This window comes from Dendrobates tinctorius, unplaced genomic scaffold (genome assembly GCF_039654945.1).
Source record: "Dendrobates tinctorius isolate UK_male_01 unplaced genomic scaffold, ASM3965494v1 ptg000065l, whole genome shotgun sequence".
Lineage (NCBI taxonomy): Eukaryota > Metazoa > Chordata > Amphibia > Anura > Dendrobatidae > Dendrobates > Dendrobates tinctorius.
In genome coordinates this window covers 7899480-8043658 of record NW_027361733.1, presented here as the reverse complement: position 1 = coordinate 8043658, position 144179 = coordinate 7899480, and the positions used below count along the sequence as shown (strand labels likewise).

The following is a 144179-nucleotide window of genomic DNA, read 5'->3' as shown; positions in this document are numbered from 1 at the left end:
TTAGTGAGCCCAAAAGGCATCACCAGGTACTCAAAATGTCCCTCCCGAGTATTAAACGCCGTCTTCCACTCATCCCCATGCTTAATGCGAATAAGATTATACGCCCCCCTGAGGTCAAGCTTGGTAAACCAGCAAGCACCTTTAACTCTGGAGAATAGATCAGAAATCAGGGGTAACGGATACTGATATTTAACAGTAATTTTGTTGAGAGCACGATAATCAATACAAGGTCTTAATGATCCATCCTTTTTGGCTACAAAAAAAAAACCGGCACCTAAGGGTGACGAGGATGGTCTAATATGACCCTTCTCCAACGCCTCCTTAATATAGGATCGCATAGCCTCGTGCTCGGATACAGATAAATTGAAGAGCCGACCCTTGGGAAATTTACACCCCGGGCTCAGTTCAATTACACAGTCATAACTCCTATGAGGAGGCAGAGACGCAGACTCATTCTCACTAAATACATCATAAAAGTCCGCCAAATAATCAGGAACATCATGCGACTGAGGAGAGGTGGAAAACACCGGAGCCTCACTAAAGGCACACCGACAACCCCAACTCACCACAGACACAGATTTCCAATCCAAAACTGGATTATGAATTTGTAACCAGGGAAACCCCAGAACAATAGTATCATGCAGATTATGTAACACCAAAAACCTGCAATTTTCTTGATGGTCTGGGGCGACCCGCATTACCACCTGGGTCCAAAACTGAGGTTTATTTTTAGCCAAAGGAGTAGCATCAATCCCCCTCAAAGGGATAGGCGTCTGCAGAGGTGTCATCGGAAATCCACAACGTTTAGCAAAATCCAAGTACATTAGGTTTAGAGCTGCTCCCGAATCCACAAAAGCCTTGGCGGAAAATGTGGACAGGGAGCAGATCAGAGTAATAGCCAGAAGAAACTTAGGTTGAACACCACCAACAGAAAACGTGTGTGCAAGGCGTTTCTCGCGTTTAGGACAGACAGAAATAATATGCGAGGCATCTCCACAGAAAAAACACAACTTATTACGCCTTCTGAACTCCTGACGCTGCTCTCTGGAAAAAACTCTATCACATTGCATAGGTTCAGACATCTGTTCAACAGGTGGGAACACCTCTCATGCAGCTCTGCGTTCACGCAAACGCCGATCAACCTGAATGGCTAAAGACATAGAATCGTCAAGACCAGAGGGAACAGGAAATCCCACCATAGTATCTTTTACGGCTTCTGACAACCCCTTCCGAAAGAGAGCAGCCAAGGCATTATCATTCCAGGTAGTAAGTACAGCCCACTTTCGGAATTTTTGACAGTACAATTCTGCAGAATCACGACCCTGGTTCAATGCCAGCAGGGTCTTTTCAGCCTGATCAATGGCATTAGGTTCGTCATACAACAACCCCAAGGCCTGAAAAAATGCTTTCACATTAGTCAGAATAGGATCATCTGGTTTCAAAGAAAACGCCCAATCCTGGGGATCGCCACGCAGCAAAGAGATGACAATTTTAACCTGCTGCGCGGAGCTCCCTGACGAGTTAGGCTTCAAGGCAAAAAATAATTTACAATTATTTTTGAAATTCAAAAATTTAGACCGATCCCCAAAAAATACATCAGGTGTAGGAATCTTTGGTTCAGCAGCATGTGAATGAGCAAGGTAGGCGGAAATTCCCCGCACTTCCGCAGCGAGCTGCTCCACACGATCAGACAATTGCTTTATCTCCATTGAGAGAAAAATATTCCCCCTACGGCCTCAGAGATATAGAGGAAAAAATATACACACTTTTTTTTTTTATACAATTCTTTCCTGCAATTGAGTACCCTAGGATCTGCGGTATGGCGGGTGATTCTGTCATGATTGAGTCACCGTAGGAGGCAAAAATAGAAATGCTAGCTAAGTCCAGAAAACCAGAGAAGTTGGCAGCTATCGGATTGCAGACCCCTGAACCTGTCAACACAACTAGCAGTAGCCGTGGGGGGCTCCTACGATGCCCTAGGCCCCTCGATCACAGCCGGAGGACTACATAGCCTAAAGACAGAAAGGGAAATCTAAACTGCCCCAGAGCAGACCCCAAAGCAAAAGGCAGCCCCCCACATATAATGACGGTGAAGCAAGAAGAAAGAACAAAACACAGACACAAAGATAGACTGAGCAAAGATGGGGCCCAAGCTAGCTTAGATAGGAAAGGACAGGAAGGCTGCTGTCTGCAATCTGTGAAAAACCCTATGAAAATAAGAGCCAACAAACTGACAGTAAAAAAGGCCCTGAAGACGCTAGGCTTCAAAAAAGGCTATGTCAGTACTCAGGAATATTCTGAAGACAGAGCAACAGGCAAAAGGAGATTCAGCTCACCCCAGCAGGGAATGGCATAATCGCAAGGAAAACAAGACACTAATGCAAAAAGGCAAAGCAGAAATCTTAGCTTTAGATGAGCAGGAATCAGACTGTCTTCCTAGAAGTCCACAGAGAAATCACCCGCAGGCCAGAAGGGCGTCGGCAGCCTTATATCCAGTCATTAACTCCACTCAGCCAGTCACCATCATCAGCCCCAGGTGTTTGACAATCAGGCTCACTACCTTTCTTCACCAGAAGAGGGAGTTCCTCGGGCCTCAGTAGTGAAGGGGAAAATGAACTCACAACAGGAGACCGTCTCCAGAGGATTCCGCATTAACTGAGACACAGTCCATTTTAACGTAAACAGGAACATCTTTACTTATTTCAACACACAGCATCTCCAAAGAGTTTACAGCGTTCACAATAGGCTTTGCTGCTTTACATGATTTCTCTACTTTCCCTGTTCTGCTTCCTCGGATGTTCAGCACGAGCCCGGGTCAGACCGTCCTTGACAGTTTATCAGTTTCCACTCTGCATGACTCTGCTACAGTTAGGCTTTCCTTGGTCTGTTTCACCCCAGATCATGTATTACCGGAGTCAGTAGCCACTGTGAGGGTGACCTGTTCTGTCGTTCTGCCTCCTATGCTGGCACCGCTTTCTCACCAACTGTACTCACTGCATCTGTGGGTTCCCCTGGCCGTTTCACCCCAGTCTTTAGGGTTTGAGCCCAAGCGATGAGTTGCCACATCCTGTCACACTGGCCCGCTGCTGTATCTCACTGGCCCGCTGCTGTATCACACTGGTGCTGTGTATAGCTAATTATTATTATTATTTATTTATATAGCGCCATTAATTCCATGGTGCTGTACATGAGAAGGGGGATACATACAAAGTTCCTTAGTTGCTTATAATGTTGCATGGCTGCTGTCGTGTCCGCGGCCTATAGCCCGTGTGGACTGTTCAGGTGCTCTCGCCCTTCTCCCTAAACTTAAGGCTGACCAAAGCTTACCATACAGCAGCTCCTCCTTTGGGCTTAACCATTTACTAATTTTCTACGCTACACTGGGAACAGTGTGTACTAAATGCCCCCATCTTGTGGCCAAATGAAGGTACTACGCTCTCCCTCTAAACCACAGTGCACAATCTATGTACATAGCAGGAACAAGATATAAGACAGTATATATAAAGACATAGCAGAACATATAAACACATTATAGATTTAACTTCTAAGGTAATACACCAATAGGTGTAGCAATACCCTTTCATATGAGTGGTAATACACTATAAGGCTATGTGCTCACGTATGCAGAAAATTTCTGCATAAAAACCGGACTCCTTCCCAGAAACCGCACGTTTTTTTCCGCGCGTTTTTTGCACAAAAACCGCTCGCGTTTTTTTTCCACTCGGCCCCAGACACATAGAAATAGCCAGAAATGTGGAAAAATCTGTGAAATTAATGAGCATGCTGTGTTTTTTACCGCGAAGTGTTTTTTTCGCGGAAAAAAAACGCATCAATATGCACAAAAGTGCAAAATGCATTAAAATGAATGGGAAGCTTCTTTTAAGCGGATTTCTTGGCAAATCCACAAAAAAAACGCTGTGTGTGAACACAGCCTTAGTGTAGCAGTACCATAGACTCAGTCGCTCCTCTCATGCATGGCAAAGTGCGACAAACCAATAGGCCATCCTGGCACAACAACCTCACCAAAAAACTTCGACAAGCATCCAGGGTCGCGGAGCGGCGTTGGAAGAAAACACGCCTGCCAGACGACTTCACTGCTTACAACAAGCTACACTTGCCTTTAAATCAGCGCTCACCTCTGCTGAACAGACCTATTTCACAAACCTTGTATCTTCATTATCCCACAACCCAAAACAACTGTTCAGCACATTTAACTCTCTCCTCCGCCCACCACTGCCACCTCCAACTCCCCTCATCTCTGCTGAGGACTTTGCCACCTACTTCAAAAGCAAGATTGACCAAACAAGGCAAACCTTTACCGTTCCACCACCCCAACCGCTCCACATGCCAGACCTCTGCCCTTCCCTAATAACCTCCCTCTCCAACATCACTGAAGGAGAGCTTACTCATCTCCTTTCCAAATTACGCCTCACCACCTGTGCAAGTGACCCCATCCCTTCCCACCTGCTCCCCAACCTCACTAACATGATCATTCCAGCCCTAACCCATCTCTTCAACATATCCCTAACTTCTGGTACCTTCTCCTCTGCCTTCAAACATGCCACCATAACACCCATCCTCAAAAAATCAAACCTTGACCCAACTGCTATGCCCAGCTATCGCCCCAAATCACTTCTCCCGTTTGCTTCCAAACTCCTTGAACAGCATGTCCATGCTCAACTTTCCTCCCACCTCTCATCTAACTCCCACATTGACATCCTGCAATCGGGCTTCCACCCCCACCACTCCACTGAAACTGCCCTGACCAAAATTACTAATGACATACAGCCAAAGCTAACAGACAGTTCTCCATCCTCCTCCTCCTTGACCTGTCCTCTGCCTTTGACACAGTTGACCACTGCCTACTGCTACAGATTCTTTCTTCCTTTGGCATAAAAGACCTTGCCCTGTCCTGGATTTCCTCATACCTTTCTGACCGCACATTCAGCATTTACCACTCCCACACTACCTCCTCATCCCGCCCCCTCTCTGTTGGAATCCCCCAAGGCTCTGTCCTGGGGCCCTTAATTTTTTCCATCTATACTCTTGGCCTAGGACAATTCATAAAGTCCCATGGCTTCCAGTACCACCTGTATACAGATGACACTCAGATCTACCTCTCTGGCCTAGATGTCACCTCTCTGCTGTCCAGAATCCCGGAGTGTCTATCAGCCATATCATCCTTTTTCACCTCTCGCTTCCCAAAACTCAACGTAGACAAAACTGAACTCATTATCTTTCCTCCATCTCACGTATCTTCCCTACCCGATCTATCTATTATGGTAAACGGCATCACACTCTCTCCCGCACCTGAAATCGGTGCCTGCCTCGGAGTAACTCTCGACTCTGCCCTGTCCTTCAAACCACACGTCCAAACTCTTGCCACCTCCTGTCGCCTCCAACTCAAAAATATTTCCAGAATCTGTCCCTTCCTCAGTCCTCAATCTACCAAAACTCTTGTACATGCCCTCATCATCTCCTGCCATGACTACTGGAACACTCTGCTCTGTGGCCTCCCTGCCAACTCTCTTGCACCACTCCACTCTATCCTCAATTCTGCTGCCTGACTAATCCACCTCTCTCCTCGCTACTCCCCTGTCTCTCCCCTCTGCAAATCCCTCCATTGGCTCCCAATTCCCCAACGAATCCCGTTCAAACTACTAACACTGACCTACAAAGCCATCCACAAACTTTCCCCTCCCTATATCTCTGAACTAATCTCCCAATATCTTCCCTCACATAATCTTCGATCCTCCCAAGGCCTCCTACTCTCCTCCACACATTCATTCCTCACACAACCGCCTCCAAGATTTCTCCCGAATATCCCCTATCCTCTGGAATGCCATGCCTCAACACGTCCGATTATCCACCACCCTCGGATCCTTCAAACGGAACCTGAAAACCCATCTTTTCAGGAAAGCTTACAGCCTGCAATAACCATTCTGCCGCCTCACCACTGCCTGAGCTGCCGCCTCATCACCACCAGAGCTGTTGCACCCCCGACCTTCTGTCTCTTCCCCACTATCCTGTAGAATGTAAGTCCACAAGGACAGGGTCCTCTCCCCTCTGTACCAGTCCGTCATTGTAAATTTGTTTACTGTTAACGATATCTATAACTTTGTATGTAACGATATCTATAACTTTGTATGTAACCCCCTTCCCATGTACAGCACCATGGAATTAATGGCGCTATATAAATAAATAATAATACTAATAATAATAATAATAACAACATTTTTGTCATACCCTTACACAGCCAAGGATAGCAGACCATGCAGCTTCTGAGGCCTGGTGCGTGCCAGTGCAGGAGCCACTTCCCCCAACATTGTATCAGCATCCTGGATGCTGATAAAATTGAAAGTAATAATGAAATAGGGAGCGCCACCTTATGCATCTTCCTTCTTCATTCTCCCTTGATATCTGACATCTCAACATTGCGGGTGCAATAATGTCACTAGATGGTGCCTGCTGTGCTGAGATGTTCAGCGCTTCAAAACGCTCACTACAGGAGAAGTAGAGTAGAGTATTGTATTTTTTTACAATGTGGTGACCATTCATTTTTATATATGCATTACCAATATATATACAGTATACAGTTGTGGACAAAAGTATTGACACCCCTGCAATTCTGTCAGATAATACTCAGTTTCTTCCTGAAAATTATTGCAAACACAAATTCTTTGGTATTATTATCTTCATTTAATTTGTCTTAAATCAAAAAACACAAAAGAGAATGAAGCAAAAAGCACAACATTGATCATTTCACACAAAACTCCAAAAATGGACCAGACAAAAGTATTGGCACCCTCAGCCTAATACTTGGTTGCATAACCTTTAGCCAAAATAACTGCGACTAACCGCTTCCGGTAACCATCAATGAGTTTCTTACAAAGCTCTGCTGGAATTTTAGACCTTTCTTCTTTGGCAACTGCTCCAGGTCCCTGATATTTGAAGGGTGCCTTCTCCAAACTGCCATTTTTAGATCTCTCCACAGGTGTTCTATGGGATTCAGGTCTGGACTCATTGCTGGCCACCTTAGAAGTCTCCAGTGCTTTATCTCAAACCATTTTCTAGTGCTTTTTGAAGTGTGTTTTGGGTCATTGTCCTGCTGGAAGACCCATAACCTCTGAGGGAGACCCAGCTTTCTCACACTGGGCCCTACATTATGCTGCAAAATTTGTTGGTAGTCTTCAGACTTCATAATGCCATGCACACGGTCAAGCAGTCCAGTGCCAGAGGCAGCAAAGCAACCCCAAAACAACAGGGAACCTCCGCCATGTTTGACTGTAGGGACCGTGTTCTTTTCTTTGAATGTCTCTTTTTTCTCCTGTAAACTCTATGTTGATGCCTTTGCCCAAAAAGCTCTACTTTTGTCTCATCTGACCAGAGAACATTCTTCCAAAACGTTTTAGGCTTTTTCAGGTAAGTTTTGGAAAACTCCAGCCTGGCTTTTTTATGTCTCGGGGTAAGAAGTGGGGTGTTCCTGGGTCTCCTACCATACAGTCCCTTTTCATTCAGACGCCGACGGATAGTACGGGTTGACACTGTTGTACCCTTGGACTGCAGGGCAGCTTGAACTTGTTTGGATGTTAGTCGAGGTTCTTTATCCAACATCCGCACAATCTTGCATTGAAATCTCTTGTCAATTTTTCTTTTCCGTCCACATTTAGGGAGGTTAGCCACAGTGCCATGGGCTTTAAACTTCTTGATGACACTGCACACGGTAGACACAGGAACATTCAGGTCTTTGGAGATGGACTTGTAGCCTTGAGATTGCTCATGCTTCCTCACAATTTGGTTTCTCAAGTCCTCAGACAGTTCTTTGGTCTTCTTTCTTTTCTCCATGCTCAATGTGGTACACACAAGGACACAGGACAGAGTTTGAGTCAACTTTAATCCATGTTAACTGGCTGCAAGTGTGATTTAGTTATTGCCAACACCTGTTAGGTGCCACAGGTAAGTTACAGGTGCTGTTAATTACACAAATTAGAGAAGCATCACATGATTTTTCAAACAGTGCCAATACTTTTGTCCACCCTCTTTTTTATGTTTGGTGTGGAATTATATGCAATTTGGCTTTAGGACAATTCTTTTTGTGTTTTTTCATTTAAGACAAATTAACCCCTTCCTGACATCCGACGTACTATCCCGTCCATGGGACGCGGGCCCCTATGCCCATGGACGGGATAGTACGTCTACCACGATCAGCGGCGCCCACGTGGTGAGCGCCGCTGATCGCGGCCGGGTGTCAGCTGATTATCACAGCTGACACCCGACACAATGTGTCAGGGGCATTCACGGACCGCCCCCGACACGTTAACCCCTTGCACACCGCGATCAAACATGATCGCGGTGTACCGGGGGTTAAAGGGAAGCATCGGCAGGGAGGGGGCTCCCTCCGTGCTTCCCTGAGCCCCCCACGGCAGCGCAATGTGCAGCGCTGCTGCCGGGGGCTCCTTTCCTGCAGGCCCCCGAATCCAAGATGGTGACGGGGGCCTTCGGGGGCCTGCAGGAAGCTGGCTTCCTCAGTGCCTGCAAAGCCCAGGCATGAGGAAGCCTTGTGCACTGCCTGTGACAGATCGCTGATCTGTCAAAGTAATCTGTGATGTGACAGATCAGCGATCTGTCACAGAACAGTGATGTCCCACCTGGGACTATTTAATAAAGTAAAAAAAAAATAAAAATAAAGTGTTAAAATAATTTTAAAAAAATCGCCAAATAAATTACAAAAAAAAAATATTCCCCCAAATAAATCCATTTTTTGAAAATAAAAAAAAAACAATAAAAGTACACATATTAGGTATCGCCGTGTCCGTAACAACCCACCCTATAAAACTGTCCCATTAGTTAACCCCTTTAGCGAACCCCTTAAAAAATAAAAAACGAAGCAAAAAATAATGATTTATTATCATACCGCCAAACAAAAAGTGTAATAACGCGCGATCAAAAAGACAAATATAAATATCCATGGTACCGCTGAAAACGTCATCTTGTCCCGCAAAAAACGAGCCACCACACAGCATCATCAGCGAAAAAACAAAAAAGTTATAGCTCGCAGAATAAAGCGATGCAAAAATAATTATTTTTTATATAAAATAGTTTTCATTGCATAAAACCGACAAAACATAAAAAAACAACCTAAATGAGGTATCGCTGTAACCGTACTGACCCGAAGAATAAAACCGCTTTATCAATTTTACCGCACGCGGAATGGTGTAAACGCACCCCCCCAAAAGAAATTCACGAAACGCTGGTTTTTGTTCATTCTGCGTCCCAAAAATCGGAATAAAAAGCGATCAAAAAATTTAACGTGCCCGAAAATGGTACCAATAAAAATGTCAACTCGTCCCGCAAAAAATAAGACCTCACATGACTCGGTGGATCAAAATACGGAAAAATTATAGCTCTCAATATGTGGTGATACAAAAACTATTTTTACAATAAAAACCGTCTTTTAGCGTGCGACAGCCGCCAAACATAAAAACCGCCATAAATAGTAAATCAAACCCCCCGTTATCACCCCCTTAGTTAGGGAAAAATAATAAAATAAAAAAAATGTATTTATTTCCATTTTTCCATTACGGTTAGGGTTAGGGTTAGGGCTAGGGCTAGGGTTAGGGCTAGGGTTAGGGTTAGGGCTAGGGTTAGGGCTAGGGCTGAGAGTAGGGTTAGGGGTGTGTTGGGGTTCGGGTTGGAGTTAGAATTGGGGGTTTCCACTGTTTGGGCACATCAGGGGCTCTCCAAATGCAACATGGCGTCTGATTTCAATTCCAGCCAATTCTGAGTTGAAAAAGTCAAATGGTGCTCCTTCCCTTCCAAGCTCTGACATGCGCCCAAACAGTGTTTTACCCCCACATATAGGGTATCAGCCTACTCAGGACAAATTGCAAAACAATTTTTGGGGTCCAATTTCTCCTGTTACCCTTAGGAAAATAAAAAATTGGGGGCAAAAATATCATTTTTGTGGAAAAAAATGATTTTTTTATTTTCACGTCCGAGCGTTATAAAATTCTGTGAAGCACTTGGGGGTTCAAAGTGCTCACCACACATCTAGATAAGTTCCGTGGGGGGTCTAGTGTCCAAAATGGGGTCACTTGTGGGGAGTTTCAATAGTTTAGGTACATCAGGGGCTCTCCAAATGCACATGACACCCGCAGACCATTCCATCAAAGTCTGCATTCCAAAACATCACTACTTCCCTTCCGAGCCCCGACGTGTGTCCATACAGTAGTTTTCTCCCACATATGGGGTGTCAGCGTACTCATGAAAAATTGGACAACTTTTGGGGTCCAATTTCTCCTGTTACCCTTGGGAAAATGAAAAAATTGGGGACTAATTGATCATGTTTGTGGAAAAAATACGATTTTTTTATTTTCATGCCCGGGCATTATAAACTTCTGTGAAGCCCTTGGGGGTTCAAAGTGCTCACCACACATCTAGATAAGTTCCTTAGGGGGTCTAGTTTTCAAAATGGGGTCATTTGTGGGGGGTTTCCACTGTTTAGGTACATTAGGGACTCTCCAAAGGCAACATGACACCCGCAGACCATTCCATCAAAGTCTGCATTCCAAAACGTCACTACTTCCCTTCTGAGCCCCGACGTGTGTCCATACAGTAGTTTTCTCCCACATATGGGGCGTCAGCGTACTCAGGACAAATTGGACAACAACTTTTGGGGTTCAATTTCTCCTGTTACCCTTGGGAAAATAAAAAAATTGGGGATTAATTGATCATGTTTGTGGAAAAAATACGATTTTTTTATTTTCATGCCCGGGCATTATAAACTTCTGTGAAGCCCTTGGGGGTTCAAAGTGCTCACCACACATCTAGATAAGTTCCTTAGGGGGTCTAGTTTTCAAAATGGGGTCATTTGTGGGGGGTTTCCACTGTTTAGGTACATTAGGGACTCTCCAAAGGCAACATGACACCCGCAGACCATTCCATCAAAGTCTGCATTCCAAAACGTCACTACTTCCCTTCTGAGCCCCGACGTGTGTCCATACAGTAGTTTTCTCCCACATATGGGGCGTCAGCGTACTCAGGACAAATTGGACAACAACTTTTGGGGTTCAATTTCTCCTGTTACCCTTGGGAAAATAAAAAAATTGGGGATTAATTGATCATGTTTGTGGAAAAAATACGATTTTTTTATTTTCATGCCCGGGCATTATAAACTTCTGTGAAGCCCTTGGGGGTTCAAAGTGCTCACCTCACATCTAGATAAGTTCCTTAGGGGGTCTAGTTTTCAAAATGGGGTCATATGTGGGGGGTTTCCACTGTTTAGGTACATTAGGGGCTCTCCAAAGGCAACATGACACCCGCAGACCATTCCATCAAAGTCTGCATTCCAAAACGTCACTACTTCCCTTCTGAGCCCCGACGTGTGCCCATACAGTAGTTTTCTCCCACATATGGGGTATCAGCATACTCAGGACAAATTGGACAACAACTTTTGGGGTCCAATTTCTCCTGTTACCCTTGGGAAAATAAAAAAATGGTGACTAAAAGATCATGTTTGTGGAAAAGATAAAAAAATTTTATTTTCACTCCCGGGCGTTATAAACTTCTGTGAAGCACTGGGGGGTTCAAAGTTCTCACCACACATCTAGATAAGTTCCTTGGGGGGTCTAGTTTACAAAATGGTGTCATTTGTGGGGGGTTTCCACTGTTTAGGTACATCAGGGGTTTTCCAATCGCGACATGGTGTCCGATCTCAATTCCAACCAAAAACGTCAAATGGCGCTGCTTCCCTTCCGAGCTCTGCCATGCGCCCAAATAGTGGATTACCCCCACATGTGGGGTATCAGCGTACTCAGGACAAATTGCACAATAACTTTTAGGGTCCTATTACCCTTGGAAAAATAAGAATTGAGGGTGAAAAGATCATTTTTGTGGAAAAAATATGATTTTTTAATTGTACGGCTTTATGTTATAAACTTCTGTGAAGCCCTTGGGGGTTCAAAGTTCTCACCACACATCTAGATAAGTTCCTTAGGGGGTCTAGTTTCCAAAATGGTGTCATTTGTGGGGGGTTTCCACTGTTTTGGTACATCAGGGGTTTTCCAATCGCGACATGGTGTCCGATCTCAATTCCAGCCAAAAACGTCAAATGGCACTGCTTCCCTTCCGAGCTCTGCCATGCGCCCAAATAGTGGTTTACCCCCACATGTGGGGTATCAGCGTACTCAGGACAAATTGCACAATAACTTTTAGGGTCCTGTTACCCTTGGAAAAATAAGAATTGAGGGTGAAACAATCATTTTTGTGAAAAAAATATGATTTTTTAATTGTACGGCTTTATGTTATAAACTTCTGTGAAGCCCTTGGGGGTTCAAAGTTCTCACCACACATCTAGATAAGTTCCTTAGGGGGTCTAGTTTCCAAAATGGTGTCATTTGTGGGGGGTTTCCACTGTTTTGGTACATCAGGGGTTTTCCAATCACGACATGATGTCCGATCTCAATTCCAGCCAAAAACGTCAAATGGCGCTGCTTCCCTTCCGAGCTCTGCCATGCGCCCAAATAGTGGTTTACCCCCACATGTGGGGTATCAGCGTACTCAGGACAAATTGCACAATAACTTTTAGGGTCCTGTTACCCTTGGGAAAATAAAAATTGGGGTGAAAAGATTATTTTTGTGGAAAAAATATGATTTTTTAATTGTACTGCTGTACGTTATAAACTTCTGTAAAGCCCTTGTGGGTTCAAAGTTCTCACCACATATCTAGATAAGTTCCTTGGGGGGTCTAGTTTCCAAAATGGGGTCACTTGTAGGGGGGTTTCCACTGTTTAGGTACATCAGGGACTCTCCAAACGTGACATGGCGTCCGATCTGAATTCTAGACAATTTTGCATTGAAAAAGTCAAACGGCGCTCCTTCCATTCTGAGCTCTGCCATGTGCCGAAACAGTCGTTCCCCCCACATATCAGGTATCAGCGTACTCAGGACAAATTGCACAATAACTTTTGCAGTCCAATTTCTCCTGTTACCCTTGGTAAAGTAAAAAAAATTGAACCTGAAGTACTTTTTTTGTGAAAAAAAGTTAGATGTTCATTTTTTTTTTAAATATTCAAAAAAATTCCTGTGACGCACCTAAAGGGTTAATAAACTTCTTGAATGTGGTTTTGAGCACCTTAAGGGGTGCAGTTTTTAGAATGGTGTCACTTTTGGGTATTTTCTATCATATAGACCCCTCAAAGTGGCTTCAAATGTGATGTGGTCCGTAAAAATAAAATGGTGTTGTAAAAATGAGAAATCGCTGGTCAACTTTTAACCCTTATAACTTCCTAACAAAAAAAAATGTTGGTTCCAAAATTGTGCTGATGTAAAGTAAACATGTGGGAAATGTTAGTTATCAAGTTTTTTGGGTGCCATATCTCTGTGATTTAAGGGCAGAAAAATTCAAAGTTGGAAAATTGCGAAATTTTCAAAATTTTCGCCAAATTTCCGTTTTTCTCACAAATAAACGCAAGTTATTTGAATGAAATTTTACCACTAACATGAAGTACAATATGTCTCGAGAAAACAATGTCAGAATCACCGGGATCCATGGAAGCGTTCCAGAGTTCTGAACTCATAAAGGTACAGTGGTCAGAATTGTAAAAATTGGCCCGGTCATGAACGTGCAAACCACCCTTGGGGGAGAAGGGGTTAAATGAAGATAATAATACCAAAGAATTTGTGTTTGCCATCATTTTCAGGAAGAAACTGAGTATTATCTGACAGAAATGCAGGGGTGTCAATACTTTTGGCCACAACTGTGGATGAGGTGGAGACTAGTTCTGCTAGTATACTAATGGATGTAATAGGTTACTCAGTGCTTTAGTGTTAGCCATTTCCATAAAGTTAAGTACATGAAGTTGTGTCAGTGGAATACTTGCATACCATTATAATATTTCACCACAAGCTTCACCAGGAACCAAGTGGAAGGCAACCTGTGGGATCTATGAGCCCACCTGAGAGACCGCCATGTAATAATACAAAACGTGGCTGCAAAGATGCTTCTACATAGTTGTAATATGTACATGCAGTATATCCTTTAGGCCATGTGCACATGTTGCGGATTCTGCTGCGGATCCGCAGCGTTTCAGGCTCGGCGAGTCCGCAGCAGATTTAGCTGCATTGTACAGTACCATTGTTTTCAATGGTAAACTGAAAAACTCTGTGCACATGCTGCAGTTTTTTCCGCGAGGATTTGCTGCGGGTTCAAATCCGCAGCATGTCAATTCTTTGTGCGGAATCCGCAGCGATTTCACACCTCCATTGTAGAGGTGTGAAACCGCAGGGGTAATCCGCAGGTCTTAAACTACGTGTGCACATAGCCTTAAAAACACTTCCGTACACCTTGCATGTGGCTTTCAAGGGTGAATCACACACAGTGGCGGATTAAGTGGACTATGGGCCCGGGGCTGTTCATAAAACCTGGGCCCCTGTACCCCCCTTCCCACCTGAGCGCTGCGGTCCCCGTGCGGGAATTGACAGCCGTACGGACCGCAGCACTTGGTTTGCTGCGGGTCCATACGGAAAACCCGCCACCATTCCACCACGTGTGGACATGGCCTAAAAAGACGTTGCACATAAGCTGTAGGCCTACGGCCAATACGCACAAAATCGCCCAACGTGATCCTGGCCATAGGGGATCCACTTTAATGTTCCCACTTTAATTTGAAGTCCCCTTACTTCATCCATTGCAGTCCCCTATCACCCACTCACTTCATCTGCAGTGCCGCTTCATCATTTGCAGCCCCTTATCCCCCCTTCCATTTCATCATGTGCAGTCCCCTTCCCCCCCAACTTCATGTGCAGCCCCACTCCCCCATCATCATGTGCAGTTAATTTTACCCCCACATCATGTGCAGTCCCCCTTACCCCCACTTCATGTGCAGTGCCCCTTACCCCCAATTCATCATGTGCAGTCCCCAGTCACCCCCCCTTCATCATATACAGCCCCCAGTCACCCCCCTTCATCATATACAGGCCCCAGTCACCCCCCCTTCATCATATACAGGCCCCAGTCACCATGACGTCATCGCGCACGCCCGACATCTGACCCGGAAGTACAGCCGGAGGGAGCCGGAGCTGAGCAGCCGTCAAGGTGACGGCCGTGCACAGCTCCCGGCCCCTCATAGAATGTGACGCGGGCGGCTGTCTGCTGCCGGCGGCGTCACAGCACAGGGCACGGCCGGCCCTGTACAGGTGCTGGGGGAGCGGTCCGGGGGGCATTTGCTCTCTGACACCCGGCCCAGCCCGCCCCTGGGCCCCCAAAAAACCTTGGGCCCGGGGCGACCGCCCCATCCACCCCTATTAAGATCCGCCATTGATCACACAGCAATCTGACCCGAACTATGCTCCTGTTTTCATAACCTTAGGACGTATTCACACAAGTGTGTAAAACAGATTGATGCACGGAAAAGCTGCGGGTCTCCTAACCCAATCTCGGCAGTCCTGTAGCTGATCTGTGCATTGTAGTCGGTACTCTGTGAAACACAGATGTGTGAATGTAGCTTTACAGATAGGCTTAATGCGTTTTACTACTGGTTTGTCACCGGCTTACCCCTAATTACTAGCGATGAGCAAGCACTAAAATGCTCGTGTCGACCAAATTGGAATACTTGGGTACTCGGACAGAACAACAAGCCCAATGTAACTCTATGGGAGACCCGAGCATTTTTACCATGATCCCCCCGGGTGTCCTTTTAAGGTCTAAAAACATCTGAAAATGATGGAAACACTGCCCAAATGACACGGGGACATCATGGGGATCGCCACTGGAAGCATTCCTGACTCCTAGTTCACAGCTTTAAACAATGTCAGAGTTTCATGCCATTTTTACCGGTGCACCAAAAAACATACAAAAACAAAACCAAATCAGATTTTACCAGGAAATATGTTAAGGTACATACTTTCCAGGTTAATGACTTGTATACAAGGCAAAATAATTAACCCCAGACCAAAATGTTCCTCCCCCACTTGGGCTATGTTCAGACGTAGAGTTTTTGAAGCGTGTTTCAAATTTAACATTGCTTTCAACCAAAACAAATGCATTCACTGGGAAATGTCAGTGTAACATTTACCAACCCTAGCTGGCCATATGGTGTGTGACACATAAGCAGACATATCTTGTTTCCTTTATGAAGGAGGGTCTCTTAAAGTCACAGAGCCTATTTTTACAGGGGCATCAGGCAGCATTAATCTGCTTAAAGGGTCATTATTAAACAGTGGGTCTCCTAAACTGTTATAACCTATACAGTGAGTGGATGGGCTGCCAAGAATTACGACGCACCCCAATACCCCTTTCACGAGATGTCCAGGAGGGCTTCCATAAAAAATGTTGCATTGAATGCAAGGCCTATCCTGCTGCCAAGTCATATGTACCCCAATATGCCTTAGAACCCAGGTACTGGATGGGCCCAGGAAAATCCACTTCACATAGTAGATTGTGAGCCCACGCAGGTAGGGTCCTCTTTCATCCTGTACCAGTCGTGAGTTGTATTGTTTAAGATTACTGTACTTGTATGTATTATGTACACCCCTCCTCACATGTAAAGCGCCATCGAATAAATGATACAGGAAAGATGTATATCTTTGTACCGTGTTAGCCAGTAGATAGAAAAATATTCAGGATTGAGAGTCCTCAGTAGTTGATACCTTTTAATGGCTAACTGAAAAGATGGTAACACATTGCAAGCTTTCGAGACTACTCAGGTCTCTTCATCAGGCTAGACTAATACAAAATCTGAAGTCACATATTTATGCACAATACAGCCTAGAAAAAATGCAATAGATAAGACAAGTGACGTGAAGCAGAACTATCAATATGGGAGAGGGAGAAACATAAATATAAACATTGGACCAGTTCATAGATAAGGAGTCCGGATGTTTTATGGTCCTCTGATTGGGGTCTAGTTCTGTGTTGTGATGCCCCCACACGGTTTTAAAAGGAAATTCCTTAATTGATGTAAAAAGACATAAATCCATGCGACACATTCATTCCAGCACTGAGAGTGTCAAAGGTCGTCATAAATTTGTACTCCCAAACTCGTCTCTCTCTCTGAGAATTGAAGTTACCTTTCAATACCAGTAATTTCATATCCACGCTGCTGTGATCAGGGATACAGAAATGTTTTGCCACAGGTAGATCCATTCTTTTTTCTCTTATTGTGTGACGATGAGCATTCATCCTTGTTCTAAGCTTTTGCCCTGTCTCCCCCACATACAGACCCCCAGTTGGACATTTAGTACAAATAATTAAGTACACCACATTAGATGTAATGCAGCTGAAAGTACCTGCGATCTTGTAGTCCTGATGTGAGTTGGGGATCTTTATCTTGTCCGTGGTCATTATAAATGGACAGGTTTTACATTTTTTCTGGTTGCAAGGAAAGGTTCCTGCAGCTGTTGGAGAGGACAGGGAGCTTCTGACAATGATGCTTCTTAAATTTGGGGGCTGCCTAAAACACAGCAGTGGGGGGTCTGGAAAAATGGATTTCAATCGGGCATCTTTTTGTAGTAAAGGTTGTAATTTCCGTGCAGCTCCCCTTAGCACCTCCAGATTTGGGTTGTAGGTGACTACTAGAGGCACTCGGTTATTTTCTTCTTTAGCTTTGTAATTTAGCAGGTGATTCCTTGACAATCTGGTGGCTCTTGTAATTTGGTTTTCAATTGTTCTTGGATGGTAACCCTGATTCAAAAAGGTCTTTTTGAGGCGACCAAGGTGTTTGTCTCTATCCTTGGTCGCCTCAAAAAGACCTTTTTGAATCAGGGTTACCATCCAAGAACAATTGAAAACCAAATTACAAGAGCCACCAGACTGTCAAGGAATCACCTGCTAAATTACAAAGCTAAAGAAGAAAATAACCGAGTGCCTCTAGTAGTCACCTACAACCCAAATCTGGAGGTGCTAAGGGGAGCTGCACGGAAATTACAACCTTTACTACAAAAAGATGCCCGATTGAAATCCATTTTTCCAGACCCCCCACTGCTGTGTTTTAGGCAGCCCCCAAATTTAAGAAGCATCATTGTCAGAAGCTCCCTGTCCTCTCCAACAGCTGCAGGAACCTTTCCTTGCAACCAGAAAAAATGTAAAACCTGTCCATTTATAATGACCACGGACAAGATAAAGATCCCCAACTCACATCAGGACTACAAGATCGCAGGTACTTTCAGCTGCATTACATCTAATGTGGTGTACTTAATTATTTGTACTAAATGTCCAACTGGGGGTCTGTATGTGGGGGAGACAGGGCAAAAGCTTAGAACAAGGATGAATGCTCATCGTCACACAATAAGAGAAAAAAGAATGGATCTACCTGTGGCAAAACATTTCTGTATCCCTGATCACAGCAGCGTGGATATGAAATTACTGGTATTGAAAGGTAACTTCAATTCTCAGAGAGAGAGACGAGTTTGGGTGTACAAATTTATGACGACCTTTGACACTCTCAGTGCTGGAATGAATGTGTCGCATGGATTTATGTCTTTTTACATCAATTAAGGAATTTCCTTTTAAAACCGTGTGGGGGCATCACAACACAGAACTAGACCCCAATCAGAGGACCATAAAACATCCGGACTCCTTATCTATGAACTGGTCCAATGTTTATATTTATGTTTCTCCCTCTCCCATATTGATAGTTCTGCTTCACGTCACTTGTCTTATCTATTGCATTTTTTCTAGGCTGTATTGTGCATAAATATGTGACTTCAGATTTTGTATTAGTCTAGCCTGATGAAGAGACCTGAGTAGTCTCGAAAGCTTGCAATGTGTTACCATCTTTTCAGTTAGCTATTAAAAGGTATCAACTACTGAGGACTCTCAATCCTGAATATTTTTCTATCGAATAAATGGCGCTTTAATAATAATAATAACATTATGCATTTTGTACTCCCTTTCTGTATTATTATGCATTGACTGCAAGGGCCTGCCCTGCTACCAAGTCAAATGCACCCCAATAAGCCTTTGAACCCACATACTGGATGGGCACAAGAAAACCCACTTCACATTATTCATTTTGTACTCCCATTCTGTTTTCTTATGCATTGACAGCAAGGCCTGCCCTGCTACCAACTCATATGCACCCCAATAAGCCTTTGAACCCAGGTACTGGATGGGCACAGGAAAATCCACTTCACATTATTAATTTTGTACTCCCATTCTGTTTTACTATGGACTGACTGCAAGGCCTGCCCTGCTACCAAGTCATATGCACCCCAATAAGCCTTTGAACCCAGTTACTGGATGGGCCCAGGAAAATCCACTTCACATTATTCATTTTGCACTCCCATTCTTTTTTATTATGGATTGACTGCAAGGCCTGCCCTGCTACCAAGTCATATGAACCCTAATAAGTCTTTGAACCCACATACTGGATGGGCACAAGAAAATCCATTTCACATTATTCATTTTGTACTCCCATACTCTTTTCTTATGCATTGACAGCAAGCCCTGCCCTGCTGCCAAGTCATATGCACCCCAATACCCCCAATCCCCCTTGGAAAAAATATGGAGGAGGGCATCTTAACAAAAAATGTCCCATTAAAAAGGAGCGGGTCTCCTAGACTTGTAGTGCCCATACCCTAAGTGTGTTGGCTGACATTTTCCCCTATGGGGTTCACCTCAACCTTTTCCATAACAAGTATTTAATGCCCAGCAAAAACACCCACCCTTGTTAGAATGTTGACACTGGCTGTAGCAGCACGGAACACGTTAGCCCAGTTTATCTAGTGGCGGTAGATGAACAGACGTGGAGGAAGGCCTGATTAAAAACTATGCCCAATTTAAAGGAGCGGGTCTTGTAGATTTGTAATGCCCATACACCAGGTGTGTTGTCTGGCAAAAATTTTCCCCTGTTGGTTAAATATCAACAAAGTGTGGCCTTTTTTTGAGTGGGGCATCATAAGCACCTTGCAAAACTTTAATGTGGTTTGATACACTGTTGCTGCTGGGAAAGTGCAGAATTTTAGTAAAAATATGTTGGACGAATCATTGAATGAAGTGATCTGGAAAAGGGCCATGGTGAAGACAGGAATGGGAAATACGTGATTAATAACAGCAGTGGCTGTGGGAGGTATGAGATCCAGCATACAGCCAACAATATCCACCATCAATTACCAGAATCGGTCTCATGCCTGTCATAAGATCGGTGTACCAGATGAGCGTGTGAGACTCGCCAAAGAAATGCCCATCCAAAATATGTTGCCAAACATGCACGTGTCTGTATAAAGGGCAAAGTGCAACATGTTTGTTAGATGCAGAATTATAGAAAGCAGCTCAGTGTAGGAGGAAAACAAAACAAACTGATAGATGCTTGTGAAAAACTAAGTTGAAAGAGGAGTCCGTAACTCTAAACACACCCATGCAAAAAAGCTTCTTCATAACTCTAAACACACCCGTGCAAAAAAGCTTCTTCATCTTCACCCATACATATTACCAATAATATACAAATATCACAGTCTAAAATTAATTGTCCGAGTGTAACCAACACTGTTAAAAGAATGCCACAAAATGTAAATAACCACGACCCTTTGAAAAACCTGATTTCCTCTTTACAACATATGGATGATGATGGTATTGATGACGACTTAGAAAATTTCCACATCCACACCAAAAAGATAAAGATCACAGCTGCAAAAAATGTTCCAAAAAGGCAGTGAATGTCTGGAAAGTCATTTTCTCTAGGGCAAAGTTTACCTCTTACTAAAGTGGTACCGAATGAGGCATACACAGCTCTCTGGTGTACTCAGCGTGATATGCTTGACAAATTATCTATTCTGATTTGTCCATGTCCACTTTTTGAAAGCGAGCAGAAAAGAAGGATAATTAGATGGAAAGACGTGATTTTGGTCAGTAAGGAGGTGATGTCAGATACAGATAGGTAGATCTTCGTGTCATCGGCGTAGTGATGATATTGCAAACCGTGCCATTACATCAGCTGGCCCAGGCCGAAGGTGTAGATGGAGAAGAGTAGGGGTCATAGAACTGAGCCTTGGGGAACAACGAAAGACAGGTGTCGAGGTGAGGAGGTGGTGTGGTAGAGGGAGACAATGAATGTCCCCCTACCAGTCTTCTTGTTTTTAAAGACTCTGCTAATAACCTCAAAAAGGACATTTGCACCACCGGCCATGGCCGCCTCAGCAGGGGTAGTAAAACTACCAGCCTTACCACCAGCAGCATGATCAGACACATAGCAGCAAAGCAACAGATTTTGCTGGTTGAACACCAGGCTCCATGAACAGTGTTTGCGGGTGATAACACTACTTCTTCCACTGTTGTGCGTGCAAGCCAATCCTCTCTCCACGGTACATGCGAAGATGCCTCCTGCCCTGCACCTGTCATTGACCACAGTCAAATTGCACTATCATCAAGCACGTCCACGTCCTTGTCTCAGCGCAGCCTTCAGTTGTCCGTACCCTAATCATTGGACCGTAAACGGAAAGACGCAGCCAACGCCCCACAGGCCACAGTACTAAATTCACAAATTTCTCGTCTGCTTTCGCTCGAAATGTTGCATTTTAGGCTCGTGAGAATTGGACGCTTTCCACAACCTGATTGTGGTGACCATAACAAGGTACTCGGTCCCCACCTGGCACTATTCCTCCTGGTCTGCCATCAATGACATTAGACAAACAAGCATGTGTCCCACAACATTACCTGGGCCATCAACAATGCTGGTACTGGGAAAGTGAACCTAACCACGTGGACGGTACATCTTGCTGACTGCACACTGGTTTTGTGTACAAAAGTCATGGCCCAGTCGGACATTGGGAGACCCTCTCACAGATGTATGGAGGAGACAGGTTGGGGAAGGCTTTGTATGTCATATTTACAGCTTTGAACTGTAGCCTATGGGCAATAGGAAGGCAGTGAAGGGCATGGCAGAGAAGAGAGGCTTGGGACTAATGGAGGGACAGTTGGAGTACTCTGGCAGCAGAGTTTTAAATAGATTTGAGTGGTGCAACAGTGCTAGAGGGGAGGCTACAGAGTATAAGGTTGCAATACTTGAGGCGGGAGATCATGAGGGCGTGCGCAAACAGTTAGTTTCTTGTAATGTACGTAAGGATCCAGGAAATGTTTTTGAGTTGTAGTGGACAGGAGGAGGCAAGGGCTTGGATATGTAGCTTGAAAGAGAGGGCAGAGTCGAGGATCACCCCGAGGCCATGAACATGCGGGAATATTTGTCCCGGTTTGCTCTCCCAGCATTACACACGCACGTGTCCCACAACATTACCCGGGCCCTCCACAATGCTGTTACTTGGAAAGTCCACCTAACCACAAACATGTGGACAAGTGTTTGTAGTCAGAGACGGTACATCTCACTGAGGGCAAACTGGGTTAACATAGTAAAAGCCGGGACACACTCCGACCTTGCTATGGTGCCCGTCTTCCCAAAGAATGAATATTGCGTGCCCCACATCAATCTCGGTTGTCCCCACAGTGTACAGCTCCTGCACCTCCTCCTCCTCCTTCGCTTCCTCTTCAGCCTCCAGCTACAAAAGGTAGCACAGCAGTCACAAGCTGGAAGCACTGCCTAATCAAAGCGGGAACAGGCTTTGCTGAAGCTAATATGCTTCTGTGACAAACCCCACAATGATGTTGAATTGTGGACAGCTCTGAAAGAGCAAGCAGATCGGTGGCTGAGACCGCTAAACCCACAGCCAGGCATGGTTGTGTGTGACAATGGCTAGAACCTGGTGGCTGCTCTGTGGCGAGGCAAGCTCACACACTGGCCATGCCTGGCTCATGCACTTTACCAAATTGGTCAATGTTTTGTGAAAAGCGACACAGAGCTGGCAGATCTGCTTGGAAAAGTACAACGCTGAAAATAACCATTTAACAAATTCAGCTACAGCTTCATCCGCCCTTGCCGTGATTCAGCAGCGCCTCCAGCTTCAGGCTCATCGACTGGTGCGTGATGCCCCGGGCCTTGGAACTCTACACTGCAGATGTTTGAAAGGATTTGTGAGTAGAAGAGGGCAGTTATTGACTAGTCTACCAGCGTCAACAAGGTTGTCGGTATTCAGTTTTGTCTTCACGCATAACATCTGACGAGTGGATATGGATGTCTGACATATGTAACATCTTCCAAAACCTTGAAGAATTCACCAAGAGGGTGAGTGTCAATGACACCATAATTATTGTCTCCATCCTGCTTATCTGTGTTCTAATTTGAAGATTGAGAGTTATTATAGAGCAAAAACATATTTACAGTTTAACTTTTTCAAACACAACACTCCTAAGTAACAACGATAACAATAATCCAATAATTAAGCCAAAATAAAACTACCCTGCAGGTGACAGCTTACAATCTACACTAAGTAACAACGATAACAATACTTAAACCCAAACAAAACAATCCTGCCCGTGACATCTTACAATGTAAAATAAGGGGGGATAGATAAAAAATACAGGGGTGTATTTACAAAAAGGTATTTACAATGATGTTTGTACAATGATAACACTGAGGTTAGTACTAAAGGCCCCATCACACAAAGCAAGTTTTGTGACACAACAGCGATCTCACCAGCGAGCTCGCTGTGTGTGACAGCAATCAGTGACCGGCCCCCTCCCGGTATCGCTGATCGCTGTAGGAAAGCCCTGGACATTTTTTTGGTTGCTGGTCTCCCGCTGGCCAGCACGCATCGCTTCATGTGACAGGCGGGAGACCAGCGATCAGCTGGTAACTAATGTACACATCGGGTATCTAAGGGACGTGCGTCCCTTAGATACCCGATGTGTACCTTAGTTACCAGCTCCCTGCATCGGCGCGCTGGTAACTAACGTACACAGCGATGCCAGGCGCTCGGCGTCGCTGTGCTGATCGCTGGTGAAGCTGTCTGTTTGACAGCTCACCAGCGATCACATAGCGACTTACCAGCGATCCTGACACGTTGATATCGTTGTCGGGATCGCTGGTGAGTCGCTATGTGTGACTCCAGCTTAAGTGTTGGAGTCCTGAGGACAATGAGGAGGAGAGGTGAGGACACGGAAGAATTGACTGTTAGCAGTCTTGCACTCATGGCTGAGTTAATGTTACGCTGCCTTTCCCGTCACCCTCGCTTTCTCAAAATTTTGGGTGATGGGCAATACTAATTGGTGACACTTCTAGACCCACGCAACAAGATCTTTAGATCTCTTATTACAGAGGCAGACAAGTGTACTAAAATGTTGGAGGAACAGAGGGCCCTTCTAGCAGAATTATTAAAAAAATTTCACAACTGTGAACACTGGCAGCAGAGATCACAGCTTGTTGGCCAAGCAAGGAGTACAGGTGAGAGAGACACAACTCCAAGCCAGCAAAGGCAGTGGAACCCTGGCAAAGTTTGGGAAGAGTTTTCTCAGACCCTCCCATCGCCCTGTCCCTGAGGCGAGGGGGACTATATCAAGGAGTGCAAAGTTTGGGAAAATGCAAAGGGAATACTTTGCTGATCAACGTCCTCTGTCATTCCTCTGTGCCATATAATTATTGGTTAGCTACGCTGAACACGTGGCATAAACTGGCTCTCTCTACTGCGCATGTGTGCTGTACTCACGGGCAAGGAGCGCACGGCACCTCGCTCTCTGGTGATTACTGGGCAAACGGCACCTTTCTAAATGACAGTGCCGCTTTTAGTGTCGTGAGGCAACGGGAACAGTCCTATGCAGCGCCACTGCTCTAATGACGGAACACGATACTCAGCCTCCTATGCGCTGCTTGTCCACACCAAAAATCTTTGCTGTCTTGCCCACTTTCTCTTAAGCTGGCCCCCTGCCTCTAGGTCACCGGGTCTGTCTGTCTGCTGCATTTCGCTGCAGCATTGGCGCATCGGGTGCATAGTCCACTGCCCCCCTTGCTGCTCACACAGTCACAGCTGTTGACTCAACCCTGCTTTGCTTTTTAATTCCCTCAGCTTCTGGCCAGGTTCACTGTCTAAACACGACACCTCTTTCTGTGTAATGGGGCCTGTCTGTTCCCCTATTTATTCAGGGGACGCAGCCTTGACAGTTACAGACACTTTGCAGCACAGGTACCCGCAGCTCGCTCATCCTGACTCCGTACATATCTGGCAAATCATTTCTTTAAGGCAAGCAGCATAGAAGGCATGTACTTTCAATTTTATAGAGAATATTGGACAGTACATCCAGAACAGTTTCAGCTTGAAGGACTTTGTGGCTCATGTCGGTTCACAAGATGACACTACAATTAATTATTCATACCTATTTGCTTCACAATATATTCATCTTTTTCTTCAAGGCTTTTGAATATAAGGTTGTAAGAGTTAAAACACACTTCAACAAGTTGCTTTACCTCAAATGTGAAACTGCTTGTCAATTGTCATCTTTACTATTTCTCCAGTCCGTGTGCGGCTAACCATCTTATTGATGTTATTGAGTTTCTTTGGCAAGAAAACACCAGATCCACCAATACCATGTGCTTTTCCTATTAGTTCATCATGCTGCTGAAGTAGAGATTAGATTAGGGACCTACATAACATCTGGGGGCTGTAGTCAACATAACACTGTGCCAATACCCACTGGGGTATAGCTACCAAGTTGACATAGTTTGTGCACAGATGAACATAGTTGTCAGAAAAAAAAACCTTCAATAAACACCCATATAGTATTATTATTATTTATATAGCCCCATTAAATCAATGGTGCTGTACATGACAATGGGTTACATACAAAGTAATAGATATCGTCATAGATGTTGTATTAGTCTAGCCTGATGAAGAGACCTAAGTAGTCTCGAAAGCTTGCAATGTGTTACCATCTTTTCAGTTAGCCATTAAAAGGTATCAACCACCGAGGACTCTCAATTCTAAATATTCTTCTTCCTATTAAAGACAAGAGGATTATGGTAGAAGTAATTTGCCGCCAGCAGGAAGCACCTGGGTCTCTGGGGCCGGCGTGGAATGCCAGTAGTCTGTGAAAGCAGAACTCACTTATGTGGCGACACCAGCCATGAAAGTAATCTTACTTCTGTGTCTGGGAGAATTCAACATCCTCTTTCCGAGAAGAACATGGTCATAAAATACTAAAAAACATAAATGTGCCCGTGGTGTCAAAAAACAAAACCCTTGAGACGAGAAAGTGAAGAAGCAATGAATGTCTCCAGGCCGTGAAAAGCACAGACAGGTCACAGCTTCAATGGCTATGGGGGCGCGGACCCTGCTCTGAGCTGCCCCCCAAAAGAGTGCTCTGTTCCTTTCTGATTGTATCAGTGTCTGTAAGAAGCAAAGACAAAATTAGGCATCGGTCAATGGGCTCAGTGACTCCACCAGGCTACCAGTCATATGCAGGGCCGGTTGTAGGCAAAGTGGGGCCCTAGGCAAAGTTTAAAATGAGGCCCCAAATGCTAACATATTGCACATCACACAGAAGCATTTCGGTTGTATTTACATGCGCCGAGTTCAGGCTGCTAAACAAGCGTGATCGACAATATTGAAATCGTTCAACACTTGTTTCCCGGTCTCTTTCCGCTGACTGAGAAAGAATGATGGGAACAGAACAATCACTATAAGATCAATCTGTCCCCATAGAAAATCATGTTATCAGCAGCACATCTACAGTTTACACCGGCGATGTGCTGCTGAGCAGGGCTGCCACTAGGAATTTTGGGGCCCCCTTCAGCCTCCGCCCAGGCTCCACCCCAGCCCCGCCTCCACCCCTCGAACTGTCCACAGTCCCACCGCTCTCTCTTGGAAAAACTCCACTTCTCACCTATCACACATTAACAGTTCCCATCACCAGATCACACATATAGCCGGCAGCTTTTGCTTTGGCCAAAAGATTTTTATAAGCCGCCATCACAACACTGTAGACACTTTTGGCCGGGCCCTACTCTACTGTAACCTATTAAATATTTGTTAAAATATGCAATACAATTTAGGTATATTTCTATTTATTTTTCAATTTTTTAAATGACTAATAATATCACATACAAGGAACAAATACCACTGCACCATGTCCAGATCCCATATTACCACCACATAGTAACCGAATAATATCACATACAAGGAATAAATACCATCTCACTATGACCAGACCACATATTACCACCACAAAGTGACCAAATAATAGCACATACAAGGGACAAATACCACCGCACCATGCCCAGACCACATATTACCACATATTACATATCACGTTTACAGAGTGGGCACAGATTTAGGACCTATGCACCCTTCTGCACAGTTTTGAAATGGCTACTAAAATGGGTAGCACTGACAACACCATCATCAGCATCACATTTCCGGTCATTTATAAGGAGATGGTGGTCCCAGAAGAAAAGAAGGAAGCAGAGGAGGCTACGGAAAGGATAACATTGTCTCAAAGTTCAAGACTGTCGTCACACAGGCGGGTGCCAAGGTAGGGTGGAGTACTGCAATCGATGGGGCTGGTGATGATAACAAACTGTTATCGAAGGTGCAAGATCAGAGGACCAAATGGAGGAGGAAGAAATGATGGGCGAGCAACTATCGGATGAAGAGGATAATCCTCCCCTCTCTCTTGTTCGGGGTTGGCGGGATGGGACAGAGGGAACGAGCCTCATTGTTACCCATCCACAACACAGCATGGGCTCAGACCACATGGTAGAGCCCGACATATGAGTGCCTTCTTACTGCACTGTCTGCAACATGATCCCCATATAGTAATGATTAGGAATTATGCTGACTACTGGGTTGCCATTTTATTAGATCAACGTTAAGAAACAAATATTGCCAGATGATTCCCCCCCTAGAAAGGGACCCGTGAATGCTGGATTATCGAGACACACTTTTATACAAGCTTAAGAGAACTTTTCCCCAAGACAGCAGCAAAGCAGTTTGCATCGCAGTTGTAGACTTCCAACCTCCGGCTCGTCAATTCATCAGCGGCAAAACATTAGCAGTAGCAGCAGCAGTTGTGGAAGAAGCAATTTCTGTGAGCCCTTGGACACTTTTTTTTAGACCAAGTCGTGCACCAGCACAACAGAGTCCAAGTCTTACATGTGGTGAACGAATGGAGAGGATGGTGCAGGAGTATCTAGGTCTAAATATCAGTACCATCAGGGAGGGTTTGGACCCTTTCACATTTTGGTCTTCCAAAATGGATGAGTGTCCTGAGCTTGCCTCACATGCCTTGGAGGTTTAATCGTGCCCGGCAGCCAGCGTTCTCTCAGAACGTGTCCTCAGCGCTGCTGCTGGTGTCCTGACGGATAAGCATATAAGGTTGTGCCTTGAAAGTGTTGACTGCCTAACTTTCATTAAGAAGAACAAGTGATGGATCTCCAAGGACTTTTGCACCCCAATCGCAGACTGTACAGACTAGGTGATATTGCATTTTTTAGTGTAATGCATTAATGTCACTTAACTGCACTCTGTGATATCTTTAGTGCTGCTTCTGTGGCTGCTGCTGATATTAACACATATTTGTGGAAATGTGAACAGTCATGGTTGGTCTAATGTACATCTGCTGAGTTAGCTGTAGTGGAAGATGTCTTGGTCCCAATTATACTATTTCTACACCATGTTCCAAATTATTATGCAAATTATATTTTTCTCTGATTTTCCTAAATGTTCTGTGCAAATGACAGTCAGTCTAATAAAAATCATCACCCGTTACATCGAATTTTATTGAAGAAACCTCCCAATGATAACAGTATAATCTCCAAAATGAATAATATCTCAAAATACACTGTTCCAAATTATTAGGCACAGTAGAATTTCTTAACATTTGATGTTTTTAAGAACTGAAAATGCTCATTTGTGAAATTTGCAGCATTAGAAGGTCACATTCACTGAACAAAAAAGCTATTTAACTCCAAAACATCCTAACATGCCAAGTTACATGTTAACATAGGAACCCTTCTTTGATATCACCTTCACAATTCTTGCATCCATTGAACTTGTGAGTTTTTGGAGAGTTTCTGCTTGTATTTCTTTGCATGAAGTCAGAATAGCCTCCCAGAGCTGCTGTTTTGATGTGAACTGCCTCCCACCCTCATTAATCTTTTGCTTGAGGATACTCCAAAGGTTCTCTATAGCATGGTTCCCCAACTCCTGTCCTCAAGGCCCACCAACAGGTCATGTTTTCAGGTTTTCCCTTGTATTGTACAGGTGATGCAATTATCACTTGGGCAATACTAAGGAAATCCTGAAAACATGACCTGTTGGTGGGCCTTGAGGACTGGAGTTGGGGAACCCTACTCTATAGGGTTGAGGTCATGGGAAGATGGTGGCAAAACCATGAGTTTATCTCCTTTTATGCCCATAGCAGCCAATGACTCAGAGGTATTCTTTGCAGCATGAGATGGTGCAGTCATGCATGAAGATGATTTTGCTCCTGAAGGCACGTTTCTGCTTTTTATACCATGGAAGAAAGTTGTCAGTCAGAAACTCTATATACTTTGCAGAGGTCATTTTCACACCTTCAGGAACATTGTAGGGCCCTACCAGCTGTTTCCCCATGATTCCGGCACAAAACATGACTCCTCCACCTCCTTGCTGATGTCACAGCCTTGTTGGGACATGGTGGTCATCTACCACCCATCCACTACTCCATCCATCTGGACCATCCAGGGTTGCTCGACACTCAACAGTAAACAAGACTGTTTGAAAATTATTCTTCATGTATGTCTGGGCCCACTGCAATCATTTCTGCTTGTGAGCACTGTTTAGGGGTGGCCGAATAGTAGATTTATGCACCACAGCAAGCCTTTGAAGGATCCCACACCTTGAGGTTCGAGGGACTCCAGAAGCACCAGTAACTTCAAATATCTGTTTGCTGGTTTGTAATGGCTTTTTAGCAGCTGCTCTCTTAATCCGATGAACTTGCCTGGCAAAAACCTTCCTCATTCTGCCTTTATCTGCACAAACAAGTCTGTGCTCATAATCAGCCACAAATCTCTTAACAGTATGACGATCACGCTTAAGTTTTCTGGAAATATCTAATGTTTCCGTTCATTGGGCTCACGTGGCAAACTAATTATCACATGTATCTGAGATTGATTTCAGTGATCCAAAGAACCCTGAGACACAATACCATCAATGGGTTTCATTAAAAAAAAGAAAGCTATAACACTTAAAACCAATTTGCATAATAATTTGGAACATGGTGCATTCTCGTGAAAGTTATTCCACTTCAGTGGTGTCAGGCCCTCATTTTTTAAAATGTCAACACTCCAAGTTGGTATTTATCTATTGGATTGGGTGTAGAGAAAGACCTGTTGGTCCATATTCTACTATTTCTACTGTGGTGAAATTGATGCCACTTTGGTGGTGTATACTAATAATTTTTGAAAATGTGAACAATCCTTGCTGAGTGTCCATCTGCAGGATTGTGTGTAGAGAAAGACCTGTTGGTCTCTATTAACCTATTTCTACTGTGGTGAAATTGATGCCACTTCTGTGATGTAAGGCCCTCATTTCTTTAAATGTGAACACACCTTGTAGGGTGTTCATCTGTTGGATTGGATGTAGAGAAAGACCTGTTGGTCCCTATTCTACTATTTCTACTGTGGTAAAATTGATGCCACAATGGTGATGTATGCCAATAATTTTTGGAAATGTGAACACTCCTTATTGAGTGTCCATCTGCTGGATTGGGTGTATGTAGTAAAAGACCCGTTGATCCCTATTCTACTATTTCTGTGATGAAATTGATGCCACTTTGGTGGTGTCTGCCAATAATTTTTGGAAATGTGAACACTCCTGGTTAGGTCTCCTTCACGTATGTTGCCTGTAGCAGTAGGCCTCCGAGACAGGCAGGACTCCACTTCCATGCACTCAACTACCCGTGTTACTATCCTTAAATTTTTGTGACAATGGTAGTCTAGAAAACAGATATTTGTGCTGAGTGTGGCTCAGCATGAAACCAAATAGAGGTGTTGCATGTGTTATCAGGGCTCCCAGCAAAGTGGCCCCACACCGATCCCTCACCCACCTCGTCTAAAGGCCCCGTCTCACTAAGCAATCTCGGTAGCGAGATCGCTGCTGAGTCACAACTTTTGTGACGTAACAGCGATCTCACCAGCAAGATCGCTGTGTGTGACAGCGATCAGTGAGCGGCCCCCCTGCCGGTATCGCTGATCGCTGCAAGAAACCTCTGGACATTTCTTTGGTCGCTGGTCTCCCGCTGGCCAGCACGCATCGCTGTGTGTGACAGCGGGAGACCAGCGATCAGGTGTAAAAAAAATAATAAAAAAAATAAAAAATATAGTTATTCTCACCTTCCGATGTCCCGTTCAGCCATCCTGCCTCTCTCCACGCTCCGGTCCCAGTGATCCTTTGCATGAATGACTGCGAGACTTTGTTATCCCGCGAGACCGTGACATCTCGCGGTCATTCGTGCAAAGGATCACTGGGACCGGAGCGTGGAGAGAGGCGGGATGGCTGAACGGGACGTCGGAAGGTGAGAATAACTATATTTTTTATTTTGATTCTATTTTCTACAGCGATAGTCAGCGATGCCGGGCGCTCGGCATCGCTGTGCTGATCGCTGGTGAAGCTGTCTGTGTGACAGCTCACCAGCGATCACATAGCGACTTACCAGCGATCCTGACACCTTGATATCGGTGTCGGGATCGCTGGTGAGTCGCTTAGTGTGACGGGGCCTTTACTGTGATGTTCATTGGAAAGCTGTAAATGCTATCCCAGACCCAGATACCTCATGTCTGGCTGATTGCTGCAGCTCCATGCTGCAGTTTGTACTGTGGGAGAATTGAGGTCACTTTCCTGGTGTCTGTCCCTCATTTGATGTGTTTTGGCAGCATTTGAGGCCGTTCTAAGGTGTTGTGCATGCGTTTGTTTTTGCCTCCCATTGACGTGAATGGCGTTCGGTAACATTCGGCGAATATTCGATGAACTAATTGGCAAATATTGCAAATTCGGCGAACGTAATCCGAATCAAACATTGAAATATTTGCTTATCTCTAGTAGCAACCATGCTATTTTAACATTTTAGATAACTAGAAGAGGAAGACCTGTGAACTCAGACTTCAAGGTTAGATTTCAGAAAGGCAGATTTTAAGGGACTCAAAAAGCGAATCAGAGGGATCCAATGGCTGGATATCCTTAAGGACAAAAATGTCCAGGAAGGATGGAAAATTTTGAAAAATTAGATTCTCAAAGCACAATCGTTAACAATTCTGAAAAGATCAAAGAATAGCAAGCCTTTAAGGAAACAGGATGGATGAACACAGAACTTAAACACATGCTAAAAAGAAATGGCTCTCAAATGGAAAGAGGGAGGCATATCTAAAGAAGATTATAATACTGTCAGCAGAAGCTGCAGGGCATGAATCAGATAGCTAAAGTTGATAATGAATTAAGGCTTACAAGAGACATCAAAAGCAATAAAAAAGGATTTTGGGGATATGTCAAAAGTAAAAGAAAAATCAAAGATGCTATAGGATTTTTACAAGATGAAAATGATGAAATGGTAAGAAAGGATGTTGAGAAGCCCGAACTTTTAAATTCCTATCTTTTATCTGTTTTCTCTCTTCACTGTCCTATTAAAGGAATAGAAGAATCCAGGATATCTATAAACAGAAAGATAGTGAGGAAACACTTAGCTAACAAATTAATTCAAGTCTCCAGGTCCAGATGAATTACACCTCAGAGTACTGAAGGAGATAGCAGAAGAAATTTTTGAATCACTCTTGTAGGACAGGAGAAGAGCAAATGTTGTCCCCATCTTGAAAAATGGGAAGGTGGACCCAAGGAACTATAGGCTGGTGACCCTTCTATACCAGGAAAGATATTTGAACAAATTATTAAACAACATGTATCTAAGTACCTGGATAAGAATGAAGTGATTAACCAGAGTCAGCATGGGTTTGCAACCAATAAGTCATGTCAGACTAAATTTCCTTCTATTATGACAGAATCAATGACTGGGTGGATCAGGGAAATGCTGTAGATATAGTATATCTTGACTTCAGCAAAGCATTTGACAAAGTATCTCCCACCATCCTTATTGAAAAAATGGCTAATTATGGAATGGACAAGGCAACTGTAAGGTGGATTCATAACTGGCTTAGTGATTGGACCCAAAGAGTGGTCGTAAATGGCTTCACTTCCAGTTTTAAGAATGTCTCAAGTGGGGTACCACAGGGCTCTGTCCTGAGCCCTGTATTGTTCAACATCTTTAGCAACGATTTAGATGAAGGAATTGAGGGTAAACTGATTAAATTTGCTGATGACATGAAGCTAGGAGGGATAGCTAATACTAGAGAAGCAACTAACAGAACAGTTTTTAACAGGGACAAATGCAGAGTACTACATCTGGGATTTAAAAATGAAAAAAGCATATACAGACCGAGAGGAATAGGGCTAAGTAACAGCACATGTGAAAAAGATTTGGGTATACTAAATACTAATAGATCACAGACTGCACGAGTCAAGTGTGATGCAGCAGCAAAAAAGGCAAATACAATTCAGGGATGTATTAAGAGAAGCATACAGTCTAGATCACATGAAGTCATTATCCCCCACTACTCCTCTTTGGTCAGACCTCATCTGGAATACTGTGTGCAGTTTTGGGCACCACATCTCAAAAAAAGGCATCAACAAACTGGAGCAAGTTCAGAGAAGAGCGACCAGAATGGTGACCGATCTGCAAACCATGTCCTATGAGGAAAGGTTACAGGATTTGGGAAAGTTTAGCTTTCAAAAAAGAATGACAGGAGATTTAATAGGTGTCTATAAATATCTCAAGGGCTGTCACATTGTAGAAGGATCATCTTTATTCTCATTTGCACAAGGAAATACTAGAAGCAATGGGATGAAACTGAATGTGAGGAGAGACAAATTAGATATTAGAAAAAACTTTTTGACAGTTAGGGTAATCAATGAGTGGAACAGACTGCCACAAGAGGTGGTGAGTTCTCCTTCAATGGAAGTCTTCAAACAGAGGCTGGACAGACATATGACTGGGATGATTCAGTGAATCCTGCTTTAAGCAGGGGGTTGGACCAGAAGACTCAGAAGGTCCCTGCCAACTTCTACCATTCTATGTATGTGTAGTCGCTAATCTGAACCTGGGTGCTCAGTTCACAGTGGCTGTCCCCTGTATTGAACACTGCTTTATTAATGCTTTTTTGCAATGTATTTTTTTGGGGGCTGAATACGTTGTAAAAAGCCCCAAAAAGCTGAATTATATAAAAAAAATTTGTTTTGTGCCAAAATTACTTTCTGTATATATATATGTACGGTCCATATATATTTGGACAGAGACAACAATTTTCTAATTTTGGTTCTAGACATTACCACAATGAATTTTAAACAAAACAATTCAGATGCAGTTGAAGTTCAGACTTTCATTTGAGGGTATCCACATTAAAAATGGATGAAGGGTTTAGGAGTTTCAGCTCTTTAACATGTGCCACCCTGTTTTTAAAGGGACCAAAAGTAATTGCACAGATTAAATAATTGTAAATAAAATGTTCATTTCTAGTACTTTGTTCTCAATGACTGCCTGAAGTCTTGAACTCATGGACATCACCAGACGCTGTGTTTCCTCCTTTTTGATGCTCTGCCAGGCCTTCACTGCGGTGGTTTTCAGTTGCTGCTTGTTTGTGGGCCTTTCTGTCTGAAGTTTAGTCTTTAACAAGTGAAATGCATGCTCAATTGGGTTGAGATCAGGTGACTGACTTGGCCATTCAAGAATATTCCACTTCTTTGCTTTAATAAACTCCTGGGTTGCTTCGGCTTTATGTTTTGGGTCATTGTCCATCTGTAGTATGAAACGGCGACCAATCAGGTTGGCTGCATTTGGCTGGATCTGAGCACACAGTATGGCTCAGAATACCTCAGAATTAATTCGGCTGCTTCTGTCCTGTGTCACATCATCAATAAACACTAGTGACCCAGTGCCACTGGCAGCCATGCATGCCCAAGCCATAACAATGCCTCCGCCGTGTTTTACAGATGTGGTATGGATCATGAACTGTACCACGCCTTCGCCATACTTTTCTCTTTCCATCATTCTGGTAGAGGTTGATCTTGGTTTCATCTGTCCAAAGAATGTTCTTCCAGAACTGTCCTGGCTTTTTTAGATGTTTTTTAACAAAGTCCAGTCTAGCCTTTTTATTCTTGATGCTTATCAGTGGCTTGCACGGTGCAGTGAACCCTCTGTATTTACTTTCATGCAGTCTTCTCTTTATGGTAGATTTGGATATTGATACGCCTACCTCCTGGAGAGTGTTGTTCCCTTGGTTGGCTGTTGTGAAGGGGTTTCTCTTCACCATGGAGACTATTCTGCGATCATCCACCACTGTTGTCTCCCGTGGGCGCCCAGGTCTTTTTGCATTGATGAGTTCACCAGTGCCTTCTTTCTTTCTCAGGATGTACCAAACTGTAGAGTTTGCCACTCCTAATGTTGTAGCAATTTCTCGGATGGGTTTTTTCTGTTTTTGCAGCTTGAGGATGGCTTGTTTCACCTGCATGGAGAGCTCCTTTGACCGCCGCATGTTTCCTTCTCAGCAAAACCTTCCAAATGCAAGCACCACACCTCAAATCAACTCCAGGCCTTTTATCTGCTTAATTGAGAATGACATAAGGAGGGGATTGCCCACACCTGTCCATGAAATAGCCTTGGAGTCAATTGTCCAATTACTTTTGGTCCCTTTAAAAACAGGGTGGCACATGTTAAGGAGCTGAAACTCCTAAACCCTTCACCCAATTTTAATGTGGATACCCTCAAATGAAAGCTGAAAGTCTCAACTTCAACTGCATCTGAATTGTTTAGTTTAAAATTCATTGTGGTAATGTCTAGAACCAAAATTAGAAAAATGTCTCTGTCCAAATATATATGGACCTAACTGTATATCCGACTTCTCAGCTTTTTAGGGTCTTTTCTTGTTGAGAGTGACATGCCAGTGTAAGGAGACTTGTAGGCCTTGCAATACTTCTCTAGGAAATTAAATATGCAAATTTCCCCCTATTGGTCAAATTAGACCTCATGCTTTGCACTAAGGAGGTGCAATACCGCAAAACACGTCTGCAAATTGTGATTTTGGTTTGGCTCTATCCTCTGTCACGCTACAATACTTGTTAAAAGGTTCTATATTGACTTTTCTGATTGCTATTTCCAGTAGATGGCACTAGAGTTCTAGTCCTCTTCCTCTCTGAAGTAAAATATTTGCATATTTAATTTCCCAGAGGAGCATACATGGCTTAAAACTCTCCTCACATTAGCATGCCAGGCTTGCCATGTTACGCTCCACAAGGAGAAACCCCTTGGATCAAATTTAGTTGCATCTCACCCGGCAAAACAGATCTCACATTTAGCACTGATAAGCGCCACACCGAAACAGTGTCTATAAATGGAGCGATTCTGGTATGTCTTTTATCCTGTCATGTGGCAAGGATCATTAGGGTATGTTTCCATGGTCAGGATTTGCTGCGGATTGGACGCTGCGTATAGCCCCAGCATCCAGTTGTTACAGCATAGTGGTGGGGATTTTATAAACTCCCTTCTCCACTACGCGTACAAAGACGCAGGTGGCAGACCTGCGTAAGCGCACATGGGGAGCATCTTTATAGACCGTAGCATGTCTATTTATCTTGCGGAGATGCACAGGCTCCGCAAGATAAATATCACAGTCTAATTATAGGATGCGGTGATTCCGCATGTGTTCAATCATTGCACGTACAAAAGGGGGCAGCACTTTTGGGACACATAACCTTAGAGGGTCAATGTTGACTTTTAGGACTGCTATTTCCAGTAGGTGGCGCTACAGTTCTAGTCCTCTTAATCTCTGAAGAGGCAATATGCCACTTTTGTAACCCCTTCAAGACCTATGTAGTATAGGTACGTCTTAGGTTGTGTCCCTGCATTCCATGCAAACTCCAGCTCTGAGCCTGCATGTTTTCCGGCACATGACAGCGGATTTCATCAGCTGACATGTGCCCCTAAACAGCCGCAGGTGGAATCGCAATCCACCAGCGGTTGTTAACATGTTAAGTCCTGCTGCTGTCAATCTCATACGGCGGCATTTAACATGGATATGCTGGAAGCGAGTCACTAATTCTGTGCCGATGGGTTGGCATGTCAACCCGGGGTCTCCATGAGACCCCTGTGGTGGTCACTGCTGATCAGCTATGAGCGCCGCCCTTTGGCCGGCACTTATAGCAGATGATCAGTTATGCTACTAGACTTGTGCCAAACCAGATTGGGGGTGACAGCTCCCATCATAAGGGGCCCATAACCTTTTGAATCTCTGGCAGTGCGGCTTTACACCCACCACTTCTAGCATTTGCAGCCCTATTAAATAACATTGGTATTAGCGCTGTCGGCTAGTTACTCGGACAGCACACATCACCCGTATGAAGCACTTGTCTGAATGAGCCCTTGAACAGATTGATATAGATGGGTCCAAATCACAATCAGGAAAACAACACTGGGACAGACCAGCCATAAACCACACGGGGGCACGGACAGATGGAAGGGGGGATATAACTTTATTGAATCAGCACATAAATCCATAACACATTCACGTGTCACAAGTGCATTTCTGTATTGCATTCGGTCTAAACAGTATTGTAAAGTTCACTAAACATCAACCCCCCCCATCTCCCATTTCCTCCCCTTCCAAATGGTGTTGGTTACACAACCCAACACATTGTACTGTGTATAAATGTAAAAGGCAAGAAAAAAAAAAAGCTTATACAGATGGATGACACAACAGCCATAAAGCGGACTGACACAGACCTTCGGACACTACTGTGGTGACAAGTGAAGCCCCCGTGCACACGGCTCAGTCCCAGCAAAGTGGTTTATTACTCCCCGAGCACCGATGGTGAGATCTAAGAACAGTCATGACCTGAAAGTCTGCTCTGCCGGCATAGAGACATTCTTTATTGTTAGCCGGTGAAACGCGTGGGAGGGTGGGGGGGCTAAAGAGATGGACTAGCACTCCGGTTCTGAGGCACCGTATGGTTGAAATGCTGGTATATATAACGTGCTGTAAGAGGAACGTGTGCATCAGTCAGGACCAATGGAGAGTATGACCAATGCAAGTCCAACGTGATACAAAACGGGGCAAGAAAAAATTTTTTTGGACTGCCCTGAGCAAAAACGTAAAAAAAAAAACCAAAAAAAACCCAGATGCTTCTCCTACAAAAAAAAAAAACAAACAAAAACATGGAAATGACATTGAAGCTTTTTGTAACAGAAACAATGAGGATAAGTGTCAGGCACAGCCCACAACAAGATAACCAAAACAAGAAAGAAGACAATCTATACAATGTCTCAGCTCCCCCCTCCCCCCTCAGATAGTCAAAATTCCTATTAATACAAATGACGCCTTCCGCTCCAAAAGAAAATTTAAAAAAGTACATTCCTCCAACGTGTTCTTTTCAGGATGCAGGGGAGGGGAGGGTGGCTTTTTGAGGGACGTTCATTATAAAGAAATCAACTGGTTCCATACACAAAAATAAAAAATTACAAGCGTTATCCAAATTGCTTGTGGTTCCGGTAAACCGATGCAAAAGGAAATAAAATACGTACTCCTTAAAAAAAAAAAAAAAAAACCCTGGCCAAAAAGAAACAACAATGTGTTGTCATGATTTTATTTCAAAAAGAAAAAAAAAAATATATATATAGAGATATATTTGGCATTATCTGTGTTTACTCCTGAATAGATGTAGAAATGCCCTGAGATGTGAGGAATCTCTCCGTGGGGCGTCAGGGCTCGGAGACACCATTAGTGCACTGCGACTCCAGCTGTAAAAGCTTCGCTCAGCTCCTCGTCCTCCTCATTTGGTTCCAAATACGTCTCACTTGCACCTGGGTGATGAAGTCGGATGCGGCCCGGGTCGAGCGTTCGTTAATGGTACCACACTCTGTAGCACAGGATCGCCCCCACGGTCAGCACTGTGAATACGCACACGTTTATTGCCCACGACTTCCATTCCTGGCTGCCGTTTCTGTCGTCTGTGTTGTCTGGTTTGGTCGTCTCGTCGGGGTTGGATGAAGAAGGGATCAGGTCGCCCAAGTTTCTCCTTCTAAGCTCAGTGTTGTGACAAAGGCTGTAAGAGAGATGGATGAGAAGAAAAATATGAGTAGAAAAATATGAGTAAAATGATAAATTAGCAAAGTCTGTCCAGGGTGACATGGTCGGCAACCAGTCATGTTTGACTGGCGCAAGTGCAGATGCACATGGTTTCAGCCATATTAGTAGCGCAGTCTGGCTGTCGCAGTGGCCAAAACCTCGCTAACCTTTCTCCAATAAATTAAAATTTGACACATCTGTATATCCAGTGATAAAAACTTCCAGAGGCCCATCCATTCACTTTGAGGGTTACTGACCCTTTAAAACAATCGATAGCTCAGGCATAGAAAACTGCACTGCACTTTTCTGATTTGGCTCATTGATTCCATCTCCAGGTGCAGTTCGGGAGACTGTGAGCGAAAAATCCACCTTAAAAATGTTGCCACACTGTGTCTGTTACCCACTTATTTTAGAGTCACCAACCTATCTGCTGGGGGCTGAGAGCCCAGGTGAGCTCTGCCATCTGGAATGCTCTCCTCCACCACGCTCACTGCTCGTTTTATAACCTCTTCCACAACCTGCTGGGAGAAGAACTCTTGTTGGTCATGCATCCGTCCATTCAGGGTCTCTGAGGTGCGCTTGGGGGGTCTGGGTGGAGGTGGGGTGTGTTCTGGAGGTGGGTCCATGTCTTCATTAGATAATTCTTTCCATTGTTCCTGCAGTAAATATAGAAGCCAATACCAATAGGAATTATACAAAATCAGCCTCCATTTACATAACATCCCACTATAACATAGGTATGAATTAAAAAGACAGCAGTTGCTGAAATCCTGAGTTACATCCTGTAATATACTCCAGAGCTGTACTCACTATTCTGCTGGTGGAGATACTGTGTACACCCATTACATTACTTATCCTGTACTGATCCTGAGTTACATCCTGTATTATACTCCAGAGCTGTACTCACTATTCTGCTGGTGGAGATACTGTGTACATACATTACTTATCCTGTACTGATCCTGAGTTACATCCTGTATTATACTCCAGAGCTGCACTCACTATTCTGCTGGTGGAGATACTGTGTACATACATTACATTACTTATCCTGAACTGATCCTGAGTTACATCCTGCATTATACCCCAGAGCTGCACTCACTATTCTGCTGGTGGAGTCACTGTGGACATACATTACTTATCCTGTACTGATCCTGAGTTACATCCTGTATTATACTCCAGAGCTGCACGCACTATTCTGCTGGTGCAGTCACTGTGGACATACATTACATTACTTATCCTGTACTGATCCTGAGTTACATCCTGTATTATACTCCAGAGCTGTGCTCACTATTCTGCTGGTGCAGTCACTATGTACATACATTAAATTACTTATCCTGTACTGATCTGGAGTTACATCCTGTATTATACTCCACAGCTGCACTCACTATTTTGCTGGTGCAGTCACTATCCTGTACTGATCCTGAGCTACATCCTGTATTATACTCCAGAGCTGCACGCACTATTCTGCTGGTGCAGTCACTGTGTACATACATTACAATATTCATTCTATACTGATCCTGAGTTACATCCTGTATTATACTCCAGAGCTGCACTCACTATTCTGCAGGTAGTTTCAAAACAGTCAGCAAGCTTGTGGGTGGAGAACTTAAAATGCAAGGAGAGGAGTTGCTGCAGTTCGTGTTTTAAAATGAAGATTTCAGGTGTGAATATGCCACTTTCTAGATGGCGAAAATAGCCAAAGTAAGTGAAGTGCAGATAATGATCAAGCAGCTACCGAAGGGTTACTCCAGCTCCGCTCACTTCAGCTTCATAAAGGAATGCGGTGCAGATGGCATGTCTACCAATACCGGCCACGTGTGTAATCGGCAGGTATCATGCGTGTGTTCTATTATATTACCTGATGATCACACGTCCCGGGTGGGCCAACCACACTAGCCTCCCGCAACGGAAGTGAGCTGACCGGAAAAAACCCTGCAAAAGGTGTGCAAGTTTCCATGATCTCCATGCCATAGAGAATAAATGGCGCAGCCGATCAGCATGCACACTGCCACTACTTCCATATGGGGAACAGAAGTGACTCTTTTTGGAGATCGGTGGGGTCTTCATCGCCTATACTGTGGATTGGTGATGACCTAGTACTGCTGTAAGGAGAAGTAACTGCATGTATTTAAGGGATGTGAGATTACATCTCTATGTGCATTATACAACTATACAGAAGTGTGCCATAAACAGCTCCCCAAATATTCACAGCGATTCCTGACCTGCACAGAAGAGTCCCCCATGATGAACTTGGCCCCCTCGATCACTGCCAGATAGGAGAACCGCAGCTGATCAGCCGTCTGGATGAGACCCATCCTGTACTTTCTCATTTCCAGTAAGACCTGTTTAATGTCCACCGATGACGGATCTTTCCTCTTATCCATCTACGGAGTTAAGAAAAAGAGTCCGATAGTTTGGGGTCTGTCCCCCCCAGTAGCCATTACATCATAATATGCCATGATGGGTGCCCCCGATACCAGAGCAGAAATAGGGGTCATCCATTACCAATCACGGCTTAGAAATGAGTGGGAAATTATCTTCTTAAACTCGGACTCCTAGACCCCCCTAACGTTCTATTTGGTTTGCGTTTCTACTCACCAGCAGCAAACAGGTGTCCACCAGACAGAAGGTGCCCGAGCGTCCGATGCCAGCGCTGCAGTGCACCACAATGGGCCCGTGCTCAGGGTTCAGGGATCCGGACTCTCGCACTTTAAACAAGAAGTTGAGGAATGACGCTGGAGACTCTGGGACCCCGAAGTCTGGCCACGTGGTATAATGAAAGTGCAGGATCTCCCTGGTCTCCTGTGTCTGCAAAAACAAAAAGATTGTGGCGGGTGAGCGAAGTGGGCCAGGAGTCCCGAGGGTGTGTCTCAAAACTAGCGGAGACAGCAGAGGGCAACCAATCAGATCACAGCTGTCAGAATAGCAGACGTCTAACTGGCATTCTGCACCAAGGGTTCTACATAAGGAAACATGGACGAGCCCTTTGAGTGCACGAGTTGGTGGACAGATCCTGTATACATAATATGGGATTGTTTTGCAGGATCTGACCTGGTCCACTCAGTGGGGGGTAAGGCCTCTTTCACACATCCGGTTTGTGTCATCCGGCACGATGCGGCGAAATTTTTAATAACCGGATCCAGCACCGGATCCGGTTTTGTCCCATAAGCTTTCATGGGCGCCGCATCGTGCCGGATGGTTATGCGTCGTGTCCGGTTGTTGCCGGACACGGCATAAATTAGCCGTCCGGCATCTGCAAAAACGTTCCCTGCAACGTTTTTTGTCAGCGCCGGACCGGCTTTTTCCACAGCGCATGCCCGGACTCTGTGAATGTTAACCCCACAAGTGCCCGGCGAGAGAGATCTCTCTCTGTCACCCGGACACTTGTGAGAGATCTCGCTCGCCGGGCACTTGTGGGGTTAACACTCACAGTGTCTGGGTGAGAGAGAGAGATCTCTCTGTGGGGTTAACCCCACAAGTGCCCGGCAAGAGAGAGAGATTCTCTTGCCTGGACACTAAGTGTTAACGCCCCATGTCTCTCTCTCTCCCCTCTCCTCTCCTCCCCTCTCCTATCCTCTCCTCCCCTCACCTCCCTTTCAGCAGCTGTCTCATTGGCTGCCTCTGTCCACCTCGTCCTGCGGCTCCTTTAATAATGTCCGAGCCGTATCGTCTCGCCGCACCCACATCCTGTGTCACGGCTGCAGGCCGGATCCGGCGGCCCGGCTTTTCGCCGCACGCCGCCGGACCCCACACACCGGATGTGTGAAAGTAGCCTAAGGGATGCTAGAGAATAACTGGATCATTATCATTTGTGGTCATTATCCTGCTTTCCATAGAACTAATACAAAAAAAATTGGAAAGCGGTGTCCCCCCACACCGTTCGCAGGTACATGTGCCCTCTACTTACACCAAGGTTCTCTAGCTGCAGCACTCGGATTGTGTAATAGGATTTGATGTCTTCGGAAAGCAGGGTTAATTTCAAGTTTGTGTCGTCAAATAACATAGGGCTGTCCTCCTTCTTCGGCCAGTACTGTGCACACTTTATCTACGGGAAAGAAGGGAAAAAAAAGGAAATAAAAAGGAATAAAGACGCCCGCAGAGAAGATGAAGACCACTGGTCAACTGCTCAAAGCCTATTCCATGTCTGCATGGAATAAAAATTGCTGGCTTAATGTTACGATTTTGGCGAGACCAGAAGACCAGGAAATGTGAATGGGGCCCTACAGACCCTGCCTTACAGATGTCGGGGGGTAGAAGAACTGGCACCATGAATTTATATGCCTTTTTGTCCTGGCTGATAAGCTGCTGGAGGTTGGAGGCATCTCTTGAGAACTTACTCCCCTTCCCCATTGACTTCTGGTCCACCTGAACGTGCCCGTGTGTTAGGGAGGGGGTCTTTAAACACTGTGTTCAAAAATATATGGGCCCCTTATGATGGGAGCTGTTACCGCCACTCTGGTTTGGCATAGGTTTAGTCTACTGTAGTAGATTTTGGCCAAATTGGTTGTCAGCTAGTTTCCCCACAGATAGTTGGTCACATCATTAGAGAAGATTCCTGGACTTCTCTATTTTCCAGGATTCCCCCTTTGTTAAGCTCGGACAGGTGTAGTCCGTCAGGGCAGAATAATATCCACAGTGTGTCTTATGACCATGAACTGCAGTCATCACACCCTCACTGGTGGTCACTGCACCCCTGTAACTCCTTTCCATTTATCAGGATCTAGCCCCAGGCTTGGTATTGGACTGGGGCTGAGCTGCACCTATAGACACGAAATTTAGTGACGCTCACCGATCCCTTCTCAATGACTCTGTTCAGCATGACAACCCCGATGCTCTTTTGCTCCCAAACCATCTCCCAGAAATGTCCACAGGTGTTGGGTAACGGTCCCTAAAAAAGACAAGCAGGAGTTAATATTCTGCATGGAGCAAACACTCCCAGGACTGAAGCTGTGGCCGAACCAGTGACATGTATCGGAGCGATTATCATGCAGTGCACCTATCACACCTGTCATGGCCCATGCAGGGGACAAGGCTCCCAGCATTCTTCTCCACCAGCGCACAGTGAGAGCAGTGGACGAGATGCAGGACAGCGCTCACCTGAGTCAGGATGTAGCTCCTCTGTGCCTCCTCCATCTTGATTAGACTGGAATTAATATAATCATTGTCTTCTCGATGCAGCTTTATCCGGCTGTGGTCAACTGCAAGAGAAATCCATAAGTCAGAATATGTCTGCAATCTCACCAATGGCGTCCTACTTGGCAAGTGCGGCCCCTCGGGCACCAAATAAAGGTAGCTTAGTTCTATGACAAACGTATCTAACTCTGCTTACATACATTTTGCAAGGTAAGAAATCTTTGAATCCAAGTCTGTTGAATATCTGCAAAATGTCAAAATACAAAACTCGAAAATGTATTTAATCTAGAAAGCTTAGATACACGTTACACAGTGGGATACGGAGCCAAACATCTTGGACACATTTTCATAGTTAGATACAGACTCAATAAATCAGACATAACAAGTTGGAGAAGACAAGGATACACTCACTGCAGAAAGTATCTCAATACTGGTTGTATCTAACCATGTGAACGTATCCAAGATGTCTGACTATACCCCAAGTATGTTAGATTCTTTTTTTTTTTGATCAAATAGATTTTTATTAGTCAGAATTCAAAATACAGTGTATGCAGTAAATCTTCCATAAAACAATAGATTTACAAAACTGAACACCCCTCCCTACCTCCCCCCATGTAGACAGCATATATAACATCATTTCTCTATATGATTCCTCTTACACCGTAATTTACCATTAGTCATTCTCTTTACCTATATTGTCGATCAAACCATACAAAACAGAAATGTTCCTATAGCCGGGTATTAAGGGTTTATCCACAACACCAACAATGTAAAATATAGCACATTCCCATCAGTTAACTGTACCATATTGTAGCCAGGGATTCCACAACTTCTCATAGGTTTTACAATTGCCTCTCCTCCAGCTGAATGATATACCGTATTTTTCCGACCATAAGACGCACTTTTTTCCCCCAAAATTTTAGGGGAAAGTGGGGGTTGCGTCTTATGGTCGCAATACACGGTACTAACCTGGTGGCTGGTGGCAGCGGGCGGGGCTCTGCGGTGGTGGCAGCGGGCGGCGCTCTGCGATGCAGTGGTGGCAGCGGGCTGTGCTCCGGTGCAGGGGCGGCGGCTCCGTCGGCATTTCTTTGCAGCCCAGAGGCCCCCGCACTTCCCTTGCTGGCCGCCGCCATGTTGCGGTGGCCTCCGGGGGCATGCCCCTGCCCCAGGACAGCTGCCCCAGCACAGCTGCCCCTGCCCCAGCACAGCTGCCCCTGCCCCAGCACAGCTGCCCCAGCCCCAGCACAGCTGCCCCAGCCCCAGCACAGCTGCCCCTACCCCAGCGCAGCTGCCCCAGCACAACCAACCTGCCCCAGCACAGAGCCGCCACCGCACGAGCCTGGACCACTGAATGACCCCTGTGACTACTTCTCCACCTGTGCCGGATCCCTTCCCAGGTAAGCTGAATTCGGACTGTAAGACGGACCCCTATTTGACACATTATTTTTTTTTCCCCTATTTTCCTACTGAAAATTGGGGTGCGTCTTACGGTCCGGTGCGTTTTATAGTCCGAAAAATACGGTAAGTCACCTGTTTCACAAACTCTCCCCCAGAAGGTGGTTCTTCCCTGATCCAGTACCTCGCAATCAGCTTTCTTGCTACATATAGCAGTCTGGCTATAGCAAGTTTTTCACTATTAACTATTCCAATTTCCTCCACATATCCCAGTAAGCAGACCAGTGGGTTTTTGGATATAACACATCCGTAAGCCCCTTCTATTCTGTTAACCCCTTCACCCCCAAGGGTGGTTTGCACGTTCATGACCGGGCCAATTTTTACAATTCTGACCACTGTACCTTTATGAGGTCATAACTCTGGAACGCTTCCATGGATCCCGGTGATTCTGACACTGTTTTCTCGTGACATATTGTACTTCATGCTAGTGGTAAAATTTCATTCAAATAACTTGCGTCTATTTTTGAGAAAGACGGAAATTTGGCAAAAATTTTGAAAATTTTGCACTTTTCCAACTTTGAATTTTTATGCCCTTAAATCACAGAGATACGGCACACAAAAAACTTGATAACTAACATTTCCCACATGTTTACTTTACATCAGCACAATTTTAGAAACAAAATTTTTTTTTGTTAGGAAGTTATAAGGGTTAAAAGTTGACCAGCGATTTCTCATTTTTACAACATCATTTTATTTTTAGGACCACATCACATTTGAAGCCACTTTGAGGGGTCTATATGATAGAAAATACCCAAAAGTGACACCATTCTAAAAACTGCACCCCTTAAGGTGCTCAAAACCACATTCAAGAAGTTTATTAACCCTTTAGGTGCGTCACAGGAATTTTTTTGAATATTTAAAAAAAATGAACATCTAACTTTTCTTCATAAAAAAAGTACTTCAGGTTCAATTTTTTTTATTTTACCAAGGGTAACAGGATAAATTGGACTGCAAAAGTTATTGTGCAATTTGTCCTGAGTACACTGATACCTGATATGTGGGGGGGGGGAACGACTGTTTCGGCACATGGCAGAGCTCAGAATGGAAGGAGCGCCGTTTGACTTTTTCAATGCAAAATTGGCTGGAATTCAGATTGGAAGCCATGTCACGTTTGGAGAGTCCCTGATGTACCTAATCAGTGGAAACCCCCTACAAGTGACCCCATTTTGGAAACTAGACCCCCCAAGGAACTTATCTAGATATGTGGTGAGAACTTTGAACCCCCATGGGCTTCACAGAAGTTTATAACGTACAGCGGTACAATTAAAAAATTATATTTTTTCCACAAAAATGATCTTTTCACCCTCAATTCTTATTTTTCCAAGGGTAATAGAACCCTAAAAGTTATTGTGCAATTTGTCCTGAGTACGCTGATACCCCACATGTGGGGGTAAACCACTATTTGGGCGCATGGCAGAGCTCGGAAGGGAAGCAGCGCCATTTGACATTTTTGGCTGGAATTGAGATCGGACACCATGTCGCGATTGGAAAACCCCTGATGTACCTAAACAGTGGAACCCCCTCACAAATGACACCATTTTGGAAACTAGACCCCCTAAGGAACTTATCTAGATGTGTGGTGAGCACTTTGAACCCCCCAGTGCTTCACAGACGTTTATAACGCCCGGGTGTGAAAATAAAAAATTTGTATTTTTTCCACAAACATGATCTTTTAGTCACCATTTTTTTATTTTCCCAAGGGTACCAGGAGAAATTGGACCCCAAAAGTTGTTTTCCAATTTGTCCTGAGTATGCCGATACCCCATATGTGGGAGAAAACTACTGTATGGGCAAACGTCGGGGCTCGGAAGGGAAGTAGTGACGTTTTGGAATGCAGACTTTGATAGAATGGTCTGCGGGTGTCATGTTGCCTTTGGAGAGCCCCTAATGTACCTAAACAGTGGAAACCCCCCACAAATGACACCATTTTGTAAACTAGACCCCCCACGGAACTTATCTAGATGTGTGGTGAGCACTTTGAACCCCCAAGTGCTTCACAGAAGTTTATAACACTCGGACGTGAAAATAAAAAAATCATTTTTTTCCACAAAAATGATATTTTTGCCCCCAATTTTTTATTTTCCTAAGGGTAACAGGAGAAATTGGACCCCAAAAATTGTTTTGCAATTTGTCCTGAGTAGGCTGATACCCTACATGTGGGGGAAAAACACTGTTTGAGCGCATGGCAGAGCTTGGAAGGGAAGGAGCACCATTTGACTTTTTCAACTCAGAATTGGCTGGAATTGAGATCAGATGCCATGTTGCATTTGGAGAGCCACTGATGTGCCCAAACAGTGGAAACCCCCAATTCTAACTCCAGCCCGAACCCCAACACACCCCTAACCCTAATCTCAGCCCTAACCCTACCCCTAACGGAAAAATGGAAATAAATACATTTTTCTTATTTTATTATTTTTCCCTAACTAAGGGGGTGATAACGGGGGGTTTGATTTACTATTTATGGCGGTTTTTATATTTGGCAGCTGTCGCACGCTAAAAGACGCTTTTTATTGTAAAAATAGTTTTTGCATCACCACATACTGAGAGCTATAATTTTTCCGTATTTTGACCCACCGAGTCATGTGAGGTTTTATTTTTTGCGGGACGAGTTGACGTCTTTATTGGTACCATTTTCGGGCACGTGACATTTTTTGATCGCTTTTTATTCCGATTTTTGGGACGCAGAATGAACAAAAACCAGCATTTCATGAATTTCTTTTGGGGGGGGGGGGTGCGTTTACACCGTTCCGCGTGCGGTAAAATTGATAAAGCAGTTTTATTCTTCGGGTCAGTACGGTTACAGCGATACCTCATTTAGGTCGTTTTTTTATGTTTTGTCGGTTTTATGCAATGAAAACTATTTTATATAAAAAATAATTATTTTTGCATCGCTTTATTCTGCGAGCTATAACTTTTTTATTTTTTCGCTGATGATGCTGTATGGCAGCTTGTTTTTTGCGGGACAAGATGATGTTTTCAGCGGTACCATGGATATTTATATGCGTCTTTTTGATCGCGCGTTTACACTTTTTGTTTGCCGGTATGATAATAAATCATTATTTTTTGCTTCGTTTTTTATTTTTATTTTTGAAGGGGTTCGCTAAAGGGGTTAACTAATGGGACAGTTTTATAGGGCGGGTCGTTACGGACGCGGCGATACCTAATATGTGTACTTCTATTGTTTTTGTTTTTTTTATTTCCAAAAAATGGATTTATTGAGGGAATATTTTTTTTTTTCCTAATTTATTTGGCGATTTTTTTTTTAAATTATTTTAACACTTTTTTTTATTTTTTTTTAACTTTATTAAAAATAGTCCCAGGTGGGACATCACTGTCCTGTGACAGATCGCTGATCTGTCACATCACAGATCACTGTGACAGATCAGCGATCTGTCACAGGCAGTGCAGAAGGCTTCCTCATGCCTGCGCTTTGCAGGCACTGAGGAAGCCAGCTTCCTGCAGGCCCCCGAAGGCCCCCGTCGCCATCTTGGATTCGGGGGCCTGCAGGAAAGGAGCCCCCCGCAGCAGCGCTGCACATTGCGCTGCCGTGGGGGGCTCAGGGAAGCACGGAGGGAGCCCCCTCCCTGCCGATGCTTCCCTTTAACCCCCGGTACACCGTGATCATGTTTGATCGCGGCGTGCAAGGGGTTAACGTGTCGGGGGCGGTCCGTGACCGCCCCTGACACATTGTGCCGGGTGTCAGCTGTGATAATCAGCTGACACCTGGCTGCGATCAGCGGTGCTCACCACGTGGGCGCCGCTGATCGCTGAGACATACTATCCTGTCCATGGGCATAGGGGCCCAGGTCCCATGGACGGGAGAGTACGTCGGATGGCAGGTAGGGGTTAACCCCTTCACCCCCAAGGGTGGTTTGCACGTTCACGACCGGGCCAATTTTTACAATTCTGACCACTGTACCTTTATGAGGTAATAACTCTGAAACGCTTCCATGGATCCCGGTGATTCTGACATTGTTTTCTCGTGACATATTGTACTTCATGTTAGTGGTAAAATTTCATTCATATAACTTGCGTTTATTTGTGAAAAAAACGGAAATTTTGCGAAAATTTCGCAATTTTCCAACTTTGAATTTTTATGCCCTTAAATCACAGAGATACGGCACACAAAAAACTTAATAAGTAACATTTCCCACATGTTTACTTTACATCAGCACAATTTTGGAACCAAAATTTTTTTTTTGTTAGGAAGTTATAAGGGTTAAAAGTTGACCAGCGAGTTCTCATTTTTACAACACCATTTTATTTTTACGGACCACATCACATTTGAAGCCATTTTGAGGGGTCTATATGATTGAAAATACCCAAAAGTGACATCATTCTAAAAACTGCACCCATCAAGGTGCTCAAAACCACATTCAAGAAGTTTATTAACCCTTCAGGTGCTTCACAGGAATATTTTGAATATTTAAAAAAAAAATGAACATTTAACTTTTTTTTCACAAAAAAAATAATTTAGGTTCAATTTTTTTTATTTTACCAAGGGTAAAAGGAGAAATTGGACTGGAAAAGTTATTGTGCAATTTGTCCTGAGTACGCTGATACCTGATATGTGGGGGGAACCACTGTTTCGGGGTATGGCAGAGCTCAGAAGGGAAGGAGCACCGTTTGGCTGGAATTCTGATCGGACGCCATGTCACGTTTGGAGAGCCCCTGATGTACCTAAACAGTGGAAACCCCCCACAAGTGACCCCATTTTGGAAACTAGACCCCCCAAGGAACTTATCTAGATGTGTAGTGGGAACTTTGAACCCACAAGGGCTTCACAGAAGTTTATAACGTACAGCAGTACAATTAAAAAATCATATTTTTTCCACAAAAATGATCTTTTCACCCCCAACTTTTATTTTCCCAAGGGTAACAGGACCCTAAAAGTTATTGTGCAATTTGTCCTGAGTACGCTGATACCCCACATGTGGGGGTAAACCACTATTTGGGAGCATGGCAAAGCTCGGAAGGGAAACAGCGCCATTTGACTTTTTTGGCTGGAATTGAGATCGGACACCATGTCGCGTTTGGAAAGCCCCTGATGTACCAAAACAGTGGATTCCCCCCACAAGTGACCCCATTTTGGAAACTAGACCCCCTAAGGAACTTATCTAGATGTGTGGTGAGCAGTTTGAACCCCCAGTGCTTCACAGAAGTTTATAACGCCCGGGCGTGAAAATAAAAAAATCATATTTTTTTCACACAAAAATGATATTTTTGACCCCGATTTTTTATTTTCCTAAGGGCAACAGGAGAAATAGGACCCCAAAAGTTGTTTTGCAATTTGTCCTGAGTAGGCTGATACCCCATATGTGTGGGTAAAACACTGTGCGCATTACAGAGCTTGGAAGGGAAGTAGCACCATTTGACTTTTTCAACGCAGAATTGGCTGGAATTTAGATCAGATGCCATGTTGCATTTGGAGAGCACCTGATGTGCCCAAACAGTGGAAACCCCCCAATTCTAACTCCAACCCTAACCCCAACACACCCCTAACCCTAATCTCAGCCCTAACCCTATCCCCAACCCTAGCCCTAACGGGAAAATGGAAATAAACACATTTTTTTAATTTATTATTTTTCCCTAACTAAGGGGGTGATAACTGGGGGTTTGATTTACTATTTATGGTGGTTTTTATTTTTGGCAGCTGTCATACGCTAAAGTTTTTGCATCACCACATATTGAGAGCTATAATTTTTCCGTATTTTGACCCACTGAGTCATGCGAGGTCTTATTTTTTGCGGAACAAGTTGACGTTTTTATTGGTATCATGTTCGGGCACGTGACATCTTTTGATCGCTTTTTATTCCGATTTTTGAGACGCAGAATGAACAAAAACCAGCGTTTCATGAATTTCTTTTGGGTGGTGCGTTTACACCGTTCTGCGTGCGGTAAAATTGATAAAGCAGTTTTATTCTTCGGGTCAGTACGGTTACAGCGATACCTCATTTATGTCATTTTTTTATGCTTTGTCGTTTTTATGCAATAAAAACAATTTTATATAAAAAATATTTATTTTTGCATCGCTTTATTCTGCGAGCTATAACTTTTTTATTTTTTCTCTGATGTTCCTGTGTGGCGGCTCGTTTTTTTTGCGGGACAAGATGACGTTTTCAGCGGTACCATGGATATTTATATGCGTCTTTTTGATCGCACGTTATTGCACTTTTTGTTCGGTGGTATGATAATAAATCATTATTTTTTGCTTAGTTTTTTTATTTTTATTTTTTAAGGGGTTCGCTAAAGGGCTTAACTAATGGGACAGTTTTATAGGGCAGGTCGTTACGGACGCGGCGATACCAAATATGTGTACTTTTATTGTATTGTTTTTTTTTATTTCCAAAAAATGAATTTATTAGGGAATATTTTTTTTTTTTTTTTATTTATTTAGCGATTTTTTTAAAATTATTTTTACACTTTTTTTTTTTAACTTTATTAGGTTGTCCCAGGGGGGTCATCACTGTCCTGTGACAGATCGCTGATCTGTCACATCACAGATCACTGTGACAGATCAGCAATCTGTTACAGGCAGTGCAGAAGGCTTCCTCATGCCTGCGCTTTGCAGGCACTGAGGAAGCCAGCTCCCTGCAGGCCCCCGAAGGTCCCCGTCGCCATCTTGGATCCGGGGGCCTGCAGGGAAAGAGCCCCCGGCAGCAGCGCTGCACATTGTGCTGCTGTGGGGGGCTCAGGGAAGCACGAAGGGAGCCCCTTCCCTGCCGATGCTTCCCTTTAACCCCCGGTACACCGCGATCGTGTTTGATCGTGGCGTGCAAGGGGTTAACGTGTCAGGGGCGGTCCGTGTGATAATCAGCTGACACCCGGCCGCGATCAGCGGCGCTCACCACGTGGGCGCCACTGATCGCGCTAGACGTACTATCCCGTCCATGGGCATAGTGGCCCGGGTTCCCATGGACGGGATAGTACGTCTGATGTCAGAAAGGGGTTAATGAAACAAACCCAGAACGTGGATAGCCTGGGACAAGTCCACATCATATGAAGGATTCCGGCATCAGACCCCCCACATCTTGGACAGTCAGAGTTGTCTCTCAGCCCCATTTTAACCAATGTTAGATTCTTTAAAAGGTATCAGGCTGTCAGAGTCAGATACAGATAACTCCCACGCACCCCCTACCAGCGGAGGCCCACGCGCCCCCTACCAGCGGAGGCCCACGCGCCCCCTACCAGCGGAGGCCCACGCGCCCCCTACCAGAGGAGGCCCACGCGTCAGCTTACTCAATAATTACTTGCTATTACTGAGTCTGTATCCAACCATGGAAACATATCTAAGATTTTTGACCAACAGTCAGATTCTGCAACTTGCATCAAAGTTGGATACCAAAATGATTTTCTGCAGAAAGTATCTAACTTCCTGTATCTAGGCGGAGTTTGTACTCTCTGTGAATTGTCTGAAAAAATGTATCCGAGTCAGACTTTTTGGGTTAGATACAGACTAAATACCTTCTGCAGACCAAGATTACATTAAAGAAAAAGGAAACAATACAAAATGTGTATTTTCTGTAGCAGAAATCGTCAGCCTCCCTGTGGATTTGTTGCTTGCTCTACCACAGGTCAGCACAAGCTAAAAAACAGTAAGGGTATGTGCACACTTTGCGGTTTCTGCTGCGTTTCCGCAGCGTTTTTGGCTCTGCAGAAACGCAGCAGATTCTGCTGCGTTGTACAGTACCTTTATTTCCTATGGAAATAAAAAAAAAAGCTGTGCACATGCTGCGTTTTTTTTCGCGCGGTTTTGCTGCGGTTTTCAAAACGCAGCATGTCAATTGTTTGGTGCAGAAACGTTGCAGTTTTACACCTCATCCATTATGAGGTGTAAAACTGCAGGGAAAAACCGCAGGTCTTTGTCCTGCGGATTTACCTGCGGTTTTCTCTACAAAATCCGCAGAGACAAAAAACTGTGTGTACACTTACCCTAAAGGTTCCACAGGAAATATTTCCACAGTGGCGCCAAAAGTATGCACTAAAAATTTACTATGCACATTTAACGGGGTTTCAATCCGTGGTGGTATCTACACCAAAATAATGTCATCTGAACATACCCCAAAGTGTTAATATCTACCTCTGCTACATGTATCCGATCACGAAAACTTTGATACAAGTTGCAGAACTAAAAACAAATGCAGTTAAATAAAGAGTCCGAAATCTTGGATATAGTCACACAATTAGATACGGACCCTATAAATGTATCTAAGCCTTGAGCCTATCAGTTTGCTCCATCACATACTGTATATATTCTGCCTGGATTTGCAGAAGTGTTCAGTTTTTAATCTTAATTTTCATCGCTCAAAATAACTAAAGGAAATCTGCAGAATGTGGTTAATAACAATTCCACAGAAATCTCCACTGGTAAAAGTCATCACAGGCCTCGTGTGAAGCAATAATTGGCCTGAGATCAGCGGATCTGCTGCCCCGGGGGCACGGAGGTGAGTCGCAGGGGCAGAAATTCTACATTTATCAGCTTATGTAAAAACTCATAGTACCAGCGCAGCAGTGGGACTACAACTCCCAACAAGTCCAAAGTGATAGAGATCATTCAACACAGATGACTGTGGCGCAGACTCGTCGCCGGTAAATCATACACTTGGGGCAGACACTAGTCGCCTCTTCATGTCTTCGTTTCATCGCATGCGGAGAGCGATAAAGAGCCAGAAAAACCACTCAGAAAGATTAGGAAGCTGCACCCCTGCAATGTCCTCACAGCTGAGGCTCTGTTACAATGCATCAGGGCAGGCAATAAGCATCCAGGACAGAAGAGGTGTATTGTCTACACTGATAACATGTAATGAACTGAACAGGAAGATGCAGGGCTGATGTAGATAATGAAAAAGGTTTCCATTCAACAATTGCAAGCAGAGATTAAAACCGGAAATTTGGCAAAACTTTTCTATAGTGTAATCTGTCAACCACTACTCTGCTGCCATGACTATGAGGACACAGCATCGCGATAGTGCCACAGTCACATGGTGTGACGCACGCGTACCCCACGTCAGAGGGCGCACGCGCGCAGGGTCATGTCATTGTTTGTTCAAACGTGTTCAGACGTGTTGGATTATATGGTCAGTGGGTGTTCATGGCTGACGCTAGGTGAACCCTGTGGTGGGGGAGGAGTGAAGAATGGAAGAAGCAGGGCCGCGATTCACCAGTAATACATCAGGGAGAACGGTTGTCAGGAAAAGGAAGGACTAAGTCCGCATGGGATGTAAATTGAGCAACCGCTGCAAAATCTGCATGAGTAACAGCAAATTCTTCATGGCTTCTGCTACAAATCTGAGTGATAAAATCCTCGCTAAAAGTCTTTTTACACTAAGGAAAAAAAATAAATAAATAAGCTGCTATTCTGCCTGGTGTGAACCTTGCCCAAAGTTCCGGCTCAGCTCAGGCATCCACTAGCACCACTGTAGTTTACACTGGCTCACCAAGACTGGCATTTTCCATAAGGCTATGTGCACACACTGCAGATTCACCTGTGGGTTTTTCCACGCGGATTCGCAGGTAAAGTGACCTGCGATTTCCTGCGGATTGGCCTGTGGGTTTCCCCTGCGGTTTGACACCTGGACAATGGAACGGGTGCCAAACCGCTGCGGAATCCGCAAAATGAACTGACATGCTGCAGTTTGCAAACCGCAGCAAAACAGCGCAGAAAAAAACGCAGCATGGGCACAGCGGTTTTGAAAACCCATAGGATAACATGGTACTGTACCATGTCTGCAGAAATACTGCGGATCCCCAGCAGAATCCACAGCGTGCACACACCCCAAAGGTTGTGCTGGAGTAAGATGTGCCAAAGTCGTTACGTGCGCTACTCCAAGAAATATATGTCAGCTAGAGAAAGTACATTCCTGTCGTCACTTCTTGGTGGCGTAAACTACAGCAAATTTGCTGACTGCACTTGGCCGTGTCACCTCCCGGCTAAGCGGTGCCACATTTTGAAATAAGCCAGCAAAGATGCCCAGCACTGGAGTAAAAACTACGCGTTACACAAACAAAAGTGACATTTCAAACAGTTTTTGCACCAAAATCTCTTTGATGAATCTCAGCCTATTTCTTCTGGTTTTAGAACTGATCCAGTAAGTTATAAAAGGCTCATCCGTTATTAATAAAGCTCTATCTTTGGATAATGAACATTTCCCATCAATTTCTGCTTAATGTTTATGAATGGAAACTTTTACTGCTTACATCCAGGGGATACACACCCCTTACAGACCTAAGCTAAATTTAAGTTGGCAGACTATGGTTCCTAGGAACACTCAGGTCCCGATAATTAGGCAGCATAAACAAGCTGGTGATAACTCAACGAACAAGCAAAATGCTTATTTAAAAATCAGTGTTCTCGGCAGGACATAGTCCTGGTTACGAATACACACACACACACAGCTCTGGCAAAAATTAAGAGACCACTGCACAGTTTTATAAAAATCAGCTTCTCTACATGTCTGACAGCCATTCCATTCCAGTGTCAAATGAATTCCAACCAGAGTACACCTCATTCTACTTAGGCTAAGTGCACACGTACCGGAACTCTCGCGGAAATTACCGCGAGAATTCCGGAATTCCATTCCGTGGGAAAATCGCATTTTAAATTCCCGCGATTTTCCCGCAGAAAAACTAGCATTTTGCAAGCGTAATTAGCTTGCAAAATGCTAGCGTTTTCCAAGCGATCTGTAGCATCGCTTGGAGAACTGATTGACAGGTTGGTCACACTCGTCAAACATAGTGTTTGACAAGTGTGACCAACTTTTTACTACTGAGGCCGCCTATGCAGCATCAGTAGTAAAAGATAGAATGTAAAAAAAAAATAAAAAATGGTGTGTTATTCTTACCTTCCGACGTCTCTCGCATCCGTTCCCAGTAATCCTTTGCGAAAATGCCCGCCATGACGTCCGTTCTCGCGGTCATTCGCGATGACGTCGCGCGAATGACCGCGAGACTTCGCGATCCCGCGAGAACGGACGCCATCGCGGGCATTTTCGCAAAGGATTACTGGGAACGGAAGCGTGGAGAGAGGCGGGAAGGTTGCACGGGACGCCGGAAGGTAAGACTAACAATATTTTTTATTTTAAATTCTATTTTTTTACAGGTATATGGTACCCAAAGCCCGGAGGACAGTCTCCTCTCCTCCGGACCGTGGGTACCATCCGCAATTGTTCTGCTTACTTTCCGCATGGTGTGCACAGCCACATGCGGGAAGTAAGCGGAACAATGCATTCCTATGGGTGCGGGATCGCCGCGATTCCGCAAATTAATGAACATGCTGCGTTTTTTACCGCGAAGCGATTCCGCCGCGGTAAAAACCGCAGCATTAGCACAGCATTGCGGAATCCCATAGGAATGCATGGGATGCTTATTTTTTCGCGTTTTCGCTGCAAAATCGCGCGGTTAAAACCGCCGCGGAAACGCGAAAAAAACGCCACGTGTGAACTCAGCCTTAATGTGCTTCTGATTAGATGATCACCTGAACCAAATCTTATTTAACGAAGGAAAGTATAAAAACCCTGCTGTGGTGTTCACAATCATCTTGCAATAGGACAAGCTGGATGGCAAAACAAGTGCTAGTAATATCCCAATAATAATAATAATAATAGGAATGAAAAAATAACTTGACCATGCCAAAGGAGTTGAAAAGTCTTGAGTGAGGAAAAGAAGGGCTCAATTCTGGCTTTACTAGCAGAGGGATACAGTGAGCGTCATGTTGCCTCCATCCTTAAAATTTCTAAGACGGCAGTCTATTACAACAAGGTCAATGAGGACAAATTGGGGACAACAAAGCTACAGACCAGCTGAGGTTGAAAACGATTCTCCACTGACCAGGGTGACTGTCATCTTATTCGAATGTCACTCAGCAACCGCAGGATGACATCAAGTGACCTACAAAAGGAATGGCAAATGGCAGCTATGGTGAAGTGCATGGCAAGAAGTTAGTAACAAGCTCCTAGAGGCAAGGCTCAAGTCATGTAAAGCTAGAAAAAAGTCTTTCATCAATGAGAAGCAAAGGAGAGCCAGGCTGAAGATTGCCAAAGACCATAAGGATTGGACCATAGAGGACTGGAGTAAGGTAATCTTCTTTGATGAGTCTAATTTTCAGCTTTGCCCAACACCTGGTCGTCTAATGGTTAGACGAAGACCTAGAGAGGCGTACAAGCCACAGTGTCTTGCACCCACTGTGAAATTTGGTGGAGGATCAGTGATGTTCTGGGGATGCTTCAACAAGGCTGGAATTACGAAGCACATATGAATCAAGCCGCATACAAGGTTATCCTGGAAAAACAGTTGATTCCTTCTGCTCAGGCAATGTTCCCCAACTCTGAGGACTGGTTTTTCCAGTAGGACAATGCACCGTACCACACAGCTAGGTCAGTGTGTGGATGAAGGACCACCACATCAAATCCCTGTCATGGCCAGCCCAATCTCCAGACCTGAACCCCAACGAAAACCTCTGGAATGTAATCAAGAGAAAGTTGGATAGTCACAAGCCATCAAACAAAGAACTGCTTAAATTTTTGTACTAGGATTGGCATAAGGTCACCCAAAACCAGTGTGAAAGACTGGTGGAAATCATGCCAAGACGCATGAAAGCCGTGATTAGAAATCAAGGTTATTCCACATTCTCATTTTCTGAAAATATAAAATTTAGTGCTTGGAAATTCGAAGACATGTTGTCAGCAGTTTATAGAATAAAAGAGCAGTTTACATTTCACTCAAAAAATATACCTACTATAAAGAGAAAAATCAGACAAACTGAAAACTTTGCAGTGGTCTCTTCATTTTTGCCAGAGCTGGCTGGAGATTATATATATATATATATATATATACACACACACACATATATATATATATACATACACACATACATACATATACACACACAGTATATACAGTGCAGACCAAAAGTTTGGACACACCTCATTCAAAGAGTTTTCTTTATTTTCATTGAAAATTGTAGATTCACTCTGAAGGCATCAAAACTATGAATTAACACATGTGGAATTATATAATTAACAAAAAGTGTGAAACAACTGAAAATATGTCTTATATTCTAGGTTCTTCAAAGTAGCCACCTTTTGCTTTGATTACTGCTTTGCACACTCTTGGCATTCTCTTGATGAGCTTCAAGAGGTAGTCACCAGGAATGGTCTTCTAACAGTCTTGAAGGAGTTCCCAGAGATGCTTAGCACTTGTTGGCCATTTTGCCTTCACTCTGCGGTCCAGCTCACTCCAAACCATCTCGATTGGGTTCAGGTCTGGTGACTGTGGAGGCCAGGTCATCTGGCGTAGCGCCCCATCACTCTCCTTCTTGGTAAAATAGCCCTTATGTTTGGGGCCATTGTCCTGTTGAAAAATAAATGATGGTCCAACTAAACGCAAACCGGATGGAATAGCATGCCGCTGCAAGATGCTGTGGTAGCCATGCTGGTTCAGTATGCCTTCAATTTTGAATAAATCCCCAACAGTGTCACCAGCAAAGCACCCCCACACCATCATACCTCCTCCCCCTTGCTTCATGGTGGGAACCAGGCATGTAGAGTCCATCGGTTCACTTTTTCTGCATCGCACAAAGACACGGTGGTTGGAACCAAAGATCTCAAATTTGGACTCATCAGACCAAAAGCACAGATTTCCACTGGTCTAATGTCCACTCCTTGTGTTCTTTAGCCCAAACAAGTCTCTTCTGCTTGTTGCCTGTCCTTAGCAGTGGTTTCCTACCAGCTATTTTACCATGAAGGCCTGTTGCACAAAGTCTCCTCTTAACAGCTGTTGTAGAGATGTGTCTGCTGCTAGAACTCTGTGTGGCATTGACCTGGTCTCTAATCTGACCTGCTGTTAACCTGCGATTTCTGAGGCTGGTGACTTGGATGAACTTATCCTCCGCAGCAGAGGTGACTCTTGGTCTTCCTTTCCTGGCGCGGTCCTCATGTGAGCCAGTTTCTTTGTAGCGTTTGATGGTTTTTGCCACTGCACTTGGAGACACTTTCAAAGTTTTCCCAATTTTTCGGACTGACTGACGTTCATTTCTTAAAGTAATGATGGCCACTCGTTTTTCTTTACTTAGCTGCTTTTTTCTTGCCATAATACAAATTCTATCAGTCTATTCAGTAGGACTATCAGCTGTGTATACACCAGACTTCTGCACAACACAACTGATGGTCCCAACCCCATTTATAAGGCAAGAAATCCCACTTACTAAACCTGACAGGGCACACCTGTGAAGTGAAAACCATTTCCGGTGACTACCTCTTGAAGCTCATCAAGAGAATGCCAAGAGTGTGCAAAGCAATAATCAAAGCAAAAGGTGGCTACTTTGAAGAACCTAGAATATAAGACATATTTTCAGTTGTTTCACTTTTTTTTGTTAATCATATAACTCCAAATGTGCTAATTCATAGTTTTGATGCCTTCCGAGTAAATCTACAATTTTCATAGTCATGAAAATAAAGAAAACACTTTGAATGAGAAGGTGTGTCCAAACTTTTGGTCTGTACTGTATATACACATACATAAAGTATATACACATATACACACACACACATACATAGACAAGGCAAGAGAACCTGGATCTGATGAAATTCTACTATAACAGCAGACCAAATGAGAGAGAATATATGAAGCGTACGAGGAAACTCTGGATGGATACAAGACCTGCATGTCCACTGACTGAGAAACAACTAGTCACCCAGCCTTTCAATACCATAAAGAGAAAGCTACTATCACAACTTGAGATGAATCAATTGCACTGCTTAAGACCTGGAAGAACATGTGCAACCCCCTGAAGATCCTGACCCAACTAGAGAGCACTGCAGCTGATCTGAAATAGAAGATCTTAGATAAACTAAGTACCATCAATACCAGAGATCAACTGCCAAGGCCCAGCAAAGAAACATCACCAGACAGTAGGCTAGAAGATGCCAATAGAACACTTGCATCAATACCTTCCACCACCATAACTCAAACTAATAAACTGATCTATGCTACTGCCTCCGCAATCCTGGAAATGCTTGGCTATACAACCCGCAAGAACAACAGAAGTATGTGCCCCCCCTTGGAAAAGAAGGCTGGAGACAAAAATCAAGGTGACACAAAGGGAAGTCTGCCAACTAACAGAAATGTAGAAAGGTGTAAAGATAAAGAATAACACCAAGCTGGACAAGTACAAAGACCTGACCCCAGCTGAAGCCCTAGAGACTGCTAAGCAAAGGCTTGAGACTAGGGAGAGACACTAGAGAAGCTGAGGCCAAGAAGATAAATGCCCTGTTCTGCAAAGAACCATCCAAAGTTTACTCCTAACTACAGAACAGCACAGAGGCAGCAACTCCACCCATAGCAAAGACTGAACAATACTGGAGAAACATGGGAGAAGGAAAAAAAACACACAACACCAGTGAATGTGGCTGCAATGAAACACAGCAACCAGCTAGAGCAAGAACCAGTCACAATTACAGAAGCAGACATCCAACAGCGGGTCAGGTACATGAAGAGCTGGACAGCAAGTGGTCCAGACATGATCCACACCTACTGGCTAAAGAAATTAACAGCGGTACATGAACGCATGGCAAAGCAGAAGAACCAACTTCTAGAAGAAGGTCACCATTCCAGCTTGGCTAACACAAGGTAGAACAGTGCTGATCTGAACAGTTCCATCCAACTACCGCCCAATAACCTGGAAACTCCTGTCAGGCATCATAACTACAGAACCTTATGAACTAGTACATGAATCCAGCTCAGAAAGGCATTGTGACCGATACCAGAGGCTCTAAGCACCAGCTCCTAGTATAGAGGAGTTGCTCAAAACTCAAGATCCAGACAGACCAATCTCAGCACAGCCTGTATTGACTACAGGAAAACCTATGACTCAAAGCCACACACATGGCTCTGTGAATGCTTGGCTCTCTCTACAATGTCAATGGAGAACAACATTGGAAGTCAACTCAAGACACACAAGTGATCATCAAATGCAGCGTATACCAAGGTGATGCACTGTCCCCATTGATGTTCTGCATAGACTTGAACCTCCTCAGTCAGATAATTAGAGAGTCTGGCTATGGATACAAGTTTAAGAGTGGAAGCACCATCAGCCATCTCCTCTACATGGCGGACATCAAGCTGTATGCGAAAAACGAACGAGACATCGATTCACTGATCCACCTGACAAGGATCTAAAGTGAAGACACAGGGATGTCCTTCAGACTAGAGAAGTGTGGCCGGTTGGTAATAAAGAGAGGCAAGGTAGTCAAGATCGATGGAGTGAAATTACCAGCAGGGCACGTAGCAGAAGTACAGACGTGCTACAAGTATCTCAGCATCCCACAGGGATATAGTAACCATGATGAAGAGGCAAGGAAAGCAGCAACATCCAAATACCATCAAAGGGTAAACAAGTTCTGAAGAGCCAGCTCAATGGGAATAATAAAATCCGTGCCATCAATACATATGCCCTGCCAGTTTTCAGATACCCTGCTGGCATAGTGTGCTGGCCAAAAGAAGAGATGGATGCTGCAGATGTGAGGACACGAAAGCTCCTCACAATACATGGAGGTCTCCACAATCAGTCAAACACCCAAAGATTGTATACCAATAGAAAGGAGGGTGGTCGAGGCTTGATAAAGCATCCAAGCCACCATCATAGATGAAGCAAGGAGTATCCAGGAATACATCAGAAGAATGGCACCAAAAGATTAGATGCTGAGAGAAAGCATAAGGCAGCACAACAGATCTGGAAGGAAGTACAGGAACATGAAGCGCCATGGCAAGACATGCTGCTGCATGGGATGTACCATCAACAGATAATGGAGGTGGCTGACATGGATAAATCCTACCAATGGCTGGAGAAAGCTGAACTCCGAGACAGCACAGAGGCACTAATCACAGCGGCACAAGAGCAAGCACTAAGTACAAGATCCATAGAAGCAGGAATCTACCACACAAGACAAGACCCAAGGTGCAGACTATGCAAAGAAACAGTCCAACACATAGTGGCAGGATGGAAAATGCAAGCAGGAACAGCGTATATCGAACGCCACAAACAAGTAGCGGGAATTGTATACAGCAATACCTATGCAGCATATGGGCTAAGTCCCCCTAAGTCCAGGTGGGAGACCCCAGTGTTGGTGAATGAAAGGGCTAAAATCTTGTGGGACTTTAAGATCCAGACAGATAAGCAGGTGTTGGCTAATCAACCAGACATTGTCATAGTAGACAAGGATCAGAAGACAGCTATGATAATAGATGTGGCAGTGCCAAGTGACAGCAACATCAGAAGGAAGGACTATGAGAAGCTGGAGAAATACCAGGGCCTCAAAGGAGACCTGGAGAAGATGTGGAAGGTGAAGGCAACAGTGATTCCAGTGGTGATAGAAGCACATGGAGCAGTGACCCCTAAGTTGGAAGAATGGCTACAACAGTTCCCAGGAGCAACATAGCTCTGTCCAGAAAAGCGCAACTTTGGGAGCAACTAAGATCCCGCGCAGAACCCTCAAACTCCCAGGCCTCTGGTAGAGGACCCGAGAATGAGAAAGAACAACAAAGCCCACCTCCATTGGGGGGTAAGAAGGAAGTTTTATAATATATATAAATATATATATATATATATATATATATATATATATATATATATATATATATATATATATATATATATATAGAGAGAGAGAGAGAGAGAGAGAGAGAGAGAGAGAGAGAGAGTGTATATATAAACTGTGTTCCAATTATGCAAAAAGTTTAGGAGTGATAAGGTTAGAATTTTTTGGTTTGACATTTAAACTCATTGATGGTGATGTGTGTCAGGGCTCTTTATATCACTGAAAGCAATTGCAGATACCTGTGCAAATTAGTTTGGCAGGAGCGTCCAAATAAAGGCAAGACTACTTAAGAAGGCTGTTCCACATTATTACGCAGCCTACATTTTTTTGCCAAAATGGGAAAGAAGAAGGATGTGTCGGCTGCTGAGAAGCAACAAATTGTGGAGTATTTAGGTCAAGGCATGACTACAATCAACATTGCCAAGACACTTCATCGTGATTATCGCACAATCAAGAAGTATGTAGCCGATTCCCAGCACACACGTGTGCGTGCTGATAAGGAAAAATTGAGGACTCTTTCCAACAGGCAATTGCGTCAGGTTAAAAGAGCAGCTGCAAAAATGCCTTGTCAAAGCTGCAGACAAGTTTTTGAAGCTGCTGGTGCCTCCAACGTCCCCCGAACAACAAGATGCAGGGTCCTTCAGAGGTTTGCAGCTGGGCGTAAGCCATCCTGTCGACCACCTCTATCCACTGCACACAAGCAGAAACGGCTCCAGTGGGCCAAACGATACATGAAGACTGACTTCCAAACTGTTTTGTTCACCGATGAGTGCCGTGCAACGCTCGATGGTCCAGATGGATGGAGTGGAGGATGGCTGGTTGATGGACACCCCATGAAAACATGGCTAAGGCGCCAACAAGGAGGAGGTGGAGTAATGTTTTGGGCTGGAATCATGGGGAGAGAGATTGTCGGCCCCTTTAGGATCCCTGAAGGGGTAAAGATGAACTCCATAATCTATGTGGAGTTTCTAAAACAGCACTTCATGGAATGGTTCAAGAGGAAGAACCGTGCTTTCCGCAGCAAGATCATTTTCATGCATGATAATGCACCGTCTCATGCTGCAAATAACACATCTGCATCTCTGGCTGCTATGGGCATAAAAGAGGACAAACTTATGGTGTGGCCCCCATCTTCCCCTGACCTCACCCCCATTGAGAACCTCTGGAGCATCATCAAAAGGAGTGTCTATGATGGCGGGAGGCAGTTCACATCTAAGCAACAGCTCTGGGAGGGTATTCTGTCCACATGCAAAACAATTGAAGCGCAAACCATCCAAAAACTGACAAATTCAATGGACGAGATAGTTCAGAAGCTTCTTTCGAACAAGGGGTCCTATGTGCAAATGTAACATCACCTAGAATAAAGTTTTGACTTAAAAACTGTTTGGTTTCATTTTGTAATAAGCTGATAATGCTTATAATTTAACAATTGACCATTTTTTTCTTCAAAATAAAAATAAAAAAGGTTGAAAACTCTGTTGTGCATAATAATTTGGAACATGCATTTTGAGTGTTTCTTATTTTTAAAAATATACTGTTTTCATAGGCAGTTTGTTCAAAAACATTGCAATTCTACTAGAATATTAGATGACTGGAAAATAACAATGACTGCAATTCATATAGGTAATTTAGAGAAAATATGAGGAAATATTTTTTGCATAATAATTTGGAACACAGTGTAGAAACATGAAGTGTTATTACTTATGGAATCATGCCCTTGAAGAAGACAACATGTGACCAATAGGGGCAGTGTACAAAGACAAGAGGAGGGGGCCTAGGACTGATCCTTGAGGAACCCCAACAGTAAGGGGAAAATGAGAGGAGGAGGAGCCAGCAAAAGATACAGTAAAGGAGCGGTCAGAGACATAGGAGGAAAACCAGGAGAGAACGGTGTCCTTGATGCCAATGGAGCGGCGCATAGTGAGGAGGAGCTGGTGATCCATAGTGTCGAATGCTGCAGAGAGATCCAAGAGAACTATCATGGAGTAATGACCATTTGATTTATCTGTTAGTAGATCATTAGAGACTTTAGTGAGGGCAGTTTCAGTAGGGTGTAAAGAGCGGAAACCAGATTGGAGAGGGTCGAGAAGAGAGTTATCAAAGAGATAGCGGATAAGACGGGAGTGGACCAGGCGTTCCAGGAATTTAGAGATGAAGGGAAGATTAGAGACAGGTCTATAGTTAGCGGCACAGTTTTGGTCGAGGGATGGTTTTTTTTAAGTAGTGGATGTATGATGGCATGCTTAAATGAGGAGGGAAAGATACCAGAAGAGAGAGAGGTTAAATATTTTAGTTAGGTGAGGGGTGACAGCAGGGGAAAGGGACTGGAGTAGATCTGACGGAAATGGTTCACTGGTGCAAGTGGTTGGGCGAGAAGATGCAAGGAGCCTGCTTACTTCTTCTGTGACGGGTTCAAAATCAGAGAGTGAGCTAGATGCAGTGGGGGAGGGAGGACGGTGCATGGTATGAGGTGATTGGGAGATAATTTCCTGTCGGATCTGGTCAATTTTTTCTTTGAAGTAATTCACCAGATCATCAGCTCGAAGCTCCGTGGTTGGGGCCTGTACTCTTGGGTTGAGTAGAGAATGAAAAGTGTCAAAGAGACGTTTCGGGTTATTGGACAGTGAGGTGATGATGAGGGTGTTGAAATAGGTTTGTTTGGAGAGGTGAAGGGCAGTGTTGTATGTTCTAAGCATAAGCTTATAATGGATGAAATCTTCGTGTAGATTGGATTTTCTCCACAGACGTTCGGCGCACCTGGAGCACCGCTGCAGGAAACGTGTTTGCAGGGTGTGCCAGGGTTGTCGCCGTCTGTGTTGTGGTGTTCTATGTATTAGAGGAGCAAATTCATCCAGGGCACTTTGAAGTGTTTCATTGTAATGCTTCAATGCAGAATCAGGACATGAGAGGGAGGAGATAGGGGCCAATGAAGACTGCAAGTTCTTCATAAGTTTCTGGGTGTTAATGGCCTGTATGTTTCTATAAATATGGACAGTGGGGGTGACCTGAGCAGCCTGGCAGTTCTTGATAGAGAATGAAAGAAGGTTGTAGTCAGAGAGCGGGAGGGGAGTTCGCAAAATCATCCACTGCACAAAGCCGAGAGAAGACCAAGTCGAGGGAGTTTCCGTCTTCATGCGTTAGAGAATTAGTAAGCTGCGAAAGGCCAAACGAGGTTAGAGATAAAAAGGTGAGTAGCAGATGGGGAGAGGGGAAGAGCAATGCGGATATTGAAATCGCCCATGATGAGGGTAGGGATGTCACAGGAGAGAAAATGTGGAAGCCAAGTGGCAAAATGATCCAGGAACTGATGGGAGGGGCCGGGAGGACGATACACCACCACCACTCGCATGGAGAAGGGGGTGTAGAGTCTGATGGCATGGACCTCAAAAGAAGGGTACATTTTGGTGATAGGAGCAGACCAACGCCTCCACCTGCTCTGTTGTCTGATCTTGGGGTATGAGAGAAGTGTAGTCCACCATATGAAAGAGCAGCAGCAGCGGTAGTGTCTGACTGATGGATCCAGGTTTCAGTAAGAGCCAGAAGGTTAACAGAATTAGAAAGGAAGAAGTCATGAATGAAGGAGAGTTTGTTACACACTGAGCGAAAATTCCAAAGTGCACAATTAAGAGAGACAGATGGCATGCAGGGAATATTAATAAGATTACAGGAGTTTCTGAGTGTAGCAGTTTTGGGGTTTGACTTTCTATAACATGGGGGACCAGGGTTGGGAGCAATGTATCCTGCGACTAGGAGAAAAAGGATAGAAAGAGTGAGCAGATGGAGCGTGTGTGTGCGCGCGTATATAGAGAGCGTGTGTGTGCACGTATATAGAGAGCGTGTGTGCGTATATAGAGAGCATGTATGCCTGCGCATATAGAGAGCGAGTGTGTGTTTATATAGAGAGGGGGCGTATGTGTGCGTGCATATATAGAGAGCGTGTGTGTGCGTATATAGAGTGCGCATGCGTATATAGAGCGCGCAGGTGTGGGTATAGAGAGCGCGCGTGTGTGTACACAGAGGGCGCGTACATATGTATGTACGCACACAGAGGGCACGCGCGAGCATGTGTGTTCAGAGGGGGCACGCGCGTACACAGAGCGGGTGTGTATATAGCGTGCGTGCGTGCGCTGGTGTATAAAGTGTGTGTATGTGCATGTATATAGAGACAGTGTGTGTGTATATCGAGAGTTTGTGTATGAATGGGTGTGTAGAATATGTTTGTGTGTAGAGTCGGTGTGTATGTGTGTTTGTATGAAGAATGTATGTACAGTGCCTACAAGTAGTATTCAACCCCCTGCAGATTTAGCAGGTTTGATAAGATGCAAATAAGGTAGAGTCTTCAAACTTCACACAAGAGCAGGATTTATTAACAGATGCATAAATCTTACAAACCAAAAAGTTATATTGCTCAGTTAAATTTTAATAAATTTTAAACATAAAAGTGTGGGTCAATTATTATTCAACCCCTAGGTTTAATATTTTGTGGAATAACCCTTGTTTGCAATTACAGCTAATAATCGTCTTTTATAAGACCTGATCAGGCCGGCACAGGTCTCTGGAGTTATCTTGGCCCACTCCTCCATGCAGATCTTCTCCAAGTTATCTAGGTTCTTTGGGTGTCTCATGTGGACTTTAATCTTGAGCTCCTTCCACAAGTTTTCAATTGGGTTAAGGTCAGGAGACTGACTAGGCCACTCCAACACCTTGATTTTTTGCCTCTTGAACCAGGCCTTGGTTTTCTTGGCTGTGTGCTTTGGGTCGTTGTCTTGTTGGAAGATGAAATGATGACCCATCTTAAGATCCTTGATGGAGGAGCGGACGTTCTTGGCCAAAATCTCCAGGTAGGCCGTGCTATCCATCTTCCCATGGATGCGGACCAGATGGCAAGGCCCCTTGGCTGAGAAACAGCCCCACAGCATGATGCTGCCACCACCATGCTTGACTGTAGGGATGGTATTCTTGGGGTCATATGCAGTGCCATCCAGTCTCCAAACGTCACGTGTGTGGTTGGCACCAAGGATCTCGATCTTGGTCTCATCAGACCAGAGAACCTTGAACCAGTCTGTTTCAGAGTCCTCCAAGTGATCATGAGCAAACTGTAGACGAGCCTTGACATGACGCTTTGAAAGTAAAGGTACCTTACGGGCTCGTCTGGAACGGAGACCATTGCGGTGGAGTACGTTACTTATGGTATTGACTGAAACCAATGTCCCCACTGCCATGAGATCTTCCCGGAGCTCCTTCCTTGTTGTCCTTGGGTTAGCCTTGACTCTTCGGACAAGCCTGGCCTCGGCATGGGAGGAAACTTTCAAAGGCTGTCCAGGCCGTGGAAGGCTAACAGTAGTTCCATAAGCCTTCCACTTCCGGATGATGCTCCCAACAGTGGAGACAGGTAGGCCCAACTCCTTGGAAAGGGTTTTGTACCCCTTGCCAGCTTTGTGACCCTCCACGATCTTGTCTCTGATGGCCTTGGAATGCTCCTTTGTCTTTCCCATGTTGACCATGTATGAGTGCTGTTCACAAGTTTGGGGAGGGTCTTAAATAGTCAGAAAAGGCTGGAAAAAGAGATAATTAATCCAAACATGTGATGCTCATTGTTCTTTGTGCCTGAAATACTTCTTAATACTTTAGGGAACCAAACAGAATTCTGGTGGTTTGAGGGGTTGAATAATAAATGACCTTCTGAATAAACTTTTCACAATTTAAAAAAAAATTAAACAAAGAAATAACATTCTTTTTTGCTGCAGTGCATTTCACACTTCCAGGCTGATCTACAGTCCAAATGTCACAATGCCAAGTTAATTCCGAATGTGTAAACCTGCTAAATCTGCAGGGGGTTGAATACTACTTGTAGGCACTGTATAATGTGTGTGTACACTCACTGGCCACTTTATTAGGTACACCATGCTAGTAACGGGTTGGACCCCCTTTTGCCTTCAGAACTGCCTCAATTCTTCGTGGCAGAGATTCAACAAGGTGCTGGAAGCATTCCTCAGAGATTTTGGACCATATTGACATGATGGCATCACACAGTTGGCGCAGATTTGTCGGCTGCACATCCCTGATGCGAATCTCCCGTTCCACCACATCCCAAAGATGCTCTATTGGATTGAGATCTGGTGACTGAGGAGGCCATTTGAGTACAGTGAACTCATTGTCATGTTCAAGAAACCAATCTGAGATGATTCGAGCTTTATGACATGGCGCATTATCCTGCTGAAAGTAGCCATCAGATGCCTGTTCTTAGCTGAGAGGAGTGGTACCCAGTGTGGTCTTCTGCTGCTGTAGCCCATCTGCCTCAAAGTTCGACGCACTGTGCGTTCAGAGATGCTCTTCTGCCTACCTTGGTTGTAACGGGTGGCAATTTGAGTCACTGTTGCCTTTCTATCAGCTCGAACCAGTATGCCCATTCTCCTCTGACCTCTGGCATCAACAAGGCATTTCCGGCCACAGAACTGCCGCTCACTGGATTTTTTTTCTTTTTCGGACCATTCTCTGTAAACCCTAGAGATGGTTGTGCGTGAAAATCCCAGTAGATCAGCAGTTTCTGAAATTCTCAGACCAGCCCTTCTGGCACCAACAATCATGCCACGTTCAAAGGCACTCAAATCACCTTTCTTCCCCATACTGATGCTCGGTTTGAACTGCAGGAGATTGTCTTGACCATGTCTACATGCCTAAATGCACTGAGTTGCCGCCATGTGATTGGCTGATTAGAAATTAAGTCTTAACACACAGTTGGACAGGTGTACCTAATAAAGTGGCCAGTGAGTGTATATAGTGTGTGTAGAGTGTGTGATTTGCTTTTTCTTTATAAAATGTGTGTGTACAGTGTGTGTACATATAGAGTATTATATATATATATATATATATATATATATATATATATATATACACACACACACACATATATATATATATACAGAGAGAGAGAGAAGTGTGAGTGCATTCATGAAAAGGTTGGTGTGCTTTTAGTGTACAGAAAAAAAATAATATGTATTTATGTTATCTATCAATCTACACATACACACACCTACATACATACAGATTGTATTGTGGGGATGTGGCTCGCTTAGGTGCAGCGGGAGACAAATGTGAGACAGGTTCTTCCACAGTGCTTGCAGTTTATTCACGGCATAAACGCACAAGGCAACATAACAGCAAACAAATAGCCTTTTAGCTCAGGCAAAATAACACAATGTCCGTAGTTGTAGACTCAGAGCAGGAGTCTCAGCACACATGGGAGGTTTAGTCCTCCCCACACACAACTCCTTGGTTCAGGAGCAGGCCACATTATAAGGCTGTAGCCACACCCACGTTCCCAGCAGCTGACTGGTCACCTGACTGTGACCTCACCACAGGTCCTTCAAACAAAAACAATAACAATATCTGTTATGCTTTACTTCTGCCTTACATTATAGAGACAAGCCATTTATGAGACACATATCTCCCATCGATTACACGACCCTTAGCCCTGCCACATACCTCCCCCCTCTGCCTAAAGCCGTGGGGCTTGGCACTTTCACCTACCAGGCAAGGGATTCTGGAGAGGGCATCGGCATTCCCATGTAGCTTCCCGGCCCTATGCTCTACATGGAAGCTGAAGTCTTGTAGGGCTAAGAACCAGCGGGTGACCCTAGCATTCTTGCCCTTGGTTTCCCTCATCCACCTGAGTGGGGCATGGTCGGATATTAACCTAAACTTCCGTCCCACCAGGTAGTACCGTAATGTGTCCACTGCCCATTTTATGGCCAAACACTCCTTCTCTACAACTGAGTAATTTCTCTCACAAGAAGTCAACTTCCTACTCAAGTAGAGAACAGGATGCTCCTCCCCACGTATCTCTTGGGAAAGGACAGCTCCTACCCCGACATCTGAGGCATCTGTCTGGAGGACAAATTCACGTTTAAAGTCTGGGGCCACCAAAACGGGTTGCTTACAAAGCGCTCCCTTCATTTCTTGGAAGGCTGACTCTGCTTCTTCGGACCAGCAGACCATCACTGACTTTGTCCCTTTAAGCAGATCAGTTAGAGGTGCAGCCATTGTGGCGAAGTTTGGGATAAACCTCCTGTAATATCCCACAATCCCCAGGAAGGCTTTAACTTGCTTCTTTGACAGAGGTCTCGGCCATGTTTGAATTGCCTCCACTTTATTGATTTGGGGTTTGATCTCGCCACGCCCCACTACATATCCGAGGTACTTGGCTTCTTCTCTCCCCAAGGCACACTTCTTCGGGTTTATTGTAAACCCTGCCTCTCTTAGAGCGTCAAACACTGCTTGGACCTTTTCCAGGTGAGTCTCCCAGTCCGGGGTAAAGATGACGATATCATCCAGGTATGCAGCAGCGTATAGCTTATGAGGTGCAAGGATTCTATCCATCGCCCTCTGGAAGGTTGCTGGAGCTCCCTGTAGGCCAAACGGCATCCGGACATACTGGAAGCACCCGTCTGGTGTGGAGAATGCCGTCTTCTCCTTGGCTTCCTGTGCCATGGGGATCTGCCAATATCCCTTGGTCAGATCCAAAGTGGTTATGTACCTGGCAGGTCCAAGTCTCTCGATGAGCTCATCAACGCGTGGCATGGGATAAGCGTCGAACTTGGAGACCTCATTCAGCTTCCGGTAATCGTTGCAGAACCTCCATTCACCATCAGGTTTTGGGACCAGGACAATCGGGCTCGACCAGCCGCTCTTGGATTCCTCAATGACCCCGAGCTTCAACATACGCTGCACCTCCTTGGAGATTACCTCTCGCCGGGCCTCAGGAATACGATATGGTTTCACGTTCACCCGCACATGTGGCTCGGTCAGAATTTCGTGCTCCACCACCTTCGTGCACCCCGGCAACTCTGAGAACAGGTCCCGGTTTTTCTGGAGTAACTCCCGGCACTGCTGCTTCTGGGCCTTCGATAGAGTCTCCGCTATGGTAACGGCTCCAACCTCCCCTTCTAGGTTGCCCAGCAAGCACGGAGTTACCACTGGCTCTCTATCTTGCCACGGCTTGATAAGGTTAACATGGTAAACCTGGTATGGCTTCCGTCTTCCGGGTTGGTGGATCTTGTAGTTTACGTCTCCCAGTTTCTCCACCACCTCATATGGCCCTTGCCACTTGGCCAAGAACTTACTTTCCACCGTCGGGATTAGCACGAGAACTCGGTCTCCCGGATTGAACTGCCTCACTCTGGCTGACCGGTTGTAGACCCTGGCCTGAGCCTCTTGTGCCTGGCGGAGATGTTCTTTAACAATGGGCATCACCTTTGCAACCCTCTGCTGCATCAGTGCCACATGCTCAATGACGCTTCTGTGGGGCGTGACTTCGGCTTCCCAGGTTTCCTTGGCTATATCTAGGAGACCTCGCGGATGCCGGCCGTACAGAAGCTCGAAGGGGGAGAACCCCGTGGAGGCCTGGGGAACTTCACGGATAGAAAACAGTAAATACGGTAAGAGACAATCCCAGTCTCTACCATCTTCCTCTATGACTTTTCTCAGCATGCTCTTCAGGGTCTTGTTAAACCTCTCAACAAGGCCATCTGACTGTGGATGGTACACTGAAGTCCTCAGCTGGGAAATTTGCAAGACTCTGCACAATTCTCTCATCACCTTGCTCATAAAAGGTGTCCCCTGGTCGGTCAGGATCTCCTTCGGCAAACCCGTCCGGGAAAACACATGGACCAGCTCACGGGCTATACTCTTCGCAGAGGAGTTTCTCAGGGGAATGGCCTCAGGATAGCGTGTGGCATAGTCCAGGATGACTAATATATACTGATGGCCCCGAGCTGATTTAACTAAGGGACCGACCAAGTCCATGGCAATTCTCTCAAATGGCACCTCAATAATGGGCAGTGGCACAAGAGGGTTCCGAAAATGAGATGTGGGGGCAGTTAACTGACATGTCGGGCAGGACCTGCAATAGTTTACTATTTCCCGGTGACACCCAGGCCAATAGAACCTCTGTACAATCCGTTCCTGGGTTTTTTCCTCCCCCAGGTGTCCCCCCAAGATATGTGAATGGGCCATGTCCAACACTTTTCGTCTATAGGGGCCTGGTACTATTAACTGCTCTGCCACCTCCTCCCTTATTTTCGTGACCCGGTACAACAATTCCCCACTCAACATAAAATGGGGAAACCTTGTGTCTGCTCCCGGCTCTTGTGCAACCCCATTAATGACGGTGACATTGTTAAAGGCTTCCCTTAGTGTGGGGTCCCTATGTTGGGCAGTCCCAAAATTCTCCCCGGCCACCCCTAACTCCGGGATGTCAGGTACAGGGGACCCTTCCTCTTCATCCCCAACAAGGACACATAAAGGGAACTCGTCTGCCTCTGGTGGTGGCGATACCTCAGTGGGGTGGATTGGTTCCCTGCTCTTGCTAGCACACTCAGAACCCATCCCCCACAGATCCCAAAACAGACAGAAATCCCGGCCAATAATTATGGGATGCAACAAGTCTCGAACAACGCCAACTTCATGCGACTCGGTGCCATGCGCCGTTTCAATCTTCACCCTAGCCATAGGGTAGTCCTTTGCATCGCCATGTATGCACCGAACACCAATCTTTTTACCCGGGAGTATGTTTAGAGGAAAACTGGCCCTCACAAGTGTCACCAAGCTCCCGGAGTCCAGAAGCGCCATTACTGTTCGACCGTTCACCTTCACGGGACACGCTTGTGGCCCCTTGTTAGGTAGCGAGTTCACACTGCAAGCTGGATATGCGTAGTATGAACTACGGCGTCCCATGCTGCAGTCCATCTGCTCGGTGGTCTGGGGACAACGGGCCGCTATATGTCCTGGCCCATGACACTTCCAGCAAATAACACCCGAGGGGACCTTGGGCACCGCCTCCCCCGCCCCTTTTGACCTTGGATGCAGCACCCCTTTTTGTGACTCCGCCCCCTGCTGGGACCCCCAATATGGAATGGGCTGCTTCCCCAAGGAACCTTCCATCCCCTGGTATCTCTCGACCAGCCCAACCAGTTCATCAGCATTTTGGGGATCACCCTGGGCAACCCAAGTCTGTAGAGGTCTCGGCAGAGAATGCACAAACCGATCCATCACAACTCGCTCTACCATCTGTGCAGGGGAAGCCGACTCTGGCTGCAGCCATTTCTGGACCAGGTGCAACAGGTCAAACATTTGGGAGCGCGGGGGTTTGTCCCGGTGATAGGCCCAACGATGCACTCTCTGTGCCCTGGTAGTCATTGTTACCCCCAAGCGGGCGAGAATTTCCGCTTTTAATTTGGGATACTCTCTGGCATCTTGTACCGTCAGGTCAAAGTACGCCTTCTGGGGCTCCCCCGTTAGGTAAGGGGCCAGTACCTCCGCCCACCGCTCTGGCTGAAGTTTTTCCCTCTCAGCCACCCTCTCAAACACCGTCAGGAAGGCCTCCACATCATCCTCAGGGGTCATTTTTTGTAATGCGCGTCTTACCGCCTTCTCGACGTCGGTGGCATCAGCCCGACCTGGTGTTGGGGCGCTCGTCCTGCCCTCCTGGATGGCGGTTGCCAGAAGCTGCATCTGCTGCCGTTGTTCCTGCTGGCTTTGCTGGAACTGCTGCCGCTGCTCCTGCTGGCTTTGCTGGATCTGCTGTAACAACAGCTTGTTGGTTTCCTGCTGCAGTGCCTGGGACTGGACCAGGTGTTTCATGAGGTCCTCCATGATTCCAGGCAATGCTTGTTGCCCCGCTGCAAACTTCACCCAGGACATGCAGCAACTGTCTCAAGTCTCTGCTGGGACCGCTGCCCACACGTGTACCACCAATTGTGGGGATGTGGCTCGCTTAGGTGCAGCGGGAGACAAATGTGAGACAGGTTCTTCCACAGTGCTTGCAGTTTATTCACGGCATAAACGCACAAGGCAACGTAACAGCAAACAAATAGCCTTTTAGCTCAGGCAAAATAACACAATGTCCGTAGTTGTAGACTCAGAGGAGGAGTCTCAGCACACATGGGAGGTTTAGTCCTCCCCACACACAACTCCTTGGTTCAGGAGCAGGCCACATTATAAGGCTGTAGCCACACCCACGTTCCCAGCAGCTGACTGGTCACCTGACTGTGACCTCACCACAGGTCCTTCAAACAAAAACAATAACAATATCTGTTATGCTTTACTTCTGCCTTACATTATAGAGACAAGCCATTTATGAGACACATATCTCCCATCGATTACACGACCCTTAGCCCTGCCACAGTGTATACATATGTGTGAGTGTGTTTATATACAGAGTGTGTGCATTGATAGGGTTGGTGTGCCTTTTGGCTCTTCATATTATCAAGAGAAAAGAAAAAAAATCACCACAATTGTACACTTTAAAATGGATATTAAAATGAAGAAAAAGGAGCAGTTCTTAAAGGATGTCTGTTTTTCTTCCGTTCTACAAGGATCTTTTCCATCAGATGACGCCTTGCCGTGTGAGCGCAGCTTCAGAGGTAGGTCCGGTGTGTACACATCACAAAGCATTGTACACATTGTGATGAGAGCGGTCAGGGAATGATGGGAGTTATAGTTTTACAACAATCGCAGAGCCACAGATTACTGGTCTAAGCCGGCTACAACTGTAGCAAACCCTCACTGGATGCATACAACGAAGGCTTACGTTTGCTACCGATGGTCAGGGATGGCAAACACAGACTCAACTATTCCAAGGTTGCAGCCAGTGATTGTGGAATGGTGAAGGCAACGGGGCGCTCTGCTTTGTATCATTTATCTGGCGATCTGCGGATGAGGAGGTGATGATACAAAATGTCTACGTGCGCACAGCCGGGGCGCTAACACCCCTGGGGACCAGCAAACATCTGAAGCTTCCAGATTCTTTACATAGATATTGGCCTGGGGCTCTGACAGATATCCACAGGGACTGATGCTCTCAGAAGAGACATGCGGGGTGGCGTGGGCACTTACACGGGCTGACGTCTCGGTAGCGGTTGCGGGTCTTGTTATCGGGCAGTCGGGCCACTTTACAGGGAAAGTCGCTGGCTTCATTGCGGATTTCCTGCAAGAGAGAAGAGAAAACGTTTAGGTGGACGGCGTCAACAATCCTTCTTTTGGTAACTCATCATGTACTGCGCAGGGTCCAAAATAATCCCACCTTGTAAGTACTGTCCTCCACAGATCAATGACCTAGAAAGTACAGTAATAGGGCAAGGGTCTGCTCCACGGCAAGAGCTCATATGTTCTCCTGATGGGCTCCAAATTGTGGCTCTCCAGCTGGTACTAAACTACAACTCCCATCAGACTCCGAGCTGTAGCGTGTCCATAGCTGGAGAGTCACCAGTAGGAGACAACTGCCCTGGCGTGCCAGACCGGTGAGTTTAGAGCTCGTCCTGTTCACACCGCTGCAGGTTCCCAGTTTCTTGCACTGTTTGTTTGGCATAAAAGCCTTTTCCCGTTTTGGGAACACAGCACCTGTGCAGCATTATAGGGGATAACAATAGAAATAATCCAGCACTGTGCAGGTGAATTTTCGGTCACACTTCTAATTCAAGTGTCTCCACATGCAAGAAATGGGTGACGAAAAACAGTGCGGACGGAGACAACGCTGCCCGATGCCCTAGAGGATGCTGCAACGTGTGCCCAGGCTGCCACAAGAGCAAGTCTGGATGATTTATAGAGGAAGTGCTCAGTGAGTGCAGCTATATTCCTCCTCTGGGGCACTAAATGCGTCACTCATGCAAATGACAACATGTATGGGAAACATAACAGAAGTAGACGAACGAAGAGCAGGAGGCTTGAGCAAACCGGCATATTCCACAAAGAGCAGCAAGTCTTCGTGCAACAAATCAGAAAGAAAACGTCCAATCCATAGAGCTCTGCTGCATAATGAAGAAGGTCATTTCTGACAGCGCTGACATCAGTCACACCGACAACGCCCACAGTCCATATAATCTAACGGCCCAGCTAAGCTGAGCTCCACTGCAAGGGAAGGCTGGCTGTCTCTACCCCAGAAGGCTGCACGGGCTGCTATATAGGGCACACTGAAAGCTCAGCAAAGACACTGAAAAGCTGGGAGACTCCACCTCTGAAGTTGCAGAATAGTGAGTGCAGCTCTGGAGTATAATACAGGATGTAACTCAGGATCAGTGCAGGATAAGTAATGTAATGTATGTACACAGTGACTGCACCAGCAGAATAGTGAGTGCAGCTCTGGAGTATAATACAGGGTGTAACTCAGGATAAGTAATGTAATGTATGTACACAGTGACTGCACCAGCAGAATAGTGACTGCAGCTCTGGAGTATAATACAGGATGTAACTCAGGATCAGTACAGGATAAGTAATGTATGTACACAGTGACTGCACCAGAAGAATAGTGAGTGCAGCTCTGGAGTATAATACAGGATGTAACTCAGGATCAGTACAGGATCAGTAATGTAATGTATGTACACAGTGACTCCACCAGCAGAATAGTGAGTGCAGCTCTGGAGTATAACACAGGATGTAACTCAGGATCAGTACAGGATTAGTAATAATTATGCAAATTGTCTCTTCAGAGAGGAAGAGGAATAGAACTCTAGTGCCACCTATTAACTAGGCTCGTTAAAGGGTCAACATTGACTTTTAGGATTGCTACCTCCAATAGGAGGCACTAGAGTTCTAGTCCTCTTCCTCTCTGAAGAGACGATTTGCATAATTAGCATATTTCCCAGAGGAGCATTGCGGCTTTAAGTCTCCTCACCTCGACATGCTTAGCATGTAATTCTCCGCAAGGAGAAATGATACCTCTTGGATATAGGATTAGTAATGTATGTACACAGTGACTCCACCAGCAGAATAGTGAGTGCAGCTCTGGGGTATAAAACAGGATGTAACTCAGGATCAGTATAGGATAAGTAATGTAATGTATGTACACAGTGACTGCACCAGCAGAATAGTGAGTGCAGCTCTGGAGTATAATACAGGATGTTACTCAGGATCAGTACAGCATAAGTAATGTAATGTATGTAGACAGTGACTCCTCCAGCAGAATAGTGAGTGCAGCTCCGGAGTATAATACAGGCTGTAACTCAGGATCAGCACAGGATCAGTAATGTAATTTATGTACACAGTGACTGCACCAGCAGAATAGTGAGTGCAGCTCTGTAGTATAATACAGGATGTAACTCAGGATCAGTACAGGATAAGTAATGTAATGTATGTACACAGTAACTGCACCAGCAGAATAGTGAGTGCAGATCTGGAGTATAATACAGGATGTAACTCAGGATCAGTACAGGATAAGTAATGTAATGTATGTACACAGTGACTGCACCAGCAGAATAGTGAGTGCAGCTCTGGAGTATAATACAGGATGTAAATCAGGATCAGTACAGGATAAGTAATGTAATGTATGTACACAGTGACTGCACCAGCAGAATTGTGAGTGCAGCTCTGGAGTATAATACAGGATAAGTAGTGTATGTACACAGTGACTCCACCAGCAGAATAGTGAGTGCAGTTCTAGGATATATTACATGCTGTAGATGACTTACAAGATCCCATTACGTCTTTGTAAAGCAGGAATTTAGAAACGTCTGAGCTTGCATGTACACCTTGAGCATTTTTTTTTCTTTTTCCACTGAAGTTAGAGAGGAAACAGAATGTGAAGAAAAAAAAAAGCACAGCTAACAGGCAGTGAGGAGGGATCAGCAGGGGTTGCATAAGTTAGTGCACTGTGTGAATAATCATACTCTATTCAGTATTACAGGCGCCATTGCTCATTAGAGTCAGAATGACATCATTATAACGTAGATATTATCCTATTCCCCGCCACCAACCCCATCATAAACCAATTCCTCAATCACAAGGGGGGAATTAGGGAGGCTGTGCTTACAAAAATTCTGCAGAAATTCAGTTCACATATTTTCTGACAGATGAAAAATCAGTCGAGAAATCTAATAAAGACAGAATATTTCACTGGTCACTTTAATGGGGAATAATTGAGGTCTGGGTAGTGTCACCTCCCTTCCTGCGCTCATTTGTAGTACATACAAGACTATTACAGGGGGCGACACTGAGCAATAAGATAATGCTCCACCCTGAATTATAATGGGAACGTCTGGCAGACGCCATAATATAGGGGAATTTATCAGAACCACAACTTAGCAGCCAGACGTATAGGAAGGGGTGCAATTAGATGGACTGTGAGGGTTACTGGCCCTTTAAAAAAAAAAATGAAAATAAAACTAAAGCAGAAGAATCTTGAGAATAGAGGTCGGTTTCCCTTTAAGACTTTCGAGCAGCGAAGTTACTGGAACTTGCTGTAAAACCACAATAAGTCGACTTCTAAGTAGAACATAAAGATGATCACATTTCTATTCCTGGAAAGTAGATCGGTCAATAAGATTATCATCTATTAAGACCAGTCCCATGACAGCATGCGTCTTCAGAGGCGTGAACCGGCACCTGGGCTGTGCAGCTAATACGGCTGCAGAACTTTCCACAAGACGAAAAACACTGCAAAAAGATGTCAATAACTGTGAGCGGCGCCATAAACGGCAGGGCAAAATGGTGCCGCCTGCACCAATAGCGTGGGCTGCAATGTTCTGGATGGGGGCAAGTTTAAGGAAATGTTCCCACGGTGGTGCAAAAATACAGCAAATTTGCCGGTGGTTAGTCGAGTGCTGAAAATTTGCTGTATTTTACAGCATCAGCAAAAAGCCTGAGATTATCAGGAAATATTGGTCCTGGGTGCAGGTTGGTATGAATAAAACTGTGCTACAGTCGCCAACTCAGAGTCCACCGGCGAGTTTATGCCGCTGCTCACGGTGTCAGCCAATCAGTGAGCTCGGCCAACGTACAGGAAAGGTCCAGCTCAGAGCCGCTGGGCTCACGGACAGGCTACTGCCATGAAGTCAGCAAGCAACCAATGACAGACACGAAGAGCAGCGGCGGAGACTCACCGATGGACCTGGGAAGGGTGAGTGTAGCTCGGATTGCTTTTTATGCCAAACAGCAATTACCGTATTCATGAAAGTGGACAAAATGTTTTAGAAATGTCTTGCACTTACAGCAAACAAAAATGAAAGGAGTTGCATTTTTAAAATCCGTGTGAATTGAGCGAAGTGCGGCTTCACATTTATCACAAAGTAAGCGGCCACTGTGGCTACCTGGCACCAGACATGTTCCCAGGACAAAGTCGAGGCCATCACGCCGTATATGAGGCCACATTAATGCCAACTGTGTGGGAATCTACAGTAAATCACCGAGAACATAAACCATTTGCATTCACAGTCAATGGCAGCTGGAGGTCTGGTGACGGATCCTGATGTTTTCCGATAAGAATCCCCCAATAATCTACTATCCGCTACACGTCTACTGCTGTGGGAAACTACAGCTACTAAGTTATTCCCCCAAACACAGCGAGATAAGCGGAGCCAGGTGTCCGGCATCTGCCCACTACATCCACGGAAAACGCTGGCATTTAGGAGAGCGAAGCATGTTAATGGGGTGTCTATGATCAGCACACTTGGCCAGTGTCTGCGGGATCTGTACACAGTCCAGGGTATTACAAGCAGGACTTCTCACGATAGGTGGGAGTCAGGGACCTTTGGTCTAGTGTGAGGGTTTTCCAAGAGTGGGTAAGAATGATGTCAATCACAGGACCACCGACTGCAGTGACAGGGGGAGCACTTCCCTGTCCGTTGGGTTAGATAAAATAGTAAAACTGCCAGGATTGGAGATCGCGCTGATCCCGGCCGCTATAGTTGACATCCACCACTGCAGCGCCATGTGTGTACACCTCATGTCATGGCCCACAAGCCTGTGTCATACATGCTGCAGTGCTGCGAAAGCAAGACTACAACAAGATGGACTTTAAGTACTTGAGTTTAGGCAATATTGTTCCCATTCATTGACAGCGACCATAAATGTTGAAAACTTTTTTTTTCCAGAAGGCAGAACCCGTCCTGTCAGGCTGCTTCCTCCATTTACATGTACGGTACAGAACCCATCAATAGCACGAGACACCCGAGCAGTGACATCCCATCCTGACAGATCAAGACTGGTCCGGAAAAAACAAATACTTGTGGTCAGCTGCTGATAAGATGGTAACCAGGGAAGTCTCTGCCTGTGCCGCTACGAGGGCGGAGGGAGAAGGGCACTGTATACATCGACTGCCATCCATCCGTCAATCAACTGACCTAAAAGGAAGGCTTGCAGGACGCGGCCTTACTCTTTTAATGACAGGCTTAAACCATATTTTTGCAATATGCGACCATGGGAAAGTTGGGTGAAGACCAGTACGGCTGCCATTACTGGACCAAAACAGAATGTGCTGCCATTTAGGGTTCTGGGAAAGTTGGGATATATTACTAAGGAAAGACTACCCAAGTATGTGATACCCCAGGGCCTGCCCAATGTAGGAGCCATCTTCTCCTCCTGCTCCCTGCCGAGCCTGTGCAATATGTTCAGTGCATTCCAGACATGGAGAGGTGAGCGGCAGGAATCTGACAGCGCAGGCTGAGACTTGCTCATCTATCGCAGGAGGAGATCTTGGACTTCTTCCAGTGTTAGTACAAACAAGCAGCGTGCGGACCAAGAACCTCATCATCTCCAAGACTACAAAGTACACAAAAGAGCCGTCTCCAATGATGGTAATAGTTATAGGAGCGCAATACATCGGCTATGGGGGGTCCCGTCACATTTCACCACTCTGACCCAGCCACTTAGGTAATACGTTTTTACAATGTTTCCTATGATCAGATACATCAGGGATGACTGAGGACAGCTGGAGAGACAGTGCACAGGAGACCTGGACATGTAAGGTCATCAATATTTCCCCAGGAAATGGGTGGAGGTGAATGGTACCAAGGAGGAAGGGTGGAGCGTCTGGGAACCAGAGGAGGTCAGAGGAGGACGATTCATGGGGAAAGAAAATGAGAAATAACCCAATGTAAAGAGTCAGGTCAGGACAGAGAAGCCATGGCCATCACCCTGCGCTCACTGCAGACAATCGATAAAGCAGCATACATTACACTGCACATCAGTCCTGGGGACGGGACAAAACAGCAGTAAGTTATCAGTCCCTACAGAAGGAATGGAAATACCAATAACACAGTGCAACATGGCACCTAATGTTTTTCTATGGAGTGGGAAGTCAACGGAAATTACAGGCATACGAACAAGCTACATGGACTGTGTGACCTCACTGTACTCAAGTGACATCATCCAATCACATATTGGCCAGCTACATGGACTGTGTAACCTCACTGTACTCATTGGGTGACATCATCCAACCATATATTGGTCCGTTACATGGACTGTGTGACCTCACTGTCCTCATCAAGTGACATCATCCAATCACATATTGGCCCGCTACATGGACTGTGTGACCTCACTGCACTCATCAAGTGACATCATCCAATCACATATTGGCACACTACATGGACTGTGTGACCTCACTGCACTCATCAAGTGACATCATCTAATCACATATTGGTCCGCTACATGGACTGTGTGACCTCACTGCACTCATCAAGTGACATCATCCAATCACATATTGGCACGCTACATGGACTGTGTGACCTCACTTTACGCATCGGGTGACATCATCCAATCACATATTGGCCTGCCACATGGACTGTGTGACCTCATTGTACTCTACGGGTGACATCATCCAATCGCTTATTGGCACGCTACATGGACTTTGTGACCTCACTGCACTCATCAAGTGACATCATCTAATCACATATTGGTCCGCTACCTGGACTGTGTGACCTCACTGTACTCAACAAGTTACATCATCCAATCACATATTGACCCGTTACATGGACTGTGTGACCTCACTGTACTCATCAAGTGACATCATCTAATCACATATTGGTTCGCTACCTGGACTGTGTGACCTCACTGTACTCATTGGGTGACATCATCTAATCACATATTGGTCCGCTACCTGGACTGTGTGACCTCACTGTACTCATGGTGTGACATCATCCAATCACATATTGGCCAGCTACATGGACTGTGTGACCTCACTGTACTCATCAAGTGACATCATCCAATCACATATTGGCCCGCTACATGGACTGTGTGACCTCACTGTACTCAACAAGCTACATCATCCAATCACATATTGGACCGCTACATGGACTGTGTGACCTCACTGTACTCATTGGGTGACATCATCCAATCACATATTGGTCCGCTACCTGGACTGTGTGACCTCACTGTACTTATTGGGTGACATCATCCAATCACATATTGGCCGGCTACCTGGACTGTGTGACCTCACTGTACTCATTGGGTGACATCATCCAATCACATATTGGCCCGCCACATGGACTGTGTGACCTCACTGTACTCATTGGGTGACATCATCCAATCACATATTGGCCAGCTACATGGACTGTGTGACATCACTGTACTCATCAAGTGACATCATCCAATCACATATTGGCCCGCTACATGGACTGTGTGACCTCACTGTACTCAACAAGCTACATCATCCAATCACATATTGGACCGCTACATGGACTGTGTGACCTCACTGTACTCATCAAGTGACATCATGCAATCACATATTGGTCCGCTACCTGGACTGTGTGACCTCACTGTACTTATTGGGTGACATCATCCAATCACGTATTGGCCGGCTACCTGGACTGTGTGACCTCACTGTACTCATTGGGTGACATCATCCAATCACATATTGGCCCGCTACATGGACTGTGTGACCTCACTGCACTCATCAAGTGACATCATCCAATCACATATTGGCCCGCTACATGGACTGTGTGACCTCACTTTACGCATCAAGTGACATCATCCAATCACATATTGGCCTGCCACATGGACTGTGTGACCTCATTGTACTCTACGGGTGACATCATCCAATCGCTTATTGGCACGCTACATGGACTTTGTGACCTCACTGCACTCATCAAGTGACATCATCTAATCACATATTGGTCCGCTACCTGGACTGTGTGACCTCACTGTACTCAACAAGTTACATCATCCAATCACATATTGACCCGTTACATGGACTGTGTGACCTCACTGTACTCATCAAGTGACATCATCTAATCACATATTGGTTCGCTACCTGGACTGTGTGACCTCACTGTACTCATTGGGTGACATCATCTAATCACATATTGGTCCGCTACCTGGACTGTGTGACCTCACTGTACTCATGGTGTGACATCATCCAATCACATATTGGCCAGCTACATGGACTGTGTGACCTCACTGTACTCATCAAGTGACATCATCCAATCACATATTGGCCCGCTACATGGACTGTGTGACCTCACTGTACTCAACAAGCTACATCATCCAATCACATATTGGACCGCTACATGGACTGTGTGACCTCACTGTACTCATTGGGTGACATCATGCAATCACATATTGGTCCGCTACCTGGACTGTGTGACCTCACTGTACTTATTGGGTGACATCATCCAATCACATACTGGCCCGCTAAATGGACTGTGACCTCACTGTACTCATCAAGTGACATCATCCAATCACATATTGGCCCGCCACATGGACTGTGTGACCTCACTGTACTCATTGGGTGACAAAATCTAATCACATATTGGCCCGCTACATGGACTGTGTGACCTCACTGTACTCATTGGGTGACATCATCTAATCACATATTGGTCCGCTACCTGGACTGTGTGACCTCACTGTACTCATTGTGTGACATCATCCAATCACATATTGGCCAGCTACATGGACTGTGTGACATCACTGTACTCATCAAGTGACATCATCCAATCACATATTGGCCCGCTACATGGACTGTGTGACCTCACTGTACTCAACAAGCTACATCATCCAATCACATATTGGACCGCTACATCATCCAATCACATATTGGACCGCTACATGGACTGTGTGACCTCACTGTACTCATCAAGTGACATCATGCAATCACATATTGGTCCGCTACCTGGACTGTGTGACCTCACTGTACTTATTGGGTGACATCATCCAATCACATATTGGCCGGCTACCTGGACTGTGTGACCTCACTGTACTCATTGGGTGACATCATCCAATCACATATTGGTCAGCTACATGGACTGTGTGACCTCACTGTACTCATCGGGTGACATCATCCAATCACATATTGGCCCGCTACATGGACTGTGTGACCTCACTGTACTCATCAAGTGACATCATCCAATCGCATACTGGCCCACTACATGGACTGTGTGACCTCACTGTACTTATGAAGTGATATTATCCAATCACATATTGGCCCACTACATGGACTGTGACCTCACTGTACTCATTGGGTTACATTATTCAATCACATATTGGCCAGCTACATGGACTGTGTGATCTCACTGTACTTATCAAGTGACATCATCCAATCACATATTGGCCAGCTACATGGACTGTGTGACCTCACTGTACTCATTGGGTGACATCATCCAATCACATATTGGCCAGCTACATGGACTGTGTGACCTCACTGTACTCATTGGGTGACATCATCCAACCAGATATTGGCCCGTTACATGGACTGTGTGACCTCACTGTACTCATCGGGTGACATCATCCAATCACATATTGGCACGCTACATGGACTGTGTGACCTCACTTTACTCATCGGGTGACATTGCTCATTTACATAATCTTATGCAACATACACTGTATGTCTCATCTTCCTTCACTAGTGACATCACTGCCCAATCACAGACTGGCCTGATACTAAATGGTCATTGTGATGAACAAAGCAGGATTTAGGGCTCCAATGTTGAATAACCAGGCCGTTTAGTATGATAATGAGATAAGGCCCAAAACAGAACTTCAAAGCTTGAGTAGGAGCCACGTCAGCATGGGGTAAGGAGGCGCCTGGGGGCCTCAATTAGAATATACAGTGCCTACAAGTAGTATTCAACCCCCTGCAGATTTAGCAGGTTTGATAAGATGCAAATAAGTTAGAGCCTTCAAACTTCACACAAGAGCAGGATTTATTAACAGATGCATAAATCTTACAAACCAAAAAGTTATGTTGCTCAGTTAAATTTGAATAAATTTTAACCATAAAAGTGTGGGTCAATTATTATTCAACCCCTAGGTTTAATTTTTTGTGGAATAACCCTTGTTTGCAATTACAGCTAATAATCTTCTTTAATAAGACCTGATCAGGCCGGCACAGGTCTCTGGAGTTATCTTGGCCCACTCCTCCATGCAGATCTTCTCCAAGTTATCTAGGTTCTTTGGGTGTCTCATGTGGACTTTAATCTTGAGCTCCTTCCACAAGTTTTCAATTGGGTTAAGGTCAGGAGACTGACTAGGCCACTCCAACACCTTGATTTTTTGCCTCTTGAACCAGGCCTTGGTTTTCTTGGCTGTGTGCTTTGGGTCGTTGTCTTGTTGGAAGATGAAATGACGACCCATCTTAAGATCCTTGATGGAGGAGCGGAGGTTCTTGGCCAAAATCTCCAGGTAGGCCGTGCTATCCATCTTCCCATGGATGCGGACCAGATGGCCAGGCCCCTTGGCTGAGAAACAGCCCCACAGCATGATGCTGCCACCACCATGCTTGACTGTAGGGATGGTATTCTTGGGGTCGTATGCAGTGCCATCCAGTCTCCAAACGTCACGTGTGTGGTTGGCACCAAAGATCTCGATCTTGGTCTCATCAGACCAGAGAACCTTGAACCAGTGTGTCTCAGAGTCCTCCAAGTGATCATGAGCAAACTGTAGATGAGCCTTGACATGACGCTTTGAAAGTAAAGGTACCTTACGGGCTCGTCTGGAATGGAGACCATTGCGGTGGAGTACGTTACTTATGGTATTGACTGAAACCAATGTCCCCACTGCCATGAGATCTTCCCGGAGCTCCTTCCTTGTTGTCCTTGGGTTAGCCTTGACTCTTCGGACAAGCCTGGCCTCGGCACGGGAGGAAACTTTCAAAGGATGTCCAGGCTGTGGAAGGCTAACAGTAGTTCCATAAGCCTTCCACTTCCGGATGATGCTCCCAACAGTGGAGACAGGTAGGCCCAACTCCTTGGAAAGGGTTTTGTACCCCTTGCCAGCCTTGTGACCCTCCACGATCTTGTCTCTGATGGCCTTGGAATGCTCCTTTGTCTTTCCCATGTTGACCATGTATGAGTGCTGTTCACAAGTTTGGGGAGGGTCTTAAATAGTCAGAAAAGGCTGGAAAAAGAGATAATTAATCCAAACATGTGAAGCTCATTGTTCTTTGTGCCTGAAATACTTCTTAATACTTTAGGGGAACCAAACAGAATTCTGGTGGTTTGAGGGGTTGAATAATAAATGACCCTCTGAATAAACTTTTCACAATTTAAAAAAAAATTAAACAAAGAAATAACATTCTTTTTTGCTGCAGTGCATTTCACACTTCCAGGCTGATCTACAGTCCAAATGTCACAATGCCAAGTTAATTCCGAATGTGTAAACCTGCTAAATCTGCAGGGGGTTGAATACTACTTGTAGGCACTGTACCTGTCAGCTAGACACAGGAATTGTCCATTGTCTTTCCCAGCCGCTCCAGCTCCATCCTATGATCATGGATTATTAGCACATCTTTCGAGTTATGGACTCATGGAAAATATCCGAGTGACCCTGAGGAAATCGCGCATCTGGCAGTGCGACTCCTGAGGCGGTGAGGGTTCTGGGGCCTGAGCTACATAGATTGGCCCTCCACAGCGACCCAATGGGGCCATGTTTTCTCTCCACACGACAGGCAAAACAAACCACATTCACTGGTACCTCTCATGTCCTGATCCGATCATGCTGTTGAAAGTTACCCCCTTTCTTAGATATTGGTAATAAGTTCTGCAGGGAGCTACAGGGTGGAGATTATTAGCCCACCCTCTGCCACAGGGGGAGGGACCTAGCGTGCTTAAGAACTAGCAGCCCATGGCAGAGGGTCTCTCTCACAGAAAAAAAACAGACGATGATGATCTAAGAAGGAACTGGGGACAGATCTGCCAAGGGGAGCAGCGGCCCATGCTTTGGGGTCTGTCCGGCAACTAAGATTTTTGTACCTGTGGACTGCAGAGCTCCCGGCACCCACATGCAACCTACAATCTGGTAAATTGACCTCCAGCTTAATATCTGTAATTCTTGTACTCTTGTTATATTTTACTGCAAATCTACTGTAATTCCATTGTATAGTTTACTGTATATTTCTGTAATTATCTAGTGCGCCCTTAAGGCAATAAAACCATAAAATTAATCTTGCGCTGATGCTTTTACTCTGATTACGAATCTTAGAATACCCAGTGGGTAACAGGACATCCTCCCCGGCCATTTGCTCTAGGTGCAGTTCCCTTACTGACATGAGAGACAAAGGGGGCGCCGGAGAGCTGTGCCTGTGTAGTTACGTCACATTGGTGACGTGGGAGGAACAGGTCCTGTTTCCTCCACAGTCATCTCATTTCATTCATCCAGTGACATCAAACTCCAGACTGCACTCAATGCACTAATCTCGTGACATCATCATGCAATTATACACCAAGCTCATACTAGACTATGACCTCATTGCACTACAGCTGTGACATCATCTAATTACAGAATGACCTCTTACATGACTGAATGATGATGTCCCAGGTATAGTGCAAGTGTCAGGGTCCTGTCAGCGCCGGCGTGCAGCCTCCGCTGAGCAGGGACTCACCCGCACTGTAGGGGGGCCCAGGGTCAGGTACGGCTGGATAGTACAAACAGGACCTGGGGACGCTGAAGTTTAGCAAGCAGTGAAGGACCTACGGTCATGTGACTGCAAGGGGCGGGGCTTAGCGTCCTGCTTCCAGAGATGGCAGGACACTAAACAGAAATACTCAGTCAAGCAAAATGGAGGTCATGCACAGAGATAGCAGTAAAGTACCAGGGATGAGACAGAACAGACAGTCGGGGCCAAGCAGAATCCAACAAGCAATATCCAGAGAACAGACCGAGTCGTACACAGAGTATCAAGCAACCAGAACACAGCACAAACACACTCAGGGGTCACCACACTAAGCCAAGGGCGAAAGTATAACTGACAGGGTTTGGAGCGTCCCAGGGGTTTAAGAAGCTCTCCCAGAACCAAAAAGAGGCCACAATCATTAACGCCAGGTGTGCAGGTCAAAACCTGCACTGAGCTCCAGACATTAACCCCTGCCGTGCAGCTCAAAAACCTGCACTGGGATAATGACAGTACCCCCCTCTCAACGGTGGGCCTCTGGACCCCCAGGCTTCCCCGGGTACTTGGCATGGAAAGCCCGAACCTGCCGATCTGCATGTACAGAGCGAGCAGGGACCCATGAGCGCTCCTCTGGTCCATATCCCTTCCAGCGGACCAGGTACTGCAAAGAGCGGCGCACCCACCGAGAGTCCACAATATGTCCGACCTCATACTCCAATTGACCCTCCACCAGCACTGGAGGAACAACAGGCTCAGAGTCCTCGTTGACAGACCCTACGGATTTCAACAGAGATTTATGGAACACATTGGATATTTTTAAGGAGGCGGGGAGACGCAACCTATATGCCACTGGGTTGACTATCTCCATAATCTCGTAAGGACCAATGAACTTTGGTCTCAACTTAGCTGATGGTACCTTTAAGTTGATGTTACGTGTGGAAAGCCAAACCTTCTCTCCCACCTGAAACATGTCTCCCGAGGCTCTCTTTTTGTCAGCAAAATATTTGTACCTCCCCTGGGCCCGAGAGATATTACGCTGGACTTCAGCCCAGAGGTTTTTTAACCGTTGAACGGACCCCTCTACCCCTGGGCAACCGGAATCCACCCGTGAACACTCCCCAAAATGCGGATTAAACCCATAGTTTATCAGGAATGGAGACATGTTGGTGGACTGACTCACCCGGTTGTTTAAAGCGAATTCCGCCAACGGTAACGCATCACACCAATCCTCCTGCCTGGCGGAGGTCAGACACATGAGAAATTGTTCGAGGGATTGATTGGTGCGTTCTGTCTGACCATTACTCTCCGGGTGATATGCCGACGAGAAGGCGAGTGAGATGCCCAATTTCATACAGAACGTCCTCCAAAATTTGGCCACAAACTGCACACCTCTGTCAGACACAACATTCAGGGGTACCCCATGCAATCGGACCACATGCTAAACAAACAACCTTGACAATGTTTCTGCTGATGGTAATGCTGCCAAGGGAATAAAATGGGCCTGTTTAAAAAACCTATCCACCACCACCCAGATCACGGTATTGCCCCTGGAAGGTGGAAGGCCGGTAATAAAATCCATAGAAAGATGAGTCCATGGCCTATCAGGAACCGTTGAAGGTATGAGTTCCCCAGCCAGCCGGTTATGCGAGCTTTTGGAACGGGCACAAACGCCAATAGCAGAAAGAAATTTCTTGACATCGGACCTTAGTGAAAGCCACCAAAAACACCTGGCTACTGCCTCTCTAGTGGCCGTGATACCTGGATGAGCACTCAGCCTAGACTCATGAAACTCCTGCAGAAGTCTAGGCCACAATAAATCTGGAAGTTCTGGAACAAACAATTTATCCCCTGGCCTGGTTGCCGGAGCTAGGGCCTGAGCCCTTAGAATTTCTTGTTTCAACTCAGATGAGACCCCCGGCACTACCACCCCTGGGGGAAGAATGGAGGACGGCGGCTCAGGGGGAGACACCGGGTCAAAACTTCAGGACAGGGCATCCGCTTTAACATTTTAGGACCCAGGTCGAAAAGTAATGGAGAACTGAAATCGTGAAAAAAAAAAGTGACCAACGGGCTTGTCTAGGAGTAAGCCTCTTAGCAGATTCAAGGTATGCCAAATTTTTGTGATCCGTGACAACCGTGATACGGTGAGCCGCCCCTTCCAAAAAGTGCCTCTATTCCTCAAACGCCAGCTTGACCGCAAGAAGTTCTCTATTGCCTACATCATAGGTTCTCTCAGCTGAAGAGAACTTCTTGGAGAAGAAGGCACAGGGTCTGAGATTGGTAAGGGTTGCCGGACCCTGGGACAGCACAGCCCCCACCCCCACTTCAGAAGCATCCACCTCCACAATGAATGGTTTGGACGGGTCTGGTTGTACCAACACCGGGGCGGACATGAAACCTTTCTTAATAGCTGAGAAGGACTCCTTAGCGAGTACAGACCAATTTTTTACATCAGCGCCCTTCTGGGTTAGATCTGTGAGTGGTTTAACCACTTGTGAGAAACCTTTAATGAATCTCCGATAATAGTTAGCAAATCCTAAGAAGCGCTGGAGCCCCTTGAGATCTCGAGGCTGAACCCAGTCAGCGATCGCCAGCACCTTCTTAGGATCCATACGAAACCCCTCACAGGACACAATCAACCCCAAAAAAGACAGCTCCTGTACAAAAAATGAACATTTTTCCAATTTAGCAAACAATTGGTTCTCCCTGAGTCTCTGGAGAACTGTCTGTAGATGTTGCAAGTGAGATTGGCTGTCCGAGGAATACACCAAAATGTCATCCAAATAAATAACAAAACGGCCTATCAGGTCAGAAAACACAACATTGATGAAATTCTGGAAAATAGCGGGTGCATTAATTAACCCAAACGGCATAACCAGGTTTTCAAAGAGTCCTGATATGAGGCCCGAACCCTTATCAGATTGTAGGCCCCCCGGAGATCTAACTTGGAGAACCACTGGGCCCCAGCTAACTGGTTACATGAGTCTGGGATGAGGGGAAGCGGGTAAGTGTTCCTAACCGTTATCTTGTTTAGTTCCCGAAAGTCGAGGCACGGCCGCAAACCACCATCTTTCTTCTTCACAAAGAAGAATCCTGCTGCCACAGGTGACACAGAAGGCCTGATATGCCCTTTGTGGAGACTCTCAGCTATGTACTCCTTCATGGCTTGGCGCTCAGGCCCAGACAAATTGAACAATCGAGCCTTAGGTAACTTAGCTCCAGGTACTAAATCAATGGCACAATCGTAGGGTCTATGTGGTGGCAGCACCTCAGCCTCACTTTCGGAAAAAACGTCTTTGAAATCCTTCAGGTACTCCGGAATACCTTCCAGACCGACAGACGACACAGATACGGATTTAACAGCGTTAACAAGATGTCCCAGGTTATCACATTTATCCTTGCATTCCCACTGAGTGATCTCCCCTGTAACCCAATCAATGGAAGGTTTATGGCGCTGAAGCCAAGGCATCCCCAGTACCAGTCCTGCAGGCAAGTTATCTAGCACAAAACAACTTAGTTTTTCCACATGAGTGGACCCACCTTTAGAGAAAAAAGTTCAGACCTGCAATAGATACCGTCCTGGGTAAGAGGGGACGAGTCAATTGCCACAAGTTTAACAGGATCCTGAAGCCTGACTGTCCCTGTCTTATTAAGAGTCATAATTTTTGTATCTAACAGGTTCACAGCAGAACCACAGTCAACAAAAGCAGTAGTCTGATCCGGACCATTACCAAGTTCCAGTTCCACCTGCAGCCCCCTTTTTTTTACGTGAGGAAAATTGTACCTGACGGTCTGGGTAGCCTCCTCGATTACTACCCAGACCTAGTCGTTTCCCGCCATCTTGGAGGATGACGGACAGGAGGGGCAGTCCTTCTTTCAGTGTCCAGATTCCCCACAATAGAAGCACAACTGCTTCTCCCGGCGGCGTCGTCTTTCCTTCTCCTCCCAGGTGACAGCGCTCGCCTCCATAGCCACAGGAAGAGTCCGGGTCTCATCTCCACTGGAGAATAATGATGTTTCCAATTGCATAACGCCTCTAGCCCGCAGTCTGCGATCCATACGAACTGCTAGGGTCATGGCATCCTACAGGGAGTTAGGTGGAGGATGGAGTGCCAAGGCATCCATCAGATGTTCACACAGGCCTCTACGGAACAGCCCCCGAAGGGCGGCATCACTCCAAGAAATCTCGGCTGCCCAAATTCTGAATTCAGTACAGAACCAGTCGGCAGAGTGCTCCCCCTGACAGACACTCATCACCTTGTCCTCAGCCAAACGCACTCTATCAGGCTCATCATAAATAAGCCCTAAGGCTTCAAAAAACGCATCCACAGACATTCTCTCTGGGGCAGAAGAGGAAAGCGAAAATGCCCAGGCTTGTGGGGACCCCCTAAGCAGTGACATAACCACCCCCACCCTCTGTTTCTCATCCCCAGAGGAGCGGGGTCTCAAAGAGAAAAAGAGCTTACAGCCCTCCTTAAAAGCTCTGAATTCATCTTTGTTACCAGCAAACGTGGCTGGCAATTTAACCGGGGATTCGGGTGGGACTAAAATGACATCTCTATTCCCCACCTGCTGAAAGCCTGCGGAAAGCACCCCCTGAACTCGCTGTTGGGACTGGGCCAGAGCTTGGTGTTGCAAACTAAGCTTCTGCAGCGACTGAGTCAAGCATTTCACCTGCTCAGATAAAGCACACATTGGATCCATGCTGCAGAAGTGAGGAGAGAAAAAAAAATTCAAGGTCAGTTATAATGTCAGGGTCCTGTCAGCGCTGGCGTGCAGCCTCCGCTGAGCAGGGACTCACCCGCACTGTAGGGGGGCCCGGGGTCAGGTACGGCCGGAAAGTACCAACAGGACCTGGGGACGCTGAAGTTTAGTGTGACGCCTCTGGCAATACGTCCAAGAGTGGACCCCCTGGATCGCGGATCCGGAGCCCCTGGGCCGAGCGCACCTGGTGAAGACCGACCCCTGTACAGGGATCGTTAGGGGCAGGACCACAGGGGGCGGAACCGCGACAGCCGGAGCCAGCAGGGACGACTCGGAGGACTGGCAGACAGGGCAGGAGTAGCGGGGAGGAAGGCAGTAGGTGATGGCAGGAAGACTACAGGAAAGGTACAGGGAGGACCACGGAAGGAGACAGGCTGACGGACAAGGACCAGGAACAGGGCAGACAACGGAGCAACAAGGATAGGCAGGGAACACTGAAAAAGGTGAGGCCGATGGGTGCTGCGAGTCACAAACAATCATCAGGCGCCCTCAGAATGGAGCGGGCGCCTGATATATGCGGAGACCGGAAGTGCGCCCTACAGACCCTCCCCTAGCGACGCCCCCTGCCAACAGAGGCCGGAGGAACGCGCGCGCGCGGCCTAAGGCCGGCGCGGTTACCCGCAGCAGAGCGGCAAGCAGCGCGGAAGGACGCGCGAGCAGGGGGAGGCAGGTGAGAGGAAGCTGCGGCGGGCACCGCCGCTAAAGGGGCATCGGCGGGTACGGCCGCCGATGTCACAGTACCCCCTCCCATATGCCCTCTCCTTCTGAGGCTGGTCAGAAATCTTTTCATGATAAGGGGGGCATCGACATTTTCTCGGGGCTCCCAGGACCTCTCCTCTGGGCCAAAACCCTTCCAGTCGATAAGAAAAAGAGTTTTACCCTTGACCCTTTTCATAGCCAGGATGTCCTTTACTTCAAAGACATTGTTAGAACAAATGGGCGAGGGAGAAGACATGGAGGTTGGTTGGAACCGATTCAAGACCACAGGTTTGAGGAGCGAGATATGGAAGGCGTTAGGGACCCGGAGTGACGCCGGCAACCTCAATTTGTAGGCTACCTTGTTAATGCGCCCAAGTATTTCAAAAGGCCCGATGTACCGAGGACTTAATTTGTAAGCAGGGGCCTTCAGGCGGATATGTTTGGTAGAAAGCCAGACTTTGTCCCCGGGCTGGTACGGGGGTAGATCCCTTCGTCTTTTGTCCGCGTGTCTCTTAATTCGGACGTTGGCCAGCTCGAGCGCCTCTCTGGTCTCCTTCCAAATTTGTGAAAACTCCTTGGCGAGAGTGTCTGCTGCAGGAACTCCGGATGATGCGGAAAAAGGCAATGGAACCCCAGGATTTAGCCCAGTTACCACAAAGAACGGTGTCTTGGACGTTGATTCGCTGGAATGATTATTATGAGCGAATTCCGCCCAAGGAAGAAGAGAGACCCAATTATCTTGATGGGCGTTAGAAAAGTGGCGTAGGTAGGTGGTCAGAATTTGGTTAATCCGTTCCACTTGGCCGTTGGTTTGAGGATGATACGCTGAGGAGAAGTCGAGAGACGTGCCCAGGAGCCGACAGAGGGCCCTCCAGAATCGGGAAGTAAACTGGACCCCACGATCGGTCACGATTCGCAGAGGGAGACCATGTAGCCGGAACACGTGGTGGATAAAGATTTCGGCCAACTTTGGAGCAGATGGCAGTCCGACCAGGGGAATAAAATGGGCCATTTTGGAAAAGCGGTCAGCGACGACCAAGATGGTAGTGCATCCTGCAGAGCGGGGCAGATCAGTCACGAAGTCCATGGCGATTTGCTGCCAAGGAGCCTCTGGCACAGGCAACGGATGAAGGAGGCCGGAGGGCAGAGTCCTTGGAATCTTGTTCTGAGCACAAGTCCTGCAGGAGGCTACAAAGTCCTTTGCATCCTGGTGGAGAGAGGACCACCAGTAATACCGGGACAGAAGCAAAAGAGTCTTCTTAATCCCAACGTGCCCAGCAACCTTGGAAGAATGACCCCAGCGCAGTACTTCCAGACGTTTGTTTGGAGGAACGAAGGTCTTGCCAGGCGGAGGGTCAGAGAACCTCACGGGAGCCACGGAGATAACTTTAGCTGGCTCGATGATATAAGATGGGTCCTCCTCCTGGCGGATGAAATTACCGGCAGCACCCGAGTCCACATACGCCTCCACAGATCCACGCCCCCGACCTGTAATTAGCAAAGCAGAAAGGGTAAGGGGAAGAGAGGAATTTTGATCACCTAGGGGGTCCTCTCTTACCTGACCTAGGTGGAGGCATTTCCCGATCTCTCTGGCTTCTCCGGACAAGTACGCACAAAATGGTTGGCACCCCCACAGTACAGGCAGAGACCCTTGGTCATCCTCTCCCTGCGGCGTTGCTCGGACAGCCTGACACGATCGACCTGCATAGGCTCAGGAGCGGTGCTAACGGGAGATACCGGGAAACGGGGGACAGGAGCCTGATACAGCCTAAAGGACCTCCTCTCTCCGACTGCCTCTCGAGCGCGCTCCTGAAAGCGGAGGTCTATGCGAGTGGCTAGCGAAATAAGGTCCTCCAGAGTGGTGGGAGTGTCACGCCCGGCAAGCTCATCCTTGATCTTACTGGAGAGGCCTCTCCAAAAGGCTCCTACCAGGGCCTCATTGTTCCACCCCAACTCAGAAGCGAGGGTCCGGAAGCGGATGGCATATTGCCCCACTGTGAGGGAACCCTGGCGGAGGTTAAAAAGGGCCTCAGTGGAGGACGCTAAGCGACCCGGTTCATCGAATACCTTGCGAAAGGTTTCTAAGAAGGTCTGTATGCTTAACACGACGGGATCATCTCTCTCCCATAAGGGGTTTACCCAGGACAGGGCCTCACCCTCGAGATGGGACACAACGAACGCCACCTTGGCGCGGTCAGTGGGGTACTGAAGGGGGGCAAGCTCAAAATGTAGCCTGCATTGATTTAAAAAGCCCCGGCATAACTTGGGATCTCCACTGTACCTGGGGGGTTTGCCCAGACGGGGAGCCGGGGTAGAGGCTACATCCGGGGAGGAAGTTGCAGCGGCAGCAGAGGATTGCAGGGCCTGTAATCGGTCATCCACGGATGCCATGTAACCCAAGATGTGGGATTGGGCGTCGCGCTGCTGCGCGAGCTCCTGCTGAAGGCTGACTAAGAGGGGAGCGTGTCCGGGGTCAGAGGTCTGCAGGGCGGACAACCGGGTGTCCATAGACTTCATAAAGGACATTATCCGGCTCTGATTTTCACGAAGGAAAAGTAATTCCTTTTGTGTGGTGGCAGCGGCACCGGCGGGATCCATGGCCTGATGATACTGTGACGCCTCTGGCAATACGTCCAAGAGTGGACCCCCTGGATCGCGGATCCGGAGCCCCTGGGCCGAGCGCACCTGGTGAAGACCGACCCCTGTACAGGGATCGTTAGGGGCAGGACCACAGGGGGCGGAACCGCGACAGCCGGAGCCAGCAGGGACGACTCGGAGGACTGGCAGACAGGGCAGGAGTAGCGGGGAGGAAGGCAGTAGGTGATGGCAGGAAGACTACAGGAAAGGTACAGGGAGGACCACGGAAGGAGACAGGCTGACGGACAAGGACCAGGAACAGGGCAGACAACGGAGCAACAAGGATAGGCAGGGAACACTGAAAAAGGTGAGGCCGATGGGTGCTGCGAGTCACAAACAATCATCAGGCGCCCTCAGAATGGAGCGGGCGCCTGATATATGCGGAGACCGGAAGTGCGCCCTACAGACCCTCCCCTAGCGACGCCCCCTGCCAACAGAGGCCGGAGGAACGCGCGCGCGCGGCCTAAGGCCGGCGCGGTTACCCGCAGCAGAGCGGCAAGCAGCGCGGAAGGACGCGCGAGCAGGGGGAGGCAGGTGAGAGGAAGCTGCGGCGGGCACCGCCGCTAAAGGGGCATCGGCGGGTACGGCCGCCGATGTCACATTTAGCAAGCAGTGAAGGACCTACGGTCATGTGACTGCAAGGGGCGGGGCTTAGCGTCCTGCTTCCAGAGATGGCAGGACACTAAACAGAAATACTCAGAGTCAGGCAAAACGGAGGTCATACACAGATATAGCAGTAAAGTACCAGGGATGAGACAGAACGGATAGTCAGGGCCAAGCAGGGGTCAAAACCAAACAGACATAGAAGGTACCAAGCAGAATCCAACAAGCAACATCCAGAGAACAGACCGAGTCGTACACAGAGTATCAAGCAACCAGAACACAGCACAAAGACACTCAGGGGTCACCACACTATGCCAAGGGCAAAAGTATAACTGACAGGGATTAGAGCTCTCCCAGAACCAAAAAGAGGCCACAATCATTAACCCCTGCCGTGCAGCTCAAAAATCTGCACTGGGATCATGACAGCAAGGAGGTCGATCTGCAATTGGATGATAATCTGGATAGTCTAACTGGCTGATGATGTTGTATTGAAGTTTAGTCATACAATGTAGTATCAAGTCAGTCTGTAATTTGATGATGATGTCACAGAGTTCGAGTACAATGAAATCACAAAACTACAGACTAAGCTGATACCAGACTGTGTGACCTCATCCAATCGCAGACCTGCTACATAGAGTATGACCCTCACAGCCCTCACCCAGTGACATCACTGTCCAGTCGCGGATTGACCGCCTGTCTTAGACTTATCCCTTTAAATTGGCTTTTCCAGGAAACCTGTCATTACACTAGAACCCTATGTCTATAAACCAGATCCCATTACACGCAGAGGCATGCCTTCTCTAGCAGAAGCCGGCTGTGATATGTAAAAGGATGAGGGGACAACGTGATTCAGTAGCAGTTAATCTCTCAAGTCCTTGAGATGACCAACATTTAAGGCGATCCTCGAAATGTCGGATTTAACCTTCAGCTGTTCAGGGAAATCAGTGAACTTCCCCAGAAAATATGGTACATAATCAGCAATTTTAGCAGAGCTGGGATAGCAAAATCCCAGACTAAGGAGCTTTCTAATATTATCCCAGCACTTAGCATCTGATCCTATCAAATGTAAGCAGATGCACAGTGTGGGAATGACACGACCCCGCTGCAGGATTTAAAGGGACACTAACCCCCCAGCGCATCATTACACAGAGGAGCTTGAGGTTCTCAGTACTGCACATACGGGACAAGAGGACAGGGGGATTTCTATCCTCTCTGTCACTCATCCACTTCTAGAAAATTACAGTTGGTGGAAAATGGCAAATAACAGGGAATAATAGGTGAATATGAACTATTGCTCCCCGTTATCAGCTTTCTCAGGCCGAGGAGTGGCTTAGAATGGAAGTCTTCAAATGGATAGCAAGCCCCCCCACGATGTTCATTACTTTATGTCACCAGGGCCGAGAACCTATAGGAACCTTTATATCCTGATCTGTTAGTGGCTCGTCCTCAATTTAGATGAGCTGCTCCTTTAAGAAGCCCGGATGTTATTTTTCTGTTCGGATCTTTATAAACAAACACACACTGATGATCTGACAGTGGTAGTAAACACAGACAGACAATCTACTGGTTCTGGGCTCTCTACTTTAAGGCTATGTGCCCACGTTGCGTTTTAAACCGGACACTCAAAACCGGACTCCATCCCAGAAATCGCGCGTTTTTTTCAGCGCGACTTTACCGCGATTATGTTCTCGATTTTCGAGTGCGAAATTCAAGCACTTTCCAAGCGATTTGAAGCATCGCTGGGAAAGTGATTGACAGGTTTGTCAAACTCGTCATACATAGTGTTTGACAAGTGTGACCAGGTTTTTACTATCGAGGCCGCCTATGCGGCATCAATAGTAAAAGATAGAATGTTAAAAATTATAAAAAAAATAAAAAAAATCGGGGTATATTTACCTTCCGACGTCCAGCGCAGTCTCAGCGACGCTCTCGTTCCCAGCGATGCCTTGCGAGACCTGTGATGACGTTGGTCTTGCTTTGCTATAGTGATCTCACGAGACCACTAGAGTCACGCGAGACTACGTCATCACAGGACCTTGCCGCAAGGCATTACTGGGAACGCTTAGGCCGGGAATGCAGCGCGGGACGTTAGAAGGTAAATATACTCCGATTTTTTATTCTTTTTTTTTACAGGGGTATGGTACCCAGGGCCTGGAGGACAGTCTCCTCTCCTCCACACCGTGGGTACCAACCGCACATGAGACGCTTAACTTTTCGCATGGTGGGCATAGCCACATGCGGGAAGTAAGCGGTTCTCATGCATTCCTATGGGTGCGGAATCGCGGCAATCCTTTGCGATTCCGCAAAAAGAATGAGCATGCTGCGATTTTTTTCCACGATGCGATTCCGCCGCGGAAAAAAGCGCAGCATTAGCACAGCATGTGCGGAATGTCATAGGAATGCATGGGGGGCGTCATGTACGAGTTTTTTAAACGTTTTCGTGCCGAAAATCGTGGCAAAAACGCTTAAAAATCGCATCGTGGGCACACAGCCTAAGCGTCTCCATTACAATTTGTAAGAATTTTTGGAGGAAATAAAAAAATAAGTTTTTATTTGTTAAACTATGATAGCAAATAAACAGATATGGGAAATACGAAAATAGATCCAAATGCGCAGAGCTGGAAACATCAGTAGTTTCCGTGTGAGGAAATGAAGGCAAAAATTCCAGGAACTTTCTTGGCCTTACCCTTCATCTTCTAGTCAGAATATTGTGAGATTGGCAAGGTCTGACCCTGGAACAATCGAGGGGCCCCCTTCATGCTCAACAAGAAAAAAACGGCAAAATAAATTTAAAGGGGAGTTCTCCATTTGGCTTCAAACAATGAGGTTCACATGTAATACGCATGCCCAATTTTAAGAGGTATTCAAGTTTCAATGTTATCCCCTATCCATTGGATAAAGAGAACATGTCCATTGTGGGGGTCTGACTGGTGGACCCCCCCCAGTAAACAAAAGAAAAGTTGCAAAAACTGTACAAAATAAAAACATTACACACCTGTCAAATTAGTCAGCAAAGGTGCCTGCTCTATTGAACTCCACTGGGACAGTCACACAGCTATAGTTCCCACTAGTCCTGTAGTGACGTCGCCACATAGATCAATCACGACTGCTGCAGCCAATCACAGGCCACATTAGCCCTGTGCATAACATACAGGCATCAGCGATTGGCTGCAGTGGTCATAGTAATAACTTTAGTCATGACATTGTGACTGAGTGGTTGGGAATTTGGTGGGTAAATGTGTATTTTATTTTCATCCAATATTATTTCTTTTGTGATCTTCGGTAACTTTCCGGACAATCCTTTTAAGCGACTATCTCACTTCTGTGCCGGCTTAGTGACAAGCCCCTTTGATCCCTGGGCATTTTCCGCTCATCTTTTCTAACTGTGTGATCTGTGTTTTTGCCCCTTTGCTCTGATACCATCTCTGAGCGGTGAAAGTGCAAGTATCCAGCGGCAGCTTCCTTCCAAACTTACTGGTGACCCCTGCACCAGCAAAGGTCAGAGACTTCTCCGAAGTGCGCTGCAGAACATCCTCTCCCACACACACAGCAGATGTACAACTTCTTCCCTTCCTTTCCTTTCCGGATTTGGCCGCTTCACACGGTCAAACTAAATAGGTTTTGCAGAAATGTGAAACAGCACAAATCAAATATTAACCCAAGAGAGAAGAACCAGCTTCTGCTGCAGGAAGGAGGACCACTGTCCTGCCGGGGGTCAATGGAGGAGCGCAGACATGAGCAGCTACTACAACACCTCTCAATAAGTGAGCTGCTCCACAGTATCGCTGTATGCATCATGCATGCTGACAGTCTCCAAACACAACCAGAATTACATTGCACAGGAGTATAATAAAGTCAGTAGCTTAGAAACAGTACAGGATAGGTAATGTATATACACAGTGACTCCACCAGCAGAATAGTGATTGCAGCTCTGGAGTATAATACAGGATGTAACTCAGGATCAGTACAGGATAAGTAATGTAATGTATGTACACAGTGACTCCACCAGCAGAATAGTGAGTGCAGCTCTGGAGTATAATACAGGATGTAACTCAGGATCAGTACAGGATAAGTAAAGTAATGTATGTACACAGTGACTCCACCAGCAGAATAGTGAGTGCAGCTCTGGAGTATAATACAGGATGTAACTCAGGATCAGCACAGGAATGTAATGTATGTACATAGTGACTGCACCAGCAGAATAGTGAGTGCAGCTCTGGGGTATAATACAGGGTGTAACTCAGGATCAGTACAGGAATGTAATGTAATGTATGTACACAGTGACTGCACCAGCAGAATAGCGAGTGCAGCTCTGGAGTATAATACAGGGTGTAACTCAGGATCAGTACAGGATCAGTAATGTAATGTATATACACAGTGACTGCACCAGCAGAATAGTGAGTGCAGCTCTGGAGTATAATACAGGATGTAACTCAGGATCAGTACAGGATAAGTAAAGTAATGTATGTACACAGTGACTGCACCAGCAGAATAGTGAGTGCAGCTCTGGAGTATAATACAGGATGTAACTCAGGATCAGTACAGGATAAGTAAAGTAATGTATGTACACAGTGAGTGCACCAGCAGAATAGTGAGTGCAGCTCTGGAGTATAATACAGGATGTAACTCAGGATCAGCACAGGAATGTAATGTATGTACATAGTGACTGCACCAGCAGAATAGTGAGTGCAGCTCTGGGGTATAATACAGGGTGTAACTCAGGATCAGTACAGGAATGTAATGTATGTACACAGTGACTGCACCAACAGAATAGTGAGTGCAGATCTGGAGTATAATACAGGATGTAACTCGGGATCAGTACAGGATAAGTAATGTAATGTATTTACACAGTGACTGCACCAACAGAATAGTGAGTGCAGCTCTGGAGTATAATACAGGATGTAACTCAGGATCAGTACAGGATAAGTAAAGTAATGTATGTAGACAGTGACTGCACCAGCAGAGTAGTGACTGCAGCTCTGGAGTATGATACAGGATGTAACTCAGGATCAGTACAGGATAAGTAATGTAACGTATGTACACAGTGACTGCACCAGCAGAATAGTGAGTCCAGCTCTGGAGTATAATAGAGGATGTAACTCAGGATCAGTACAGGATAAGTAATGTAATGTATGTACACAGTCACTTCACCAGCAGAATAGTGAGTGCAGCTCTGGAGTATAATACAGGATGTAACTCAGGATCAGTACAGGATAAGTAAATATATGTACACAGTGACTCCACCAGCATAATAGTGAGTGCAGCTCTGGAGTATAATACAGGATGTACCTCAGGATCAGTACAGGATAAATAATTTAACGTATGTACACAGTGACGGCACCAGCAGAATAGTGAGTCCAGCTCTGGAGTATAATACAGGATGTAACTCAGGATCAGTACAGGATAAGTAATGTAATGTATGTACACAGTGACTCCACCAGCAGAATAGTGAGAGCTGCTCTGGGGTATAATACAGGATGTAACTCAGGATCAGTACAGGAAAAGTAATGTAATTTATGTACACAGTGACTCCACCAGCAGAATAGTGAGTGCAGCTCTGGAGTATAATACAGGATGTAACTCAGGATCAGTACAGGATAAGTAATATATGTACACAGTGACTGCACCAGCAAAATAGTGAGTGCAGCTCTGGAGTATAATACAGGATGTAACTCAGGATCAGTACAGGATAAGTAATGTATGTACATAGTGACTGCACCAGCAGAATAGTGAGTGCAGCTCCGGAGTATAAAAACGGGATGTAATTAAGGATAGGTACAAGGTAAATTATTTAATGTGCTTATAAAAGAAAATCTAGTGGCCCCTAATTAGAATTCCCCTTTTCCTCCGGTCACACCATTAAGGCAGTAAGCAGTAGGCAGCCATGGTAATTTGTCATCAGATGCAGTTGTGGTGCACCCTTATGCATGGCTTATAGCAGTTCTATTCAGTTATCAAGAGGCTCAGAGGAATCCGCTTTAGGTATTTCCACTGTATGGGAGCACAGTCATCAGACTTATAAAAGGATCCAAGATATAAAACAGCTTAGTTACAAATCACAGGGTATGAGTGCAATCTACAGGGTCTTAGAAGGGTCCTCTATTATTATTTGGTAATACCGGTATCACATCTTTGGGTACACAGATGTCAACACTGTTGATATGAGGTAACTCTGGACAGGGATGGCGGTGGTGACTGAGGCCGATGGGTCTGGACTTGCTGTGTGTGTAGAGCTGTGCAGGATGGCAGGTTCGGACACAGGCATCTCACAATACACAATGAATCATGGAGGATGAAAGATTTTAAGGAGCGTCTGCGCACCGTACAACCTCCTATATGGTGTAAGGCACTGACATTGAGTGTAGGGGATTCTTGGATATGAGTCGAGGAGGTGTCCAGGAGCAGAGGATGCAGGAGGAAGGAACATGGGTCCCCATATTACATGGGGCAGAGGATGCAGGAGGACGGAGCATGGGTCTGCATGTTACATGGGGCAGAGGATGCAGGAGGACGGAGCATGGGTCTGCATGTTACATGGGGCAGAGTATGCAGGAAGACGGAGCATGGGTCTGCATGTTACATGGGGCAGAGGATGCAGGAGGAAGGAATATGGGTCCCCATATTACATGGGGCAGAAGGACGGAGCAAGGGTCCGCATGTTACAAGGGGGCAGAAGGACGGAGCATGGGTCTGCATGTTACATGAGGGCAGAGCATGCAGAAGGAAGGAACATGGGTCCCCATATTACATGGGGCAGAGGACGCAGGAGGACGGAGCATGGGTCTGCATGTTACACGGGGCAGAGAATGCAGAAGGACGGAGCATGGGTCTGCATGTTACATGAGGGCAGAGCATGCAGAAGGAACATGGTCCCCAAATTACATGGGGCAGAGGACGCAGGAGGATGGAGCATGGGTCTGCATGTTACATGGGGCACAGGATGCAGGAGGAAGGAAGGAATATGGGTCCCCATATTACATGGGGCAGAGGGGGCAGAAGGACATACCAAGGGTCCGCATGTTACAAGGGGGCAGAAGGACGGAGCATGGGTCCGCATGTTAAATGAGGGCAGAGTATGCAGAAGGAAGGAACATGGGTCCCCATATTACATGGGGGGGCAGAGGATGCAGAAGGATGGAGCATGGGTCCGCATGTTACATGGGGGCAGAGGATGCAGAAGGATGGAACATGGGTCCCCATATTACATGGGGGGGCAGAGGGTACAGAAGGACGGAGCAAGGGTCCGCATGTTACAAGGGTACAGAAGGACGGAGCATGGGTCTGCATGTTACATGAGGGCAGAGAATGCAGAAGGAAGGAACATGGGTCCCCATATTACATGGGGCAGAGGATGCAGGAGGACGAAGCATAGATCTGCATGTTACATGGGGCAGAGGATGCAGGAGGAAGGAAGGAATATGGGTCCCCATATTACATGGGGCAGAGGGGGTAGAAGGACGGAGCATGGGTCTGCATGTTACATGGGGCAGAGGATGCAGGAGGAAGGAAGGAATATGGGTCCCCATATTACATGGGGCAGAGGGGGCAGAAGGACGGAGCAAGGGTCCGCATGTTACAAGGGGGCAGAAGGATGGAGCAAGGGTCCGCATGCTATATGAGGGCAGAGGATTCAGAAGGAAGGAACATGGGTCCCCATATTACATGGGGGGCAGAGGATGCAGAATGATGGAGCATGGGTCTGCATGTTACATGGGGCAGAGGATGCAGGAGGAAGGAACATGGGTCCCCATATTACATGGGGGGGGGGCAGAGGATGCAGAAGGACGGAGCAAGGGTCCGCATGTTACAAGGGGGCAGAGGATGCAGGAGGACGGAGCATGGGTCCGCTTGTTACATGGAGAAGAGAATGGCAGAAGGACAGAGCACGGGTCTGCATGTTACACGGGGCAGAGAATGCAGAAGGACGGAGCATGGGTCTACATGTTACATGGGGCAGAGGATGCAGGAGGAAGGAACATGGGTCCCCATATTACATGGGGGGCAGAGGATGCAGAAGGATGGAGCATGGGTCTGTATGTTACATGGGGGCAGAGGATGCAGGAGGAAGGAACATGGGTCCCCATATTACATGGGGGGGCAGAGGATGCAGGAGGACGGAGCATGGGTCCACATGTTACAAGGGGGCAGAGGATGCAGGAGGACGGAGCATGGGTCCGCTTGTTACATGGAGAAGAGAATGGCAGAAGGACAGAGCACGGGTCTGCATGTTACACGGGGCAGAGAATGCAGAAGGACGGAGCATGGGTCTACATGTTACATGGGGCAGAGGATGCAGGAGGAAGGAACATGGGTCCCCATATTACATGGGGGGCAGAGGATGCAGAAGGATGGAGCATGGGTCTGTATGTTACATGGGGGCAGAGGATGCAGGAGGAAGGAACATGGGTCCCCATATTACATGGGGGGGCAGAGGATGCAGGAGGACGGAGCATGGGTCCGCATGTTACAAGGGGGCAGAGGATGCAGGAGGACGGAGCATGGGTCCGCTTGTTACATGGAGAAGAGGATGAAGAAGGACGGAACATGGGTCTACATGTTACATGGGGGCAGAAGATGCAGGATGATGGAGAATGGGTCCACATATTACATGGGGCAGAGGATTTTTGGATGCACCTCACAGATAATACATAGATTGTGCAGGTTTCATCATTACAGAACACCTCAAAATATTACACACTGGGGAAACAATCAGAAAGTATTGATAACAAAATATAGTGCCCTGATTATTTTCCACATAGTGACCAGGACCTGACAGACCCCCCCTTCCTTCATCTCAGTGACAGCAGGAGGGGCGATACATGGGAAGCATTGTGCCATCAGCAGCCATTAGAGCTGAAGGTGATGACAGGCAGCATCCTAATGACCCCACAGTGGAGACTGCTGACACCATCACATTGTACCTCCTGAAATCTCAGGCTGAATGATTTACCAGCACAGCAGGATCATATTCGGAATAGAGGACGCAGATCCACACCAACCACACAGCCTTCATAGGTGGCCAAACCAATTGCATGAGGAGGCTGCACTCACATTTAAAGGGATAAACACATACAGATGACAGCTGCTGCTGAGCGACAGCTATCCTTCTCTGATGTCTGCAGCGTTCTGCATTGTAAAACTGAACTGAAATTTGACTTCTACTCAAATGTTTAGACATAATTTTTTTTATTTCAGAAAAACTACTTTCCTCCAGTGCAGTTTGGGAGACAAAAAAACAAAACTAAAACTTTGCTTTATTCACACAGTCCTCCTGCCCGGGTCCAGAATTAGTAACAAATGCAGAGAACAGTGGCAGAGACTATCTGCAGCGTTGACAACAGCACTGCAGCCACTCTGACAGAGTTGCCAAGCTTAGTGATTGGCTGCAGTGTTGACTAGATAGCAAGAATGCAGAGAAAAAGAAACAACGGGCGAAGCATGAGATACTAGGCTCTGGACCTGGGGAGGGTAAGTAAAGATCAATTTTGTTTGTTTGTTTTACATCAAACTGTACCTGGGGACAAAGGGGTTTAAAAAAAAGAAATAAAAAAAAACAAAAAAAAAAACACCTTTAAGCTTCTAAATAGAATAAAAAAAATAGTTCAGGCTTTTTATTATCCCCTTTTAAATAGGAGTTTTCTTAAAGAGGAAACATTTAAATATTCTTTTTATCATAAGTCAATAGTACACATGAGAAAAAAAAAAAAACACACTTTATAATATTTATAACTATAACTATGCCATTTCCACAGAATGTCTGTCTGCTTTTAGCTCCTCCTTCCTCCATAGAATTTATAAATCACCAACTGCCATCACCTATCTCTGAAATGTAACATGCTGCCTTCACTGAACACCGATTTTACCCACGAACTGAGAATGAAAGATCAGTCTAGGAGGAGAAAGAAGCAGATTTCTCTGATAAGATATATTACAAAGTTTACTATTTTCTTGTATGCTGATTTTTTTTTTTTTTTTAAATAAAAACGGTGGTTAACATTCTGGACCCTTGAATATGTGCACTCTGAGGGTTATAGGGTAAGACGCCATCCTGAGGTGCAGAATTAGGCTGTAGCTACACAGTGACTTAGGCAACAGCACCGGTCGTGCTTCCAAAGTTTGCTAGCTGTCGCTGCTACATTGCAGCATGATACAGGTGAATGGGGTTGCACTGTGACCTCAAAAGTACTGTGACACGGTCACAGTGCCCTCCGGATTACACTCCAACCTCATTCACTTGTATAGCGGTGCAATCATCAAGAGCCTGCATCCTCAACTATCGCCACCATGCGAGGTCCGGAGAGGAACTTTGCATCATTAGAAATGTCGAAAACCAGGAATGACGCTGGTTGCAACATTACTACGTAACAGCTGCATCATCGACCATCACTAGTGTTCAGGTACCAACACCATGTCACATGTAAAAGGGGAAGTCTACAAGTCACGTTCAGGCGTAACTACCCAACACTCAGTGCAGACTGCAAATAAAGGGATAAAGAGTCAAAAGCCACTTCCTTCTGTGACCATTCAAAAACGCAAAATTCAATGCATTGGGGAAAAATGTATATATATTAGTAAATAATAATAAAATATATTATTCTGAGCCTCCCGGTCCTTAAATAGAATTCCAGAAGTAAAGAGAGTACTGACACACACCGCAGGAGGGATTGCAGTACTGGGCGGTAGCGCCCTTTGGGCACTGTTATGGCTGCCATTAGTCATTTAAGCACAATCACCAGGGGACCTAAATGAACGGAGGGTGCAATACTGCACCTGTCCCACCCTTGGCATTTCCTTGACCATGAGTGTTATCATAGGGACTCTGGAGCAAATACCAACACTTCTGAATCCAGCAGAAGGAAATGTATAAGAGATCTGCCTGACTGCTGTGGCTCTAGAGTCTCTATGATAACACAGATCTGCCACTGGCGCATGAAGTGTTGTCATACAGACATCAGCACAAAGCAGCTCATCGTAGCGCCCCCTTGTAAGAGCCCCTATAAGTATATGAGACGCTGGGGACAAGGCTGCAGTGCCGGAGCAGCGGAGTAGCTGACCACAGCCAATATCCGCCATTGATTGCTCACATCACGGTACAGGACACGGCACTATCTCAGCTAAATATCCACAGGAGGAAAGAGGGAAGACCTTGATGGAAACGGCTGTAACTCAGACGACCGGAATCGCTGTCACAGCCACGGCCAAAATGCTGTGCCCTGTCCATTAAAGAAAATCAATGTCAGAGAAATAAGGGGGGAAAGCGCCAGCGCCAGACAGGACACAAGGGCGATCAATGAGTGGATCACTCCCCACGTACAATGATTCTGAGATCCCTAATCTCCCAACATTCCCCCCACAGGGAAACATTGCGGTTGTACAATATTTTAGGGAGAGCCCCGCAAGTTACCGCCAAGTGCTCAGGAGTGGGGGATATGCTGACAGCCGCACACCCCCATATCTACTCTGCACATTTATTAATGGCAGACTGGGCACGTGCCACCCCACGACTGTCACAGATGAAAAAAATGGCACAAAGTAAAATTTGGTGCAATTGTTGTAAGCCCTTTTAAAAATGGATGTGATGAAGAGGTCTCCACAGACACTACAACTCCCAGCACATCCTGACTGCCTCTCACTGATTTTAGAGTAATGTGCGCCCATACCAAGGGTTTATGTACTGGTCACCTGTGGTTACACAATGTGTGGACGAGTCGGCTCAAGGCTTTCCATTGGTGGCAATGTGATCTGCATCATGTACCGACCGTCAGGTGAGACGGTGCATGGAGATGGTAGAGCACCCGAGGATGGATAGGGGCACAGGTAGGCGCTCAGGATCACTCAGAGCACACACACTGCTACGTGCCCATTACTGGAGCCGAATAATGTAAGGTATAATATATAACATCCCTCTGTACTGCTATACGTCCACAACATGTCTCCATAACAATGATAGCATCATTACTGACCACTCACACAGAGGGATGTAGGAACACCATGAGATGCTCAGAGCAGGGGGAGATGTAATAATATTACACTTACAGGGCTGAGTGTAATATATTAGGCCTATTATATACTCAGGAAGAGTTGTCATAACATTATTAAACAGGCAGGACTAGGTGAGACGCAATACACTGCATACAGGACAGTGTGTAATTTTGAGAAAGTTATTGTACATTCAGGACAGAGCGACGGAATAACGGTATTCTACACCCAGGACAGTGCGACAGAATAACGGTATTCTACACCCAGGACAGTGCGACAGAATAACGGTATTCTACACCCAGGACAGTGCGACAGAATAACGGTATTCTACACCCAGGACAGTGCGACAGAATAACGGTATTCTACACCCAGGACAGTGCGACAGAATAACGGTATTCTACACCCAGGACAGTGCGACAGAATAACGGTATTCTACACCCAGGACAGTGCGACAGAATAACGGTATTCTACACCCAGGACAGTGCGACAGAATAACGGTATTCTACACCCAGGACAGTGCGACAGAATAACGGTATTCTACACCCAGGACAGTGCGACAGAATAACGGTATTCTACACCCAGGACAGTGCGACAGAATAACGGTATTCTACATCGAGGACAATGTAACGCAATAACAGCATTCTACACCCAGGACAGTGAGACGGAATAACAGCATTCTACACCCAGGACAATGTAACGCAATAACAGCATTCTACACCCAGGACAGTGAGACTGAATAACAGCATTCTACACCCAGGACAATGTAACGCAATAACAGCATTCTACACCCAGGACAGTGAGACGGAATAACAGCATTCTACACCCAGGACAATGTAACGCAATAACAGCATTCTACACCCAGGACAGTGCGACGGAATAACGGTATTCTACTCCCAGGACAGAGCGACGGAATAACGGTATTATACACCCAGGACAGTGCGACAGAATAACGGTATTCTACATCGAGGACAATGTAACGCACTAACAGCATTCTACACCCAGGACAATGTAACGCAATAACAGCATTCTACACCCAGGACAGTGAGACGGAATAACGGTATTCTACATCCAGGACAGTGCGACGGAATAACGGTATTCTACTCCCAGGACAGAGCGACAGAATAACTGTATTCTACACCCAGGACAGTGCGACAGAATAACGGCATTATACACCCAGGACAGTGCGACAGAATAACGGTATTATACACCCAGGACAGTGCGACAGAATAACTGTATTCTACATCCAGGACAATGTAACGCAATAACAGCATTCTACACCCAGGACAATGTAACACAATAACAGCATTCTACACCCAGACAGTGCGACGGAATAACGGTATTCTACACCCAGGACAGTGCAACGTAATAACAGCATTCTACATCCAGGACAGAGCGACGGAATAACGGTATTCCACATCCAGGACAGTGCGACGGAATAACGGTATTCTACACCCAGGACAGAGCGACGAAATAACGGTATTCTACATCCCGGACAATGCGACGGAATAACAGTATTCTACATCCAGGACAGAGCGACGGAATAACGGTATTCTACACCCAGGACAGAGCGATGGAATAATGGTATTATACATCCAGGACAGTGCGACGAAATAACGGTATTCTACACCCAGGACAGTGCGATGAAATAACGGTATTCTACACCCAGGACAGTGCGACGAAATAACGGTATTCTACACCCAGGACAGTGCGACGGAATAACAGTATTGTACATCCAGGACAGTGCGACGGAATAACGGTATTCTACACCCAGGACAGAGCGACGAAATAACGGTATTCTACACCCAGGACAGTGCGATGAAATAACGGTATTCTACACCCAGGACAGTGCGACGGAATAACGGTATTCTACACCCAGGACAGTGCGACGGAATAACAGTATTGTACATCCAGGACAGTGAGACGGAATAACGGTATTCTACACCCAGGACAGTGCGACGGAATAACAGTATTCTACATCCAGGACAGTGCAACGGAATAACAGTATTCTACATCCAGGACAATGCGACGGAATAACGGTATTCTACACCCAGGACAGTGCGACGGAATAACAGTATTGTACATCCAGGACAGTGAGACGGAATAACGGTATTCTACACCCAGGACAGTGCGACGGAATAACAGTATTGTACATCCAGGACAGTGAGACGGAATAACGGTATTCTACACCCAGGACAGTGCGACGGAATAACAGTATTCTACATCCAGGACAGTGCAACGGAATAACAGTATTCTACATCCAGGACAATGCGACGGAATAACGGTATTCTACACCCAGGACAGAGCGACGTAATAACAGTATTCTACATCCAGGACAGTGCGAAGGAATAACGGTATTCTACACCCAGGACAGAGCGACGAAATAACGGTATTCTACAGCCAGGACAGTGCGACGGAATAACGGTATTCTACACCCAGGACAGAGCGACAGAATAACGGTATTCTACACCCAGGACAGAGCGACGCAATAACGGTATTCTACACCCAGGACAGAGCGACGGAATAACGGTATTCTACACCCAGGACAGTGCGACGCTACACCGGCGATATAATAAGACAGTGTAACACACCGTGCACACAGCGCATTATCAGCAAAACAGCTTTTACCAGAGAATGACAACTTGCAGGCCCTGTACATTATTACAGTATGATACCAGTGTGCAAGATTATATCATTATAGCAGTACATTGTGTAACATTATATCCTTATCACAGGGCACACCAGTGTATAACACAAGTACTCTACTCCCGCACACAACCAGTGGGTAATATTATACTGCTATTCCGGCTCACAACTGTGACAATATTACGGTACAGAGTGTGATATTGTGGCACAAAGTGTAATATAACGGTAGTGGGATATTGCAGTACAATGTGTTATTATGGTACAGAAAGTTTTTACAGTAGTGTGAAATATTTACAAAGTGTGGTTATCATAGTGTGCGATATCATGGTACAGTGCATGATGATATTACAGTACAGCATACTGTGTGATATTCTTATGGTACAATGTGTAATATTACGGTCTAGTGCATCATTACGTTACTGAGGGATGTTACAGTAGTATGCGATATTACAGTACAGTGTGTGATATATGATTCAGCGTGTGATATTGGCATACACTTATATTACGGTACACGGTGGATTATTACAGTACAGTGTGGGATTACACAGTAATGTACTATATAATAGTAGAGTCTATGATTATACCTATTACAGTACAGGCTGTGATATCGTATAGTTGTGATATTAGGGACAATGTGTAATATTCCGGTACACTGTGATGTTACAATAGTTTGAGATATAACACTACAGTGTATTACTGTACAGTGTGTAATATCATTACACTGAGTGTGATGTTACAGTAGTGTGCAATATAAAAGAGTGCACAATATTACAGTACAGGGTGTGATAGTGTCATTATTACGGTATGTGTAATATTACAGTCCAGTGCGTTTTTACGGTAAAGAGTGATGTTACAGTAGTTACGATATAAAAGTTTGTGATATTACGGCACAGTGTGTGAATATTACTATGACAGTGTGTGATATTACACTACAAGTGTGACGTTACAGTAATGTGCAATATAACAGTACAGTGCCAGATGACATTACAGTACATGGTGTGACACTGTATAATGTGTGATTATTATGGCACAGAGTGATGTCACAGTAGTGTGAGATATAACAGTAGCGTGATATTGCCATCACAGCACAGTATGTGGTATTATTACAGTACAGTGTAATGTTATGGTACAGTGTAATATAGCACAGGGTGTGATTTTTATTACAGTACAGTATGATATTTTTATCATAGCGTGTGATTATATTAAGGCACATCATGTGAATATTACTGTAGTGTGTGATATTGTTATTATGGTACAGTATGTAATTGTTAGAGTAATAGTACGGTACAGGGTGTGATATCGTTATTACAGTAGTGTTATAATTACAGTACAGTGTGATATTACAATACAGTGTGATATTTCTGTGTGGTACAGTGTGACATTATTATTATAACACAGTGGCTCAGTGGTTAGCACTGCAGCCTTGCAGCTCTGGGTTCATATCCCAAAGACAACATCTTCAAGTTTTATGTTCTCTCTGTAGGTTTCCTCCCGGTACTCCGGTTTCCTCCCACACTCCAAAGACATATTGATAAGGAAATTATATTGTGAGCCCCATCGGGGACAGTGATGATAATGTCTGTAAAGCGCGGTGGAATTAATGGCGCTATATAAGTGGATAAAATAAATGCGATACCGCGGTACAGGGCGCAATGCCGCGGTACAGGACGCCATGCCGTTACTACTGTGATATTACAGTACAATGTGTGATGTTATGGTATAGGGTGCAATATCGTTACTACGGTAAAGGGTGCAATATTAAGGTCCAGGGTACGATATTGTTACTACAGTACAGTGTGATATTAATACAGTACAGGGTGTGATATTGTTACTACAGTACAGTGTGATATGGTACAGAGTGTGATATTACTATAGCACAGTGTGATAATATTACGGTACATGGTGTGATATTGTTACTACCGTACAGTGTAACATTATCGTACAGTGTGTGATATTACTATGGTACAGTGGGTGATATTACAGTAGTGTGTGATTTTAGGCTAGTTTCACATTAGCGTTTAAGGCCGCAGCGTCGGGCTGCGCACGGCCGCCACTAAGCCCCGCCCCTGCCGCGCCTCCGCCGGTAGCTCCGCCTACGGACGCATGACGCTGCATGCGTCCTGCGACCCCTATCTTTAGCAAAGGGGACGCAGGCCGTGGAGCAGTATGCGTTTGATGGTGCGCCGAGCGCAACCAAATTGCAGCCTGTTGCGTTTGGCGCTGGTCGTCGCTGCGGCCGTAAACGCTAATGTGAAACTAGCCTTACTACTGTACAGAATGCGATATTACTACAGTACAGGGTGATTTATGGTACAGTGTGTGATATCATTACTATAGTACAGTGTGTGATATTAATATTACGGTACAAGGTGTGATATTGTTACTACCGTACAGTTTAACATTATCGTACAGTGTGTGATAATACTGTGGTACAGTGGGTGATATTGGAGTAGTGTGTGATTTTACTAGGGTACAATATTACTATGGTACAGGGTCATTTACGGTACAGTATGTGATATGGTACAATGTGTGAAGCTATGGTATAGGGTGCGATATTGTTACTACGGTACAGGGTGCAATATTATGGTACAGGATATGATATTATGGTTCAGGGTGCAATATGGTTACTACAGTGTGATATGGTTACTACCGTACAGTGTGACATAGTACAGTGTGTGATATTACTTCGGTACAGTATAATATTATGGTACATTACTATGGTACAGTGTGATATTACTATAGTACAGTGTGCAATATTACAGTACAAGGAGTGATATTGTTACTACCGTACAGTGTGTGATATTATTACTATAGTATAGTGTGAGATATTACAGTAGTGTGTGATATTACTACAGTAACGTGTGATACTACAGTAACGTGTGATACTACAGTAACGTGTGATACTACAGTAACGTGTGATATTACTATGGTACAGTGTAATATTACTACGGTACAATGTGATATTACAGTAGCGTGTGATATTACTACGGTACAGTGTGATATTACAGTAGCATGATATTACTACAGTACAGTGATATTACAGTAACGTGTGATATTACTACGGTACAATGTGATATTACAGTAGCGTGTGATATTACTACCAGGGCTGTGGAGTCGGAGTCGGAGTCGTGGAGTCGGTGCTCATTTTGGTGGAGTCGGAGTCGGTATAAAATGGACCGACTCCTAAAATATATAATAAATTGGGTACAGTAATTCAATGCAGGATGTGCTGAATATTTTTTCATAGGAATTTGGGAAAGTTATGAAATGTCCTATAAATGGCTGTTATATTCCTGATCTAAGGCTACATTCACACACAGCGTTTTTCCTGTGTTTTTTGAGGATACGTTTTTCAGCTGCAAAAGCTGATCATCTTTTTAAAAAACCGCATCACCTGAAAGGTTTTTGAGCTCATAGATAATGTTTTCAATAGCAAAAGCAGATTAGAAATCTGCTCTATCTATCCATTTATCCATATCTGTCTATCCATATCGTATCTGTACCAAAAAGAATGAAAACCGGGTAGTACACCAATATATATTCTGTTCTATCTAAATCTATCCAACTCGGAGTCGGAGTCGGAGTTGGAGTCGGTGTAAGGGAAATTGAGGAGTCGGAGTTGGAGTCGCAGGTTTGGCTTACCGACTCCACAGCCCTGATTACTACGGTACAATGTGATATTACAGTAGCGTGTGATATTACTACGGTACAGTGTGATATTACAGTAGCGTGTGATATTACTACGGTACAGTGTGATACTACAGTAGCGAGTGATATTACAGTAGCGTGTGATATTACTACGGTACAGTGTGATATTACAGTAGCGTGTGATATTACTACGGTACAGTGTGATATTACAGTAGCGTGTGATATTACTACGGTACAGTGTGATATTACAGTAGCGTGTGATATTACTACGGTACAGTGTGATATTACAGTAGCGTGTGATATTACTACGGTACAGTGTGATATTACAGTAGCGTGTGATATTACTACGGTACAGTGTGATATTACAGTAGCGTGTGATATTACTACGGTACAGTGTGATATTACAGTAGTGTGTGATATTACTATGGTACAGTGTGATATTACTACGGTGCAGGGTACGATATTACGGTATAGGGTGTGATATTACGGTATAGAGTGTGACATTGTTATTATGGTACAGTGTAAGATATTACGGTACAGGGTGCCATATTACAGTGTGATCTTACAGTCCTTTGGTACAGGGTGTGCTAGAACACATGATATCAATGAGACGGTCTCCTGCACAATGACCTGTATGTAGCAGAGCCGAAATGTGACTATACATGTAGCGGGAACCCCAGGATGTGACACGGGGGACGGGACGAGCAGATCCTGCAGCAGCCGGGTGACTGACAGCTGTCAGTCATTAACCCTTTCCCGTCAGCGCTGGAATGTGTGACGTCACGGGCGCTGCCGCCTCCTCACCTGGTAAATGGAGTTCCAGCTGTTGTTCCTGTCCGCCTCCCGGAACTCCCGCTCTATGTCCATGTCTGGCCGCTGTGTGTCCGCTCCGGCCGCCGCCTGACACCACTGCACGCAGCCGGAAGCGTGCACTCCCACCTCCCCGGTCCCCCTACGTCATTTCCGTTCCGGAAAAGACCAATCAGAGCGCACGCGGGGGGGCGCTACGTACCCGGATGTGAGAGAACCGTGATGGCTGCTCGGTGATGTTCCGGCCCAGTGATAATCCTGCCCGTGTGTACTGGGGAGCACGGGCAGTGTGACACAGTGCCCCACAGGGGCGTCCGTCACCTCATACTCTCCAGCCAGTCCTGTGAAAATGATGATCCTCAGTGATAAATACTGGCTTTGGTCTGCTGGAAGAGGAGCCGTCACTGTACTACCAGCAGGACTGCTGACGCCTGTGATTGGCTGCAGCGGTCAGGAGTGACCTGAGCAGGATTCTTTGCTGATGATTGGCTGGTCAAGTCACCTAACCACTGCAGCCAATCTCTCCCCGGATGTATGTCTTGCTTATGGCTGACGTCCTGCCTCAGCTGTACTAAAGCCTCTTTCGGACGTGAGTGATTTTTCTGGCACGCAAAAAATGGATCTGAGCGTAATGAGAGTTTCTGATCGGATTTTCATCAGTGTTTCTGCTTTTACCATTAACAACTTTTCTCGTATGAAAAAATTAATAAATTACTCTTATATTGAAGGGAAAAGAAGCGCTGTGGTGAAGAAGAAAAGGAGAGTGCTGGTCGTGGGGGATTCCCTACTGAGAGGAGCAGAAGCCGCTAGCTGCCGACCAAACATCACCTCATGAGAAGTGTGCTGGCTTCCAGGTGCCCAAATCAAAGATGTGTATGATACTGTAGGTATCAAGACTCTTCAGTGCTACAGGAACAAGTGACAAAGCGAAAAAGGACCTATAGAGAGACCAGAAAGTGAAGGTCCTGGAAGCGCATGTCATCTTCTCATCCATGCTCCCAGTGGATGGACTTGGACCAAGGCGAACGGAACAGGATTCTACTGGTGACCAACTGGCTACGGCGATGGTGCTGTGAGCAACGTTTTGGGTTTCTTGACCATGGAGTGAATTACCTGTATGATGGACTCTTTGCTAGAGATGGGGTGCATCTTACGAAAACAGGAAAACACATATTTGGTAGATGCCTTGCTACAATCATCATAAGGAGAACTTTAAACTAGAGCAATATGGGATGGGAAATATATGGCCAGCTAGAAATATGCAGCTCATTCTTTTGAGAACCCTGCTGTCAGAAGTAGAAATTAACAAAAACCTCAAATTCTTAATGAAAAGAAAGGAGCAAGAGAAATCGACCACAAACTAAAATGTGTCTATACAAATGCACTGCGCATGGGAAACAAACAAGGAGAAGTGATGCTGCTAACATAGGAAGAAAAATACGATTTCATTGAAACTTAGTGGGACGATAGACATGATTGGAATACAGACCTTGAAGGCTACAACTTATTTATTAGAAACAAGATTAACAAGAAGGGAGTAGGTGATGCATTGTATGTTAGGAAAACATCTCCACAGAGATCCAAGCTTCAGGGAATGGTAGCTCTGAGGAAACGGTTTAGGTAAGAATACAAGGAGAGACGAACAGAAAGGACACTATTGTAGTGTTTACTATAGGCCAACTGGACAGACTGACGCTATGGATGAAATCTTTTTACATCAGATGACTCTGTTCTCAAAAAAGTATGACATAGTAATCATGGGAGATTTTAACTATCCAGATATTTCTTGGGAAGCTCTCTCAGGCAAAAGTAATGGGTCCACAAAATTCTTGTCTTCTCTTGCTGACTTTAGCTTTTCAAAAGGTAGAAGAGAGAACAAGAGAATCTGCAATCCTGTACATAATTCTTACCAACAGGGAGGAAATGGTTGAGGAAGTAAAGGTGGCTGGGAATTTAGGAGGCAAGCAATCATGCTATCCTCGAATTTTGAATTACAAGAGGAGGAAGACCTGCGAGGACTCATACTTTAACCCCTTTAGTCCCAAGGGTGGTTTGCATGTTTTTACAATTTTTACAATTCTGACCACTGTCCCTTTATGAGGTAATAACTCTGGAATGCTTCCATGGATCCCGGTGATTCTGACATTGTTTTCTCGTGACATATTGTACTTCATGTTAGTGGTAAAATTTAATTCATATAACTTGCATTTATTTGTGAAAAAAATGGAAATTTGGCAAAAATTTAGCAATTTTCCAACTTTGAATTTTTATGCTCTTAAATCACAGAGATATGGCACTCAAACTTAATAAGTAACATTTCCCACATGTTTACTTTACATCAGCACAATTTGGGAACCAAAATTTTTTTTTGTTAGGAAGTTATAAGGGTTAAAAGTTGACCAGCGATTTCTCATTTTTACAACACCTTTTTATTTTTACGGACCACATCACATTTGAAGTCACTTTGAGGGGTCTATATGATATAAAATACCCAAAAGTGACACCAATCTAAAAACTGCACCCCTCAAGGTGCTCAAAACCACATTCAAGAAGTTTATTAACCCTTCAGATGCTTCACAGGAATTTTTTGAATGTTTAAAAAAAAATGAACATTTAACTTTTTTTCACAAAAAAAATTACTTCAGGTTCAATTTTTTTATTTTACCAAGGGTAACAGGAGAAATTGGACTGCAAAAGTTATTGTGAAATTTGTCCTGAGTAGGCCAATACCTGATATGTGGGGGGGAACCACTGTTTGGGCGCATGGCCGAGCTCGGAAGGGAAGGAGTGCCGTTTGACTTTTTCACTTCAAAATTGGCTGGAATTCAGATGGGATGCCATGTCAAGTTTGGAGAGCCCCTGATGTGCCTAAACAGTGGAAACCCCCCACAAGTGACCCCATTTTGGAAACTAGACCCCCCCAAGGAACTTATCTAGATGTGTGGTGAGCATTTTGAACCCCCAAGGGCTTCTCAGAAGTTTATAACGTACAGCCGTACAATTAATCATATTTTTTCCACAAAAATGATCTTTTCACCACCAATTGTTATTTTCTCAAGAGTAACAGGACCCCAAAAGTTATTGTGCAATTTGTCCTGAGTACAATGATACCCCATATGTGGGGGTAAACCACTATTTGGGCGCATGGCAGAGCTCGGAAGGGAAGCAGAGCCATTTGACTTTTTTGGCTGGAATTGAGATCGGACGCCATGTCGCATTTGGAAAGGCCCTGATGTGCCAAAACAGTGGAAACCCCCCAATTCTAACTCCAACCCTAACCCCAACACACCCCTAGACCTAATGGGAAAATGGAAATAAATACATTTTTTTTATATTTTATTATTTTTCCCTAACTAAGGGGGTGATAACGGGGGGTTTGATTTACTATTTATGGCGGTTTTTATGTTTGGCAGCTGTCGCACGCTAAAAGACGCTTTTTATTGTAAAAATAGTTTATGCATCACCACATATTGAGAGCTATAATTTTTCCATATTTTGACCCACTGAGTCATGTGAGGTCTTATTTTTTGCGGGACGAGTTGACGTTTTTATTGGTATCATGTTCGGGCATGTGACATTTTTTGATCGCTTTTTATTCCAATTTTTGGGACGCAGAATGAACAAAAACTAACGTTTCATGAATTTCTTTTGGGGGGTGCGTTTACACCGTTCCGCGTGTGGTAAAATTGATAAAGCAGTTTTATTCTTCAGGTCAGTACGATTACAGCGATACCTCATTTGTCATTTTTTTATGTTTTGGCGCTTCTATGCAATGATAACAATTTTATATAAAAAATAATTATTTTTGCATCGCTTTAGTCTGCGAGCTATAACTTTTTTAGTTTTTTCGCTGATGATGCTGTGTGGCGGCTCGTATTTTGCGGGACAAGATGACATTTTCAGCGGTACCATGGTTATTTATATCCGTCTTTTTGATCGCGCGTTATTGCACTTTTTGTTCGGCGGTATGACGATAAAGCTTTATTTTTTGCTTTGTTTTTTATTTTTTAAGGGGTTCAATAAAGGGGTTAACTAATGGAACAGTTTTATAGGGCGGGTCGTTACGGACGCGGCGATACCAAATATGTGTACTTTTATTTTTTTTTATTTTCAAAAAATGAATTTATTGGGGAATTTTTTTTTTTTTTTAATTTAGCGATTTTTTATAAATTATTTATACACTTTTTTTCTTACATTGTCCCAGTGGGGACATAACTGTCATGTGACAGATCCCTGATCTGTCACATCACAGATCGCTGTGACAGATCAGCAGGCTTCTTCATGCCGGCGCTTTGCAAGCATGAGGAAGCCGCCTCCCTGCAGGCCCCCTCCCTCCCGATGCTTCCCTAAACCCCTGGTACACTGCGATCGTGTTTGATCGCAGTGTGCCAGGGGATAACGTGTTGGGGGTGGTGTGTGACCGCCCCTGACACATAGTGCTGGGTGTCAGCTGTGATAATCAGCTGACACCCGGCCGCGATCAGTTGCGCTCCCCCCGTGAGCGCAGCTGATTGCGCTAGATGTACTATTCCGTCCTTGGGACTTAGGTCCCAGGTCACATGGATGGAATAGTGCGTCTAATGTAGGAAAGGGGTTAAGGTTGGGCTTCAGAAAGGCAGATTTTAATGAACTCAGAGAGAGGGTAGGTCCAATGGCTGGAGGTTCTAAAGGACAGAAATGTCCAATAAGGATGGGAGATTTTGCTAAATGAAATTCTCACTGCACTATCATTAACAATCCCAAAAGGAAAAATTGAAAGCATTTAAAGATACCAGGATGGAAAAACACAGAACTTAAACACTTGATAAAAAGGAAAACAATCTATATTAGATGGAAAGACGGGGCATAACTAAAGAAGAATATAATGCTGTCTGCAGGGCAAGTGTTAGAAGAGCTAAACACAGTAATGAAGTGAGGCTTGCAAGGGAGACCAAAATTAAAAAAAATTTGGGGGTATGGCAAAACAAAAGTCAAAGATGCTATAAGATTTTTAGAGGATGAAAAAGGTAAAGTGGTCAAAAATGATGCTGAGAAGACCAAACTTTTAAATAACTATTTTGCATCTGTGTTCTCTAAGAAAGCAATCGTAACATCAACTGATCTTCACTGTGCTATCGAAGGAATAAAAAAAATCTACACTATCTATAAATAGAGAGATGGCGAGGTAACACTTAGATAATTTAAATTATTTTAAGGGTATGTGCACACGTTGCGGATTCGTGTGCGGATTTTTGCGTGCGGAATCTGTAGAATCCGCAGGTCAAAATGCCTGTGTTTTACCTGTGGATTTAGTGCGGATTTCGCCTGCATTTTTACACCTGCGGATTCTTATACTGGAATAGGTGTAAAAATGCTGCGGAATCCGCACAAAGAATTGACATGCTGTGGAAAATAAACCACTGCGTTTCCGCACGGAATTTTCCACAGCATGTGCACAGCGTTTTTGTTTTCCATAGGATAACATGGTACTGTACATCACTTGGAAAACTGCTGCGGATCCGCAGGGCCAAATCCGCTGTCAATCCACACACGAATCCGCAACGTGTGCACATACCCTAAATCTCCTGGTCAAGATGAATTATATCCTAGGGACTGAAAGAGCAGAGGAAATTGCAGAACCACTAGCCAGAATCTTTGAAAAATCCTGAAGAACAAGACGTCCCAGATGACTGAAGAAGGGCAAGTGTTGTCCCTATCTTCAAAAAAGAAAAGAAGGTGGAGCCAGGAAATTACAGGGCAGTGAGCCTTCTATACCAGGAAAGATCTTTGAACAAATTATTAAATAGCATATATGTAAGTACTTGGATAAGAATACAGTAAATAAAAGAGTCAGCATGGGTTTGTAGCAAACAGGTCGTGCCAGACTAATTTCCTTCTATGATGGAATTACTGACTGGGTGGATCAGGGAAATGCGGTAGATATAGTATATCTCGACTACAGCAAAGCATTTAATAAAGTACCTCATGCTATCCTTATTGAAAAGTTAATGAAAAAATGACCATGTATGGGATGACAACGGTTTGGTTAGGTGGATTCATAACTGGCTCAGTGATTGTACTCACAGAGTGGTAATAAATGGTTGCACATCCAATTGGTAAAGTGTTTCAAGTGGGGTACCACAAGGCTCTGTCCTGGCACCAGTGTTGTTCAACATTTTTATAAATGATGTTGATAAAGGAACTGAAGATAAACTGATCAAATTTGCAGATGATGCAAAGCTAGAAAGGATAGCTAATAGAGATGGGCGGATCCCTGAATGTTCGAGTCCGGCTTGTTCGGATGAATTAGTTACATGCGCATGTCAGTTCGGTAAACACTGCTTCTGATCGGTGGTAAAATCATTACACCGCAGTTCCATCGCTGTCACTTGCCAGCGTGAGCCTGCAGCTATGATCGGAAGTAAAAAATTTACCTTCGATCAGTATCGTTGGCTGATGGTACTACTGCTCCTATCAGCCTATGCCTGCTGCCACTAATAATAGCGAGAGCAGGCGGCAGCTGATGGAGGAATTCATCAGCCGGCGCCTGCGCTGTAAATAAATAATTAAAAAAAAATCACTGTGTTCCCCTGTATTTTTGATAACCAGCCAGACAAAACTCACAACTGGGGGCTACAACCCTCAGCTGTCAGCTTCAGCCAACTTGGTTATCAAGAATAGAGGGGTCCTTACTCCGATTTTTTAAAAGTATTTAAATAAATTAGGGTCAACCTAATTTTGACAACCAGCCAAGCTAAAGCAGACAGCTGGGGGCTGGTAGTCTCAGGCTGGTAAGGTGACATAGATATTGCCCCCCCCAGCCTAAAAATAGCCCGCAGCCTACCAGAAAGGGCACATGTCACAGAGTTACTGCGACAGAGAAGAGTCTAGAAGATTGCAGAAATTCCACTACATAGACCATGAAGAAGGAGCAGCATCCGTTCCAGGTGAAAAAACCTTGAAAAAATCAAGTACAACAAATAGAGCATGGAGCGGCCATATATAGTGTGGACAAACCAATCACCATTAAGGAAACGCCCCTCAGTCAAAAGTACATATAATTCATCATATAGAACATCAGATACATAAAGTAGACAGTGCATTATACAAAACACAATGTACAATTATGCAAATATAAAAAATCGCATCAGTAAAAGGCAAAATTATTTGTAAACAGAGCCCAAAAGACGATCCCCCAATCACCATATAGCACAGTGGTTGCTGTGGTGATAAAACACCAATCATTGTCCCTCTACCATGGCCCACTTATTCAAACCAATAGAAGCGCTATATAGCGTTAGTGCCGAAAATCTGACCAATTGCTGCGATCCATACAAAGTAAAGCGGAATAGCTGCCATAAATACCGGCCGACAACTCGCGGTGGCGCCGCGCAGCAGCAGTAAAGACCGAGACAGGGCGAAATCTCGCGATGCATCCACATCAGGACACCGCGGAAGCGCGATGTCACAGATAGGACGCCATCAGCAAGAGCCTGCCCCTCTCCGCCCACCTACATCCGCGCGTGCGCACAGGCTCCCATCATTTGAATAAGCCCTATCCATGGCATAAACACGGCGGCTCAGTTCAAGGCGTCAGTCAGAGGAGGATGTCACATGACTGGTCACATGGCCTGCCATGTAAACAAATCCTCCGTCACCGACAGAACACCCACAAACTCCGCCAAACTGATGGGTCAAACACCAATGTAGCCAAATCCATGGCAATACATTGGCAGCAATCACATATACTGACAATATACAAGCAAACTTTATGAATGGAACGCTTAACAATCTTTATTGCATAGCAATGTCAATAACAGAAGCAAATAGGGAAGGACAGAGGGCACAAGGATCGGACAGCAAAACACAACAAAAATAAACAATGGTGCCTTCAGGACTGCTCAGTCCCTATGTCCTCCAATCGTTCCCCAGACGCCACCTAAAGCACAAAAGACATACAGGATTAACCCCTTCCTGACATGAGACGTACTATCCCGTCCACGGTACCCGGGCCCGTATGACCGGGGACGGGATAGTACGTCTACCGCGATCAGCGGCGCCCACGTGGTGAGCGCCGCTGATCGCGGCCGGGTGTCAGCTGATTATCACAGCTGACACCCGGCACAATGTGTCAGGGGCGGTCACGGACCGCCCCCGACACGTTAACCCCTTGCACACCGCGATCAAACGCGATCGCGGTGTACCGGGAGTTAAAGGGAAGCATCGGCAGGGAGGGGGCTCCCTCCGTGCTTCCCTGAGCCCCCCACGGCAGCGCAATGTGCAGCGCTGCTGCGGGGGGCTCCTATCCTCCAGGCCCCCGAATCCAAGATGGCGACGGGGGCCTTCGGGGGCCTGGGGAAGCTGGCTTCCTCAGTGCCTGCAAAGCGCAGGCATGAGGAAGCCTTGTGCACTGCCTGTGACAGATTGCTGATCTGTCACAGTGATCTGTGATGTGACAGATCAGCGATCTGTCACAGGACAGTGATGTCCCACCTGGGACTATGTAATAAAGTAAAAAAAAATTTAAAAAAAAGTGTAAAAATAAATGAAAAAAAATCGCCAAATAAATTAGTAAAAAAAAAAAAAAATATTCCCCAATAAATTCATTTTTTTAAAATAATAAAAAAAAAAAACAATAAATGTACACATATTAGGTATCGCCGCGTCCGTAACGACCTGCCCTATAAAACTGTCCCATGAGTTAACCCCTTTAGCGAACCCCTTAAAAAATTAAAATAAAAAACGAAGCAAAAAATAATGATTTATTATCATACCGCCAAACAAAAAGTGCAATAACGCGCGATCAAAAAGACGCATATAAATATCCATGGTACCGCTGAAAACGTCATCTTGTCCCGCAAAAAACAAGCCGCCACACAGCATCATCAGCGAAAAAATAAAAAAGTTATAACTCGCAGAATAAAGCGATGCAAAAATAATTATTTTTTATATAAAATAGTTTTCATTGCATAAAACCGACAAAAACATAAAAAAACGACCTAAATGAGGTATCGCTGTAACCGTACTGACCCGAAGAATAAAACCGCTTTATCAATTTTACCGCACGCGGAACGGTGTAAAAGCACCCCCCCCAAAAGAAATTCATGAAACGCTGGTTTTTGTTCATTCTGCGTCCCAAAAATCGGAATAAAAAGCGATCAAAAAATTTCACATGCCCGAAAATGGTACCAATAAAAACGTCAACTCGTCCCGCAAAAAATAAGACCTCACATGACTCGGTGAGTCAAAATACGGAAAAATTATAGCTCTCAATATGTGGTGATGCAAAAACTATTTTTACAATAAAAAGCGTCTTTTAGCGTGCGACAGCCGCCAAACATAAAAACCGCCATAAATAGTAAATCAAACCCCCCGTTATCACCCCTTTAGTTAGGGAAAAATAATAAAATAAAAAAAATGTATTTATTTCCATTTTTCCATTAGGGTTAGGGCTAGGGGTGTGTTGGGGTAGGGCTAGGGTTAGGGTTAGGGCTAGGGTTAGGGTTAGGGCTAGGGTTAGGGTTAGGGCTAGGGCTAGGGTTAGGGCTAGGGTTAGGGCTAGGGTTAGGGGCGTGTTGGGGTTCGGGTTGGAGTTAGAATTGGGGGTTTCCACTGTTTGGGCACATCAGGGGCTCTCCAAATGCAACATGGCGTCTGATCTCAATTCCAGCCAATTCTGAGTTGAAAAAGTCAAATGGTGCTCCTTCCCTTCCAAGCTCTGCTATGCGCCCAAACAGTGTTTTACCCCCTCATGTAGGGTATCAGCCTACTCAGGACAAATTGCAAAACAATTTTTGGGGTCCAATTTCTCCTGTTACCCTTAGGAAAATAAAAAATTGGGGGCAAAAATATCATTTTTGTGGAAAAAAATGATTTTTTTATTTTCACGTCCGAGTGTTATAAACTTCTGTGAAGCACTTGGGGGTTCAAAGTGCTCACCACACATCTAGATAAGTTCCGTGGGGGGTCTAGTGTCCAAAATGGGGTCACTTGTGGGGAGTTTCAATAGTTTAGGTACATCAGGGGCTCTCCAAACGCACATGACACCTGCAGACCATTCCATCAAAGTCTGCATTCCAAAACGTCACTACTTCCCTTCCGAGCCCTGACGTGTGCCCATACAGTAGTTTTCTCCCACATATGGGGTAGCAGCGTACTCAGGACAAATTGGAAAACAACTTTTGGGGTCCAATTTATCCTGGTACCCTTGGGAAAATAAAAAAATGGTGACTAAAAGATCATGTTTGTGGAAAAAAATACGAATTTTTTATTTTCACGCCCGGGCGTTGTAAACTTCTGTGAAGCACTGGGGGGGTCAAAGTGCTCACCACACATCTAGATAAGTTCCTTTGGGGGTCTAGTTTACAAAATGGTGTCATTTGTGGGGGGTTTCCACTGTTTAGGTACATTAGGGGCTCTCCAAAGGCAACATGACACCCGCAGACCATTCCATCAAAGTCTGCATTCCAAAACGTCACTACTTCCCTTCCGAGCCCCGACGTGTGCCCATACAGTAGTTTTCTCCCACATATGGGGTATCAGCATACTCAGGACAAATTGGACAACAACTTTTGGGGTCCAATTTCTCCTGGTACCCTTGGGAAAATAAAAAAATGGTGACTAAAAGATCATGTTTGTGGAAAAAATACGAATTTTTTATTTTCACGCCCGGGCGTTGTAAACTTCTGTGAAGCACTGGGGGGGTCAAAGTGCTCACCACACATCTAGATAAGTTCCTTAGGGGGTCTAGTTTCCAAAATGGTGTCATTTGTGGGGGGTTCCACTGTTTTGGTACATCAGGAGTTTTCCAAACGCGACATGGTGTCCGATCTCAATTCCAGCCAAAAACGTCAAATGGCGCTGCTTCCCTTCCGAGCTCTGCCATGCCCCCAAATAGTGGTTTACCCCCACATGTGGGGTATCAGCGTACTCAGGACAAATTGCACAATAAATTTTAGGGTCCTGTTACCCTTGGAAAAATAAGAATTGAGGGTGAAAATATCATTTTTGTTGAAAAAATATGATTTTTTAATTGTATGGCTTTATGTTATAAACTTCTGTGAAGCCCATGGGGGTTCAAAGTTCTCACCACACATCTAGATAAGTTCCTTAGGGGGTCTAGTTTCCAAAATGGTGTCATTTGTGGGGGGTTTCCACTGTTTTGGTACATCAGGGGTTTTCCAAACGCGACATGGTGTCCGATCTCAATTCCAGCCAAAAACGTCAAATGGCGCTGCTTCCCTTCCGAGCTCTGCCATGCGCCCAAATAGTGGTTTACCCCCACATGTGGGGTATCAGCGTACTCAGGACAAATTGCACAATAACTTTTAGGGTCCTGTTACCCTTGGGAAAATAAGAATTGAGGGTGAAAAGATCATTTTTGTGGAAAAAATATGATTTTTTAATTGTACCGCTGTACGTTATAAACTTCTGTAAAGCCCTTGTGGGTTCAAAGTTCTCACCACATATCTAGATAAGTTCCTTGGGGGGTCTAGTTTCCAAAATGGGGTCACTTGTAGGGGGTTTCCACTCTTTAGGTACATCAGGGACTCTCCAAACGTGACATGGCGTCCAATCTGAATTCCAGCCAATTTTGCATTGAAAAAGTCAAACGGCGCTCCTTCCATTCTGAGCTCTGCCATGCGCCGAAACAGTCGTTCCCCCCCACATATCAGGTATCTGCGTACTCAGGACAAATTGCACAATAACTTTTGCAGTTCAATTTCTCCTGTTACCCTTGGTAAAATAAAAAAAATTGAACCTGAAGTATTTTTTTTATGAAAAAAAGTTAGATGTTCATTTTTTTTTAAATATTCAAAAAAATTCCTGTGACGCACCTAAAGGGTTAATAAACTTCTTGAATGTGGTTTTGAGCACCTTAAGGGGTGCAGTTTTTAGAATGGTGTCACTTTTGGGTATTTTCTATCATATAGACCCCTCAAAGTGGCTTCAAATGTGATGTGGTCCTAAAAATAAAATGGTGTTGTAAAAATGAGAAATCGCTGGTCAACTTTTAACCCTTATAACTTCCTAACAAAAAAAAATTTTGGTTCCAAAATTGTGCTGATGTAAAGTAAACATGTGGGAAATGTTAGTTATCAAGTTTTTTGTGTGCCGTATCTCTGTGATTTAAGGGCATAAAAATTCAAAGTTGGAAAATTGCGAAATTTTCAAAATTTTCGCCAAATTTCCGTTTTTCTCACAAATAAACGCAAGTTATTTGAATGAAATTTTACCACTAACATGAAGTACAATATGTCACGAGAAAACAATGTCAGAATCACCGGGATCCATGGAAGCGTTCGAGAGTTATGACCTCATAAAGGTACAGTGGTCAGAATTGTAAAAATTGGCCCGGTCATGAACGTGCAAACCACCCTTGGGGGTGAAGGGGTTAAAATCAAAAAATATTTTCAATGTACACACTTGACAAAAGAGAAAGATGTCAATATAACTAGAGGGTCAGGGGGGTTTATTTACCGGGTACAAATATGTAAATTATAATACACATTCAAACCCCTCGGTTGTAGTGTATCTAAAGTGGATACCCACCTTAACTCTTTCTTCTTCAAAAGTTTAACCCTATCCCCACCACGCCTCAACAATGGAACTCCATCAATCTCTAAAACGTAATTGGTTGACAGAATGATTGCAATCAAAAAAATGCTTAGGTACAGGTAGATCTAAAAGTTTAGTTCGAATGGTGCTTTTGTGTTTGCTAATCCTTGCCCTTATCTCCATGGACGTCTCACCCACATACATGAGCCCACAGGGACAAGTGATCAAATAGATGACAAAACTTAAAGAGCATGTTATCTATCTTTTATGAAAAACCTTTTGCCCGACCATGGGTGACTAAAGCAATCCCCCTTAATCATATTCCCACAGCTAGCACATCCTAAACATGGGAAATTTCCAGGTCTTGGTGGGCACAATGTTAACTGAAGTGAATTTTTTGTAGGGCCTTTATCCGCCTTTACAAGTTTATCTTTCAAATTATGGCCCCATCTATAAGAAAGAACTGGTCTACTGATAAATTCACTAATCTGTGGTAAACCCTTCCGTAGAAGGCTCCAGTGTCTATTTAAGATCCCCCCAATTCTGTTACTCACTGGGCAAAAGGTAGATACAAATGGAACACGTTTAAAGGTCCTCATGCCTCGTTTATGACCCATGTTGTCAGGAGTCAAAACCAAAGCTTTTTCCTTGTAACGTTTGACATCCTTAACCGGATAACCCCTCTTAACAAATTTATCACACATCTCCTCAAGTCTGGAATCCATTAAAGCCTCATCCTTCACAATTCTCCTAACTTGCAACATCTGACTCCAAGGTAATGATTCAACCATCTTCCTTGGATGATTGCTGTTGTAAAGGAGAAGGCTATTCCTATCTGTTTCCTTCACAAAAAGATCAGTGCACAAAACACCATCTTGCTTATACACCATAGTATCAAGAAATTGAACTCGATCAGTAGAATGCGAGTAAATTTCAATTCAGGGATCATACTATTTAACTCTTCCTGAAATCTCAGCAAATCATCACAACTGCCATCCCAGATACAAAAAATGTTGTCGATGTAGCGCCACCAGGCTCGGACATTGCGCCAGTAGCTGGAACAGTACACATGCTGGTCCTCAAATGCCGCCATGTAGATGTTAGCATAAGTGGGGGCCACATTGGACCCCATGGCGGTACCCCTCACCTGCAGGTAAAAACCATCCCCAAAAAGTAAATAATTCTTCCTGAGGATGAAACCTAGCAGGGAGAGGACCAGCTGTGCACAACCAGAGGCCATGTCAGAGCCTGATAGGCCCACATCGATGGCATGTAATCCCCTGTCATGTTCAATGGATGTGTATAGGGAGACCACATCAAAAGAGGCCAATACCGTATCAGAAGTCACTTTACAATCACTGATTTTACTCAAAAAATCATTAGTATCAACAATGTATGATTTTGCAGATGTAGCAAAATGTCTCAAAACCATATCCAAAAAGATGGAAGTAATACTAAAAATTGAACCCCTCCCTGACACTATAGGGCGTACAGGAGGGTTCAATAAATCCTTGTGGATCTTTGGCAAGGTATACAGAAGTGGTGTCACAGGGTTTTCAATCATCAGAAAATCAAAGAGTTTCTGATCAATGAGTCCATTTTACAGGGGCTCACTGATCAAGAGCCGAAGCTCATTTGAGAATTGCATAGTAGGATCACAAGGTAATTTGGTATACACAGCTGCATCTGTAAGCTGGCGTAAAATCTCTGCCTTATATTTGATGGTATCTATTATCACTACAGCCCCACCTTTGTCTGCACTCTTGATAGTAATAGCAGAATTTTTAGACAATTGTGCAAAAGCCTTTCTTTCAGCACTATTGAGGTTTCCCCCTCTAGATTTCCAAGAATCCTTCTTCAACTGAAGAAAATCCTTTTCCACCAATTGAATATAGGCTTCAACAAACATGTTTTTCACAGGAGGCTGAAAATTACTTTTATTATACAAACCAACACCTTGTAAGGGGAAACCACCAGAAACCACATCAGACGTGGAAAGTGTCCCATGTTTATAGGAAAAATAGGTATTCAATCTCAGTCTCCTAAAGATAGTAAAAAGATCACATTCGATTTCAAACCAATCCGGTGAATTCATAGGGCAAAATGTCAGACCTTTAGACAACAGATTTACCTCAATATCAGATAATACATATGAGGATATATTTACCACCAGACTTTGATGTCTCACAAACCCTTCTTCTTCACCTCCATATTGCCTGTCCTCACTGGGCTGTTGCGTACAGACGCCTGTGTACCTCTTCCTCCTATGTTTCCTCCCTCCGCCAAGGAATTTCCTTTTGTTGTATATTTGTCCATCTTTTCTTTCCCTAAAAAAGTAGAAGTTGAAGGTGCACTCACACTAGAGTCATCCGTGGAATCTGACTCCGCTGTTGTGAAACCAAATTTATTTTGATCCTTTATCTGTTGTTTCCGCTTCCTTCCAGATTTAACAAATTTGTCCATTCTGTTGTATGTAGAATTCTGTATAGCAGCATGCCATGAAAAGACACGGCCAGATTTATAGTCCTCCGCATCCCGGAACCATTTGGTTCTCTTGGTCTCCTCTATATCATTACGGTATTTAACCAATTTCTCGTCCAACTGGACCTTGAAGGCGTCCACGTCGTGTGCTGTCATCTGGGCTGAGAACTGCTGTTCGGTATCAGAAATCTTCTTACTGATAATATCCATTTCACTGTGAAGAAACTCGATGTTCAAAAGCATTAAATCAAATGCAAATTTATTTGAAATTGACTCAAACCTCTTGCAGAACTGTACATTATCAGCCATCATTGTCGGTCGTAGATGTGGCCGCAAGCCACGTGGGATTCTATGCATCTTATAGTATTCGCATAATTATTATTTATTGTTATAGCGCCATTTATTCCATGGCGCTTTACATGTAAGGAGGGGTATACATAAAAACAAGTACAGTAATGTTAAACAATACAAGTCATAACTGGTACAGGAGGAGAGAGGACCCTGCCCGCGAAGGCTCACAATCTACAAGGGATGGGTGAAAATACAGTAGGTGAAGGCAGAGCTGGTCATGCAGCGGTTTGGTCAATCGGTGGTTACTGCAAGTTATAGGCTTGTCGGAAGAGGTGGGTCTTCAGGCTCTTTTTGAAGGTTTCGATGGTAGGTGAGAGTCTGATATGTTGTGGTAGAGAGTTCCAGAGTAGGGGTGATGCACGAGAGAAATCTTGTATGCGATTGTGGGAAGAGGAGATAAGAGGGGAGTAGAGAAGGAGATCTTGTGAGGATCGGAGGTTGCGTGCAGGAAAGTACCGGGAGACGAGGTCACAGATGTATGGAGGAGACAGGTTGTGGATGGCTTTGTATGTCATGGTTAGGGTTTTGTACTGGAGTCTCTGGGCAATGGTGAGCCAGTGAAGGGATTGACAGAGGGGAAAAGCTGGGGAATAGCGGGGGGACAGGTGGATTAGTCGGGCAGCGGAGTTTAGAATAGATTGGAGGGGTGCGAGAGTGTTCGAGGGGAGGCCACAGAGCAGGAGGTTGCAGTAGTCAAGGCGAGAGATTATGAGGGCATGGACTTGGGTTTTTGCAGATTTTTGGTTGAGGAATGAACGGATTCGTGAAATATTTTTGAGTTGAAGTCGGCAGGAAGTGGAAAGAGCTTGGATATGTGGTTTGAAGGAGAGATCAGCATCAAGGATTACCCCAAGGCAGCGAGCTTGTGGGACAGGGGAGAGCGGGCAGCCATTTACTGTAATGGATAGGTTTGTTGGGGGGGTCACGTGAGATAGGGGAAAGATGATGAATTCTGTTTTGTCCATGTTAAGTTTCAGAAATCTAGCAGAGAAGAAGGATGAAATAGTGGACAGACATTGAGGGATTCTGGTTAGCAGGGAGGTGATATCTGGTCCAGAGATGTAGATCTGTGTGTCATCAGCATAGAGATGATACTGAAAGCCATGAGATTCTATGAGCTGTCCCAGGCCAAAGGTGTAAATGGAGAAGAGCAGGGGTCCTAGGACTGAACCTTATGGGACTCCGACAGATAGGGGGCGAGGTGAGGAGGTGGTGTGTGAGTGGGAGAAGCTGAATGTCCGGTCTGTTAGGTATGATGAGATCCAGGATAGGGCCAAGTCTGAGATGCCAAGGGATGAGAGGGTCTGTAATAATAGGGAATGGTCCACTGTGTCAAAGGCAACCGACAGGTCCAGGAGGAGGAGGACAGAGTAGTGTCGCTTGCTCTTGGCGGTTAAGAGGTCATTGGTGACCTTAGTAAGGGCAGTTTCAGTGGAGTGGTGTGACCGGAAGCCAGATTGTAAGCGGTCGAAGAGGGAGCAAGAAGAGAGATGTGAGGACAGTTCAAGGTAGACGTGTTGTTCCAGTAGCTTGGAGGCATAGGGGAGAAGTGATATAGGGCGATAGCTAGATACAGAGGATGGGTCAAGAGAGGGCTTTTTGAGGATAGGTGTAGTGGCATGTAGCTCAAAGGAAATGAGTCTCCTTTTTTCACTCTCATATTTTTTCCTGAGCATGTCTGCAGTGGGTTTGTTTAAAAAAGACATATCAACCTGAGTGCCAGATAGAATCCGTATTGCATCATTCTCTGTATAAGAAAATGTCATGGCAGTATCCAGTTCACCCACCTCTAGATTATTAGATTCCATAGTAGATCCGGTGCACGCTTGCTAAGGTCCACAGTGGTGAAATAGAGAATACAGCCGACAGCACACGGACTTGTAGAATGCACACTCCAAGGATCCCAGGACCTGATAGGATCAACAGCATACATAGACCATGAAGAAGTAGCAGCATCCGTTCCAGGTGAAAAAACCTTATAGCTTTATTCTACCATCAATAGATACAACGTTTCGACCAAAACATGGTCTTTATCAAGTACAACAAATAGAGCATGGAGCGGCCATATATAGTGTGTACAAACCAATCACCATTAAGGAATCGCCCCTCAGTCAAAAGTACATATAATTTATCATATAAAACATCAGATACAAAAAGTAGACAGTGCATTATACAAAACACAATGTACAATTATACAAATATAAAAAAATCGCATCAGTAAAAGGCAAAATTATTTGTAAACAGAGCCCAAAAGACAATCCCCCAATCACCATATAGCACAGTGGTTGCAGTGGTGATAAAACACCAATCATTGTCCCTCTACCATGGCCCACTTACTCAAACCAATAGAAGCGCTGTATAGCGTTAACGCCGAAAATCTGACCAATTGCTGCGATCCATACAAAGTAAAGCGGAATAGCTGCCATAAATACCTGTGTAGTGGCCAACACGGGGAAACCTCAATAGTGCTGAAAGAAAGGCTTTAACACAATTGTCTAAAAATTCTGCTATTACTATCAAGAGTGCAGACAAAGGTGGGGCTGTAGTGATAATGGATACCATCAAATATAAGGCAGAGATTTTACGCCAGCTTACAGATGCAGCTGTGTATACCAAATTACCTACTATGCAATTCTCAAATGAGCTTCGGCTCTTGATCAGTGAGCCCCCGTATAATGGACTCATTGATCAGAAACTTTGATTTTCTGATGATTGAAAACCCTGTGACACCACTTCTGTATACCTTGCCAAAGATCCACAAGGATTTATTGAACCCTCCTGGACGTCCTATAGTGTCGGGCAGGGGTTAAATTTTTAGTAATACTTCCATCTTTTTGGATAAGGTTTTGAGCCATTTTGCTACATCTGCAAAATCATACATTGTTGATACTAATGATTTTTTGAGTAAAATCAGTGATTAGAAAGTGACTTCTGATACGGTATTGGCCTCTTTTGATGTGGTCTCCCTATACACATCCATTGAACACGACAGGGGATTACATGCCGTCGATGTGGTCCTATCAGGCTCTGACATGGCCTCTGGTTGTGCACAGCTGGTCCTCTCCCTGCTAGCTTTTATCCTCAGGAAGAATTATTTTCTTTTTGGGGATGATTTTTACCTGCAGGTGAGGGGTACCGCCATGGGGTCCAATGTGGCCCCCACTTATGCTAACATCTACATGGCGGTATTTGAGGACCAGCATGTGTACTGTTCCAGCTACTGGCGCAATGTCCGAGCCTGGTAGCGCTACATCGATGACATTTTTTGTATCTTGGATGGCAGTTGTGATGATTTGCTGAAATTTCAGGAAGATTTAAATAGTGTAATCCCTGAATTGAAATTTACTCTGACGCATTCTACTGATCAAGTTCAATTTCTTGATACTATGGTGTATAAACAAGATGGTGTTTTGTGCACTGATCTTTTTGTGAAGGAAACAGATAGAAATAGCCTTCTCCTTTACAACAGCAATCATCCAAGGAAGATGGTTGAATCATTACCTTGGAGTCAGATGTTGCGAGTTAGGAGAATTGTGAAGGATGAGGCTTTAATGAATTCCAGACTTGAGGAGATGTGTGATAAATTTGTTAAGAGGGGTTATCCGGTTAAGGATGTCAAACGTTACAAGGAAAAAGCTTTGGTTTTGACTCCTGACAACATGGGTCATAAACGAGGCATGAGGACCTTTAAACGTGTTCCATTTGTATCTACCTTTTGCCCAGTGAGTAACAGAATTGGGGGGATCTTAAATAGACACTGGAGCCTTCTACAGAAGGGTTTACCACAGATTAGTGAATTTACCAGTAGACCAATTCTTTCTTATAGACGGGGCCATAATTTGAAAGATAAACTTGTAAATGCGGATATAGGCCCTACAAAAAATTCACTTCAGTTAACATTGTGCCCACCAAGACCTGGAAATTTCCCATGTTTAGGATGTGCTAGCTGTGGGAATATGATTAAGGGGGATTGCTTTAGTCACCCAGGGTTGGGCAAAAGGTTTTTCATAAAAGATAGATACTCATGCTCTTCAAGTTTTGTCATCTATTTGATCACTTGTCCCTGTGGGCTCATGTATGTGGGTGAGACGTCCATGGAGATAAGGGCAAGGATTAGCAAACACAAAAGCACCATTCGAACTAAACTTTTAGATCTACCTGTACCTAAGCATTTTTTTGATTGCAAACATTCTGTCAACCAATTACGTTTTAGAGTGATTGATGGAGTTCCATTGTTGAGGCGTGATGGGGATAGGGTTAAACTTTTGAAGAAGAAAGAGTTAAGGTGGATATCCACTTTAGATACACTACAACCGAGGGGTTTGAATGTGGATTATAATTTACATATTTGTACCCGGTAAATAAACCCCCCTGACCCTCTAGTTATATTGACTCATAGACTTTAATGGGTTTTTGGGTGAATTTCATGCGCATGCGTTATTTTGAGACAGGTCGGACGCACAAAAAATGCAACAGGATGCATTTTGTGTGCCTGGGCGCACACTACAAAAAAACGCATTCTCATACACACGCGTTCATGACAACGCGCACCCATGTTAAGTATAGGAAAAAAACGCATGCGCATTTATGCGCAAAAAACGCAAGTGTGAAAGTAGCCTTAATACCGTGAATTGCCCCCTCTAACATCAATGACAGCTTGAAGTCTTTTGTGATAGTTGCAGATGAGGTTCTTTATTTTCTCAGATGGTAAAGCTGCTCACTCTTTTTGGCAAAAAGCCATTCCTGTAAATTCCTGGGCTGTCTAGCATGGACTGCACACTTGAGTTCTCCCCAGAGTGGCTCAATGATATTAAGGTCAGGAGACTGAGATGGCCACTCTAGAGCCTTCACTTGTTCTGCTGTAGCCAATAACAGGTCGACTTGGCCTTGTGTTTCGGATCGCTGTCATATAGGAACGTCCAAGTACGTTCCATGCGCACCAGTATTTGCTGATAACGTGCTGCATTCAACTTTCCTTCAATTTTGACCAAGTTTTCTGTGCCTTTGTAGCTCACACATCCCCAAAACATCAGCGATCCACCTCCATGCTTTACAGTAGGAATGGTGTTCCTTTCATCATAGGCCTTGTTGACCTCTCTCCAAATGTATCGTTTATGGTTGTGGCCAAAGAGTTCAGTTTTGGTCTCATAACTCCAAATTACCTTGTTCCAGAAGTTTTGAGGCTTGTCTCTGTGCTGTTTTGTGTATTGTAGTTCTGTAATGGCTTTCTTCTAGTGACTCAACCATGCAGCCCATTTTTCTTCAAGTGCCCCCTTGTTGCGCATCTTGAAACAGCCACTCCACTAGTTTTCAGAGAGTCCAGTATTTCAGCTGATGTTATTTGTGGGTTTTTCTTTGCATCCTAAACAATTTTCCTGGCAGTCGTGGACAAAATTTTTGTTGGTCTACCTGACCGTGGTTTTGTTTTTACAGAGCCTCTGATTTTCCATTTGTTAATCACAGTTTGAACGCAGCTGACTGGCATTATCAATTCCTTGGACATCTTTTTGTCTCCCTTTCCTGTTTTATACAGTTCAACTACCTTTTCCCATAAATCCGTTCACAATTCTTTTGCTTTCCCCATTATTCTCAATCCAGAAATGTCAGTGGCTTGATGAAAGATGCAAGAGTCTGTCTGGATCCCAGAAACTCACTCAGCTTTTATGCACACACAGTGATTACAAGCAAACAGGTCACAGATGAGGATGTTACCTTTAGTAGCCATTTAAACCCATTTGTGTCAATGTTTGTGCATGTTATCAGGCCAAAATCACCAGGGTATGTGAACTTTTGATCAGGGTCATTTGGAAGTTTTGGGTTGTCATTATGATTTAAAAAAGAGAAAACACAGTAGTTTGACAATAAATGGCTTCACCCAACCACTAACCATGAGTGGAGAAAAAGTTTTGGTGTTATCATTCATATTTTCTGAAAAAAGGCCAAGAAAGCAAAAATTCTGCCGGAGTATGTAAACTTTTGACCACAACTGTATGTGTAGCGAAAATCATCTCCATGAGCGGGGTTCGTGACGCGCTTCTGGTGCGATAATGTTATCGATCGACAGCGGCATTTAACATATTAACAGCGATTCCATAGCGGTTGTTAGGGGCACATGACAGCTGATCAAATCAGTTGTCATGTGCCGGGAAAGATAATGTTTAAATAACAGAGATATATCAAAGTCTGATCTTCAAACACATGTTTGTGGAAATGTATTATGGCACAAACAAAGGAGATTTCTATGAAATTTCTACGAACTATGAAATGCCTTACCCCAAGGGAGAGTTATGACCACATATGGTAGCGTTGAGTAGAAACGTGATGAGGCGAACTACATAATAATGGCAGTTATATACTATGGTGAACTATACATATGCCAATGAATGAGATGGGTTAGGTGTACGCATGTATCATGATACAAATCTTGTCAGATTGATTGGGTCCTTTTGAGGACCATGTTATTGCACTAGCACCTTATGAATGCTAATGGGAATTGATAGTGACATTCTATTATCATGGCAAAGTGCAATCTCCCCTAATAATGTAAAGCGGATATTGGTTGCACTGCATGGGACCAATATTTCCTTTATGTCAGTTTAATCTACTGGGGTACTGGTAGATTTGGAGGGTTGATGTACTAATGACATGAGTTTAGGGAAGTTGAGATGATACAGGTGCTTCGCACAAAAGTAGAATATCATCAAAAAGTTAATTTATTTCAGTTCTTCAATACCAAAAGTGAAACTCATATATTATATAGAGTCATTACAAACAGAGTGATCTATTTCACGTGTTTATTTCTGTTAATGTTGATGATTATGGCTTACAGCCAATGAAAACCCAAAAGTCATTATCTCAGTAAATTAGAATACTTTATAACACCAGCTTGAAAAATGATTTTAAAATCTGAAATGTTGGCCTACTGAAATGTATGTTCAGTAAATGCACTCAATACTTGGTCGGGGCTCCTTTTGCATCAATTACTGCATCAATGCGGAGTGACATGGAGGTGATCAGCTTGTGGCACTGCTGAGGTGTTATGGAAGCCCAGGTTGCTTTGATAGCAGCCTTCAGCTCGTCTGCATTGTTGGGTCTGGTGTCTCATCTTCCTCTTGACAATACCCCATAGTTCATAGATTCTCTATGGGGTTAAGGTCAGGTGAGTTTGCTGGCCAATCAAGCACAGTGATACTGTTGTTTTTAAACCAGGTATTGGCACTTTTAGCAGTGTGGACAGGTGCCAAGTCCTGCTGGAGAATGACATTTCCATCTCCAAAAAGCTTGTCAGCAGAGGGAAGCATGAAGTGCTCTAATATTTCCTGGTAGACGGCTGCGCTGACTTTGGTCTTGATAAAACACAGTGGACCTACACCAGCAGATGACATGGCTCCACAAACCATCACTGATTGTGGAAACTTCACACTAGACCTCAAGCAGCTTAGATTGTGTGCCTCTCCACTCTTCCTCCATACTCTGGGACCTTGATTTCCAAATGAAATGCAAAATTTACTTTCATCTGAAAACAACACCTTGGACCACTGAGCAACAGTCCAGTTCTTTTTCTCCTTGGCCCAGGTAAGACGCTTCTGGCGTTTCATCAGTGGCTTGACACAAGGAATGTGACACTTGTAAGCCCATGTCCTGGATGCGTCTGTGTGTGGTGGCTCTTGAAGCAATGACTCCAGCAGCAGTCCACTCCTTGTGAATCTCCCCTAATTTTTTGAATGGCCTGTTCTTAACAATTTTTTCAAGGCTGCGGTTATACCGGTTGCTTGTGCACCTTTTTCTACCACACTTTTTCCTTCCACTCAACTTTCCATTAATATGCTTGGCTACAGCACTCTGTGAACAGCCAGCTTCTTTAGCAATGACCTTTTGTGGCTTACCATCCTTGTGGAGTGTGTCAGTGACTGCCTTCTGGACATCTATCAAGTCAGCAGTCTTCCCCATGATTGAGGAACCTACGGAAACAGACTAAGGGACCTTTTTAAATGCGTAAGAAGCCTTTGCAGGTGTTTATTGTTAATTATTCTAATTTACTGAGATAATGACTTTTGGGTTTTCATTGGCTGTAAGCCATAATCATCGACATTAACAGAAATAAACACGTGAAATAGATTACTCTGTTTGTAATGACTCTATATAATATTACAGTTTCACTTTTTGTATTGAAGAACTGAAATAAATTAACTTTTTGATGATATTCTAATCTTGTGAAAACCACCTGTACATGTGTGACCCTTGATCCACATATTGATCCATGATATGAGATAGTGGATAGATAGAGCACAGGTGCCTTGTGGTCAAATATTTAAAATAAGAGAAATAAAAGTTATGTGTTATTATTATAGCCCACTTGATCAGTGATAGTGTAGTTAGACGTTTGACTCTGGAGCGCAGGATCAAATCAAACTTTCCGTGGCCCAGTTGCATCATCCACATTGACTAGTTGGGGGCTAGTATTTCCAAAACTTTGCAGAACTTTTTTTTTTTTTTTGCAGGAGTGTACAAAGATAATCATTGGAGATTGATGTCTATCACAATGGGGTCCTGTAAATAGAAAAAGTCAGAAAAAGGGTCAGAGAATAGTGTAGTTCCTTAGCTCAGATGTGCTCCAGCAGCAGATGCGCCATTCCAGTGTCGATGGTGTATAGGAGAACAGTAAAGCAAGTGGTGAAAAAAATGAGAAGACTGGATCATAGAGCAGTGGAAAAATGTTGGCCCCGATTAATCATCGATTTTTGCATTTATTCTATTTTTACATAATTTTTGAATGCATAAAAAAACCTCGTACATCAGTTCTGACAGCCATATTTTCGGTGCGTGTGCTGTCCGCGTGCTCAACGGAGAGCATGGTGATGGAATAATAAGCAATGATTTTTCACACAGGTGTGAATATTATTGCAGCATGCACTGAGTCTGTGTTTAGACATGTTTGTGAAAATATGTTACCGGTGTCATCCATGTGTCTGTTTTTAATATCAGTGTGTCATCCGTGTGTCTGCTTTTGCCATCAGTGTGTCCATTTTTACCATAAGTGTGTCATCTGTATGTCTATTTTTACCATCAGTGTCATCCGTGTGTCCATTTTTACCATCAGTGTCATCCGTGTGTCTGCTTTTGCCATCAGTGTGTCTGTTTTTACCATCAGTGTCATCCGTGTGTCCATTTTTACCATCAGTGTCATCCGTGTGTCTGTTTTTGCCATCAGTGTCATCGCTGTGTCTGTTTTTACCATCAGTGTCATCCATGTCTCCGTTTTTACAATCAGTGTCATCCGTATGTCCCCTTTTACTACTAGTGTCATCCGTGTGTCCATTTTTACCATCTGTGTCATCCGTGTGCCTGTTTTTACCATTAGTGTGTCATCCGTGTGTCTGTTTTTGCCATCAGTGTCATCAGTGTGTCCGTTTTTACAATCAGTGTATCATCATTGTCTGTTTTCACCATCAGTGTGTCATCAGTGTCCGTTTTTACCATCAGTGTGTCCGTTTTTACTATCAGTGTCATCTGTGTGTCCGTTTTTACAATCAGTGTGTCATCATTGTCTGTTTTTACCCTCAGTGTGTCCGTTTTTACCATCAGTGTGTCATCAGTGTATGTTTTTACCATCAGTGTGTCCAATTTTACCATCAGTGTGTCCGTCTATACCATCAGCGTATCACAGTATCTGTTTTTACCATCAGTGTGTCCGTTTTCACTATCAGTGTGTCCTCAGTGTCTGTTTTTACCATCAGTGTGTCGTGTCTGCTTTTACCATCAGTATGTCCTCAGTGTCTGTTTTTACCATTCTTGTGTCCGTTTTTACCATCAGTGTGTCCTCAGTGTCTGTTTTTACCATCCGTGTGTTCGTTTATACCATTAGTGTGTCATCAGTGTCTGTTTTTACCATCAGTGTATCCGTTTTCACCATCAGTGTGTCCTCAGTGTCTGTTTTTAGCATCAGTGTGTCCGTTTTTACCATCAGTGTGTCCTCAGTGTCTGTTTTTACCATCCGTGGGTTCGTTTATACCATCAGTGTGTCATCAGTGTCTGTTTTTACCATCCGTGTGTCCATTACTACCATCAGTGTGTCATCAGTGTATGTTTTTACCATCAGTGTGTCCAATTTTACCATCAGTGTGTCATCAGTGTCCGTTTTTACCATCAGTGTGTCCGTTTTTACTATCAGTGTCATCCTTGTCTGTTTTTACCATCCGTGTGTCCGTTTTTACCATCCATGTGTCCTCAGTGTCTGTTTTTACCATCAGCGTGTCCTCAGTGTCTGTTTTTACCATCAGCGTGTCCTCAGTGTCCGTTTTTACCATCAGCGTGTCCTCAGTGTCTGTTTTTACCATCAGCGTGTCCTCAGTGTCTGTTTTTACCATCAGTGTGTCCTCAGTGTCTGTTTTTACAGTCAGTGTGTCCGTTTTTACTATCAGTGTGTCATCAGTGTCCGTTTTTACCATCAGTGTGTCCGTTTTTACTATCAGTGTCATCCTTGTGTCCGTTTTTACAATCAGTGTCATCATTGTCTGTTTTTACCATCCGTGTGTCCGTTTTTACCATCCATGTGTCCTCAGTGTCTGTTTTTACCATCAGCGTGTCCTCAGTGTCTGTTTTTACCATCAGCGTGTCCCCAGTGTCCGTTTTTACAATCAGTGTGTCATCATTGTCTGTATTTACCATCAGTGTGTCCTCAGTGTCTGTTTTTACCCTCAGTGTGTCCGTTTTTACCATCAGTGTGTCATCAGTGTATGTTTTTACCATCAGTGTGTCCAATTTTACCATCAGTGTGTCCGTCTATACCATCAGCGTATCATCAGTATCTGTTTTTACCATCAGTGTGTCCGTTTTCACTATCACTGTGTCCTCAGTGTCTGTTTTTACCATCAGTGTGTCTGCTTTTACCATCAGTATGTCCTCAGTGTCTGTTTTTACCATTCTTGTGTCCGTTTTTACCATCAGTGTGTCCTCAGTGTCTGTTTTTACCATCCGTGTGTTCGTTTATACCATCAGTGTGTCATCAGTGTCTGTTTTTACCATCAGTGTATCCGTTTTCACCATCAGTGTGTCCTCAGTGTCTGTTTTTAGCATCAGTGTGTCCGTTTTTACCATCAGTGTGTCCTCAGTGTCTGTTTTTAGCATCAGTGTGTCCGTTTTTACCATCAGTGTGTCCTCAGTGTCTGTTTTTACCATCCGTGGGTTCGTTTATACCATCAGTGTGTCATCAGTGTCTGTTTTTACCATCCGTGTGTCCATTACTACCATCAGTGTGTCATCAGTGTATGTTTTTACCATCAGTGTGTCCAATTTTACCATCAGTGTGTCATCAGTGTCCGTTTTTACCATCAGTGTGTCCGTTTTTACTATCAGTGTCATCCTTGTCTGTTTTTACCATCCGTGTGTCCGTTTTTACCATCCATGTGTCCTCAGTGTCTGTTTTTACCATCAGCGTGTCCTCAGTGTCTGTTTTTACCATCAGCGTGTCCTCAGTGTCCGTTTTTACCATCAGCGTGTCCTCAGTGTCTGTTTTTACCATCAGCGTGTCCTCAGTGTCTGTTTTTACCATCAGTGTGTCCTCAGTGTCTGTTTTTACAGTCAGTGTGTCCGTTTTTACTATCAGTGTGTCATCAGTGTCCGTTTTTACCATCAGTGTGTCCGTTTTTACTATCAGTGTCATCCTTGTGTCCGTTTTTACAATCAGTGTCATCATTGTCTGTTTTTACCATCCGTGTGTCGGTTTTTACCATCCATGTGTCCTCAGTGTCTGTTTTTACCATCAGCGTGTCCTCAGTGTCTGTTTTTACCATCAGCGTGTCCTCAGTGTCTGTTTTTACCATCAGCGTGTCCTCAGTGTCTGTTTTTACCATCAGCGTGTCCCCAGTGTCCGTTTTTACAATCAGTGTGTCATCATTGTCTGTTTTTACCATCAGTGTGTCCTCAGTGTCTGTTTTTACCCTCAGTGTGTCCGTTTTTACCATCAGTGTGTCATCAGTGTATGTTTTTACCATCAGTGTGTCCAATTTTACCATCAGTGTGTCCGTCTATACCATCAGCGTATCATCAGTATCTGTTTTTACCATCAGTGTGTCCGTTTTCACTATCAGTGTGTCCTCAGTGTCTGTTTTTACCATCAGTGTGTCTGCTTTTACCATCAGTATGTCCTCAGTGTCTGTTTTTACCATTCTTGTGTCCGTTTTTACCATCAGTGTGTCCTCAGTGTCTGTTTTTACCATCCGTGTGTTCGTTTATACCATCAGTGTGTCA

General features: G+C 45.0%; 1 protein-coding gene and 1 long non-coding RNA gene across 3 annotated transcripts; one reads left to right on the top strand and one right to left on the bottom strand.

The window, feature by feature from the left end:
* Nucleotides 1-37403: 37403 nt before the first annotated feature.
* Nucleotides 37404-116757, bottom strand: PTPN1 (protein tyrosine phosphatase non-receptor type 1). Of its 2 annotated transcripts, XM_073580598.1 has the most exons (9): nucleotides 116556-116757; nucleotides 76085-76175; nucleotides 44109-44209; nucleotides 43801-43899; nucleotides 42919-43056; nucleotides 41610-41819; nucleotides 41234-41395; nucleotides 39438-39670; nucleotides 37404-38991 (listed from the first exon to the last, which is right to left on the bottom strand). In XM_073580598.1, the coding sequence occupies exons 1-9, from the start codon at nucleotides 116616-116618 to the stop codon at nucleotides 38790-38792; spliced, it is 1299 nt and encodes a 432-aa protein (XP_073436699.1). In that variant the 5' UTR covers nucleotides 116619-116757; the 3' UTR covers nucleotides 37404-38789. The 2 variants fall into 2 exon arrangements, with proteins under 2 accessions (XP_073436699.1, XP_073436700.1); XM_073580599.1 differs by lacking the exon at nucleotides 76085-76175 and having other exon boundaries at nucleotides 116556-116701.
* Nucleotides 116758-116762: 5 nt separating this feature from the next.
* LOC141094707 (uncharacterized) lies at nucleotides 116763-122533 on the top strand. The gene is made up of 2 exons (XR_012233159.1): nucleotides 116763-117150; nucleotides 117290-122533. It is a non-coding gene; the product is annotated as an uncharacterized lncRNA (long non-coding RNA).
* Nucleotides 122534-144179: the final 21646 nt, after the last annotated feature.

Excerpts from the sequence above, each read along its gene's own strand:
- PTPN1 (XM_073580598.1), bottom strand. The coding sequence starts at position 116,618 with ATGGACATAGAGCGGGAGTTCCGGGAGGCGGACAGGAACAACAGCTGG. Across the intron at positions 76,176-116,555 it reads GCTGGAACTCCATTTACCAG|GAAATCCGCAATGAAGCCAG; the intron begins GTGAGGAGGCGG and ends TCTCTCTTGCAG. Across the intron at positions 44,210-76,084 it reads CTACCGAGACGTCAGCCCGT|TTGACCACAGCCGGATAAAG; the intron begins GTAAGTGCCCAC and ends TTTCTCTTGCAG.